The sequence below is a fragment of the Schistocerca serialis genome, chromosome 12, assembly GCF_023864345.2.
Source record: "Schistocerca serialis cubense isolate TAMUIC-IGC-003099 chromosome 12, iqSchSeri2.2, whole genome shotgun sequence".
NCBI classification, from domain to species: domain Eukaryota; kingdom Metazoa; phylum Arthropoda; class Insecta; order Orthoptera; family Acrididae; genus Schistocerca; species Schistocerca serialis.
In genome coordinates, this window is record NC_064649.1 from 23,735,890 (window position 1) to 23,880,068 (window position 144,179).

At 39.5% G+C, this 144,179-nt stretch overlaps 2 protein-coding genes across 4 annotated transcripts; one reads left to right on the plus strand and one right to left on the minus strand.

Moving 5' to 3' along the window:
- Positions 1–7,964: 7,964 nt before the first annotated feature.
- On the minus strand, positions 7,965–55,124 carry LOC126428438 (eukaryotic translation initiation factor 4B-like). Of its 2 annotated transcripts, none has more exons than XM_050090363.1 (10): positions 55,097–55,124; positions 54,388–54,522; positions 48,182–48,351; positions 38,990–39,263; positions 37,152–37,343; positions 30,854–31,139; positions 29,552–29,748; positions 16,827–16,944; positions 11,047–11,128; positions 7,965–9,037 (listed from the first exon to the last, which is right to left on the minus strand). In XM_050090363.1, exons 1-10 carry the CDS (start codon positions 55,107–55,109, stop codon positions 8,966–8,968), a joined length of 1,539 nt encoding a protein of 512 aa, XP_049946320.1. In that variant the 5' UTR covers positions 55,110–55,124; the 3' UTR covers positions 7,965–8,965. The 2 variants fall into 2 exon arrangements, with proteins under 2 accessions (XP_049946320.1, XP_049946321.1); XM_050090364.1 differs by lacking the exon at positions 55,097–55,124 and adding an exon at positions 54,876–55,084.
- Positions 55,125–55,189: 65 nt separating this feature from the next.
- LOC126428439 (leucine zipper transcription factor-like protein 1) lies at positions 55,190–114,930 on the plus strand. Of its 2 annotated transcripts, none has more exons than XR_007576831.1 (7): positions 55,190–55,475; positions 55,549–55,673; positions 68,419–68,613; positions 76,583–76,787; positions 91,476–91,616; positions 99,674–99,973; positions 113,705–113,837. XR_007576831.1 is itself a non-coding variant. In XM_050090365.1 (7 exons), the coding sequence occupies exons 1-7, from the start codon at positions 55,473–55,475 to the stop codon at positions 113,894–113,896; spliced, it is 996 nt and encodes a 331-aa protein (XP_049946322.1). In that variant the 5' UTR covers positions 55,190–55,472; the 3' UTR covers positions 113,897–114,930. The 2 variants fall into 2 exon arrangements, 1 of the variants encoding a protein (XP_049946322.1); XM_050090365.1 differs by having other exon boundaries at positions 99,674–99,808; positions 113,705–114,930.
- The last annotated feature ends 29,249 nt before the right edge of the window (positions 114,931–144,179 follow it).

Here is a 144,179-nt window from a genome sequence, read left to right on the forward strand (position 1 = left end):
GCAAATGCCGTCTCAGAACTTCCCATGCAGTTGCTAGGGATATTACACAATCTCGACTGGCCCTATTGGTAGACTTACTGGAGCATCAGACATCATCCTCTGACAAACATGGTCGGCCTGTAAGTTTTTCTTTGCACACACTCCCAGTCTGTTAACCAACAGCTAATGCTTTTGTAAGTTGGTGTATGAATACCATGTTCAGTGCCTGCTGCACTGCAATTTGCAACTCACTTTTTGTGAACTCAAGAACATAGAAAACCTTGTGCTCAACAGCTGCCATCTCACTCACAACAGACAGTGAAACGAAATGATGGCCCCATTGCCGCATGAACTATACTGGCCGTTTCTGAAACCATCACCGCCCACACGCCGCCACCCATCAAAAATTTGAAACTTTCTCTTTTCATTGGTATAAAGCTTGTTCGTTTTGGATTTGTACCTGGCTACATACAAATTTTTGAAAATGGGTCCATCATTTTGAATAAGCCTGTAAGGTTGAGAGTAGATTCCTGAAGAGAATCAACTGTTAGTCAAAAGGTACTCTATTACTCAGTAGAGGCCTTGTTTAATGATAATATTTTTATTTGAGCAGGCTATGGAAAAAGGAACTGAAATATGTGAAACTACAAATAAATGTATTTTAACAATGATTCATTCTTCATGCAGCGTGTAATATAAATGATGTATTATAACCAGATTGTACAATACCAATCACTGATTTAAGTTGCATGTTATGAGACAGTAAACCTCTGATTCTGAACATAATTTTAGCTTCACCATGTTGATTTGTTAAATGACAGATTTCAAGAAATTTCACTTTGGAGAGGAAAAAGAAATGAACCGAATACCGTGTGTCATACCATAACAGACTATTTGAAATTTCAGTTAAGTGATGGCCAATAGCTATTAAGTATTTGAAAAATGCTTTATTACCCATCAACTGTTTATAATAAACCTGTGTGTCTAACAGTACTGATCATACACCATCAAGGTTGTCTGTAAACATCAACATAAGTAATAACACCACAAAAATGTGGGTATGCCATATGTATGTGTACTTACAAGGGCAAAACAGGTCTGGTGAAAGTATAGTTCATGTTCCTTTTAGGTTCGTACAACATCAAAGTTGACATAGTGAAAGTCTACAATCAATAGTCAAATACAGCATTTACAGATAGTACCACAGTGATTGCTAAAACAAGTGCCTCTCCGCGACTCAGCATCCCCACTATATAGTGAGTAGCAACTTTCCTTCTCGTAATATTTATTTTTTACAATTATTTAAGAGCTGTTTAAATACTCCTTGTTGATTTTATTGTACTAAATAAAGCCTGCAGTATTTTACTTCTTATCACACTAAATCACTTACCTTTGTGCAGTTTTTTTTTTTTTTTTTAAACAAAAACCGACTGTTTGTGTTGAATTCTACATTTTCAAAAATTATATTGTCTTTGTGGCATTAAATGTTCACATAAAACTTAATTCCAGGGTGTAAACTTGCACAAAAATTGCATTAATAGGTACAAAAAGAGTCTGTAAAACTGAAATTCAGAGCCAGGATCTACATTTTTCCTTCACAGCCACTCAGAACATATTTGATTTTTAACTAACACTAAATATTGTTTGGAGAAACAGAGGTGCCCACCACCACTGCCTCTGAAGTTCTTCCGCTGAATGATCTTGTTCACTAGCAAAATTGTGATCACAGGCTGTTGCACAGTAGTTGTCTTTTTCTTGATCTATATCATTGGCAACACCTTCCTCCATCCACTGACTAACAATGCCATTAAACTCAGGACAGTTAAAATTGACATATTGCTGTGAACAAATTTTCTGCTATACTGAAGAAGACAAGTATGTGGATGATGTGCAGTCTGTGGTGTATTTCTTTCTTTAAAAAAAAAAAGATATTTATATTTTGATCAAATTATTATTCTCTTGCGAAGATTCAGAAATCTTCTGTGAGTTTTGCACCACTTCTTGGCGGGAAGAACAAAGACTTTTCGAAAAACTTAAGAGCTGTAAGTGATAGATTATATTTCACCTGAAATCGTTTGCAGAAAGCGTAAAGTTCTCAAGATTAAGGACAGAATTTGCACTGCCACTTTATTTGTGTCGTGATCATGTTCGATCACGACCGGATATGAGACATAGCAACTACGAACAGAGAAACCTAAGGGACCAGACAGAGCCGGAAATTTTCTTTGCTGTACTACACCACACATTAAAAGAAGTTGGATTTAAATCACAAACAAGGTAAATTAGCAATGAGTCCTCTGCCTTAACTACGACATTTGCCGACATGCAGTCGGTCCCTGGTAGGTGTATGAAAACTATAAAAACACCGTTATTTCCATTGCTATTAATAGGAGATGGATAGCACAGAAATACTTGAAGTAATAAGCAGGCACTACAGCATCTGAGAGCACAATAATCAATTTAATTACCTTAGTATTTCTAACAATAGGCTCTGTACATTTCAATTTTATATCTTGCTGGCTGTTTATTTAAATAAAGTCCTTTAACATGTCATCTTAGCTACACACACACAAATTCATACATAGCACTGCACAATAGTAATATTTTATAATAACAGTGATTGCGGACCACACCATATACGCGTCCGCCGTCTTTAAAAAAATATCACGACTGTGGTAACAGAAGAGGATCACAATTCTTCAGCTGTCAAAAAATAAGAAACACAAAATATCTCTATTGATACAATTTATGAACGATTCGTATTCTGCACCGTGGTGTGTACGATATTCTTTGAAATATCAGGTGCTCGCTGCTCGGCGACAATCTAAGAAATTTTTACAAAAGTCGTGTGCCTTTTATGAGCCTGCATGGTTAGATTATCCAATGTAAGTTTATTTAAGCTGTCGAAATAGATACTAATATTACAAGTCGAGGAAACTCCAATATGCATCAACAACAAAGGAGGCATTAATGCAGCCGCCAATAAAACATTGTAGGGCTGGAGCTTTAAGGAGGTACAAAAACATTCTGTGAGAACTGACCTCTGAGAGACCACACATTCAAAGTTAAGGAAATGCTTTCGAAATAATAATAATCACATCGTACAGTTTGGAACACAAGTCCCTCCATGTCACTGTCTTCCCACCAGATGCCCCCCCCCCCCCCCCAATTCCGCCCTCTTTTTCACATATTCCTTCACTCAAATGACATCTGTCTCTGTCTTGCGTCTCTTGACTCCCAATGTTATTTTATGACCCTATCTCGGTATCCCAACTCCCATTCTTTTAACATGTCTGTACTTTCTTAATCTTATATTTTCTATGGTCTCTTGCATGGACTTCCTTACCATCTCATTCCTTCCTGGTAAGTCTCATCCTGCTTTCTTGAAATTCTCTCACAAACCTGTATCCTGCTCATCTGTCGTTTCATTACCCACATTTCCGATGCGTACACAAGTGCTGGCGCATAATACACTTGGTACAACATGTGTTACTAGCACTTTGACGGTAGATCCTTGCTACATACCATGCTTCTTACACACTGCAAGAATCCGTGTGCCTGCCTAACCCTTTCACTATTCTACTTATAATTCATACTCTTGTTCCTGTTATACCCTGGGGGTACTTGAAATTTCCCACCTTCTTTTTTACTTGCCCTCATTACTTACAAACCTCACTACTCTCCTCTTATTCCTCATTCTCACCATCACGTCACATTTGTTTGCATTAAATTTCAATCCATACTGTCCCAACACTTCCTCCCATGCACTTAGCTTTTCTTCTACTCTCTCCATTTCCACATCTCCTTTAAATCGTTTGCAAATGTCATTGATAAAATACAATTCTAAATAGTATGCTAACGTAATTGTACATATGACTACGTGCAGGGCCGTGGTGAGGTAGTCCCCACCAAGGATGCAGGCACAAATTCTGACTCGGGAAAAGAAAAAAATACCACTGATTATTAATTAACCAGGAGCAAGTTTTCCTATGCCTCGTGTTCCTGTCTTCTCTCTGAGGACAAGCCTCTCCTTGTGACTGTAAACACAAACTGTCATCACAGTGACATTTCATCCAAGTAACATAATAAAGGAATGACTGACTACGTGCCAACACTATGCTTAGTTTACACAACTGCCCCCTACACAACTCATTCATGTTCATCAATAAGAGTTTTTGCTGCTATTTTGTTACAGAATTGTAGGATCTCAAAATCGGCGAGCAAATGCTGAAGTAACCATGTTATTTGACCAAGGATTCAGAGTTTTCAATTTCTGCCATCTGAGCACTGGAGCTTCAAAGTATTTGATAAAAGAATAAGTGAAATGGAAAGGAGCTCTCATATATATCACATCAATTAATTTGACTTCAATTCTCTGTCAGGCTAATCCTCGAGAGACTCTTTGGATGTTCAGAACAAAGATGTTGTTTCTGGCTTCTTTCAGGGGAAACCTCATCCAGGAAGTAAAGATTCAGATATCAAACAACGACGCAGATCTGGCAATAATTCCTGGTGACATGCCCAGTGCTGCATATCCAATGCCATGGATGCAATACGAAGGAAGAATTACATTAGGCTTACAAATAAAGACAATAGCGACAATTAAAAAAGTAGTGATACCATGGACTGCTGGCTTAGATATCTAAAAACAGGGCTGTGGAGATAAAAACTTAAGCAAACAATTTCTTTTTGTTTGTTCCTCCTTGTATTACTAAAATACAATCAATAACTAGCATAAATTTAGAATTTTTTTCACACAGGTCTTAAGGTACTTTTATATCAGTAGCAATCTGTAATTTTAATCAGTCACAATATGCTACAAGAGTAAATTTTTTTTGAGGAACCTCTTAAAAATGGGGGTTGCCTTAAGTTAGATAAATACTGTACATTAAAAATCTGAGTGGGTCATACTTGGAGAACAGGGTAGTATAAGAAAGTTATTTTTCCTTGTCTTGTTTGGTCTCTCATGGAATGGAATTAAACACCCACTATTGTCTCCAAAGTGACAAACCGTCAAGCTGGTACAGGCCATGTTATTGATCGTCATTCCAGAACAATTTACATAGTGCAGGCTAATGTTTTACATGTAAGTCTTATAACTAGAATTCCTCCACTAATGTGTGACTTACCCAAGCTCATAGTTACACATTGCAACAACTTGCCAGGATGCTAATGTATTTTAGCACCACTGAAAGAAAATGTACTAGTTGCTAAAACAGAACTAGAGAAGGGTCAAACTTCCCAAAGGAGCTCAAAGGGAAACATTTTATCTAAATGTGGTTAACATAATTCACCCAAGAATTGAAAGAAATGCTGGGACATTTTTGTATTAGAGATTAATGACTGCTCTTCCATCAAATTCCTTAAAAACATACATGATGTAAAAAGAAAGTAAACTCATACATTGGGACACAAACAAGATATAAATGAGTTAGATTATTTGATACACTAAAACCCAACTGACGCAATCATATTTAAACAGTTACCAGATTTAACGAGTGCTTTGCAATAGTCCCAGTGAAATTACAGTGGCAATATGACATTTTTTGATGAACACTACTTTCAAAAGAATTTCACTTTTAAGGTGTAAACATAAAACAATTTGCGAATTAAAACCAATTTTTGAGAAAATTTGAAATATGGCCACTGCCCTTAATACTATTCTTATATAATGAGCAGCTATAATTGATAAATAATAAAGTTGAACTCCATTCTATCAAATTCACTGACAACACTTCACTAGAACCCATGGATTTATCAGCACAACTGACTGAAGCCTTTTATACACCTGCTTTACATACTGCATTTGTAATTAAAATACCAATTTCTTAATGGAACAAGGAAAACTTTTCAAGAAAGTCTTTCAAATACTGGAAGACAGATTGGTGTCAAGTTGATCTATGGATCAGATGAATTGATTTAATATTTATTTTTGGTAAGTAGCAACTTCTATCGAAATTTCCACTTCACCATGTGACTCAATATGGTCTCCTCTGACATCCCAGGTATATTCTCGAAATCCAAACATGCCAAATCATGTTCGTTTTACTTCATTATAAAATGGTTGTTAGAATTTGCAACAATAAAAAAATAGTTTTTTCTTATTTTTGAATGCTGCTGCTGTTGGCCGTGATTTTTATTTTATTGATCTTGTATATAATATGTTTTAAGAGAATTCCTATTATCAAGTGTGTTTTAGTGCAGTGTAATGGGTTAAATGTTGTCTTGCCATGCTGCCCACCTCTAGAATGTGCAAAGATGCGAAAATTTATCAGTACCGATGCTTCTTGATCTAAAGATACCACATTTTAAAAATTCTTCATTTGCCAGTATCTGTAGGACAGCAGCCATAGCTAACAATGTAGTTATACGTTTTCACTGCAGTTAATTTTCTAGAAAGATGCACCAGCTTACACATACATAAAATAAAATTTAAAAACCACACTTTAACTCTGAAACCTCCTGGCCGATTAAAACTGTGTGCTGGACCGAGACTCGAACTCGAGACCTTTGCCTTTCGCGGGCAAGTGGAAGTTAGGAGACGAGGTACTGGGAGAAGTAAAGCTGTGAGGACGGGGCGTGAGTCGTGCTTGGGTAGCTCAGTTGGTAGAGCACTTGCCTGCAAAAGGCAAAGGTCCCAAGTTCGAGTCTCAGTCCGCCACACAGTTTTAATCTGCCAGGAAGTTTCATATCAACGCACACTCCGCTGCAAAGTGAAAATCTCATTCCACACTTGAATTTTGTTTTCAATATCTTATTTCACTGTTTATTAAAATGTTAAATTGTAGCTAAAGGATCCTTTTTGGGGGAAAAAAGGCTTTTGGGGGGGGGGGGGGGGGGTGAACATTCATAATTGAAAGTTACACCACCAGCCCAAAATTTTCAGTTTTGACAAAAATGAGAAATTACAATTCAAGCATTTTTAAAAAACCAGGACTTTTTAAGATGCTATCTCATAATTTACTTACCTTATGACTCAAATGTCTGTAGAATCTTTTTACAAAATTACTTAGTTTAGGTACTAGAAAAAAATGCTCTTATTACTGACAAACAGTAGCAACAAACAGCCAAAGATAACCTAATCTCTAAGGATTGTTAATATCTGAAGGAAACCATTTGCCAAATAAAGCATTTAGTTGTTGAATGGCACACACGATGGAGGGAAAAGCTTTATAGTTTTGGGAATAAATCCTCTGTTGAGCTACAGTACAAACATATACACAAAAAAATGCCTGCCTCAAGAATTACAATTTACAGACTATGTACACATTCACTGCTACCTGGAATGCAGTGAGTCGACATCTGTACTCCTTACAGAAGGATTCAAAGACACCAAGACGTTTTAGCAGGTAAGGACTGCTTCACACGATATCTCACAACTATCCAGATACATGTTAGTGGACTCTGTGATGGTCTTGTGAAGGAACAGCCTGAAATAAATTAGTGTGGTGATAGCAGTGAGGACGACAATTCACCTCTTGTTGTGATTTTGGAAACACTAAAGATGTTTAGCAGCTATTTTTCCTCAGTCCTTGAATTAGTATCAACCAACTGGAGTGACAATTATGCAGTATGTTGAAAGGAAGAAGGGCAAACTATTATTTTCCTCAACTTATGCTCTCCTTTCATCCAGTGTCATTACTTGCACAAAAATAACAATTTGAATAGTCTTCTTTCTTGGTCTCAAGATGATATTTGGTAATTGAAAAGAAAAACCTACTGAATCATGCCAAGTTAAATTTTAGTTTCCAACACAAATGTTACTGCAATTATAGAAAGCTTAAATGAGTTAAAAACATTCCACTTCTTCAGATTCTGGTTAATCCTAAGCAAAACTATTTAATGGAAAATTTTTTGGGTTCTCACAGATTTGCAAGAAAGGTTTTCCTGTATACCTCAACTGACTCTCTCAGAACACTACATTTACGTTGAACACCTCTGCATATCATATCATATCATATAAAAATCAAACTTATCACACATGATATGGTTTTGGAAATTTATTGCTGTTAAAACAAACTGTTACAGAGAAAAGTGTGATAACAGTTTCATTACATACAGAGTACCAAGTGTATGGCAGCATATCACTTAATTGTCTTTCTCAAATATGCACTAAAATTTATATAGAACTGTGAAAAAGACTTAAAAATAAATGACACAAATATTATTCCTAAATTATACAAAACACTGCCCAATATACACTCGTGCCACAATTTATGTGGCTGCACAATTTTGATTGAGGCACAACAGCAATATCATAAAAAGCATGTACATTTTAGTCTGTGACACAAACTGACTGAATGAAACAATAATAATACACAATTTGAACTATTTCACATGATACTGATTTCTAGTTTGGGCTATTACAATCTGCAGACATATCTTCAGTAGCAATGGTACAATCATAACGGCTTAGAAAATTCTCTTATTACCAAATACAAGTGCACAGAATATTAGTATACCATGCAGTAGCAGTATGCCATCGAAAGAGAGAAACAATCTCCCCACAACGAAAAAAGCAGCTGCACGGAAACCGCTATTATATACATACACACAAACACACGCACACTCACACAGACCAAAGTTAATGCTGCTGAACTGCGGATTTACTGTCAGTCTGGTTTCGCAGGAATGAGAAAATAGTATCAGCAAAACTGCTGCAACATTCCCCAGCCCACAGGGCCAGGGTGGTGATGAGAAAGAATGTTTAATCAGTTATAATTTTGGTAAATCTATAACACCACTTGAGCACAAAAAGCTCACCTGACAATGCTTGGAAATATACTCTGATAAACCACATTCCACTCTATCACACATCAGCAAATAAAATAAAAGAGAGAGGGCATATACTTTACAAACAATTCCATGTAATAACAAAAAAAACATTCTGAAAGGTGCACGGAGTACTTGGAAGAAATTACAATTTTCATATCAGCTACTGCAGAAACAGAGGAGAGGACTGGCGGGAAGTTGACAAAGCCGCATCCTAGTCAGACCCTGCCGCCTGCGGGTCATCTTCACTCGGCAGATAAGCAAACTTGTTTGATGCCGTGAAGCTCTGAAAGACGTCACAAAATAGACACACATAAGCAATACACAGCAGTTACTGGAGAAAAATGAATGAGATGGTGTTTATGCTACTGAATTTTATTAGTTAAGAGAAACACAGGCAAAAACAAAAGGATTGGGTTCATGAGAGAGAGTAACTGGATCAGATGAAGGAAGACCAGTATTAACAATAGGTATATTTTGTAGAGTTGCAAAAAAGTAACCACGATTATACAAGAAATGACTGTACCTATCAAATGTGACTTGCTAGACAGTAATGCAAAACTTACTTTTGTATGACACTTTAGGTGTCATAAGCACACCATGAAAATATATTCTTTAACATGCTTCCCAGACTGTGCAATACTACTTCAACTGTCTCACATGACAATTTTGTTTTGAAACAATATTTGCTTCTAACTTTCAAATCAATAATTAACCAAATGATCACTGTACACTGTTTATGCAGCAAAACTTTAACAAACGGTCATCATCCACACTACTGTTTGTTTTGTTCAATCCTTTCTCACTTCTAATTCTGCAAATTAGTATTGGAGTGTAGTGTGGATACATTTTACTTTCTTTACGTAAATGGTGCATTCACAGATGGAGTGCAAACAGTCTGATTTTCAATTTCCATCGGAGTGATATGGAGGTGGCTGAAGATTCTCTAAATTTCACAATTAAATCCTGGACCTGAAGTTCTTTTGCAGTGATTTTCGAAAGGTAAATCATCTTTCATCGTGTACGGGCACAGTTTGTTACCTTACCTGAGATCTTTAACCTATATGTACCTCAGCTGTCTAACCAACTTAACACTGTCATGTTCCTGTTTGTCAATCCTGATACAGATTCCATACTCCTGAGAATTATTTCAACATGGACTACATTTGTACATTCCTTGGAGTGCACATTATATTTCTCCACATTAAGATTTACTTGCCAATCTTTCATTTATGTTGGTGTTTTGTTCAGCTCACACTGGATGTTGACCCCTTACCAAATAACCCTTCATCATAGATATCTGGGCCATTTGCATAAAGACAGATTTATACTTAATACTATAATTACTTTACAATCATGTTTCATCCCATTCTCATTCCTAACAGTAACGTTAATAGCCTTCTCTTCTTGAGACACTATCCTTTTTCAGATTACATTTTAGGCCGGTTGCATGTAATCACAAACTTATCATTCATATTCTGTATTGTATTTGAAAACTGAAGTTTCACTACCAGTGACACTCCATAAATCAAAGGCCACCTTCAACCTGCCTCAAAACATTCACACACACACACACACACACACACACACACACACACAACACACACACACTTCCTCCTCCTGTCCTTTCACTAATGATATTTTGCACTTGCCTGTTTGTGTGGTTTCCCCGTCTTTCCATTTTCTCATAATTCCAAAAAAACTATGAAACGAAACTTAACAAGTTGCTTAAAACTATTGTGTCATTTTCAGCACATGCTAGACAATAATTACACTGTTGAGTACCCTGACAGCTTATGGAATGTCAACTTGTCATGGAAACAGAGTACAGCCCCACATGGAAACCTACAGTGCCATTCTCACTGTTATTTATATCTTCTTACATGAAAATTTGTCATATTTGCATTGACGGCAGAACAGCACGGATTAAAATCAATGTTTTAACTTCTTCCCGACTAAAGCACACCATGAAGATATATTCTTTAACATGCTTCCCAGACGTCACTGTAACCACAGGCAGTAGACAACTGTTCGTAACACTTCACTTCACACAATCAATCAATCTGTGTTCATACCACTAACAGTACCCTAACTTACAAAAACATCACATGTTACAGCTGTCCAGACACTGTATCACAATCATTCTCATTATTAGCAAATATGTCAGGAAACAAGTCCGCTTAAGTGTCGTACATTTGGAAAAAGCTACCCATTATTATGTTTTGACTGACTCTTGACTCCATTAAAAAATCAAAATGTGTAAAGATTAAAACTTTTAGTACAAAGAGAACTCACCGGTGTCTCTTCCTCGTGGTATTTGGGCATTCGCGCACTTTCTTCCTGGCTGCTATCTCTGTCCCTGCTACGTACCGGTACCCTGAAAACAAAGTTGTGCGTGTTTATATACAGAGTACACAATTCTGTTAAACATTAACATGAATGCCACATAAATATAACTAACGCCACCATGTTCCATTAGAAAAATGCCAATGAAAAACACCACCAAAAACAGTTTTTCACTGCTAGAAAGTTTAGCACATGCAGCGAAACCCTGCTTTTACACTTTTCAAGGGTCATTACAACAATGAAGGAAAATGTAAAATGTGGGAAATAACATTTAGGTGGTGAAAGTTATGTATACGGCCCCCCTTTGATTTTTGCACGTTATCTACAGTGTATTATGTAATTGACATCAGGGACATTTTTATTATTTACAAACAGTTAAAATTTTGTAATATGTTATGCACTGATGTAACCTGAACTGATAACTGCCTGGGAAGTAGAAATGTGTGACTTAATTTCATACATCGTAATCTATGTATTTGGAAAGCCTGTAACTAGCACCTGTGGGATAATGAAACACTGCACTAGTTATATATTTTTTCTTATTTAGCATGATGTGTTTCAAGAATTCATCCTTATTGTCAAATCCACATATTTATGTAAGTATTTTGTGTGGTGTTTGCATATGTGCTGCTGTTCTGCATCTCTTGCACTGTAGTCATCTTTTTGAAATTATGAAGTACTGTATCTCCTCCATTAGGCAGGAAAGCGCACTTATTTTTATCTTCAAAGTTACTGATGGCACAGATGTACTCGGTAAATTGAACTGATTATCAACAGTGCATTTTCATACTGTGTTAAATAATATGCTCAACTCCTAACGGCTGCAACAGCCTAGTTCTGCATTGTTAACAACTCCTTTATTATTGTAATTGAGATTGATAAAACACATTCTATATTCCAATTGGTAATTTAACACAGTATGTGCTAGTGGCTGTTTCAGTTCAGACTGAAGTACCAAAAGAATACAGGTCTTTTTAAGTCCACACCCAAGAACAGAAATTTCTTTGCTCTTCTTCCAAATGACGACTTTCTCTGTGATTTGGCACAGGTAGGCGCTGTTTGGAAGGCACAAACAGACAAGCTGCAATTTCAAAATGAAATACCTCAGAAACTAATGTCAATATATGAGTGCTACATAGGTATTGTTTATTGGGAAAACTGTACAAATTTTATACTGAAGTATTGAAATAGTTCGAAAAGTACCCAAGAGATCGTGCTGTACACTGTGCAGCTCTTACAGTATCAAAATGCGCAATTAAGCTCTTCCTATACAAGCAGTCTTTGCCGTCACATAAAAATCTGTTCAAAACGTCCACCTCTTGCAGTATTGAGGTCGTGCACACAATGAAATTTGCCATCAAATCCTGTAGTGTCTCTACGGAAATTGTTCCAGATGCCACACACATCACCAATTTCATCTCATCCAGTGTGGTGGGATGGTTCGGGTAACAGTGTCTTAGTAACTAGGAGTCAGATTGAGCAAATATGGAGGCCAATCCATCCCCGCACCAATAAATTTGCAATAATCAAATGCAATTACTCTATTCCCAAAGTATTCACCAAGAATGCAAAACACCTGCTTGGTTTGTTGTGGTCTGGCCCCATCTTGCATGAACCATTTTTAACAAAGCAGGTGTATTCCTTCCATCTTTTATGTTTTCCTTCTCTCCAAAATTATTTTTTCATGAATATTTTTAATATGATACTTTATATGGAATGAACACAGAGCCTAAAATCTCAAATACTGACTCAGGGTGTATCCAAACTAACTTTATTATCCTCTTGTTATTTAAGATTCGTTAATGGTACTAGTTTACCCACGAAACTATGCTAATTGAAAACTTCATTATCATTGTTCACATGAAAACATGTATTCCATTACTAACTTCCTGACATGGTAGATAAAAAAGGTATGTAAATAATGACAGCATTTATACAGCTAATGACAAAAACACGTTAGCAATATTTTCACTCATTCAGTTTCAGAGTAATTAGGTTCTTCAGTAAAAACTTTGTTACTGAAACAGAATTCCATATTTAGGCGAACTAACCAGCATAGTTCAGCAGAAATTATTATCCTACCTTAAAATCCCCATAAAAACAAATCATCTTCCATTATTTAATCACTCAAAACCATAAATCTTTAGTGGCAATTTGTGTAAACTTAGTCAAAAAAACTACCACTAAAGCTACATCCAATTATTGTAAATCTATATAAGAAACATTCTGGAAGACATTTTAGTTCAGTTCGCTATGAGTTTGAAGGGATCGTCATCTGGGTCTGCCAATAAGGGAAATGTACTGCAGACAAGTTAGTGCAAATAATAAATTTACCACGCTTTATCTAAATTTCATGTTCAGAAGTTCATTTAGTAATTTAGAGACTGTTTTAACGAATGACTGTAGACTTAATTATTTTCATCTATACAATAGTTAATGAAAGTGGACTATGAAAGTGTTACTGCCACTGGTTACTTAATGTGCACATGATTTTCGTATTCCTGTAACTGTCAGACTTCAAGGACAGTTGTTTAAGAACTTTAGTCAGTGACTGTGACAGATATTTGTTTGCAACGTGTGAACTTAAGTGTCACTTCAGTGCTACATTACTGCACTATTAATCACACGATATGACATTAATTGAGTGTTGTGTGTGGCTAGCTGCTTATCTGTGCATAAAGTACACAGAATGGAATGGAATGTAACAATACGAGAGAAGGAAAGTTGTTACTCACCATATAGTGGAGATGCTGAGTCGCGATAGGCACAATAAAAAGATTCACACAATCATAGCTTTCGGCCATTAAGGCCTTCGCCAACAGTAGACACACACACACACACAAACGCGTGCACAGGCAGGCACGCACACACACACACACACACACACACACACACACACACACACACCTGCAGTCTCAGAGTTGAAACTAGTTGCTCTCAGACTGCAGCCGTGTGTGGAAGTTGCGCCTGTTTGTTTGTTTGTGTGTGTGTGTGTGTGTGTGTGTGTTTGTGTGTGTGTGTGTGTGTGTGTGTTTGTGTGTACTGTTGACAAAGGCCTTAATGGCCAAAAGCTATGATTGTGTGAATCTCTGCTGTATGGTGAGTAGCAACTTTCCTTCTCTCGTATTGTTACATAAATTACACAGATGAGACACACTACAGGTACATTTGAACAACACAAAAGGGTTATGGAGATGCTTTGAGAACTAAAATGGAAAGCCCCGGAGGGACAGTAATGTTCTTTTCGAGGAACGCTATTCAGAAAATTTTGAAAACTTACATTTGAAGCTGGCTACAAAACAATCCTATTGCAACAACACACATTTTGCATAAGGACCACGAAGATAAAATATGAGAAATTAGGGCCCCACACGGAGGCATATAGACAATCATTTTCCCCTCACTCTATCTGTGAGTGGAACAGGAAGAAACGATCAGTAGTGGTATAGGGCACCCTCCACTGTGCACCATACGGTGTCTTGCAGAATATGTACATAGATGTAGATCAAGAAATGGCCATAAACAGTGATTCATTCAATATCTAAGTACAACCAAAGTGTTTGAACTGTAAATCTGGTGTAGACTACTTTGTTGCCAACAGGCTATTTTCAACCACTAACTTTTTAGTCAGATTCGATGGAGATGCAGTTACCAAGGGCACATTTGTATAGACAATGGTTACACCACACTCACTTGTGCATGGGCAATCCTCAAATGCTAGTGGCAGAAAAGCTGTTCTAAAATTGCAACATAATGTTCACTAGTGATTGTTTCTTGCATGGAGGGGGGGGGGACCACGAACCATTAATGCCTCTGCTGCATACCACAGCCCAAACAATAAGTTTGGGAGAATATAGTGGCTTTGAATCTCACAAATATGGATTTTTGGAACTCTGAAAATGCCAGTTTTGTTTACTCATGACTCATTCAGTTGGAAGTCTGCTTCATTTGGGAATCAGACACAGCCAACATCAAATCCCCGATTATCAATCATGATGAGAATCTGGTTGCTTGTGGTATTCCAGTACCATAAAAACACATTCACTGGAATACATAATTTCCAGCACTTCCTTCAGTATGTTAATCACCTTACATGTTTCAACAGTGGAACTAATACCTCTGAGATGGCACTACCTATTGCAATCTGTTGGCAGCTTTTCGAACTTCAGTATACAATTCTTACAGCTTTCACAAAAAAACGTACCATTTGTTGCACTCATCTACTAGGCCATTCAACACCAAGTGGTTGGATTTTGGAGAAAGTTCCTGCATGAACATCATGGATTATACTAAATTTTTAAAAGAAGTTTTTTAAGTTCTTTGACACTTCATCATCATCATCATCATCATCATCACCTTCAATAATACTTTCTCTAGAGAGTACTAAAAATGTAGAATGTAATTAAACATGAGAATACTAAAAATGTAGAATGTAATAAAACATGAGAATACTAAAAATGTAGAATGTAATAAAACATGAGAATACTAAAAATGTAGAATGTAATAAAACATGAGAATACTAAAAATGTAGAATGTAATAAAACATGAGAATACTAAAAATGTAGAATGTAATAAAACATGAGAATACTAAAAATGTAGAATGTAATAAAATATGAGAATACTAAAAATGTAGAATGTAATAAAATATGTTGGATTTGGACCAGTGGAATATGGTCGTATTTTAAATGCATTTCATCTTGTCACTATTTTTAAGGGATTTATATGTTTACATTTCGCAGCCGAATCTAATTTTTTACATAATTTACAACGTGGAATTTTTAATGAAAACAGTTTAAAAGAGATCATAGGACACTTTATGTAAATGTGGCTAAAAACAGCAATTTCTGGAGTTTTTATGAAAATCGTCAACTTTGCCCCTTACTTGCAAACCATAGGAAAGCAGTTGGAGAATTAAATTATACATTCTAAAACTTTATATTGGTTAATTTACTACATTCAAAGTTTCAGGTTTATTCTGCAATTACTTCCGGATATATAAGAGACTAACATTAATTACTTTTGGATACATTATGAGAGTGGCAGTGAACAATGTCTTATAAATATTTACTATTAAAAACAGTGTTGATCACGGTTTATTTATCGAGGTGACCTGTTTCGACCGGGCACCTTGATAAATAAACCGTGATCAAGACTGTTTATTAGCGAAAGTAAAACTTTACCACTGCTCACTGGGGATATGTGTGAATGTTCACACCAAATTTCAGCAATATATGATTGTCATGCAGAACCTAATAACATGGAAAATCCTAACCGTTTTTAGATACTTAAACTTAAAAGGAACTCCTTTACTGGACACCCTATAACATTTAAATTTTTTAAACATATATAAGGGACGGCATCTACTGACTTGCAGATGAACATTCAGTTACACTACATTTTGAGCAGCTGGTAATACTAGTAGCTAATGTGATTTTCTTAATCTGTTATGCTTGCTTATGTGCGGCTCATTGTTCAGTTTCAAGCGAGTGGTTGGCCACTATTCTCAATTTTGTTTGTGGTTTGCACACACAAATTACTATTACATTAATATTTCAAAATTTTACTTGCAAAAGCCTGATAAATCAGTAGGGGTGTATGGATTTTATTTTGAAGGGGTGGATACAGGATGGAAGCTGAGGAGGGCAGTGGTACTGAATGGTGGAGAAACTCATACAGCAAACATCACAAATGCAGCAATATTTCAACACGATGAGACTCCTCTGACTTACCTCTCCTGCTCCCGAGAAGGAGATCGCATTTCAGTCCGTCCTCGAGGAGGAATGTAGGCTCCGTCACTGCGAGGGACGGGGGTCGAACCTCCCGTTCTGGGTCTTTCGTCACGGTCATCTGTAAGACAGAGTGTAAACTACAGAAGCAAATAATACTGGTGGACTGCACACTGTTCATCAACTCACTTTTCTGAAGTTTGATGAGAGCATAAAAAAGCTGGCATGCTTTCAGTCTTAAGCTAATGAAAGGAATGTCTAAACTGAATCTTAAAGACTCTTAAGAATTAAAAAGATAATTCCAAAAGCAATATTTAAAAGTTTACTTTAAGACATTCTGAACAAAATGGTGTTGCCACCAAGTTTTCAAAGAGCATACTGGATTTAAGTAGGTTCAGTACATAATTTTACTCTGCTTCTTTGATATTATTTTTAAAGTCTCAACAAAGAATCCAACTAAAAAATGAAAGAAAGTGATCACAAGAGCAAATTATTGATCTAAGTCATATGACAAATTCTGAAAGAGAAGATGAGAAGTTCACTTCATTTCTGTACCTAGTTTTCAAACAGATTATCCATTACAACTTGGCTTCTAGGAACATGGAGCTGCAACATGTCTTATGAAAAAAATGAAAAGAGACTGCAATGAAATCGCAATTTCTGATACATTAGAGTTACTTTAGGGATTTGGCAACTCACGTATAATCGGAGTATGTTGAAATTATGGGAGTAACACTTTGTGTGTACAGGTGTGGACAAAAAGTAACAGGAAGCTTTATACTATCAATTTTTTTGTCTTGTTGATACACACGTTCCTTATGTGTGTGTGCATTTTCAGCTGTTTTGAATATTCAGTTTATTGTTGAGTCGAAAAGGTTGAGTAATCGCTGAATATTTGCTTTTGAAAAGTATGATCATGTAATTTGCATTAAATTGGGCTTGAAAAATGGCATATAGAACAGCTCTGCATTCATAATGCGGATTGTGGCTTTTGGCAAATCTACTACAAGACAAGAGTTTACAAGGGATGTAAAAGTTTCAAAGAGGGTCGAGATGATAATGGAGATGATGTACGCCCTAGCCCATCAATTACTGGCAACAATGTGGAAGTAATTTAAAAAATGGTTTTGGAAAAAAAATCACTATTACAGAGGTTGCTTATGATGTCGGCCTATCCTTTGGCTCATGCCGAGCAATTTTTCCAGATTTCCAGATGTTTTGGGCACAAAATATGTAGCAGCAAAGTTTGTTCTGAACCTGCTGAATTTCAATAATTATATATGACATCATGGTAACATCACTCACAAATTGCTGAACGAAGTCAACAATGATACAGAACTTCTAAAGAAAGTTATAACGAGTGACCAAATATGGGTGTACAGGTGTGACACAGAAACCAAGGCCAAATCGTCCCAGTGGAAACTGCCTGGAAAAATAAAATAAATAAATAATTCAACAAGTTCGATCACATTGTAGATCCTTCTCACAGTTTCCTCCCCCCCCCCCCCCCCCCCCCCCCAGTTACGATGTACATCATGAGTTTGTGCTTTATTGCTGTATGGTCAATAAGGAATACTACTTGAAGTTATTTGCCATTTGTGTGAAGCAATCTGAAGAAAACCTTCAGAATTGTGGCAAAAGCACTCATGGAAATCGCACATGATAACTCTCCCACTCACCTCAATGCTTGTTCAGGATTTTTTGGCAAAAGACAACTGTTATGTTGCCTCAGTCACTGTATTCATTGTACATGACCACCCACAACTTCTTTCTATTCCCTAGGCAGAAGAGAAATGTAAAGATACATCTTTTGGCACCTTTGATAACATAAAAAACAGGATTGTTGAAGCTAAGCACCATAACAAAAATTGAGTTAAAGAAGTGCTGCTGAGATTGGAAAAAGCTCTAGTACAAATGTATTATATCTGAGGGCGATTACTTCGAAGAGGAAAAAGTTGATGATAAATAAAGATTCTTAAAGAACAAAAATTACTGTTACTTTCTGATCACACCTTGTACAGTGGCAATTGACTTTGGATTGACAGTAATGAAAGTAATCATACAAAGGAGTAACAAGAGAGAACATGTGCACCTGAGTGATCCATACTTCCTGTTTAACCTCCAACCACCATTCCAAGCAGGGAAACTATTAGTTCTGAAAGCTAATCTTGCACGTGTGTGTGTGTGTGTGTGTGTGTGTGTGTGTGTGTGTGTGTGTGTGTGTCCAGGAGCAGCAATGAAAAATTTTCCCTTGTGAGCGTAAGTACTGGTCAGGGATTCTGCCCTGAACTTCTTTTTTTAACAAGAGAAAACTATAAGGTCATGAAACAGTAAATTGAGATGAAACAAAAACATCTAAAAAAAAATTGGTGGAGCTGGGGCACAAGAAGCCAAAAATTTTACATAAATGTAGTAGTACAAACACCAATACCACGTTTATAATTAATTCATTAGCACCTTTTGGCAATTATTGTCATGTATCATGCAGGACAGCATTATCTAAATGAATACTACCATGATACTTTCATTTTCACACCTGACAACGATGGGAAGTAAAGGAGACATCATAATAGCTGCAGAGTAAATAAGCACAAGAAACATTAACATAAGCAGTAAATTTCTCGCGGTATTAGATAACTTAGGAAACACATTCTATAATTTCCTATGCTAACTGGATGGAACTGGTGCTGGTAACTGTTTCAGCTCAGATTGAGGTACAGGAAGATTATCAAGCTTCATGTCCACACCCAAGAGCTGCTTTTTCTTTATTCTCCTTCCAAATGACGACTTCCTCTGCGATTGGCACAGATAAGCGCTTTTTGGAAGGCACTGAATCTGACGTGCAATTACACTTAATTTTTTAACTTTTATTTCTTCCCCTAATCTATGATAGTCATTAAATATTTTTCAGACACACATTTTGGAAAAAAATGTCTCTACACCTTCTAATATTAATCATGTTGAAGTCGTAGGTGTACTCCGAAACTAGTCTCACAGCTGTAGCAGGGTGTATATGTGGATAAGAAAAAAATTCCCCGATTTTCCAGTTAAAAATACACTTTTTCAAGGGCGAAAGTACAATTGTCCTATGTTAACTGACAATATACTTTCTCTCAGAGCTGTGAAACTTAGCAATCCTTTGAATGGTAAAGATTTTAAATAACAGTGTTGAACTTTCCAGCACTCTGGAATACGAAACAGTAAAAAACACGTTCTGGAAAGATCTTTGATGTACAGCAACATGTACACTGCATATTTCTGTATTATGAATATACAGTATAACCACGAATTAGACCAAAACCAGTATTGTAACTTCCAAAGCACTGAAATCTAGATTGCACTGTGTGATGTGCTTTTGTCAGCCAATCATACCTCACATCACGCGATCTAGCCACTCAATGACAGCAGATATTTGGAGCATAGGACACGTGATATAGTCAGTCAATAGGAACATTTATATACATACTGTATACCTACAAGCAAAGCTATAAGCTTTCACATGCAAGACTAGTGGTGAAAAACTTTTTGTTGTCTTTTCTGAGGGTGTTGTTTGGCAGTATCCAAAGAGCACAGTTTAAATTGTAGCAGCTGAATAATTTTGGCAAACATGATTATAAAGTTCAAAGCTGTGCACTAAAAAAGCCATGACTGAATATGTATTCCGTCAAGCACGTCGACTTTTTCATAGAAAATAGAAGTACGTGTGCAATTGCTCAAGGACTCCTCACACTTTTTTTTTTTTTTTTTTAAGGATAATTATATTTTTGCCACCATTACCGCATAATTTGTGACCTATGAAATAACTAAAATAAATATTAAAAACTAAACTTGAAGCCTCATCTTTTTTGGCATGTGATACCCTTTAACAAATGTGCCAGTAAAATTTTACATAATCGCATAAAGGGCTGGCCATATGTGCCTGAAATTTTTGTAAGTGCTTGCTCCTGAAAAAGAAGTTTTAGATGACAAACCTTTGAGATTTAAGTAGTTCACTGCACATTCTCACATGTAAAATAATTCATCATGCATAGAAGGAAATTTACTTTGAAATTAATGCTTCTGAAACCACCACTCAATATTTTCCTGCAACCTGTTAGAAATGTTAACAGTTGTGATATCACGCTTATCAAAAGCAGTTTGTTGCCCTTCATAGTCTTCGTCCTAAAGCCTTTGACATTTTGCTGTCGGCAGATTCTTGTGGGTGCACTGTGTTTTGTTGTTTCAAATGGTGCATTTTCTTTGCACCTGAAGTTTTATTTTGGTGTTATTCTCTTTTATGTTTCAGTATTATGAACAGGAAAGTTGCTACTCACCATATAGTAGAGATGCTGAGTCGCAATTCTTATCAGTCAAGATTACAAAAATTTAACTGAAAACTGAAACAATGAGAAACTTTGCACTTGTAGCATACATCCCAGGGCATATACACCCTGCAACAAAACCTTAGCTGCATTTGACAACAGGAGAAAACAATATTTTCGTGCTCCCTCTTAAGGTAAGTGTGCCAGCTCAAGCTGACACAGACTGTACAGCTCCATGTCCACACAAGAGAAGTGATCATTTGCTCTCCTTTCAAATGATGACCTCCACAGGTATATCCTTATCAGAAGGCACTGAAGGAGATGTCACATAAAATAAAACAATAACAAATTCACATAAAATAGTTTTATAGTGTGATTAGCTGGGAGTCCCTGAGGGCTATTCAGCTGGCCAGTGCAACTCTTTCGATTGGATGCACTTTCGTAACCTGCACAGTAACGCTAGCAGGGAAAGATGACATGCAGTTCAATGTGAAATTCAAACCATGTGTCATTTCTGGCATACATTCACATCACTAAAAGGTGAAGATCTGGGTAAAAGCAGAATGAAAAATTTCAAGATCTAAAAAGGTGTCAATCTGTGACCTTTCAGCTTCCAGGCATGCACTTTACGACACTGAAGAAGGGAGTGGGACCACAATCACATATTGACAAGGTGTGGGGCTGCATCTTCCTTTCCTTTGAGATAGTATCAACTGAAAAGTTCTGAATATTCAAGTAAAATAATACATCCTTTGTGTGAACCTGGTCAGCCTGGCCAGTTCACAGCAAAGAACAGAACGACTACTGTTTTTACCCTAGTCTTTAAATGTGGATTACTCAGATATAAAATCAAGTTCAATCATTGTGTTGTCCAGGGTATGTGCAAAACACACTGCCCGATCAAAATTATCTGAACACTCATTACTGAACACGTTTGATGACTTAGGAAACACATTCTATAATTTCCCAAGATAACTGAATGGAACTGGTGCTAGTAACTGTTTCAGTTCAGATTGAGGTACAGGAAGATTATCAAGCTTCATGTCCACACCCAAGAACTGATTTTTCTTTATTCTCCTTCCAAATGACGACTTCCTCTGCGATTTGGCACAGATAAGCGCTTTTTGGAAGGTACTTAACATAATTAGAAGCTTTATGTAACTAAAACACACAACAAAAGTTACAGCAACATAACAGCCTTCTTCACAACATATCCTGTTACACATGGCCATTCTTAATACACAAGTATCAGTTAATGGAGATTCGAAACCCAAAATTTAGGTAAAATATTATATGGGGTGTACATAAAGTCCGGGAACACTTCCAATTATTCATTGCAGAAGAACTAAACATTGTGCAGATGTCATACATACTGCATTTTGAAGAGAAACACTTAAAGGTTTTTTTTTACAAACATTTGATAAGCAAACCAGGGGGCATTTCACAATTTGTCTTTACGTCAGCTTGATTGTGCTGGGTAGACTTTCAATGAAGTGTGTCAACGTCTCTCAAGGGATGGCAACCTGGTCTTCCTCAACATCCAAAACCGGAGAAGGTTGGTCTGGAGTAAAGTTGACGTTCTAACTCACTACGAAGGTGTTCCTCTCGATTCAGGTCACGGCTCTGGGAAAGCCAGTACATTTCATGAACGTTATTGTCCACAAACCACAGTCTCCTCGATTCTGCTTTATGACAAGATTCAATGCCATGCAGATACAATCATAGTCTCCGAAATGTTCACCTATTGTAGGCAGTTCACAATGCTGTGAAAAATGTTAATAACCTCCTACATTTAGTGTTTTCTTAATTGTAATAAGGGGACCACACCCGAAACTGTACCACCACTTCCTCCATACTTCACTGTTAGCATTATACACAATAGCAGCTAACATTATCCAAGCATTCGTCAAACCCAAACACTTCCACTGGAGTATTTCAGGGTGTAGCATGACTCATCACTGCAAATCATTCATTTCCGGTCATCCATTATCCAGCGGTATCACTCTTTACACCACTGAAAGCTTTGCTTACCATCTACAACAGAAATGTGCCGCTTAAGTGGAGCTGCTCAACCACTGTACCCTGTTCTTTGAACACTCTATGCACAGCCATTGTGCTAGGTGGACTACTGGTAACATATGGCACTCCTGTTGATTTCATGCCATTTTTCACAACCACCTTCCACAATGCTTGACAGTCTCTGCCCACAAAAACACAAGATCTGTCTAGTCTCTGGCTGTCATCATTCTATTACATTTACAGTTCACGATCATAGTACCAAAAGTTGCCTCAGGTGTCTTTAAAAAGGTTGAAATGTTTCTGATAGATCTGTCACCCAAGTAACATCCAATAACTAGTCCATGTTTGAAGTCACTGAACTCTGCTGACTGACACATTCTGAAGTTATTACTTTTCTAGTGACAACCTAATAACCCCAGGCTCCTTGTACTTTAACGAGCCCACCTCTCGTTACATCTAATGGTTAACTCTACAGTACATACAGGTGCCCAGATACTTCTGAATCAAACAATGTATTTCCTGCTGTATCCTACTGAAATTATCCGAGACAATTCAAAAGCTGTTTTCGCAGGAGGTACCTTGCTTCAAGTATGACTTACGCATGTACACAGTTAAGAGAATTCGCCTAAAACAATTTGGCAATTAAGAAACCTAAATGTACTTCCCACCACTGTATGTTACTGCAAAGTCAATTACCAAACAGTTACAAAAATAAAACAAATGTGTAACTAATTTATTTTGTGAATGTGTATGTGTGTGTCTAGTAGCAGTAATGAAAAATTTTGCTTGATTGCGTAAGTACTGGTCAGGAATTCTGAGCCAAACTTAACTTTTTAACAAAAGAAAACTATAAGGTCATGAAACAACAGTAAAAAAGTGAAATGAGGAAACAAATGCAAAAGAATGTAAAGGAGACCTTGAAATTGCATAGAACAACTGCAATGCCCGGGGCACAAGCAGCCAAAAATTTTATCTAAAGGTAATAGTACAAACGTCCAATACCACATTTGTGATTGAAATTCATTAGCACCTTTTAACAATTATTGTCATGTACCCCACAGCATGGCATTATCTAAATTAATACTACCATGATACTTTCATTTTCACACCTGACACCCAAAGGAAATAAAGAAGAGACTAAGAAGACATAATGATAGCTGCAGAGTCAATACACAGCAAGAAATATTAAGTAAGGTAATAGCATAATTAATGAAAGCATTCAATTTCTTGCTCTGTTTGATGACTTAGGAAACACATTCTATAATTTCCCAAGATAACTGAATGGAACTGATGCTAGTAACTGTTTCAGTTCAGATTGAGGTACAGGAAGATTATCAAGCTTCATGTCCACACCAAGAACTGATTTTTCTTTATTCTCCTTCCAAATGACGACTTCCTCTGCGATTTGGCACAGATAAGCGCTTTTTGGAAGGTACTTAATATAATTAGAAGCTTTATGTAACTGAAACACACAACAAAAGTTGCAGCAACATAACAGCCTTCTTCACAACATATCCTGCTGCACATTGCCATTCTTTATACACGAATATCAGTTTATGGAGATTCGAAACCCAAAATTTTGGTTAAAGTCCGGGAACACTTTCAATTATTCATTGCAGAAGAACTAAACATTGTACAGATGTCATACATACTGCATTTTGAAGAGAAACATTTGAAGTTTTTTTTTTACAAACATTTGATAAGCAAACCATGAGTGACCCGGCAGACGTCAATACGGTAATCAAATTTTTGCCATTGCCATCCCAGCACGGAATTGTCGGCTGTGGCAGTTGCCCTCTATCCCGGAGCTCTGCTACATCACGTGCTAGAGGCAGTACATACACCAGATCTTTAACGTTCCCCCACAGAAAAAAGTCACACAGAGTGAGATCTGGTGATTGGGGAGGCCATTTCATGAAACAGCTGTCTCCTTCTGTAGCAGCTGATGCATAATGCGGCAGCTCAGTGTGCAGGTACCCACGAACTTCACGATGAAAACGGGGTGGAGCCCCATCCTGTCGAAAGATGAATGGAGAGTTCGATTCCATTTGAGGCATCAGCCATTGCTGCAACATGTCCGAGTAGCAACATCCAGTGACTGCTCTTGGCGAAGAAGAATGGTCTGTACAGTTTTCGACTTGACGAGGCACAAAAAATATTTACCCTTGGGGAATCACACTCAAATTCAATGCATTTGTGTGGATGCTTGGTAACCCAGCTTTGACAATTATGCCTATTCACTTTCCCATTAGTATGAAAAGTGGGTTCGTCGCTAAAAATCAAGTTATCAACACTGCCATCCCCACCCACATTCAATTGTTGCAATGCGAACAAAACTCAAAACGCTCGTCTTTACCATCTTCACTAAGCTTCTGCACTAGCTCTAATTTGAATGGTTTGATAAACAGTTTCTGTCGCAGGAGTTTCCACATTGTCACTGGAGCCATTTCGAGTTCACGGGATGCACAACAAACCAATTTCTTTGGACTCCTTATGAATGACTCTCGTACATGCTCCACATTCACTTCACTCACACTGGGACGTCTGCTTCTCTTTGCTGGGCACAAGCAAAGTGGTAATCAGAGATGGGACAACAGTAGGAATTAGGATTACATGGAAGAGGTGTTGAACAGCAAATCAAAATAACAAATGTAATTATTGGGTAAAGTAATGAGTAGCAATATTGGCTGGGATGAGCAGTGGGGTATGGAAGAGGCACGGGGCAGGTAGGATGGCAGGGAAAGGGTGGGTGAAGATGCTGCCGTGGTGCCTGAGGAGTATGCAGGGACAGGATGACTGCTAGGTGCGGCACTGTGAGGCTGTGCTCGAGAGCAAATGGGGAGAGAAGAGAAACAAGAAAGGGGACTGACCTATGCAGGTGGGCTTGGGGGGGAGAGAGGGGTAGAAGGTGAGTGCGAGGCTGCCGTGGGAGCAGGAGGCAGGTGGAGGAAAGGGACTAGTTAAGGTTGTGGCATGTGCAAGGCAGAAAAACTGGTGTCAATGGAAAGAACAACCCATGTGGCATGAGCTGTGGAGCAGTCGCTGCCATACTCGGCAGCTGTGTGGTCTCTCATTCACTGTCTGGCAGTGGTGATTCGTGTGCAGACAACTTGTTAATGGTCACATCCACACAGAATATCAAACACTGATTGCAGTTAAGATGGCAGACCATATGGTTACTTTCACAGGTGTCCCTGTTATTGAGGAGACAAGAAAACTTTGACAGGCCTGGAATTAAATAGTAGTGGGACAATATACGGGGCAGGGCTTCAAGACTTGCAACTAGGTCTTTTAAGGGGCGTGAGCCACAGGCATGAGGTAGTAATAGACAGCATAACGACCCCCCTCCCCCATCTCTCTCTCTCTCTCTCTCTCTCTCTCTCTCTCTCTCTCTCTTCTGTGTGTGTGTGTGTGTGTGTGTGTGTGTGTGTGTGTGTGTGTGTGTGTGTGTGTGTGTGTGTTGTTTCAGGGTTGTCAAATCATATTCCTTTCCACCTCTGCTCCCAACACCTGGAGTCTTGGCTCATATACCTGAAAATGACCTAGATAGCTAAAACAAATCCTAATCTGATTTTAAATGTGCACAATTGGCAAGGAATGTCTCCTCTATGTGGTGAGTTTCCATCTATCCTTACTGATATTTATTCCAAAAGTATTCTCATTCCAGTTCTATGCATCTTCCAAGTATGGTATCACAACCACCAAAACATTAACTGTATTTGGAAAAAAGGAGAAGTTAATATTTTGTAGCTCTCTAGCACTAATAAAACTACTAAATTTTTCCAACTCAGACTGTGGTACAAGAAGATAATAAAACTTCCACCCACACCTAAGACTTGACTTTGCTTTCCTTCCGAATGACTACTTCCTCTGCCGTTTTACACAGATAACTGCTTTTCGGAAGGAAATTAACATGGCAGTTATTTGTTATGTAATGAACACACAGGACGAACAATATAACACATTTCTAAATAGTGTGTGCCACTGTGCTGCCATTCTTAAAATATACATTTTGTTTAATGGGGCTTCAAAACCGGAAACTTAGGTTTATTTATATTTATATCGCTTTTTGTACTAACCATTGAAATGAGCAAGAATACAAAATTATATAAAAATCTGTGGTGATTATGTAAGATATTTCTCACGTTACCCTGCATTTTACACATGGAAAAAAGGCTATTTTTAAAAAAAAAATGTACTAAGGAACCTTGGCTGAAATCAAATTTACGTGGACTATTACATTCAAAGGAAAATCTAAGAATACAAAACACACAAAACCAAGGAGAAAGGTTAAAGGCAAATAAATATATACGATAGTACAAATGAACTACAGCAACAAAAAGCAGTAAAATGCATAGAGCCTTGCAACTCAAAATGAGTGTCTCAGCTCAGATTGCAGTACTAGAAGATTGGAAAACTTCCAGTCCACACCCAAGAACTGATATTTGCTTTCCTTCCAAATGACGACTTCCTCTGCGATTGGCACAGACAAGCGCTTTTTGGAAGGTATTAATTTCAGAGATTTTAGTATCAAAACTCAATAGACATGAAACTACACCTTAGAGAAAATTACAAACCACAAAGCTGCCCCCCCCCCCCCCCTCTCTCTCTCTCTCTCTCTCTCTCTCTCTCTCTCTCTCTCTCTCTCTCTCTCTGTGTGTGTGTGTGTGTGTGTGTGTGTGTGTGTGTGTGTGTGTGTGTGGAGAGAGAGAGAGAGAGAGAGAGAGAGAGAGAGAGAGAGCGCAAGCATTCAGACACCTTTGGTCTGCTGTTTTCAAAAAGGTATAGTCAAGAGTGAGTCTTTATTCAGGCCCCTGTAGTAGATTAAATAGCTGGTCAACAATGATACTGTAACCTTATTTCACTGTACTGATTGAAAAGGAGTTCCATTTGTCTATGAAAAATCAGTTCAGCACTCATCAGCCACGGGCAAGAAAAATGTCAATAGTTGCAGTTCTTGATGACTCTTCAAAGTAGCTGAATAATTCTGGCAGTGTTTATTAGCATATTGTCACCTCCATCAATGGTCTTGACAAAACATTACATATTCAAATTCAATTCAACTTCCATCTGAAAACTTAATATCAATTTCTTTCTTCTTTAACTTAAAACAACATAGAAAACTGCATTACTGTACAAGTACAAGAAGGGATCTATTACTTACCAGTTATGTCAAAATCCTAGAAATGGGAAAGTAAAATTTTGTTATAAAAATGAGGTTGAAGGAGTTGCGTTGCAACACTATTCCATACAAAGAATGTGGTAAACTGCTGCAGAAGTTACAAGCAAAAATTTCTCTTGCATTAATTTTGCTGATTATAGACGTAGAGTGCATTCAGTTTAGTGTTTGAAGCAATAGCTCTGATGACTTGGCAACTCTTACCTTTCTGTCACCAATGATGCCCAATTTATCATAAAAGTTGCCAGATTTGGTTTTTCTTTGTGTGTGTGTCTTTTTTTTTTTTTTGGGGGGGGGGGGGGGGGGGGGGGGGGTGTACACACATTATGCTAGGGCCAAAGACATGTTTCTGCATTGCATGACTACAAACTATCATATGGAGACACCCACATGCTCAAACAACTGCTTTGATCTTTAAGCTGGGTGTTAATGCTTCCATTTGTCGACAAACACTTGACTGCATCCTGTGGCAAGAGGTGGGCATAGGTCCTTCAACATGTTCAAATATTCATGCGCCTTTCTTGTAGGGTTAAATACTGTGTCATTCCTGTGCCTTCCTGGTACTCTGCTGATGCAATCTGAATTTTTGCAAATAGGGGAAAAACTTCCCATTTAGCTGACTGCTTTTCTGCTATAATTTATCTCAAGACAAGAAACAAAGTGGTGTTAAAGCAAAACTGACAACTGAGACAGCAGTAGTATCATTGCACCATTTCCGAATGGGACACAACAGAGAGAATCAGATCAGTTCATCACATAGGTGTCATGAGACTGTAATTCAATCTCACGCTGTATAAAATATTTCTCTGCCACTTCTTGCATCAAAAGTGCAGAGTCTAACAGTATTAAACTTCAGTCAGATTAAAACTGTGCACCAGACCAAGACTAATTCTGGTCCCGCATTTGAGCCTCAGTCCAGCTCACAGTTTTAATCTGCCACAAAATTTCGTATCAGCGCACACTCCACTGCAGAGTGAAAATTTCGTTGTTCTCGCAATACTGCCTGAGGAAATGTAACTTTGGTTCAATTACTGTTAACCTGTCCATGCACAAGCCATTTGCATAGCATTACCTTTCAGTGCCAGAACACACTGTTCTTTGATACAAGTGTAAGTGTTGCTTCAACATATAAATGCACCCTGCCCCAATCCACTCCAACTGTCCTGCACACATTAGCATTATCACAAGTTGCTTAGCAAGTCACTTGATCCCAGCTACTGCTGACTTACTGGACCAGGACCGGGACTGCGACTGCCGGTCCAGAGAGCTCTGCCCACTGCCCCCGCCACGGCCCTGCTCCGCCCGCCGGCCCCTGTCGCTCCCGTACGGGCTAGTGCGTCCGCCGTCACTCGAGTCTCCACCGGTCCCTGCAGGGGGATTCCGCCAGGAGTCCTCGCGCCGGCGATCGCTGCTCGTACTGGAGAACCTGTTGTTGCCACAGAAAGTCAAATGACTGCACCATTCTCAGAAACTGAAGCCCGATGTTTGCAAAATTTTCAAAACATTACCAAGGAGTTGCAAGATCTGTGTACTAGAATGACATCGGTAGTAATTCTAATATCTTTCATGAGCTTATTTTCAAGGTAGAACATTTTCTTATAAACAAAAGCCAATAACATGAAAAAATATTTAACAACACAATTGTGAAAACAGACCATTTATAGTAAATCTCATCCCTTCCACACACATCTTAGAACATTTGGTGTTGAAAACCACTACTCTGTGTTAAAATTTTTGTCAAGGAGTAGGCCACAGGGCTAAGTTTTTCACTTCTGGGGGCTGATTAGTTGACAAACTACATATATAAATCCTCTTATTTTTGGCGTATGACGAGTTAAGTTCTACTATTACATACAAAAAGTACACACTGTATGACTCTAATGATTTTAATTTCATATATTCGAAATTATCTAAGCACCTACATTTGAAATGTAATGCTGAAAAATATATCTTTCCACTACTTAGCTACATAGTACAAAGTGTTTGAATACTTTAACAAATAAATAAATAAATATACTATGGAAATAACTAACGTCAACAAATGTCAATGGGAAACTAAACAAGGAAGGATAGAGAGAAAGAGAGGGAGAGAATGGCGATATTAAAGAACTGGTCACTCCTGCTCTGCTACACTAAAGTGAGGAGCTGATTCTAATGAAAGAGGATAAGACAGAAAAAGTAATGGTTTTGAAAGCTATGGAATGGGCAACAGAAAAGAAATTAGTCAAAGGCAGAAATCAAAATTACAATACATTAAAAAAAGACCACAACACTGCAGAAAAAGAAACTACTTAAAATGCAACATTTATTCCCCTCCTTTCCTTTCCTTTACCAGAGTCAGAGAGAGAGAGAGAGAGAGAGAGAGAGATTTTTGTGTGTGTGTGTGTGTGTGTGTGTGTGTGTGTGTGTGTGTGTGTGTGTGTAAACAGTGCAGTCACAACTGTTTGAAGAAGTGGCGTGGGAAGAAAGAGAATCTGTGTGCCACAAATAAATTAACATACAAGTGTTCCTTGCAATTTGAAACTTCTTACCTGTCCCGGTCTCGATCCCAGTCCCTTTCGCGACCACGGGAGTCCCTTGCTGTACTTGGGGGTCCGCCAGCACCGACTCCCAACATTCCGCGTTCGCGAGCCAGACGCTCTTCTATTTCCCGCTCTCGGGCTGCCGTATCCACGGGCTTAGCCCCACCAAATACCGAGGCAGCCTTCGCGCCAGTAGCCGGTGCTGGCTCGGGAGGTTTCGCAATGGGAGCGGCGACTTCCTCCAGAGGTTTTGTGCGGGGTTGCAAGTTCAGCCGTGGCCTCTGTGATGGCTCACCTGCATGAAACATTGCGACATACTCAGTTAAAAATTTCATTCACTCACACTTTGACTCCTTTCCTGATGTACCTGCAATAGAATCCCTCATAACTACAAAATCTGTGAAAACAATATGATGAATGTAGGCAGCAATTCACCTTCAAGAAGTCTAGAATTACTATCATTTTCAGATGGTGTGCAATATGAATGAGCATCAAACGCTTTATTTCCAAGATCTGTTGATTTGCCAAGAACTTGTAAATAATCTGCTCCACACATTTCTCATCTTCACTTCACTTCACTTTTTGAACAAAAATCAAAAGCACACAATATGACGAATTTTTCAGCGATACCACTACTGCCATTTAGAAACTATAAAGTCTGCTGACTTCAAAGACATTCATAGGAACCATAAAAATACAGTATAACGCCCCCCCCCCCCCTTTTACAATCCCAGAATTAACATTTTCCCACTGTTTAAGACATTTCTTATCATTCCTGTCAAATTTCCTGTGCCCACAATGTTAATTTGCACCCTATTTTGCATCAACATATTTATAATTTTCCCACAATTTACACATTACAGAAAAATGTTCATGGAGAAAAAATTATGCTAGGATGATGTTGGCTGTCCAATTGTGTTTTCAAATATTACATGGTTAAGTTACTTGACACCAGGGCACTCTACTCAGCAGATTTGAACTGCTTGATTGTTGTGATCATTGTGACACCTTTGTTAAGCCATATTTAGTGTGTTTCCGCGTTTGGCCACTTGTAATTCTAGTTTATACAATCATTCATGTTGTGTTGCTCAAATGTTTTTACTTTAAACATAATTTTTTTTTCCATGCTGAGCAAAACGGCTTTCTAGAAATTAGTCTCGCTGTCAAGTGCAATATTCATGTATGTATTTTTTGTGATGTTACACAAACAATGTGAGTGATAGTTAACGTGTTTGGGTTTTCCACATAACTGAGGAGGCACAGTACCTGATAACCCAAAAAAGGTGACTACAGTGCAAGAGACACAGAATAACACATTCAAACACCACACAAAATACTTACGTACGAGGGCAATACCAAAAGTAAAATTTCCTATTTTTTTTTATAAGTACATAGACCATTTTATTGCTAGAATGTTTTACATCAGTTTACAGCTTGAACATTTAGCTATTTTTTCGACATAATCACCATTTCTGTCAATGCATTTTTGTAGATGTGGCAGTTTTTGTATGCCCATGTCATACCAGCTCACCGCCATGATGCTCAGAAAGTTATGAAATTCTTCTTTCACCTCGTCGCCGGAGCTGAATCCACTTTCCGGCCAAATGATCTTTTAACCTAGGGAACAGCTGAGTCACTGGGCACAAAGTCAGGATTATAGGGTGGGTGGGTGATTATGTTCCACTGAAACTGTTGCAGGAGCAACGGTTTGCCGAGCAATATGTGGACAAGGGCTGTCATGGAGAATGTGTATGCCCTTGCTCAACATTCGTATTCTCCGGTTCTGAATTGCCCATTTGAGTTTTTTCAGAGTCTCACAGTACCTGTCAGCGTTAATTGTGGTCCCAGCAATCCAGCTCCAACGAGGTGAAAGAAGAGATTCATAACTTTCTTAACAGCATGGCGGCGAGCTGGTATGATATGGGCATACAAAAACTGCCACAGCGTCTACAAAAATGCATAGACAGAAATAGTGATTACGTCGAAAAATAGCTAAATGTTCAAGCTGTAAACTGATGTAAACCGTTGTAGAAATAAGCAGGTCTATGTACTTATAAAAAAAAAAAAAAGGAGACCTTACTTTTGGGATTACCCTCTTACATATTTGCACTTGACAATGACAAAAATTCTCAAAACGCATTGTACTAACCATGAAAAAAATACTTAACTAGCACAGTATTTCATTATTTAAATAATGAATGACAGCTGCAAGCTTTCAAAAACATTGATTATGACATATGAAATTGAGTCAAATGTTGCTACTTTTTACTAGATAATAAACCTGTATTAGATAATAAACAAGTCCCTGACCAGTCTTCTGATGCCTTTTATGCTCATATGTCATACATAAAGGTTGAAAAAACACGGGGGTATACCACAAGTAACTCTTACAGCTTAAAAAGTTATTTCTCACATTTTATACAATTTTTTGAAGACCCTTGAAAAGTGTAATGGCGGTGCTTCACTGTACATACAACACAGAAAAATCATCTTAACTAGTGTGACATAATACAACAACTGCCGCACATTCCTATGGACCATAAGTGCCATAATATCATGCCCAACAATGTAAAATCCAGAATGAAACAATGACAGAATTATGAAAAGGATTTCTCGCATTCTGTCTTCATGGTCCTTGAGCGAAATGTACATTGGCAGTTGTAGGAAGGATTAATCTGCAGTCAGTTTCAAGTGCTGGTTCTCTACTTTTTTTCAATAGCGTTCCTTGAAAAGAGCTGCGTCCTTCCTCCAGGGATTTCCGCTCGATTTCCCAAAGCACCTCCGTAATACTCTTATTTGATCAAACTCACCAGTAACAAATCTAGAATCTAGTAGCCCACCTGAATTGCTTCAATGTCTCCCTTTAATCTGACCTGGTGTGGATCCCAAACACACTATCAGCACTCACGAAAAGGTTGTACTAGTGTCCTGCATGCAGTTTCCTTGACAGATGAAAAACACTTTCATAAAACTCTCTGAATAAACCAAATCAGCAATTTGCCTTCCCCACTAGAAGCCTTACATGCCAGTGCCATTTCATATCGCTTTGCAGTGTTACACAGATATTTAATTGACATGATTATTAAGTCACTTGCGTCCTCCTACACTCACTCAACAATGCCAACTTACTGTACACCACAGCATCAGCAGAAAACAGGCAGAGATTGCTGCTCACATTGCCCATCAGAGCATTTATGTACATGAAGAATAATAGCCACCCTATCACAACTGTACTCCGAAGTAATTAGTATGATCTTTTTAAGTGGGCAACCAATATTTTGCCCATGAACTTACACCAAGTTCCTTATAAACTGTAACAATATTAGCAAACATTGTGGCTCTCTTTTCAAAACACGTTTCACTGTGGTCTAGCATACGTATTTCAAGGAGACTTTCACAATATACCAAATAACATTAGAGAAAAACGTACAAATTCTATTTCTAAGATTAGCAACCAGGACACTAAATCAGTGATGTACCAATCATAACATGTAGAGAGACTTGGCACAATTTTTAAACAAAGTTATACTTACACTGCACATCATAGTAGATGCCTTTGAAATACAGTAAATTCCATTTATTACAAATAGTTGACTGTTCAACTCAGCTTAGCATATTTTAAGTCGAGTGAAGTGTGTCAGAATTTTAAGAGGCACACAAAGCAAAGAACTTTGTGACCGTACCCGTAATCTGACTGTTTACTATCCTTCCACCCGACAAACCAGCTTGCTATGTACCGCAGCTGAGTGCTTTGGGGAAGGATCATACCCATGGCATTAAGTGGTAATCATTCTAAGAATGAGTTTCTTATGGCAGTCACCGTACTAAAGTGCAACATTATGTCTTGAAATGTTGCCAGCTATAGGACATGCCCCACTATAAATGAGCACCATCACTGTACATGGTAACTGGACAGTAAATTCTGACAAGTCAATAACCACAGAGAGAATATTAAGGGATGGCAAACAAAGTCACTACACACTTCAACTGAAGTGTACAATTATGTAGCAAGAAACAAGAGAGAAAATAACCTAGTGACCATGCTCACGCAGCCATTAACAGAACAAGAGTTCATGTTGTTAAGGAAGATAACTGACTATACAATTTGATGCATAATTGCTTATGATATTTTCTGGAAGGAAAAAAAAAAGCATTAAGTCACTATTAAATATGTTCTATTAGAAAAACTAAGCAATACCTGCATATTTACTTTCTGTGACAGAAACATTTCTTGATAGTACATTAGGTGTAATGTAAATGGATATAAATTTAACGATGGAAAATCCAGGGTGGAATGTAACGATATTATGAAAAGCATAGTTTCAAGGCGCAACAAAAAGACTGTCGCAAAATAAACTTTTGGCCAACAAGGCCTTTGTAAAAAAAAATAAATGACTGGCTGGCTGGCTGGCTGGCACACACACACACACACACACACACACACACACACACACACACACACACACACACACACACAGTCAGTCTCTGGGAGCTGAAGCCGAACTATGAAACCGAATGTTAGTTGATTCTTTTGTCATCACTTGGCAGAACAATGTATCTGTACATGGAAAGCACAACACTGTGGATGCTCTTATAGAGGTACAGTCACAATTTTGAATTTTTCATTCATAAATTAAATACAATACAAATACTACAGAGCTGTATTTGTTTGACAGGTTGGCAATCCAAATTTAATATTTGAAGACGTCTCACTGCCTTGAAAAGGAGATTTCTCTATAAATCAACTGAGTATAGCTAGTGCATCTACTGGTGAAATGGTTTACTGCTTTTTCAACAGATGGTGCAGTAATGTATGCATATTCTAAATCATTAATACCTATTAATTTCATTTATTGGTTTTTCTAAATCTTTATTTTGCCCTCCTGTAAAATTTACTTCTTGTGGCTTATATGCTTAAATCATTCATACCTCTTCATTCATCATTGATAGCACAATAAATCACTGCAGTAGGCAAGGCAATTTAGCTTATTATGGAAGAGGTTTCACCAGCTGACATGCTACAACTCGTTTTCTACAAATCAGTTGACTGGAACCAAGTAATGATGACTGGTACTGAATGACAATTCCTTTTCTTGTTTTGATGGCTGCATCTGACAACAGAGAGGGGGTAGAGAGGAAATCTGCAATGGTCTTTAGGACAAAAAACTTCTTATTGCTCAAACAGTATGGCAGACAAGTATTTGGTACAGCCACCAAAGTAGCATCGTTTAGCTGCCACAGCAACTGCACATCTGACACAGCCATTGATGGTGACTATGACCACATTATTCAATTGTTCACAGTAAGACACTATACTGGATGCCTGGGTTATCGGGCATAATTCATTTCTACATTAAATTTTTTTTTCATACATGTAGCTACAGGCTTAGAACATAGCCCAAGTTCTTGCAGTGACCATGTGGCCAACCAACCTGTCCCATAAGTATAGTAGCAGTTCTTTACAGTAAAAGCCACTGAATGCACTGAAAGTGTCCATATCGTGGCCTAGCCACTAGAGAGGCAAAAGAGAAAGACGACCCAGAGTTCCTCCTGGCCACTTCCTGGGGGCAGAAGCCAGTGAAGTCCCTGTCTCTCAACTTCCAGCTTTGGCACAGGGCAGAAGACCTCATTTATGAGGTTTCAGATGAAGCAGACAGCCTTGTGTCACCTGCCTCAGCGTCTGCTCTCTCCGACTGGCCGCCAGCTAATTCAAATGTGAACCACCTTTCTCTCCCCATCCTATTCTCATATTTCACTAACACTGGCGGATCCATTAACAGTCCAGCCTGGATAAGCTGTTCCATATTCTGTAATCTGTATCTACATACACACTCCACAAGCCACCATACAGTGCATGGCAGACGACATCCTGCACCAATACTAATCATTCCATTTCGGAATACACAAATAGTCATCTCAGATCAGAATTCACAAAGAGTTTCCTGTAGATAACTCATTTCGAACCACCTACCATCCACCTCCTTCCTCCCTCCCATAATTGACACAGGCTGCCTCTCAGTAATAAGTGCAGCCTATACAACACCAACTGTGGCAACAAGATAAAGAGTATATTATTCAATGATTGAATAGACGAGATGTGCATCTTTGAGAAGATTGTCAATCGACCGTGTGAACTGTAAATACAATTCATTTGTCCACACACTACAGAAACAACTTGCCAGAACTTTCACGCTAGCAATCACAATACCGAGAAAAACTTGTTCCTAACGTCCATAAATCTTAAAAGCGTTTGTTAATTGATGCCGCAAAAGTATAACACGGACCACTATAATGCCGTTGAACTAACCTGATGGGAAGTCATCTCTGCGCGGGCCATCTCTCTCGTCGAAGCCTCGGGGTCCAAAGCTTCTACGGTCTCTGTCTTCGAACCGCCCGCCTCCAGATGAAGGGAAACCACCCCGGTCTCCAAATCTTTCGCGAGACCCGAAACCGCCCCGATCTCTATCACCGAAGCGGTCGCCAAAGCCTCTCCTCTGACCTGAAAGACAACTGTTACTGAAATATATGTAAATGGACAAGACTTAACAAGAAAATAGATTTTCCATAATAAGAAGTTAAAGAACATAAAATATTGCTCTGTAATAGTACTGAAACTGAACACTAAAATATCCACAAAAAATGCATCACAGGAGTTATGAAATACACGATCGAAGGAAGGCGTAACCATTTTCTTTCTTCCTCCGTACCCACGTAAAGCTAGCAGAAAGGGTTAGTTCACTGTTTCACACTTTCATAGCAGGGATTCCCAAATTGTGTTTCATGGGCAGTGAATAAGTGCTCCGTGAAAAATAACAAGATGTTTCTACAGGCACCCCCCCCCCCCCTATTTTGATGATACTAATTTTTATTTAATTTTATTATGATTTGTTTTATTAGCTGTGATTTAAAACTGAATTAGTCACTGAATAAAACAACTGTACTAATTTTTTAAACTTTATTAACCTTCGAAATAAACTAGGTGTTCCATCAAAGTATCAGTATTTACAAAAAGTTCCATCACAGGAAACATTTTGGAACCCCTGATTTACAGACACCACAAACTACTTAAATTTAAATTTTTCCTGCAAGGCTGTATTTTATAGTACACAATTTTACAATTAATGACAGGCCTGTTAAACCTCGAGTTGGTGCGCCAATGCATGAAGTGTGTCAACCACAAATAAAATTGTTTTGGACTGTTCCATTGTCATTTCACAATTGGTAGCCCATATCCATTCCTTCATTATTGCTTCAGCTAATACCGTGATAAACTGTGTTGTCATATGTCCAAATGAGTAGTAGTAATACAAAATAAAAAGTGAGCTAGCTGGTAAAACATCTACAATCCATGCAAGAAAATGACCCAGTTTATGAGCTAGCAGAACAATCCTATAATGAGGCAGTGGACTACAAAATAATTAGTACTCGAATAAGCAGGTGGCTTGGATCTGATGCAACTGCGCTGTTTAATGTTTCCAGTGGGTCGTTACTGTGGGGCAACACCTGTCGGTGGTAACAAGAGTTTATTTCATTATTATTGTTTAATTAAACAGGACAGTAGCTCATACAGTGTAAGTATATTTTATTGTTGTTTAAGTGAAATAAGATGAAATTGCAATTCTGCTCATACATGTTTACCTTGATAACATAAAGACAGCTATTATTTACATGCGTACAAAGTACACCATGCAGCCACTCCTCTTATGAAAAACAGCATGTCTGCTCAATGGTTAAGAAAACCTGCTTGATTTGCACTTTAGGAATGGGGCACTTGAAAATGAGATGTATATCAGAACTAGTCAAACACAAAGAATAAACTTTGCGTGAATCTTCAGATATTGGCGGCGCAAAGACTGTTCCATTAAGTTTCGGGTGTGCAGCCGCAAGAAATCTCACAAGATTTCTGGCGCCTGCACACCCGAAACTTAATGGAACAATAAACTTCTCGTCCAATAACATACAGCCTTGTTAATTCTTATGACTAAGCACAATGAAAACATTTAAGGCAATGTATGTCAGCACTTGTCGCAAGCTAACTGCCTTACACACTTGCCAAAATAAGCAATATAAAATACATTAGACACATTTACAAAGGGAACTTTCTGATGTATAGCTTGATTAACGCAGAGAGTGGGAAATACCAACCATCCCACGAGTCCCGCGGCGGAGGCTCATCGCGTGGGCCTGACCTCCAGTCGCCCGCACTGCTGCGGTCGGGGTCAAGCCCCCTCTCCCGATCCCTCATGCCCCGCCGCCTGTCATCTGAAACGTTGTCCGCTACAGCGATACGTATATTTCTGCCTTTCAGCTGCGTGTCAATCATCGCCAGGGCGGAGATGAGGCTGCCACGGTCCTCGAATTCCACATACCCACAGCCTCGCTTCCCGCGATCTCCGCCGGGCAGCCGAACGCTGTGAACCTGGGGAAATATAACCACTATTGAATGTAACATATTAAACAATGGAAAATCTAGGTTGGATCATCAACAATATAAGGAAAAGATAGATTGCAACTCACTGTAAAGGTGACACATTGTACTGTAGACAGACTCAACCTGAAGAAACATACACATTAGCATTTGGATAAAGCCTTCGACAGAAAAGGAAACAAACACACATACACTCACGCAAGCAAGCATGCCTTATGCACACATGACCGCTAGTCCGGCAGCTCAGACAAGAATCAGTACACCCAGTATTCTGATCCAAGCTGCCGGAGACAGCAGCTGTGTGTGTGTGTGTGTGTGTGTGTGTGTGTGTGTGTGTGTGTGTGCGCGTGCGCGCGTTTCATTTTCTGCATACTCTTACCAAAAGAAGCTAACGTGTAAGTGTCTTTTCTTTGTGCCTGTCCGCAACTCAGCGTGTCATCTTTACGGTGAGTAGCAATCTATCTTTTCCTCATGTTGTTAAATGTAAAATATTTTCATTCAGTCACAAGTGTTTAGCAATTTCTTCACAAATGGAAGGTACTAAGTGGAAACTGGGAATAAAATTGACAAATGAGAGACAAAAATCTATGGAAATAAAATAGATGCATCTCAATCTTAACCCTTTCGCTGCTGCAGACTGGACACGCATCCTGCTACACTATTCCCCAGGTGTTGTGGACACGTGTACGCACATTGCTTTGATATTCCGACTGTGCTATGGACATCTGAATGCGTCCTGAGCCGCCGACCTCTCACTGCTGCAGACTATAGTTACTTCCACATCTTGGTGAATAAAAGAGTTTCAAGTATTTATCACACAACATATACCTCACTTTGTGCTACCATTTGCAAAATATCTCATTTCAATAACTTGAATTGTTTACGAGATGTGACAGCAAAGTAAGCATGAGCAAAAACAAAAAGAAATTCAGTTCTCGATCAAGTGAATATATTAGCCTTTAAGGTGGACAAGTATCAAATTTCTGCACCATATAGGAAAACCAGATGACAAGTATTTGATATAGGCTGGAATGCCGTCTCTCTTCATGAGCACCAGCATTTGGTGAGCAGTACACCTGTAACAAAAGCTGCCTTAGTGGGAAATGCAAAGAGGACATCTGTAGCGGCGAAAGGTTAATTCTGTACTCTTGTTTTGTTTTAGGGCGCCAAAAACAACTGAGGTCATACGCGCCCAAGTCAAAATTATAAAACGCAAACACAGAGACACGGCTATATGTCAGTCCCAATGGAAAGAATAGGAGACATCTAAACAAGGCACGTGGAAAAAGGGCTTAAAAAACACCATAAAAATGGAGATCGAAAACCAAAAATTAAATGGCATTTACCATATTGCTTCGGCAGATAAAAAGTAAACCGAGGGTGATAGCCTGCGCATCATTTGCTAAAACAGCTGATAAATCAGATGTTAAACCCATGATGGAGCGTAAATTAGTAAAAACAAGGCATTCCAGCTGGTAGTGGCGGACAGTTAAAATTTGGGCGCAATGCATACGAAGTACGGGGCAGCGCCTTTGAGCAAATGACGATGGCTAAAAAGACAGTGCCCAATATGCAGCCAAGTTAAAATAATCTCCTCTCAGCGGGGGGCTGAGAGGAGGTCGTCCAAGCCGCCGGGAGAGGCTTAATATGCCGAAGCTTATCCCCGTGAAGTGAGGACCATTGGCAATGCCAAAAGGGACACCACTTCCTGACAGACGGCAACGCAGAGATCATCGCAGGAAATAGAGGTACTTGCGGGCTGAGGTAAGAGGACTGCAGCCTTGCAGCAGCCTCGTTTCCTGGCAGACCGACACGACCAGGGGCCCACAGAAACATGACACTGGCTCCACAAAGAGTGAGCAAGTGACAGTTTTCCTGTACCTGCTGCACTAAGGGATGAACAGCGTACAGAGACTTTGGAGGGCGCTGAGTGAGTCGGAGCAGAGGACACAATTGGGAAGGCTGCGTCGCCGGATGTACTCCGTGGCCTGATACAAGGCGAAGAACTCGGCTGTAAATACTGAGGGGTGGGCCGGAAACCGGTACTGACAGACACGAGTGCCAATGACAAACGCACACCCAACCCTACAGTCAGTCCGAGAGCCATCACTGTATACAAAGGTACTATCGCTAAATTCCATGCGAAGGTCATGAAACTGAAGGCTATAGACCAAGGCTCGAGTAGTGTCCTTAGGAAACACGGGCCACTTCACGATGCCAAGGTGCTGAAGGGTTCACACCCACGAGGAAAGTTGCAGGTAGCGTGAAGTTAAGCCGCCGTAGCAAGTGGCAGAAGTGGACTCCAGGAGGGAACAGAGAAGAGGGACGAGCCCCATACTGATGATCGAAGGAATCATCAAAGGAGGCAGCATAGGAAGCATGGCCACGCATGGCAGACAAACAGCATGCATGCATACCTGCTGAGGAGAAAGCCACGATGGTAGGACAGTTGTAGTTCAGCAGCTTCAGCATACAGATACTCAACCGGGTGTAAAAGCGCCCGTCACCAGATGCCACGATGATGGATAGTGTTGAGACGGCGTAAAAGGGATGGGCATGCAGATGCATAAACAAAGCACCTATAGTCGACTTTTGAACAGACAAGAGACAAGTACAAACAGAGGAGGGTGGTTCGATCAGCACCCCAAGAAGTACCATTGAGGACACGTAGCACACTGAGAGACCGTGTACAGCGGGATGCCAAGTAAGAGACATGGGAGGACCAAGAGAGCATGAGCCCCAGGCATTTTGTTGTATCAACAAACAGAAGGGCAACAGGCCCAAGATGTAGAGTTAGTGGGAGAAACCATTTGCGCCGCCAGAAATTCATAGACAGTTTTATCAGTGGAAAAGCGAAAGCCATGGGCGATGCTTCAGGAGTGAAGACGATCAAGACTGTGCTGAAGACAGAGCTCAGTGAGACAGGACCGTGGAGAACTGCAATAGGTGGCAATATCATCAACAAAAAGGGAGCCGGAGATGCCCGTGAGGAGACAGGGCACAATAGGGTCAATGGCGATAGCAAAGAGGGTGACGCTCAGGACACAAGCCTGAGGCAACACCATTTACCCAAATAAAAGTGTACAACTACCCACACGCACTCTGAAAACTCTGTTTTGTAAAAATGCACCAAGAAAACAGGGCAGGTGCCCCATTCTGTACTATGAGTTGTACAATGCTTTTGACACACCATACTGCATAAAACCACCATAAGCAATCAAGATTTTCCAAAACATTCCAACTGTCTCAGATGCAAAATGGAGAGCAGCATGCAGGGAAACCCTAGACATGACAAGAAATCAAACCACAGCATGCAGGGAAACACTAGACATGACAAGAAATCAAACTAATATATCAGGAACAAGACGAGTGTATGGAACACTTAGCCATGCAAATGGGTGATAAATGCCGTTTCTGCCAAATTTCAAGAAACGCTGTAGGAAAGGTGGGTAGGTGACATTAGAAAACTTGGATGCATATGTCTATACACTTTAATGCACAGACAGGTTTGGAAGTTGTCTTTTCCCAGGAGGAGGTGTCAAATAGATGACGATGCCACGATTATTTGGAACTATGTGACACAGGAAGGCCGATATTGGCTGCAAATGCAAGGCTATCAGTAATAAAACTAGAGAGAGACCTATTAGAAAAGGTGCCTATGCAGAAAATGAACGCAACGAAAGAAATTTTCAGGCATATATTATACTGCAGAGCTTCATAAACTGAGGTTACGGAAGTCATGGGATACCTCCCAAATTGTGTCGGGCCTCCTTTTGCCCAGCATAGTGCAGCAACTCAAAGCTGCATCGACTCATGTTGTTGGAAGCTCCTTACAGGGGTACTGAGCTATGGTGCCTCTATAGCCATTCATAATTGTGAAAGTGTTACCAGTGCAGGCTGTTGTTCTTTTTAATTTAACATATATGGTCACTGTGCACAGCACTCCATGGAGTCGCCAATCAACCAAATGGTAAGGTCACGACGAGCCCAGGTGAGGTGCTGCAGGCTATGCTGTACTATCAGCAAAAGAACTCCCATTGATCCCCCGCTGCCATAGCCCATTAACACCAAATTTCACTGCCCTGTACTGATTGTTATGATTGTCGTACATCCCACATTGATTTCTGTGTTTATTTCATGCAGTGTTGCTTCATCTGTTAGCACTGACAACTCTACAGAGACTCTCGTGCTCTTGGTCGTTAACTGAAAGCCGTCGGCCACTGCATTGGCCATCGTGAAAGGTAATGCCTGAAATTTAGTCTTCTTGTCCCACTCTTGATGCTGTGGCTCTCTGAATATTGAATTCCCTAACAATTTATGAAATGGAATGTTCCATGCATCTACCTCTGACTAACATTCTACATTTGAAGTTTGAATTCCCATTGTGCAGCCATAATCAGGTAGAAAAACTTTTCACATGAATGACTTGAGTACAATTGACAGCTCCACCCTTTTATAACTTGTGTATGCGATACTACCACTATCTATATATGTGTGCATCACCATCAAATTACTTGCCACCCCGGTATATAATTGGTGTCATGAAAAACTGTACTGTTATGTGGAGAAGGAATGTTTTCTTTTTTAATCAGAATTTGCTTAGTTCAGTGCTTAAAGACCACAGTTTGAAGTATAGAAACACAGTAATGCTCTCTGCTCTAAGTGTAGGTTGTATGTATTTGGTTTTACAAAATAAACTGCTAGTTTTGAATGAGTCCAGAACCCAGAGATTATTCCAGGATGGAAACATCAATAATAAAAATCTCAAATCACTGACACTCATGCTAAGATCATGAGTTAAAAACACATATAGGCTACATTCTTGAAAGTGGACTAAGTAGCCTCAGTAAATAGAGCCATATTCCATAACATAACTTTGTGAACAATTGTGTCAACTTTAGGAACTCATCAAATATAGAATCCCACAAGCAAAGTGCTTAAGACACTACTTGTAAATAAAATCCTCAACTGTTACCAAAATGAACATGTCCTGTTTGCAGTGTATAAAGGGTACGAACTGTGGACTTTCCATTCACAAAGGATGATTACTCTGAATTTATAGAGAGACCCCAGATTACATACGAAAAAATAAAACAGTAAATCTGCAATTATGTATATGGATCACAAGATTACCCCTACCATCCCTTCCAAACACACACTCCTAAATTTCACATCAGACAGTTAGTAGTACACATATCAGAAATAATTATTTTTCTAAGTGTCTTATTTAGCAGTAAGGGGGACAAAAACATGAAAATTGCAAAAAGTACTGATGTCTGAAAAACAACACACTCAAATTCTCAGTACTTAACATAACACTTTGGCATGACTACCAATTTTATATCTGCTTTAAACATAATAATAGGTGTCACATTTTCCGATACATACTATGTAAGCAGACTACCCGTAAGTATAGCAGTTAGTGCAGAACATATAAGCAGGTAATGGTTGCTGCACTCTACTGTAAATTCCTTGAGATACACATCCAAGCATGGACTTTTTAAAGATGTTTTCCTGCACATTGTCGTCACTAACACTTCACTTCAAGAAAATTTTGTTTTCACAAACAGGGATAAATACTATTAAATGCTAATACAAAAGATAACATTAGAAATCCGCAATAATCCAAATACCTACTTGCACAGAATGTTTATTAGTCCACTTCAATCTTCGTATTCGAGATGAGGGAATACTTATATGAAATTATTTCCAGTGACCATATTATGTTCATTAAGACAAGAAATAAAAGATCATTCTATTGCTAGCAACTTTACACTTTAATGTAAAATGATCATGTTAAATATATGACCACTTCTGACAATTCAGGGCCCCCTAATTACACCAGATTTATAAATCTTAAGCTTTATATTATTCTCATTGTCACACAAATTTTGCTACCCATACTCATAAAATCTACAGGGTGTGGTAGATAAGTAATGAGACTGGCCGCCGCGCAGCGCCCCAGTCGCTCGCAGGGCGGTCTCCACCTGTACGTCACGTGGTGGGGGATCTGAGCTAACAATAGAATCAGTTCGCAGTCGCGTCGGAGCTCTGGTGCAGTGAGGGTCGAGCTTCGCGTATTACGTTGTTTGTGTGCCCGTGACACTTGTGAAAACGCTGAAGATGGATCGCTCGATAGAACAGCGGTATGCAATCAAATTTTGCTTCCGCTTGGGCAAAACTGCTTCGGAAACTTTTGCTATGATTACGGAGGCCTACAAAGAAGACTCCCTATCAAGAGCTCAAGTGTTCCGGTGGTTTAATGAATTCAAAAACGGGAGGGAATCCATTGAAGACATGGAACGATCTGGACGCCCTTCAACGAGTCGTGTGGATGAAACGGTGGCCAAAGTGAAAGAACTCCTGGACTCCGACCGTCGTTTAAGTCTCAAAATGATCGCCGATGAGGTCTCCGTGAATAAATTTACGGTTCACCAAATTGTTACGCAAGATTTGATGATGAGGAAAGTTTGCGCAAAATTGGTTCCCCGAGTGCTCACCGCTGAACAAAAGCAACAACGAGTGGACGTTTGCCGTGAGATGTTGAATGATTTGGAAAATAATCCACACTTTTTAGACAACGTAGTAACAGGCGATGAATCGTGGACATTCCAGTACGACCCGGAGACGAAAGCCCAGAGCTCGGAGTGGCACACACCGGCATCCCCGCGGCCGAAGAAAGCAAGAATGTCAAAGTCCCGCATCAAGACAATGCTGATTGTGTTTTTCGACAAGCGGGGGTTAATTCACAAAGAGTTTGTCCCTCAGGGGAAGACTGTCAATGCCGAATTCTACAAAGAAGTCCTTCAGCGATTGCACAGAGCCGTCAAACGGAAGCGACAGGACCTTGCTCAACGCTGGCGTCTCCACCACGACAACGCTCCGGCGCACACAGCGTTCCTCGTGACCTCCTACTTGACCCGAATTGGAGTTGAAGTTTTGCCACAGCCACCATACAGCCCTGACTTGAGTCCTCCTGATTTCTTCCTATTTCCGAAGGTCAAAAGATGCCTGAAGGGTCATCGTTTCGACGATATTCCGAACATCCAACGTGCTGTCACGAAGGCACTAACTGGGATAACTCAAACGGACTACAGTGGGGCCTATGAAGCTTGGAAAACGCGCTGGCAACATTGTGTCGACGCCCAAGGCGAGTACTTTGAAGAATATTAACGTTTTGTACAAATTGGATCAATAAATTTGTTTTTCTAGACTGAGTCTCATTACTTATCTACCACACCCTGTAGTTACTGGCACAGGGTATGGAATGATTTTATGAGCATGTTGTGACTAATGAAAAACTGTACCACTCTAAAATTTTAATGATATAATTTCACGTTGTTCTGTCTTCATAAGTATCATATAAAACAATCCATCCATTTCAGTTAATCTAGTTCATTTAAGGAGTGATTCACTTGTAATTTTAAGCTGTGTGATAGGAAGATACATAAAAATACCGTGGCCGCCATTTCTGATTTTTTGCTTTGGAAATCCTTCCATATCTCATGTTTCTGTCCAGCTTCTACTTTTGGCAGTACATCATGAACTATACCAATCATCAACATACATGGTCTCTGTAAATGATCAAATTTGTTAGTCAAATTTGGTGTAACCTATCCACAGGTTTGTCGAACAAGTGTACAGATGTACCAACAAAGTCATCTTTGAAGCTGTCATATTGTGTGTATCGTGTTGTGAAACGTTTTGAGGCTAATGGGTATGGCTACCAATGTAGATTAACTACTTCATGCACTAACCTTAGCTCTGTGTATAAAGAAGAAAAAGAAAACAGGATGCTGGTTCAGTGAAGGATTGAAATTTAGAAAAAAAAAATACCCACAATAATCTGCTACAGGACATATTACATTCCAAACCTGATTATTACATCAACTTTCTCTGCATGAATAGTCCACCTTTCAATAACTTGTTAGAGTTACTTAACCCACAATGGAAAAGAAGATACAGATATGCCAAAAGCTAATCTCTTCCAATTGGTCTTCTATAAATCACCTGTTGAAGAACTCTAGTGCTTCAATTTTTATTTTATTGCATTTATGCCTGTGCTAGTGCATAGAATATTTTTTAAATACCTTCCTGCATAGTATTTGGCTGGAAAAAACACACCATCACTACCATTTTGGTAACTGCGACTCGTCTCCCATTTTTAACCTCAATTGTAGGTTCCACAGTTCTGAAAACTCACAATATAATAAGATAAGTTGTAACGAAAGCTCTGTCTCACAAAACAGTTGTGGCAGAACAACAACGTCTGTTGTCTTGTCAAGCTGGTCATCATTCAAAATGTCACTCAACCACAGCATATATTTGACAAACATCAATCAAAGCTGCACACTGCCAAATAATTTGACAAATCACTGAAATTTTTACAAACTGATCACTTGCAGAAGCCTATAAATTTGGTAGTTTTTGCCACTTGTAAACTCCTCATTTTTTCCTCTACAATTAGAACTGTACTTTGTTTCTCTATAACACAACTTGCACAAACAGCTTCTTATCTATATATACCTTTAAACAGTGAAATGAATCATCATTCACCTCCATTATTAATTACAAATATAGAGGGGTGAGGGAAATCAATCTCAAACTAGTACCAGAAAGGAAGAGAGAGCACACAGAATTGGACATACACTTAAATTATGCTCATTCACAATAATATAGGGTAGCTACACATTTCCAAGTGAAAAACCTGTTCCTAGTTTCTGGAATTATTTGATTATGGCCCAGGGAGGAGGGAGAGGGAGCGGGGTAGAGGGGGGGGGGCGGGGGAGGGGAAACAGTTTGAAAGCAGAGGCAAGTCACTCAGACCCCACAATAAGAGTACAAGAAGAACCCTTAGTCTAAACACTTATGAAAATGTGTTATGATACTAGTAATGAAAAGAGTGTTACCCTTAAATCCCTGAAGACATTATATAGTTCATCCTCCTCAGTTTCAAATGGCAGATTGCTCAGGAAGGCCGTATACGGTGGGTCACGGGGTACAATCGAGTCATCCACATCAGTTCCCCATGTAGCTCGAGGTGCAGTCGGGAGCACCACACGCCGACCAGTGTCTGTATCTGTTAGAACAGAAGTATTTCCAGTAAGTTCTCTTGCAGTACAAGAGGTCATTAAAACTCTGTATCATATCTATTCTATACACAACACTGCAGTGTCTTTTTTATATGTTTTGAAAACAGTCACCATTTTGGCATGGCTTTCTTCTACTTGTAGTTCTGTTGAAATAATTGGTAGCCTACAATGGAGAGACCTTTCTGAGGGCATCAACAAAAATATAAAACAGGCATACGTAGGAGTAGGCCTAATAATAAGTACGAAACTAGAAATGTAGGTATGCTACTGCTTTGGTTCTATGACAACATTGGGGTGAGGCTGACCTCAAGTGATTAAGCAATTTCATTTGTAACAAACATCCTATACTCTCTCTTTTAATTTTGAAACTTTAGCCACAAAGCTCCTTATCTGATATTCCAGACTTGAGGATCCCTCCCTTTCAGATGTAACATAATGCTTTTACTATTGCAGTTCACACAATATGATGGAACTGTAACTGTTCTGAAACCTGTAGTGTATCCTACAAAAGACTGTGGATTAAGCAACTGTCCTGAGGTATTCTTCGTTTTTCAAAACACAGGAAGAAAACTGTAGTATTTATATTGTAGCATTCATGTGTCTTTCGTTGGAAATGGTAGTTATAGGCAGGCAATGTATTTTGGAAAACTGTATGTAACACTGTTCACATGACCTGTATACATTTATTTTAAGCAACTTTATCTATTCTTCACAATATTTCTGTGTGCACCGAATAAAGGGTTAACTGATACGAGGGATTGGAAGTCAGAAAATGAAGCGCAGGAAAAATTGTAGACACTGGAGGGTTTCTGAGTGATTGTATAATGGTATGGGAGAATTCCAAAACATGATTTTAAACATTAAGGAGCAGATGTGTACTCTGGCCATAATTTATTGATTACATACTGCAGATTAAAACAGAAGAAATTGCAAAAAGATAGGAAATTAGGGAGATGAGGCACTTATAAATTTAAAGATGGAGAGGTTTTCAAATTTCAAAGCAAACGCCATAATGGTAACATTGAGAGATGAAACAGTGAAGGCAGGAGAGGATAACACAGGTAAAAACAGAAGGGCTAGTAGAAGTACAAGCAAAATGTCTGGAGGACAACTGCAAGGTCATAGTAATATGCACAATTAGGGGAACTATGGATACTGCCTATGGGAGAGTTAGAGAGACCTTTGGAGAGAAGAGAAGCAACTGCCAAAATAGAAAGCAAGGACACACACACACACACACACGGGAAAGGGAAACACTATTACAGAAAGAGAAGAAGAAGTAAGCATGATACTGCGAGAACTTGGCAGAGACTGAAAGACCCGAGTGGAAACAAGGCTCCTGGAGTAGACAACATTTCCTCGTAATCACAGAGATCCATGGCATATTCACGAATATGTTCCAAAATACTTACCAATACAGCTTTTCTGAATTCAAATACTATTTTCTAAATTCATAACAAAGCGTATTCAATATCTAGACCTGAGGCTATGTTAAAGATCAATCTGATACCACAATTACCATTTTGGATTCGGATTTGTTGGTTTCCCGAACTCAACTGAATTGTCACTGTCCAATATAACCTCAACCTCCAACTACGCATTAGTCTGTCACAATGAATATTACACTCTAAACTAATGGGAGAGGTGATCCATTTCAAGTGACTGGCCTACAGTTTTGACTTTTACATTCAACTCTGAACAATCTCTCGCACAACTGAGAAACATTACTCGACAACCACACTTAAAAATCCACTGCAGACACGAAACAGGTAACTGTTTCTAGTATGTTGTTGCAGAAATTAAATTTCATATGGTTAACTGTGAGCTCCGCAAAGGAAATAACAAATGCCAATACTCTGACAATACTTAAAAATTGGAGAGCTCACAGGCAAATGGAATACATACGGTTTTTCATATGAGGGTTCAATTTCTGGTAATTTCCAAGAATGATTGCCTCTCGAAGTTGTGGGGCCCAAACAATACATATCGAACGTGCGACCCTAAATCGATCAGGCGACTCTGGTGGCGGACGTTATGAGTATGTTTACGGTGGTCACTACAGCAATGACAAAAGAAGAGCATTACAAAAATACTTGTAATTACAAAGGAGATGACTTACCTCACTCGCTGTGGGTGGTGTCGTCACGTGAAAGTCCATGTGATGTGTATGCTACGGGAACAATTCTCTTTTTACCATTAATTCGCGGAGGTGTGTAACTTAGACCAACTAAGGGAACGACGGAAAACATAAAAATTACAATCACAAATAATTGATCATAACGTCCCCCACCAAGGTCGCCTGATCCATTTAGGATCACACGTTCGATATGTATTGTTTGGACCCCGTGACTTCAAGAGGCAATCATTCTTGGAAATTACCTAATTTCTTGTTGGCCAACACTTTCTACTGCACTTAATGTAATCAACACCCCTCTCAGTACCTCAATGTCCCTAAAAGTTTTAAAGCTGGTCTATAATTCAGATTTCATATTCAACTGTAGTTCTCCATATACTGGTAACTGATAAGGAGGGTCAGTTTTAGAATTTTGGTTCACAGTAGGCTGATGCTATTTTAAGCAGGAACAGCACTCAAAGAAAGCCACTTTATTACTGCTTTGCTTTTCTGCAGGACTACTTGAATCTGAAATGTGGTCACCCACTCAAAATTAGTCTTAATTAAAGAAACAGTTTGAAAATGGTTTCAAAATATTACACAGACTAGCTGTACCCGGCCACACTTTGCTGTGCTTCAATCTGCTTCGATGGGAAAGAAAGAAAAGAGAAAGACATTTTTTTAATACGCATGGGAATTGGATATGCATCCCAATCTCTCATTCCTCCCGCCTCCCCCCCCCCCCCCCCATCTCTTCCTTCATGTTTGCTATGTCCGACCTTGAAACTTGTATATTGTTCGTGCAAATTCAGATTCTACAGTAGTATTCTAATCATAAACAAATAACCATAAATACAACTTTCCTGTTTGCTAACAACATTTCACTGTGTGTGTGTGTGTGTGTGTGTGTGTGTGTGTGTGTGCGTGCGTGCGCGCGCGCAGCATAAAATCTGGAATGTAACATTTTATAGCTACGAAATAAATAGTTTGTCGCCATTTGTGACACGCAGCGAGGTAGCTCTTTTCAACAAGTTACAGAGGCCTCAAATACTGATTAAAACGCATAATTCATAACAATAACCCGAAAGATACTTCTGACACTAACATTTAAAAGCTTCACACTATTCCAAGTTCAACAATTTGTTTTGCTCTAAAATATTTTTTCTTTTTCACCTGTACTTTCTTTTGGTTTCATATTTACACAGGTTGATTCAAAAGGAATGACAATGGTTGAAATACAGCAACTTTGGATTAGGGACTTGAAGTCTTTGAAATATCTTGTACCAACAAAAGTTTTGGAATGTCAGGAACAACAAGGACAATCAGTGTACATGTGCCTAAGTGTGGCAAAGATAATGAAGTGTTTACTGAACACTATTTACATAAGTCCAATAATGATGACCACCACATTCAAATATAGGCACAATGTCTTTGTAGAAAATATTGGTGCACCTTTCCAAGTACACCAGTCATTGCTCGGACCACCTCAGATGCTGCAAGCATCCCGGCGAAGTTTCTTTATCGGGAACTATTGTTGCATACATGAGGCTTTTGGTATTTCCCAAAAAAAGATCAAGATGCCTGGTAAAATGAGAAAGGTGGTCATGTAATTTGACGTCCCCTTCAGAGCACATGAATGGAAAGCAGGTGTACGTACACAGCAACTTATACACAAGACCTTAAGGACATAACATCCAGAACACACTTGAATGAGAAAGTGTTGTACATACACAGAAAACTCCTAGCATTACCTTTGCTGAACGTAATGCACAGATGCATTGATTTTGCTTGTTCTTCCAGATATTCCAAAACTCTCACTTGCTCAAAATTACTTCTAATACCAAAAGTTCCTACTCCAAAATTTTATTTCAACCTGTCTATCAGATCCTTCAATTCATGCACAACCTTTGGAACCACCTGATATATTTTAGAATAAAGCTGTTTTCCTACAGAATTGCCAACTGAGAAGTTCTACATCATAGCAAGCTACCAGGTAGACGATCTACATAACATGAAAGCTTACTTCTATTCAAATAACACTGATTTTCCTTTTTATTCCAATGGTGCAATTATATAATTAACACTTGGAGGAAAATTTCAATTTTAAGCATTTATTCACAAAAATTTGGATCAGCACTAAACAGTTTTGTTTAAATAGTTGCCAGAGAGCTACTTTCAAGCTCCAGAAAACAGACACTACAGCACCATGAGTGGGTACAATGACTTACGAGCAATGTGCTCTGTGTTTATATTGGTCGACACTTCTTTTTCCTTTTCTCATTAGAACGTCGTTCCTTGGTCACCTGTGGCACTAGCTGTCCACTCTATTTTCATGCCTCATTGAATTTTCTCATTCTGAGAACACCAAAGGAGTGATCCGTTTTACTTGATAAAAACATTCAACAGCCAAGATCGCATAAATATTTCTTTTTTAACAACCAGCCTCAACAGAATTTGCTATCATCTGCAGGTCTTAAAAAAAATCTTTTTATTACAAAGTATGTTCATTTTAAGTTGGACTTCACACCAAGCTCTCATGTGCATAAAAATCAGCACACTACAAATGCGTAACTCGGATTTCCAATCTATACTGAATAAGCAGTATTAAGATTTTCGGTGAAAGTTTCAGACTGCCAATTTTATCAGAGTATTCTCTCAAGTTTGCTTTTTTATTATGGTGTAACATGTTAATGCCTTACATATGAGGAAATGAAAACATGCGCTTGAAACTCAGCAAACTTGGAATCGGCTAACAGTGTGGAATGAGAAACCTTAAAATAAACCGACTGGCTCAGTGGGGGAAAAACTGCCACTTCGTTTCAGACAATTATTAAAGATCTGCAAGACAATAACCTTTCAACTGCTAATAACACAGATATAAAATCAGGAAACTGTTATTTATATTAATTTTCTGCAATTATGTGAATGTATTTCAATTAGCTTTACAGCTCGCAGTAACAGAAATCCATTTTGTTCTCATTTGATGTGAGAGCTGGAAATGAAGTACACACAAAACAACGAAATGTAAACATGGGTCACATGGAACTATCCTCACTATCTCTCAGACAGCTATACACATGCACAAATCTCTCAGATTGGGAGCACCAGAGATTTTGGCTGCTTCTTGCAATATAAAACAATCAACAGCCACCATCAAGTAGCCAGGAATGAGAAAAGGCACTATTTATAGTGACTTTAGCTCTTTGCAAGAGCAAGAGCCCACTGGTAGCTGCTTAAATAAACCTAATGTTTCCCAGTAGTTCATACACAGAACACTTAAAAGATTTTTATGTAAAAAGGGCATGTGAAGTATAGTTTGCAAATCTATAAAGACATTTATCGTCTCAACTTGCACGAAGGGTGATAGGTACACCCATGCTGTAATACATTCTGGGAGGTTTGAACTTTTGCTACCCTGTGTTATACATTACCCTTCTGGGCCACATTCATGGCAATTAACATAACCAGTAAAACACAATATGCAACTTTCGATATGAAACTAAGTACTAGAGCCTCATGGGATGAATTCCTGAAATAATGATGACTAGTTCAAACAAGTTCAAAGTATCTGTGTACAAATATTAACTATCATAGGCAAATATCAATCAGAAACTTTTGAGTATACTATGGGAACACTGGTAATACAGATAAAACGCTTGAAAAGCGATCATTTACCGAACTTTATTAATTATGTTTAAACTTGGTAACGAGTTAAAGCCAATTTAACGAATAATCAAATAACTTAAAATTAGTGGTACCAGTACTGAAAGGACTCTGAACGGCTTCAACCACTTTCCTCTTTAAAGTACAGTTACTACAAAGGACCCACTGCTAAATTCACAATGTAATACTTTTTCCTGATACCATTCATTTCATATTACGTATATATAATATGAAAATTATGACTTACCATCATCATCCACATCATCCGCCCAGCTGCCGCCAAGTTTACGGGTTACAACAGGTGCAACGCCTGGTGTTGGGCCAGTGGCTAAAAATTCATTGAGAGGAAGAGTCTTTCCTTTTGTTTTTTTTCCTTTTTTACCTGCAATTCCAAAAACATAGTAAGTAATTAATCCGACATCAGCACTATCACTCCACACAGGAAGGAATTTGTTTCGCACTAAAAGAAGCCTATGCAGAAAGTTAAATTCATTGACTATTCAGTTCGTCCATTATAATCCTCCAAAGTTTTGAGTAAAGTAAAAAACTCTGCAAAATTTACACCACCTATCGACAACTAATTAATTCTCAATTTTCCCTTCAAATTTACCTAAATCTGAACAGATAGCATAAAATGTAACAAAATGAAAGTTACTACACTTCATTGTTGTTATGCAATTGCTATGTTATGGTTTTTGGGTGATTTTACTCAATACATGAATAAAAAATTCGTACTCATTTGAAACAATATGCGACCACGCGGTGAATGACAAAATTTCGTCCAGGTGGCAACGAATTAATACAAAAACAATAGCTACTACTGTGAATCTGAGATTTTCCTTCACGCAATCTGTGCTTAAGGTGCTCAAAAACGTAATTCCTATCAAAGGATCTAGTAATTACCACCCACAGATCACTTCTTTACACTTCACGTGACTCATTCGAACTCTACTAACCTGATGAGGCCATCTTGAAGAATTTCTTAGATCCAAAGAGTATTGATGTTTCAGCGGTAGCGATGCAGATGTTCCAAAGCTCTTAGCGCGTGTTGTAAATTTGTATATTTTAATTATTATCATCATTGATAATGCGAACTACTGCAAACGGATTTTAAGGAAGGACAGCTTGCGGCGTGTATAAATATTTAGGGTGATGGACGTCCGTTAGGATGTAAAGAGTTGTTTGCCAAAGCCCCAAAGAATAAACATATACCCACACAACTAACGCATTGAAAACACGTAGTTGAAGTTGTTGCGAAGACGCTTTTGTATTTTGCGTTTTTGGTTTAATAAACGTAATTACTGTAGTCTGTCAAGTGTCAACTAAGCAGACATGGTAATTTGAAGACACTGCACACTCAGTAAAATCTTATTCGAAAACAGCTCCTTAACAGTAAACTTTGTTTCAGGCGGAACTGGGACTAAATGAGCAACACCAGTCGCTAATTATGACATATATCAGATTCGCTAAGCATCAGCGTGCACAAAATTTGAAGGCAGTGTATTGTGCATTCCAAGACGTAATAGAATCTAGGTACTACGTTAGTGATACAATTTTTGATACTGTGCATGTTCACATACATTTGTAGCACTCAGTATACTAGTATAATCCACTCTATTCACAACACCAGTAGTAACTTTACACCCTTTTAACCCATCAAGTGTGGGAATGAAAAGAACCACATTCTGTGGAATATTAATATCTCTTCCATGTAGTATATTTCGAATTACGTTTGACCTCACTATAATTGTCATTTTAGCAGTAGTAATTTCACTAATGTACATGTATCATTTTCACCATAGTATATTTATCTTCTATTTCCAACAACCAACGTGCTGCATGTTACTTGAATGATTTTTTGTTATTCTAATAACCTAGGTTGACTTACAATGTGTGTAGCAGTAAAACACAATTTGTTGATGTTACTTTTTGCATTTTCTTATTTACCAGCCAGGATCATGTTATATCTTCAGTTCCTATTCCTTCTTTGTTGTTTCTTATTTTCCCAGTACTCCAAGCACTCCCCATGTTGTCTTTTCCTTTCTTCTGTCCATGTTTTCCACCTTGAAAGCCTTCTAAATTTAGTATCTTATTCTTAAAAAGATTTCTTCCTACCATTCTCAATTCTTTGATGTTTTTTGTTTCTGGTTCTTATTTCTGCTGCATACTATTACTATTTTCTTTTTCCAGAAATACAGAAATATTCATTTCATTTATTTCTTTATCTATATTCATCCAAGGATCACCTCACAATTACATGGGATTTGTCAAGGAAATACAGTGTCAAACAATAAGCCAAAATATAACACACTGCATACATAATATGCCTTAAGAAAAGGGACAGGTGACCTATCGGGGTAGAACATGTGGTCGACTGTGGCCTTTGAAACAGTCTCATCATTTGGCTAAGCGATCTAGGAAATCCATGGAAAACACAAATCAGGATGGCTGGACACAGTAGCTTCTTCCTGTCAAATGTGTCAGTCTCTTACCAGCTATACTGCATCATTTGGTAATTTTCTATTGTATAATAGTCCTTTATTTGCACAGAAATTGTTTCAGCTAGTTTGCAACATAAAGTGTAGTTTCCTTCTTCACTACTCACCCACTGAGGACACCTGCTGATAATGAAAACTCCAACTTTGGTTGTGTAAATATGATTCCCCCCCTATAACGATTTCAAACACAGATTGATCATCTTCAGTGCAAGACTAAGTTCTGTGGACTCGTATAATCGTGCACTGAATACAACTTCAGACGTGAGTGTTTATCATGAACAATGTGCCAAGTAGCAGGTAAGGTTCTTACCTGCAGTTTCCCTTCTTTAGATTCTCCATCAATACTCTGCAAATCAAATTTAAGTGCCTGGCAGACAGTTCATAAGACCACCTTCACAATAATTCTCTTATTCCAATCTCGTACAGCGCATGGAAAAAACGAACACCTATATCTTTCGGTGTGAGCTCTGATCTCCCATATTTTCCCTCCGTAAGTCGGCATCAACAAAATAGTTTTGTGTTGTTGTAGTACACAAACTTTCTAATGGAATCCAAACCCACTGATGACTCCTGGACCATTCCCGGTCACTTACAATGTGACGCATAGTGCCACTCTCACTGTTACTCACACTAGGACACCCACTGCTGACTCGTGGACTGAGAAGATGCCCTTTATTCAGCTGTGTGCAACTGCCCACCAGAAAAATTAAGGCAGTGGAAATTACTATCATGCATTATACATCTTGGCACAAAATTATGTATTGAAATGTGACAAGGTGCTGTAGTTATCCCCTTTCATTACTACCTGTTACTTAGAGTTCTCTAAGTAGTCTTTAATTGTGTAATAAGCCTTGTTAAACAAATGTTTTATAGTAATATTTTTCATTCCTTTGACAATTTATTATACAGTTTTATCTCTTGATGTAAAAAACTATTTTGAGTTTTTGTTTGTTTTTCCTGAATAAATGTAACTCCAAACTGGCTCTTGTTCCATGATAATGTATAGGACTATTAGCATGGTTTTTAGTAATATTTTCCTTAATATCAACCACAGATTTGTAGTTGTGCTCATTTAGTACATTACAGTAAAGATGCCATGTTCATTCCTAAAAACTTTGTTTGTTCCACAATTTGTAGATTATCATCTCTGTTTAAAGTGACAGAGTTTCTTCCTCTCTTTGTGCCAAAAACCATGCTGTTCATTTTCTTTATGTTTAATGTTAATTTATTACATACTGCCCAGTAGTAAATATCATATCCTTGAGAGTTTCATTTGCTTTCTCTAATAGGAGTTGTGATGTTTTATCAGTGACTATGATGTTGCTGTAATTGGCAATGAGAACTTTTGCTGGAAAGTCATCAATATATCATATTAACAGAATCTTCCGTCGGTTCTTGGTAGAACAACATTATAATAAATGCAAAGCACCAGTTTGCTTTTGTTCTACAATATTACTTTAATTGTTAACCAGTTTTCGGCTTACAAGGTGATCTTCAGACATTTACTGAGCATTATGACCAAAGAAGTTAAATGTTAGCAAACAACATTGGAAGAGAAGTAACACATATAGACATCTTTGCAATGAAAAAGTAAAAACTGAACAGTACATAAATAATAATGGAGTAGACAGGAAAACCTTTAGCACAAAATAGGAATAGCATGCCTACACAACAGTTTCTATTAATAAACAAAACTAATAAAATAAAATGAGTACTAGACAAGGCTGCATCAGGAGGTATGAAACATGGAGAGTGATACACAACCAATTAAAACAAGAGACAGTTATAAATGTGAATACATAAGGAACTTAAGCAATATCAATAAGATAAACAGAAATAAATAAATGCAGGAAAATGGAGGTGTTTGAGGGGACCTACAGTTTGAGTGTGGTGATACTGTATATGTGCAGATGGACATGTGTGTGTGCGCAAGTGTATACCTGTCCTTTTTTCCCCCTAAGGTAAGTCTTTCCGCTCCCAAGATTGGAATGACTCCTTACCCTCTTCCTTAAAACCCATACCCTTTCCTCTTTCCCTCTCCTTCCCTCTTTCCTGATGAAGCAACCGTGGGTTGCAAAAGCTTGAATTTTGTGTGTCTATCAACATACCAACGCTTTCGTTTGGTAAGTTACATCATCTTTGTTTACAGATATATTTTTCCCACGTGGAATGTTTCCCTCTATTATATTCACCTAATTATGTTCTAATATCTTTCATTTCTAATCATGTCTCTTCTTGTACAGTCCTGCATCCTCCTCAGGAACCTAATTTCCACAGTCTGTTTTTGTTTTCTTTTTGTGTGTAGTAATGCAGCTATCACTCGCATAGGATAAGACAGGAACTGCCATTGCTATGCAAACCGTGTGCATTCACACAGAAGAAGGCCGGGTAGCGAATGCACACCCTTTGCCCGAACTCTTATGGGACTCGTCAGCTTAGTCTGGCATGAGTTATGAGTGAATGGGCAAATATCTATTAGGAGTACTACAAATGTAGGTTGTGGACAGTTGGGAATGTGGGTCTCGCGGAAGGTGTGCAAGAGATAAGTCCCTGCAGTAGCACTATCCTCTGTGCCCTCAGTGGCTCAGATGGATAGAGCGACTGCCATGTAAGCAGGAGATCCCTGGTTCGAGTCCCAGTCGGGGCACACATTTTCAGCTGTCCCCATTGATGTATATCAACAACACCTCTCGGCAGCTAAGGATTTTGATTTAATTATCATTTCATTCTAGAGAAGCTGCACAGTCATCAATGGTATCTGTTCTTTTGGGAACAGATATCGTCTTCATACATTTGAGAGACTACATGTAAAACTGAATTGACTGGATATTTTCCTCAGTGTGCATTTATTTTGATTTTGTTACTAGAAGATTTTAAACTGTATTCTTTGCATATCTTGTTCAGCTGGCACACTGATATTTGGAGACCATGTTCATTCTTTTGAATAATAATGATATTATCTGCAAACAGAAGTACATTAAGGTTCTTTTCAGTTGCAAGCTGAACTCCTTTGTTTACTTTACATTTCCATTGAGAAAGAAAGAGGTCAATGTAGCTACTAAAAAGAGTAGGTTCCAGTTCAACCCCTTGTCTTACACCGTGGTTAACAACTATTTTTTAAATTGATTCTTACCTGTTCTAATGGAACCCTGTCCTGCCTATAATTGAAATATTATTAAATAACTGATGAAACAAAAGTATGGCTACAATTCTGGCAGGCTACCCGACTTAGTATTGATTAAGACCAGTAACAAGGCATGGGTCCAAGAACTGATTTGTTAAAAATTCTTGATCTGAAAAGTCAGTAATTGAAAACAATAGCCATATTTTTGTTTCTCACTTCAGATGTAGTTGGTCACTGTCCTGAAAATAAATGGAATACACCTTTGTTGAGAGTGTTCCTGGGTCTTGTAAGTGTTTGAGAACAATATATTAATCTTCTTCTCGGGCTCCATATTCGGCAAGTCATCAAATGCATTTCTGTCAAAAACTCAAATTGATGTAAACAGATATAGAATGTAACTTCTTTAAAGTAAAACGCCAGATAAAGTTACTTTGGTACATATTCATCACATTGGAATAACCACAAAACAGTTTTTTCCACACTTTATGAAATAATTAACAATATAAACCCTAATGGTACATCAGAGACAAGTTACATTTCGATTTCTCTCCATAACAATTCACATCCAACTCTCAGTTTACAGCTAGCTAAAGAAAAACATAAACCATATTTGTTCGCAGATGTTACTGAAGTAGAATGTTTTGCATCATATACTTAGTCCATTTTGCTAAGTTTTGTCTAGTCTCTTATAATAAAAGGAGATAAATAGACATGACATAAAAATATGGGTCTCCAAACATCAAACTAAACCACTAATATTAAAAAATATGCATTACCGGTGTTACTGTAAAGGTACATTCCCGGTTGGACAGGGATATGTGATGACCTCAATAATGGGAACCAGGAAATAGCGGATGAACTATTACATAACATCAACTTTATTAGATGGCAAAACTGGGAGAATACTGTTGAAAAACTAGACTTTTCAAAGTCAAGCCGACAAGCCTGGTCCCTACTGTGTAAACTTGGAGGCACAAATCCACCTGAACATAGAAAGGACGAAATATCTCCCAACAAGGTTGCATCCCGCATAGTTTCTGTGTCTAGAGCTCCACGAGATAGAAAGCACACAACAAAAGTGAAGAAGGACTTAAAAACATTAAAAAGGACCTGTGCAATGGACTCAGAATATTCATCAGATATTCGTATCGAGGAGGTTACCAATGCCCTGAAGAAGGTTAAATCAGGCAAAGCTCCGGGTTTCGATGGTATCCGCCCTGAGTTCCTCATACATGTTGGAGCCTCCACAAAACGATGGCTGGCTAAGTTCATTACGGACATTCTCCAAGTGGGTAACATTCCTCCCTCACTTAAACGAGAAAAGATTATCGCAGTCTTGAAACCTGGTAAACCAGGCGATAGACCAGAGAGTTACCGCCCCATTGCACTTCTCAGTATGGTCTATAAATTACTAGAAAGACTGCTCCTCAACAGAATAGGCCAAACTATACTCAAAAAAATCCCTATCGAACAAGCAGGATTCCATCCCTATCGCTGCTATACAGATCAAGTCCTATCACTGACAAGATATATAGAGGCGGGGTTCCAGAAGAAACATAAAGTAGCTGCAGCATTCATAGACCTAACAGCAGCCTATGATACAGTTTGGAAACAGGGGCTCATGTACAAATTAATCTGTGCCGTCCCCTGCAAGAAGATAACCAACCTCATTGATGATATGTTGTCAAGTAGAACCTTCCAAGTAATAATGGGGAATGAGAGAAGTAAACAGATGAAACACAAAATTGTTAAGGCTTTCGTGGCCACTTGTTGACAAACTGCTTATTGGCTTCTGTCTCGGGTTCTTCGGCCGACGTTCATCTAATGATTTTTCTGACGTTTTGCCAGCACGAGTGGCTGGCATTGTCAAAGCTTCACCCTCCATTGCCGGTGGTGAACTGGAGCTGAGCTCGCGGCCACAGACTATATGTACCTGGCGCGCCAACGTCCGAGGGCTTCTCCGCGGTCATTTCCGGTGCGGTTCTCCTCTTGCTACCTGCGACGGTCATTCGCTGCAGTACAGGAAGCCAGGATCCGTTTACCTTAAGGCTTTCCTATTTCTTGTTGACACTGTTCGCGTGTTTTTGTATTTCTACAGCTCCTCTGAACAAGCGCGTGTGATAGTGCTTCTCTACAGCCAGAACTTCCGTGTTGGCGAATTTTATTACGTGGTCGGTCTCATTCGGCCGTGGCAGAGCACGCACTGAATGAGACCGACCATGTAATAAAATTCGCCAACACGGAATTTCTGGCTGTAGAGAAGCACTATCACACGCGCTTGTTCAGAGGAGCTGTAGAAATACAAAAACACGCGAACAGTTTCAACAAGAAAGAGGAAAGCCTTAAGGTAAACGGATCCTGGCTTCCCGTACTGCAGCAAACGACCGTCACAGGTAGCAAGAGGAGAACCGCACCGGAAATGACCGCGGAGAAGCCCTCGGACGTTGGCGTGCCAGGTACATATAGTCTGCGGCTGCAAGCTCGGCTCCAGTTCACCACCGGCAATGGAGGGTGAAGCTTTGACAATGCCAGCCACTCGTGCTGGCGAAACGTCAGAAAAATCGTTAGATGAATGTTGGCCAAAGAACCCAAGACAGAAGCCAATAGGCAGTTTGTCAAACAGATGAAACTCAATAATGGACTCCCACAAGGCTCTGTCCTTGCGCCCCTTCTTTTCAGCCTTTACATCGCTGACATGCCTGCAACCAGATCACTCAAATTTGGTTATGGTGACGGCTGGGCTCTAGCAACAGCCCACAGAAATACAGAAACTGCCGAAGATATCCTTACGAGTGACCTAGGGATTCTCAGCGAGTACTTTAGAAAATGGAGGCTACAGCCTATTGCTACAAAGACGGAAGTATCTGCCTTCCATTTGAACAACAAAATGGCCAACAGAGAACTACAAGTCTATCTAGACGGGAAATTACTAAATCACAACAAACACCCAAAGTACCTTGGGGTTACCCTAGATAGGACACTAACATTCAAAGAACACCTAACAAAAACTGCAGCGAAACTTAAAACACGCAACAACATATTGCAGAAGCTCTGTGGCACCACTTGATGCTCCACAGCATCTACCTTAAGAACATCCGCACTTGGCTTGGTGTATCCAGTGGCAGAATACTGTGCCCCTGTGTGGCTCAACAGCAAACACACACACATGGTAGAAAGCCAACTTAAAGCAACAATGCGTATTATATCAGGCACAATCAGGCCAACTCCTACAGTGTGGCTGCCCGTTCTCAGTAACATAGCCCCTCCTAACCTGTGCCGAGAACACACTCTGGTTAGAGAATTTCAAAAAATCATGACCAACCCTCAATTACAAATCCATGAAGATACTCACGACATCCAAGGAAACTGACTCCGGTCTAGGCATCCTCCACTAAAGACCGCACAGGCTCTGCACCAAACCAACTTTAAAATAAATGACCGGTGGAAAGAGGAATGAGAGAGCAGAACAGCAGTAAACTGCCACAGTATACCATGCATCTTTAGTAAACCAAACGGATTTGATTGCCCTCTCAAAGTTTGGTCAACTCTTAATCGTATCAGAACCAACTGTGGGAGATGCACCGACTCCTTACACAGATGGGGTAAACTTCCTTCGGCCGCTTGCGACTGTGGCGCTGAGAGACAGATGGTCAAACACATCATGCAGGAATGCCCACTAAGGGCATATGAGGGTGACCCACAGGATTTCCTAATGGCGACCCAAGAGGCAATCGACTATATATTATTTAAGCTGGATGTCTGCTTGTGATTGCTCTTCTGTGAGTGTAAATTTACAATTGGCGGTGTCCTTATATACAAACTGTTACTTATTGCTCTGTTTATAAATATGTTTTTTCTTTTAATCGAGTTGTTTCTGGTATATCAGGCACAATCAGGCCAACTCCTACAGTGTGGCTGCCCGTTCTCAGTAACATAGCCCCTCCTAACCTGTGCCGAGAACACACTCTGGTTAGAGAATTTCAAAAAATCATGACCAACCCTCAATTAAAAATCCATGAAGATACTCACGACATCCAAGGAAACTGACTCCGGTCTAGGCATCCTCCACTAAAGACCGCACAGGCTCTGCACCAAACCAACTTTAAAATAAATGACCGGTGGAAAGAGGAATGGGAGAGCAGAACAGCAGTAAACTGCCACAGTATACCATGCATCTTTAGTAAACCAAAAGGATTTGATTGCCCTCTCAAAGTTTGGTCAACTCTTAATCGTATCAGAACCAACTGTGGGAGATGCACCGACTCCTTACACAGATGGGGTAAACTTCCTTCGGCCGCTTGCGACTGTGGCGCTGAGAGACAGATGGTCAAACACATCGTGCAGGAATGCCCACTAAGGGCATATGAGGGTGACCCACAGGATTTCCTAATGGCGACCCAAGAGGCAATCGACTATATATTATTTAAGCTGGACGTCTGCTTGTGATTGCTCTTCTGTGAGTGTAAATTTACAATTGGCGGTGTCCTTATATACAAACTGTTACTTATTGCTCTGTTTATAAATATGTTTTTTCTTTTAATCGAGTTGTTTCTGTAATTTTTACTGTGATGTTATGAGCCATACGCTAAATAAATAAAATAAATACTGGAAAGGTGCAAGGCACATGGTAATAAACGGGAATTGGTAATATGCACCCTTACTGCTGCACTGAGTTTGTGAGAGTTGAACTGAGAGTCGAACTGTGAGAAACTTAGTTTAAGTAATAATAGTTATAGGTAAAAGAAAATTAGGTTCCGTTCAGATTGGTGTGGTAATTTACGTTGGAGATACTCCGGGAATGCCAGATGGCTGCTCGTGATGTCAGAGCGGACAGGAGTTTGGAAGGCAGTGGGGTATGCCACAGACTGAAATTCTGTCATAAAAATTCCTGCTGGATGCACATCAGTGCAAGCCATGAAAAATGTGTACTATGCCCAAGCAGAATCACTACTAAGATATGGTTTGATTCACCACCCAGCAATAGCTGTTTTATTGCACAAAAAAGAATTATAAGAGCCATGGAAGGCTCAGCACCTCGATCTTCATGCAAACCCTCATTTAAAAAGCTTCATATTCTTCCATTACCGTGCCTATATATCCTAGAAACAATGATGTTTATAAGGAAAATCATAGATGAAAATATCAAGATTGCTCCAAAAAACCAAAATATCCATTCATACAACACAAGGAATAATCAAGATTTACATATGCAGCTTTCACATACAACACTAAAACAAAAAGGACCCCTGCAATCAGGGAAAAAAACTGTATAACAAACTACCTAAAAAAATTAAGGCAATAACTGGCATGCATAAATTCAAAACTGCAGTGAGTGACTATTTGCTACAGAATTGCTACTATAGTGTTGATGAATTTTTATTTACAATGTAGATATGTGAAAAACTTAAATAGTTTATACAATTAAGGCCAAAATAAGAAATGTGTACATGTAGATTTATCTGTGTATTATATGTGGTCTATTACATATATGTGTGTGTCTGTATAATCAAGGCCGAAAGTATGAAATGTGTGCGTGTAAAATTTATTTGTGTATTTGTGAAATGTTCTTCCCATATGTTCGAGAAGGAGGGAAACCTCACATTAGAAAAATATTATAACAGCAAGAAGGTGGATCGTGTTGTACGATTGATTACAGCTGTATCACCATCTACTATTCCCCAGAATCACACAGATGTTGTCTCATAACACAGAGCTTATTTCAATGCACATATTTTTATAAAGACTTTTCACTACCTCTGTGAGGTGAGGCCGATATCCACAGCCAGGTGCAATCTTCCGTATGCTATCACAGCTCACACCGTTGAAAACCTCGATGCAATAAAGGCTGTACAGGCTCCTAGATTAAAGAAGCTGTTACTTCTGAGGAACAAAATGAGTTTAGATCAGGTTGTTTGTGCACAGACAATGTGTTTGTAAGAGCATTATACGAGGCATATCGCAAAACTGAGGTCTGGTGACCAATATTTAACTGACGGTAGGTGTGAATGAAGTTTCACAAATGCAGAACTGTCTACTGACTCTTTAAGAACCTACAGTAGTGTCGGTTTGAACCAATGGTCGTTTACCACTCAATGAGAACAGATTGCGATAGCCGAGACAATCGTAGATCCCACCAGACGTGAAGTGTGTGGCGTGATTAGATTTTTGCTGGTTATGCTTAATGTATGGACCTGAAATAATGAGTGACAAACAAGTTTGAAAATGTTGAGAATATCAAAATGGCAGCACAAATGTTCACAATGAACAACTGAGTGGCAGACCCAGTATTAACATCATTGATCAAGTGAAACAAAAACTTAGAAGTGATCTGGTTAATAAATTCCAAAATGTTGCTCAAACCTCAAGTTACAGGATTGTTACTGTACAGCTGGGATATCACAAACAGTGTGTGAGGTGCATTCCAAAAATGCAGCACAAAGATCAAAGAATGTGTAGTGCATGGCAGTTTTTGGAGTGCTATGGAAAAGACATTGTTACAGGCGACGAGATGTGGATATCCAACACTGACACAGAATCAAAACAACAGTCAAAGCAGTGTTGGCATTCAAATTCAGCCAATCCAGAAAAGTTTAAGCAATCTCTGTTCTCAAATCGAAAAACGATGGCTACCATTTTTTGGAACGAAAAGGGTGTCCTTTTGACTGATTTCCTTGACTGTGGGCCAACAATTACAGCTGACGTATAATGTGAAATGAAATGTTGACCAAACTGAGATACATGACCCAGAATTGACGATGCGGGGAACTGTCGTCTGGCACAATCCTCTTTCGTCACAGTGCACTCCGACACACTGCTGCCAAAACTGAACAGAATATTCAGGATTTTCATTGGGAACTATTTGATCACCCTCTGTACAGCCCCAACCTTGCACGAAATGACCTCCTCTTCTCGCATTTGAAAAAGAGGCTGGGTGGACAGCAATTTCAAAATTCTGATGAACTCTAGTGTTACTAACTGGTTCAATTCCCAGGCTCAGACTTCTTTGCAGAGGGGTTAAAGAAGGTGGTGCTGTGCTACAGAAAGTGAACAGATATGAACAATGATTATGTGGGAAAGTAAAGTAAATACACTACTGGCCATTAAAATTGCTACACCACCAGAGACAAGGAATTGAACCGACAGGAAGAAGATTCTGTGATATGCAAATGATTAGCTTTTCAGAGCATTCACACAAGGTTGGCGCCGGTGGCAACACCTACAACATGCTGACACGAGGAAAGTTTCGAACCGATTTCTCATACACAAACAGCAATTGACCGGCGTTGCCTCGTGAAACGTTGTTGTGATGCCTCGTGTAAGGAGGAGAAATGCGTACCATCACGTTTTCGACTTTGATAAAGGTCGGATTGTAGCCTATCGTGATTGCAGTTTATCGTATCGCGACATTGCTGCTCGCGTTGGTCAAGATCCAATGACTGTTAGCAGAATATGGAATCGGTGGGTTCAGGAGGGTAATACGGAATGCCGTGCTGGATCCCAATGGCCTCTTTATCACTAGCAGTCGAGATAACAGGCATCTTATCTGCATGGCTGAAATGGATCGTGCAGCCTTGTCTCAATCCCTGAGTCAGCAGATGAGGACGTTTGCAAGACAACAACCAAACGGCGTTTGTAGCAGCATGGACTATCAGCTCAGAGACCTAGGCTGCAGTTACCCTTGACGCTGCATCAGAGACAGGAGCGCTTGCAATGGTGTACTCAACGACGAACCTGGGTGCACGAATGTCAAAACTTCATTTTTTCGGATGAATCTAGGTTCTGTTTACAGCATCATGATGGCGGCAACCGTGTATCGCGACATCACGGTGAATACACATTGGAAGTGTGTATTCGTCATCGCCATACTGGCGTGTCACCCTTCTTGATGGTATGGGGTGCCATTGGTTACACATCTCGGTCACCTCTTGTTCGCATTGACGCCACTTTGAACAGTGGACATTACATTTCAGATGTGTTACGATTCGTGGCTCTACCCTTGATTCGATCCCTGCGAAACCCTACATTTCAGCAGGATAATGCACGACTGCATGTTGCAGGTCCTGTATGGGCCTTTCTGGATACAGAAAATGTTTGACTGCTGCCCTAGCCAGCACATTCTCCAGATGTCTCACCAATTGAAAACGTCTGGTCAATGGTGGCCGAGCAACTGGCTCGTCACGATACGCCAGTCACTACTCTTGATGAACTGTGGTATCATGTTGAAGCTGCATGGGCAGCTGTACCTGTACACGCCATCCAAGCTCTGTCTGACTCAATGCCCAGGCGTCTCAAGGCCGTTATTACGGCCAGAGGTGGTCATTCTGAGCACTGATTTCTCAGGATCTATGCACCCAAATTGCATGAAAATGTAATCACATGTCAGTTCTAGTATAATATATTTGTCCAATGAATACCCGATTATCATCTGCATTTCTTCTTGGTGTAGCAATTTTAATGTCCAGTAGTGTATTTAGTAAAATATTACTGCCAATAAAAACCTTTTCTCGTGAACTTATTTTTTGATGAGCAAAAGGACCTCGGTTTTGGAATACACCTGATAGAAAAACACAGCAAATGAATAAAAATAAATAAATATTAGAATACTGGAGTGAGAGGTATCCGGAGAGCTGACTCGGACGGGGCACCCGTGCCACAGGCTGTCGGAGGAGACGTACACGGCAGAGGAGGTGCGGGAGCTGCTGTGCGGGCTGCGCGAGGCGGTGCGCGCGGACGTGGAGGCGGAGCTGATGAGCCACGGCCGCGCCACCGCGCTGCTGCTGCGCCAGCTGCTGGCCCAGGCTGAGCGCTGGCACCTGCGCCTCTCCGCTGACATGTCACAGCTGCAAGACAGGTGCGGTAAACTTACTGTGTTATCAAAATCTTAAACGTGACTGCAAAACAACAAGAGGTTGAAAAATCAGTCAACCAGTTCCAAGTAAAGGTTTATTAGCCCTCGACCTAGGTTTTGATATTTGTAAAAATATCGTCTTCGGAAGTAGTGGGCCATGTTACATCACGTGATGTTACATTAGATTAGATGAAGCCAAGTGGCTCTTATCGTAAACAAAATTGACAAAACGAGAACTAACACAACCCATGTCTTTAGATATCAGCCAGATTACAAATATCTTTATTTCAGAATGAATTCTCTCTGATAAATGCCCATAGTTAGAGGCTCTTGTGAACATAATATAGTAGTAGGTGTCACAGGATAAAATATTTGCATGCATGGCATTTACATTTATTAATTCTTTGCTACTAACTCTGCTCACAATAACTTTTGCAGACAGGATCCACATATACTGCTGGATGTACCTATAATATTATATTAATGTACGAGACATATTTCGGGAGATATGATGTCGTAAACATTAAGTACAAGACTAGACACTGCATGGTACTTGTGTGGGTACGCAGCTGTAAATAAATACCTGGTTTCTACACTATTTATTTGATAAACACATCCTGTTACAATCAAATTCGGTTAGTGACATCTTCAATGTTATTAATATGTCAATGCTATTAATTTATATTAATGCTTTTTAGGTCAGGACCACCTATTTGCAACTGGATAAAGAAAACATTTGTTTTGCCAGTTGCAGCTCACCTCAGTTTATTAATGCATTGTCAGTGGCCTGAAGTACACATACATTTTCATTTGTATGCGGTATCTTTAAATCTCATATTCTGTCATTTTACATGTAAGTTATGAACATTTCTGATGTAAGCACCTTTTTCTTAATGTGTGTTTTATTACATATGGTGTATGTTGATATTGTTATATATGTATTCCTGCAGTGTTGCTGATGAAACTGTTGTTCTCCCTGTCGTATGAAACTCAATTTTCAGCCCACAGGTCACAAACTGTATATGAGGTCTGTTCAAAAAATTGCAGAACTTTATCCACAAAGTTTTTCTACTCTTACCTTTTACTTACTTCGCATGGTCTCCTTTGAAATACTCTTCTGCACAACTGATACTCTGCTCCCAATACCGTTTCCACTTCCAGAAGCAGTCTCGGTATACCTTTTGCTGGATAGTGTGAGACCATGTCAGCAAATTTTCTTTTATCTCTTCTATCCCATTGCAAATGTTTGTCCTTTCAAAGGAGTTTTCAACTTTGGGGGAAAAAAAAAAACATCTGCAGGAGCCAGGTCTGGAGAGTATGGAGGTTGAGGCAGCACAGTGATTTCGTTTTTTTTTTTTTTGCAGTAGTCACTCACCAACAGGGATGAATGTGTGGATGCATTATCGTGATGCTAAGGCATGAATTGTCTCACATTTTCTCGCAAGTGTCGCAACGTGTCGCGATAGTACTATCGATTGACAGTTTGTCCCTGTGGCACAAATTCGTGATGAACTAATCGTTCAAAGTCAAAGAAAACTATCACCGTGGCTTTCACATTTGAATTGACCTGACGAGCTTGTTTTGATCCTGGAGAACCTTTCCTGACTCATTGTTAAGGTTGAACCTTGTTCTCAACATCTTAAACATAGACCCACATCTCATCAGCAGTTACGATTCTCTTAAGGAACATTTCATTCTCATTTGTGCGATACTAAGCCTCTTCACAGATTGCAATGTGAAGTACTTTCTGGTCTTGATGTAAGACGAACTTGTTGGCAAGACGATGCGTTGCATGATGCTGTGTCACGATTTTGTGACATGATCCAACTGCAACGTTACATTCTTCTGCAATATCTCAGACAGTTAGTCTTTGATTGGCTCACACAATTTCATTGACTTTTCTGACACGAGTGTCTGCAGTAGACGTGAAAGGGCGTCCTGAATGAGGGTCATCTGTAACTTCTGTCCGGACATTTTTAAACCATAGGGACCATTCGTAACACTGAGGACAGCTTAAGCCTCATCTCTGTAGGCTTCCTGGATCATTTGGCGTGTCTCTGTAAATGTTTTCTAGTGTTTCACACAAGATTCAATGCAGACACGTTGCTCCTCTGTCTTTACCACATAGAAATTTGCAAACTGTGTGACGCAATGTTCTACTTATTACAGCACTGAACAATAACTAACAGACATATGACAATGAAACATCCAGCAATTACACATTAAACACGGGCAAGTGCAGGGATGCCAACTACATTTTAGTCCAACACACCATTGGCATAAAATTTCAAATGCTGCTGAATTTTTTGAACAGCTCTCGTACACTGCCCACTATGTTAAGTTGTTGCCCACTATGTTAAGTTGTTTAGTGTTATACCAGCAAATTCCCAGTTCTTTAAATAATCAAACTCCCAATTATAAAAGAGCTTCAAGTGTCTGATTTTTTTTTTTACAAATTAGTTAATATGTTAAATATTTGTCTTTAAGTGTGTAAGCAAGAAAAAGTTTAGAAAAGGTTTGAAATTATACCTAAAGTTCATTGGAAGTTGCTAAGTGCTCTCATTATGAAACACTGAGTAATTTACACACCATTGTAAGCAAAAGCTATATTTTCACTCATCGCAGTGTTTACGACATCATATCCCCTGAACTATGTTTTGTATAGTAATATAATTTTGGAGGTACATGCATTGATATACACTGATAAGCCAAAACATTATGACCACTGCTCACCATGACACTGGATGCTGCCTGGTGGCATTGCGGGCATGTGATGCAGTAAGAATAGTGCGTAAGTGAAACACACGGACAGGGTCACCGTAGTGATGATATGGGCTGCAAATAGGGAAATCCATTGATATAAGCGATTTTGACAAAGGGAGATTATTATTACACAGAGCCCCTGAATGAGTATCTTGAAAACAGTGAAGCTGGTCAATTGTCTGTGTGTTGCTGTTGTGAGCATCTGTGGAAAGAGGTAGAAGTACAGTGAAACTACTATTAAGCAATAAATGGTTGGATGTCCACGACTCTTCATAGAACATGGGGTGCTGAGGCTTGTCTGCTCTGTAAAGTATGATAGATGGTGATTTGTGGCATCTCTGCTGTTTTGGAGCCCACCGTTCAGTGTACACTGTCGAACATGCAGCTCCGTAGCAGACCACCCGTACGTTTTCACATGGGGCCATCGGTATTTGACTGTCAGTCACTGGAAACACGTTGGCTCTTCGGATGAATCACATTTTTGCTACACTACATCGATGGACATCTCCACAAACACCGTCCTTGAGCCGAATGACAGCTGGAAACGTGCAGCGTGCCACAGACTCAGGCTGGTGACAGAAGTATTATTCTGTGGGAGACATTCTCCTGAACTTGCATGGGAATTTTGTAAGTATCATAGACAGACTGACAGCTGCGAACCACCTGCATCCCTTCATCTTCAGCAATACATCAACATCTTGGAGCCAGAACCACACTATAGTGGTTTAAGGAGCATTGTAAGGAACTCACTTTGACATCTTGGCGACCAACCAAATTCACCTGATATAAATCCTATGGAACCCAACTGGGTTGTTCTCAGGTACCATCACCGCGTAACAAACTATCAGCCCTTTATTTACTCAAATTAAATTACCTGTGCATAGACATCTAACTCCACATACCTCCACAAACCGACCAACAAACTGTTGGATCCCTAATATTTAGAGTCAGTGATATATTTTGTTCCAAAGACAGACAAATAAGCTGTTAAGCAGCTGATCATAGGAGTTTTGCTTACGTGTAAATAGTGTCTGCAAAGTGTGTTGTCAGTAAAGTTAATTGTAAAGAAGTAATAAATTAAGGTGTCATGGGTGATGTGGCAGTTTTACTGCATGGACAGCTGAAATTTATTAGGGTTATAACTTTGCTTCCACCATTTTGCAATAGCTGGCAATAGCGGAAAATGATGGTGCAGGTGGTAAGTCGTAAGTGCCATACAATAACACCATCAAAATATTGGTCAGTTTTTGATTGAATCATAAAGTTATTCTTGATTGAATACATCAACTTACGAGCCCACTTCTCATTATTTGCGGGAAGTTTTAATTTTCAATGCTGCAAGAATGGATATTATGACATTAAAAATTTGTATGACATGGGAAAAGAGAAGGTTCTTGAAACTACTGAAACAGATGGAAACCATCACAGGAGATCATTATCAAATGGAATTGATGTGTTTGAGCTGAGCTCTGAACAGCCACAGCATATCGTTAGACGTGAGAAGGTGATTTTGCAGCGTTACAGTACTCGACCCCATGTCACAAAACCTATAAAAACATACTTGCAAACAATGAAATAGGAAGTCATACCCCACCTGCTGTGTTCCCCAGACATTGCTCCCTCTGACTACCACTTTTTTCAATCAATGACACACGATTTGGCTGACCAGCGCTTCAGGTCATACGAACAAATGCAAAATTGGATTGATTTGTTGATTTCCTCAAAAGACAGCCAGTTCTTCAGCTGCAGCATTCATATGCTGCCCAAAACATGGGAGAAAGTAGTGGCCACTGTTGACCAATCCTTTGAATTTTAATTTTTTTTGTAAGTTTTACACAACAAAGCATCGAACTTTGAGAAAAATCTCAAATACTGTATGAATTAAGTCCGGGTATTTTGTGCACCATCGCTTACAGTTTCTAACTGTAATACTTGTCTTATTGTGTTAAACTTTTAACATAAAATTAAATCTGTTAGTGAGTAGATTGAAACAGCATTTTAAATTTGGTAAATAATTATGGGAAATATTGAAAATTGAATTTTTTTTTTGTCCCTACACAATAACTAGTAACAAGTTCTGGGTTAGCATTTTAGTAATATAATAGTGTTGCCAACTGTGAGAAGTATTTTGAGATGTCTATGGTCAAACATTATACAGGGATAGTCAAAAAGGACTTTACAGCTTTGGAATGATAAAGAAATTTATTGAGAGAACTTGCAGAATTGGTAGACGCGTCATTTTGTAGCAACCAACCTCAAGTTTCACATAAAATTGTCAGGTGCCATTTTGGTTGGATGTAACTACCATTTGTGATGTAGCAAACATGCCACATGCCACCCCACACTCACTGCAGCAAATTGGGCATAAGTTGTGCGACGTCAGAGTAGATTTGATTTTTCAAGTCGTTAGAATGTTTGGTCGATAATGAAACTCCAGTGTTAGAAATAGAGTGATGTCAAGTGTGGGGAGTGAGGTGGGAGTGCAGTTGGCCTGTCATAGCCAGTCCACACCTGGGAATTTGATTACTGAGGAAATCTCAAACATTCATGAGGAAATGAGTTTGTGAAGTGTCTGACATCTTCACTGATCTGTGGAATTAAAAAGTTTTCAAGCATATCCAGATACACAGTACCAGTGACACGCAGGGAAACTGTCGATTTATTGTGTCGCAACGAACAGCCCGTCTCAACAAAGCTCTTATGCCCAACCCTGACCCCTTGCCACAAGGATATGATCCTTGTGGAAGACCTATCCAATCCACCAACTCGTCACTACATATTCCAGTCCTGACACAGACGTATCCTACCCCCATCAGACACTGAGCCATCTGAGAAAGCAGCCGTGTCATACGCCAGCTCTGCTGCAATTATTGGACAGCTTTTTATACTGGTTTGACTACCAGCCAGCTGTCCACCAGCACGAACACCCACTGCCAAACTGTGGCCGAGAGCAAAGTAGACCACCGTGCCATGCAACGTGTAGCTGAACATAACACGCTAGATTTCAGTGGCCACTTCCACTACCTTAGCCATCCAGATTATCCCTTGCCCACCAGCTTTTTTGAACTGTGCAGATAGTAATTATCCTTACAGCACATTCTCTTACCTCGGAAGTTATCCCAGCCTCAGCCTGTTGTTGATGTGGTCTTCAGTCCTGAGACTGGTTTGATGCAGCTCTCCATGCTACTCTATCCTGTGCAAGCTTCTTCATCTCCCAGTACCTGCTGCAGCCTACATCCTTCTGAATCTGCTTAGTGTATTCATCTCTTGGTCTCCCTCTATGATTTTTACCCTCCACGCTGCCCTCCAATGCTAAATTTGTGATCCCTTGATGGCTCAGGACATGTCCTACCAACCGATCCCTTCTTCTAGTCAAGTTGTGCCACAAACTTCTCTTTGCCCCAATCCTATTCAATACCTCCTCATTAGTTACGTGACCTACCCACCTAATCTTCAACTTTCTTCTGTAGCACCACATTTCAAAAGCTTCTATTCTCTTCTTGTCCAAACTATTTATTGTCCATGTTTCACTTCCACACATGGCTACACTCCATACAAATACTTTCAGAAACGACTTCCTAACACTTAGATCTATACTCAATGTTAACAAATTCCTCTTCTTCAGAAACGCTTTCCTTGCCATTGCCAGTCTACATTTTATATCCTCTCTACTTCGACCATCAACAGTTATTTTGCTCCCCAAATAGCAAAACTCCTTTACTACTTTAAGTGTCTCATTTCCAAATCTAATTCCCTCAGCATCACCTGACTTAATTCGACTACATTCCATTATCCCCGTTTTGCTGTTGTTGATGTTCATCTTATATCCTCCTTTCAAGACACTGTCCATTCTGTTCAACTGCTCATCCAAGTCCTTTGCTGTCCCTGATAGAATTACAATGTCATGAGCGAACCTCAAAGTTTTTATTTCTTCTCCATGGATTTTAATACCTACTCCGAACTTTTCTTTCGTTTCCTTTACTGCTTGCTCAATATACAGATTGAATAACATTGGGGAGAGGCTACAACCCTGTCTCACTCCCTTCCCAACCACTGCTTCCCTTTCATGTCCCTCGAGTCTTATAACTGCCATCTGGTTTCTGTACAAATTGTAAATAGCCTTTCGCTCCCTGTATTTTACCCCTGCCACCTTTAGAATTTGAAAGAGAGTATTCCAGTCAACATTGTCAAAAACCTTCTCTAAGTCTGCAAATGCTAGAAACGTAGGTTTGCCTTTTCTTAATCTTTCTTCTAAGATAAGTTGGTTGTTGGTTGTTTTTGGGAAAGGAGACCAGACAGCGAGGTCATCGGTCTCATCGGATTAGGGAAGGACGGGGAAGGAAGTCTGCCGTGCCCTTTGAAAGGAACCATCCTGGCTCTAAGATAAGTTGTAGGGTCAATATTGCCTCACACATTCCAACATTTCTACGGAATCCAAACTGATCTTCCCTGAGGTTGGCTTCTACCAGTTTTTCCATTCGTCTGTAAAGAATTTGCGTTAGTATTTTGCAGCTGTGACTTATTAAACTGACAGTTCAGTAATTTTCACATCTGTCAACACCTGCTTTCTTTGGGATCGGAATTATTATATTCTTCTTGAAGTCCGAGGGAATTTCACCTGTCTCATACATCTTGCTCACCAGATGGTAGAGTTTTGTCAGGACTGGCTCTCCCAAGGCTGTCAGTAGTTTTAATGGAATGTTGTGTACTCCCGGGGCCTTGTTTTGACTTAGCCTGTGGTAACATATTGTCCCCCCACACCTTCACCCAGTAGTTTGGGGGTTGTTTAGGATATTTGTTGCAAAATTTATGCTGAAGAGTTACTGCAGAATTGGTTTCACAAAACAAAAATACACGGCAAGCACACTCCGCACTAGTGAAAGTATCCATTTTAACTGTGCACTAGGTTGGTGATCCTGGCTGTGGAAAGGATTATTGGCACACTACGTGAAACAAACTTGAGGTTGTTCACTACAAAATAACACATCTACTGATTCTGTAAGTTACCACAATAAATTTCTGTATCACTTCCTAAATTGTTAAGTCCTTTTTGACTCACCCTGTTTGTGGTAAGTCACTGTTATCTCACTATCCGATACTATACCACGACAAATGGCCAACTGTCCATCTGTCGGCTGTCAGTCCGTCCCTCCCCACCCGGTTTCCACCAGAACAGCCTGACTGGCAGCCTTCTGTTTACTCACTGCAGAGAGCAACTGGAGCAGGTGGCAGCACTGGAGGAGACGGGAGTGGCTCCCGAGCGGCCGCTGCCAGCGGGCGGACGGCTAGCCCCGCTGGGCACGGATGGCGGCCGGGACGCTGGCGGGGCGTCCGCACTGCTGACTGCGGAGGTGCGGCGACTGGAGGCGCACTGTGGCTCCCTGCAGGAGCAGCTGGAGGAGGCGCGCCTTCTGGTGAGTGCAGAGTGCGGACTCTGTCGTGGGGTATCCTCCACCCATTTTTCACCTGTTGTCAGGTAAACTAGTCCTACTTGTTACAGAATAAGCCTCGGTAACTCCACAGTTTTGGTGGATCGCCACCTGGGAGTACTGTTGAAAAACTTATCTTTAAAATGTATAGCCATAACCTTCTTTTTAAGTTCCTAACTGGAAGCTTACCAATCTTCAGTCCCATTTCTAAGGTCCTGTCACAGATGATCAGATATCTCACAGTCTCTAATTATATTTACTGAGAGTTAGTTAGTATGGACACATGCAGATCATAATTGTTCTTATTTCTTCCTAAGTACAGTATAGATGAAGTGAACAAACAGGGGGTACCCAAACAAAAGAAACTGGAATAACGTTGCCATGGGTGGAGCTTGTGCTGTACGCATTTCTGCCGCAAGGAGTGTATAGCACAACTCATTGTCAGTTCAGTGCCACCTGTGTTGTCGACCTGGCTTTTTCTGTTCATCTGCAGTGCTTGTTTTTGCTAGCGCTGTTTTGTTCTTGTTTCATTTTTTAAGATGGCAATATTAAATGAACAATGTGCAGCTGTGAAATTTTGTTTTCTTCTTGGTAAAAATGCTGCTGAAACTGTTCTAGTAAAAATCCTGCTGAAACTGTTCTAGTAAAAATCCAGCTGAAACTGTTCTAATGTTGAAAACAGCTTACCAAGATGGCACTATAGGAAAAACTCAAGTGTACAAGTGATTTGCTCGATATAAAGATGGTGACGTGTTAATTGATGACAAACCTCATTCTGGACATACATAAACTGCCCGAATCAACGAAAAGTTTGCCTCCTGGTCAGACCGTCAATCAGACCTTTTATTTGGAAGTGTTAAGAAGATAGAGCAACAGTGTTCATCAAAAAAGACCCAATTTGTGGCAGATAGGAGATTGGGTCTCCCACCACGACAACACACCTGCACACACAGCCATCTCTGTCAGACAGTTTTTGCCTAAAAATGGCACTGTTCAGCTGCCCCACACAACGTATTTGGGCTGACTTGGCTCCATATGACTTTCTTTTATTTTCTCACATGAAAAGGGGCGTAAAAGGACACCAATTTGGAAAAAAAGGGTAAATCCGTCAGTCATTTCTAAAGATTACTACAAAAAATGTTTCGAACAGTGGAAGCATAGATGGGACAAATGTATTGGTTGTAAGGGAGAGTATTTTGTAGGGGGTAAGGTTGTTTTGTAAAGAATTTGAAAATATATAGCTTTTAAAAAATAATTCTGGTATTTTTTGGGTTCGCCCTTGTATGTTGTGTCACATTCATTTACATAGAAAAAGTCTCAGCACTGTTATTAGTCACAAATATTTTTCAAATGACCCAAAACATATATTCTGCAATGTAGGAAAAGATAGACTGCTACCTGCACATTAATGTGCAGACAGGAACATTTAAAAGATACTTACATGTGAGCTTTGTGGCCACAGCCTTAGTCAGAAAAAGAAAGAGAAACACACACCATTCATTCACAAAAGCAAGCACATCTCACGGCCAACTTGATCACTTCAAACCAGAATGCAACCGTCACATGGCACAGAAGCAGCAATCTGGAGGGGGCGGGGAAGGAGGAGGGAAAGGAATAGCAGTGTACGGGTGGGGAGGAGGGGGGGGGGGGGGGGTGAGGAACTAGAAAGCCAACAGAAACAGCATCAGGAGATTGTGGGACAGAGAGGTGAGGAAAAAAAGGGAGCAAAAAGGAGAGGAGCAGGGAAAGATGGATGGGTGTGTCAGCAGATGGCAGCAAACAAAGTTGGAGATGAGAATGGGGAAGGGGTGATAAGACAGGGGGGGTTGAAACCGTTAGATGAAGGGTGTGGGGACAATATTCTACCATAGGTTGAGGCAGGGATAATTTTGGGACTGGAGAATGTGTTGTAAGGATAACTACCATCTGCGCAGTTAAGAAAAGCTGGTGATGGAGGGGACGATCTGAATGGCTCTGGTAGTGAAGCAGCCGTAGAAATCGAGCAAGTTATGTTTGTCAGCACGTTGAGCCGCACCGTGGTCTACTTTGCTCTCGGCCACTGTTTGGCAGTGGGTGTTTGTTCTGGTGGACAGCTGGTTGGTAGTCATGCCAATATAAAAGCTGTGCAATGATTGCAGCAGAGCTGACTTATGACATTGCTGCTTTTGCAGGTGGTGCAGCCTCTGATAGGATAGGATAAGCCTGTAACAGGACGAGAATAGGAATTGCTGGACCAGTGGATTGGACAGGTCCCGATCTTGGGTCTTCCTAAGGGATATAACGCTTGTGGCAAGGGGTTGGGAGTGGCAGTGGCACAAGGATGGAGCCCCAAACACTCCGCCAAACAGCACTCCTCCCTCCCCCCCACTTGCACACTTCTATCTCTGCCCCTTCCTCACTCCGTCCAGATCACTCCTTCCATTCCACACGATAGTTGCATTCTGACCCGAGCTGCCAGAGTCGACAGTCCTGTGCGCGTGAGGTATGCTTGCCTGTGTGAATGTTATGTTATGTTATGTTATGTGGTTTATTCATCTCATTACATACAATTTTCAAATCATTTGATTTGATGTACAGGAGACATGTCAAGGTTTACAAAAGAAACTTTTTTCACTTTTTTAAGAGAACTACAAAAGTTTACATTATATTTTACATTTCTAAGTTACAGCTACACATGTACATAAAATAATAAATGTATTACAATCCCTGTGAATGATGTGTTTATCTCTCTCTTTTTCTGCTGAATGCTGTGGCTAAAAGGTAATGTGTAAGTGTCTTTTAACTGAGCCTGTCTGCAACTTACTGTGCCATTTTTACGATAAGTAGCAATCTATCTTTTCCTACATTGTTGGTATTCCAACCTGGAGTTTCCACTGTTTGGAAACACACATTCTGATTGTCTATTATTCATTACTATAAAATATGTTCTCTCAGCTCAGTTCACACGAACAGAAATGCAACTGAAAAAATTCCCGAGGCTGGGCTAAAGAACAGCCGCAGACTAAAAGTGGAATGAACAGAATGAATGAGAGCTCAGACTGGAGGAAGAGTTAAAACCTAAAGCAGACTGGCTGAAAATGGAGTGGGTGTTGGTCCTATAGAGACTCGAATTAGGATATCACTTAACTTTGTTAATTTATAATAGTTAACAAATTCCAAAGGTCAGAAAGTTCATCTTTTATTGGCCATTGATTTTGTCAGTGTATTTTATTTGTATATTATTTCTTATGAGCAGTATCTCTTAGGCTAAGCAGTACACATTTATGCCTATGCAGTGGAAATCCCAGATTTGTGACTATGGGATCCATCTTGTATGATAAAATTTAGTTATTGAAAATTTAGTAACTTCTAAATAGACACTCTCACTCCTTACTGGAATCAGAAAAATGTGGCTGTCAAAAGTATATCAACATATCCTGAAAAAATTATAGTCTTTTGCTATAATTGACACAGAAAGTTTGGACCAGATCAAATCTTTAAATAACTCTATCTTTTAAACTAATTAACGTAAACCCTTTACTGTAAATAGTTCTTTTTTATTTGGAAGTGGTCTTTCTTTCAGAATTTACCTATTAGCTCATATGCTTTTCCCTTCATCTAACTGTACAAAATTTTATAACTACAATAACTTTTGATTTCCATTGTTTCTGACAAAACTAATTAGCTCATTGCAAATGAGACAACAAACTGAATGACCTGAATAACAAAGTTATGTGGGGGGAATTTGTTTCTACTGTTTTGATAATATGCATCCTACGTGCTTAATGTAGTAAATTTAACACTGGAATTTTGAAAAGAAAGTTAGTGAAAATTTTGTATAGACCTTAATACATGAAATAGGAGGGCATACACAGTAGCACGGTGCATATCAACCTGCTTTGTTACAGAGAGAAAAGATGAAACTGCATTTCCAGCTGTGTGACTGGGAGAATACTGAGCAAGGTGGTGCAGTGGTTAGCCCACTGGACTTGCCTTCGGGAGGACGTCTGTTCAAACTCGTGTCCGGCCATCCCGATTTAGGTTTTTCGTGATTTCCCTAAATCACTTCAGGTCAAATGCCAGGATGATCCCTCTGAAAGGACACGGCCTACTTGCTTCCCCATCCATCCCTAATCCCACGGAACTGATGACCTCATTGTTTGGGTCTACTCTACTGCCTGCCCTCACCATGTCTCAAGTATCAAATTAATCTTTTCCCCACAGGCGTGATATAACCTTGCCTTTACAGTTGCAGTTGATAGATTATTGGCAGAAGGTGATGGAACAACTCCACTTAAGTAAGAGTCCACTTCAGACTCAAGTATGTACATTTTCACCAACAGAAATCTGCTCTTGTTGGAACAGAAAAAAGGTGACTTTGTTTCCCTTAAAAAAAAAACTCTGACAAAAAGTGGGGAACCAGCTACCACAATCTTCATTCCACCTTCCTAACTGAAAGTTTTGGCGTACAAAAATATTTGCGCTCTTTTAACGTAGAACATTCTGAATGCTTTTAGCCAGTCTCTGTTTGTGGTTAAGCCCTCATAGACAACATCTCGCTGTCTATATATGTCTCTCTCCTTTGTCCCATTGAGTTACAGTACACTCCACTGCAACTGTGCCCTCTCTCACTACTTACTCTGCCTCCTTTTGTCCTCTGTGTGGGCTCTAATCTCTCTGATTTTATCCTCATGGTCTCTTCGCAAGATATACGTAGGAGGGAGCAATATACTGCTTGACTCCTCGGTGAAGGTACGTTCTTGAAACTTCAACAAAAGCCTGTACCGAGCTACTGAGCGTCTCTCCTGCAAAGTCTTCCAATGGAGTTTATCTATCATCTCCGTAACGCTTTCGTGATTACTAAATGATCCTGTAACGAAGCGCGCTGCTCTCTGTTGGATCTTCTCTATCTCTTCTATCAACCCTATCTGGTACGGATCCGACACCGGCGAGCAGTATTCAAGCAGTGGGCGAGCAAGTGTACTGTAACCTACTTCCTTTGTTTTCGGATTGCATTTCCTTAGGATTCTTCCAATGAATCTCAGTCAGGCACTTGCTTTACCGACAATTATTTTTATATGGTCATTCCATTTTAAATCACTCCTAATGCCTACTCCCAGGTAATTTATGGAATTATCTGCTTCCAGTTTCTGACCTGCTACATTGTACCTAAATGATAAAGGATCTTTCTTTCTATGTATTCACAGCACATTACACTTGTTTACATTGAGATTCAGTTGTCATTCACTGCACCATGCATGAATTCATTGCAGATCCTCCTGCATTTCAGTACAATTTCCCATTGTTACAACCTTTCGATATACCACAGCATCATCCGCAAAAAGCCTCAGTGAACTTCCGATGTTATCCACAAGGTCATTTATGTATATTGTGAATAGCAACGGTCCTATGACACTCCTCTGCGGCACAGCTGAAATCACTCTTACTTCGGAAGACTTCTCTCCATTGAGAATGACATGCTGCGTTCTGTTATCTAGGAACTCTTCAATCCAATCACACAATTGGTCTGATAGTTGATACGCCCTTACTTTGTTCATTAAACGACTGTGGGGAACTGTATCGAACGCCTTGCGGAAGTCAAGAAACACGGCATCTACCTGGGAACCCGTGTCTATGGCCCTCTGAGTCTCGTGGACGAATAGCGCGCGCTGGGTTTCACACGATCGTCTTTTTCGAAACCCATGCTGATTCCTACAGAGTAGATTTCTAGTCTCCAGAAAAGTTATTATACTCTAACATAATACGTGTTCCAAAATTCTACAACTGATCGACGTTAGAGGTATAGGTCTATAGTTCTGCACATCTGTTCAACGTCCCTTCTTGAAAACGGGGATGACCTGTGCCCTTTTCCAATCCTTTGGAATGCTACGCTCTTCTAGAGACCTACGGTACACCGCTGCAAGAAGGGGGGCAAGTTCCTTCGCGTACTCTCTGTAAAATTGAACTGGTATCCAATCAGGTCCAGCGGCGTTTCCTCTTTTGAGCGATTTTAATTGTTTCTTTATCCCTCTGTCATCTATTTCGATATCTACCATTTTGTCATTTGTGTAACAGTCTAGAGAGGGAACTACAGTGCAGTCTTCCTCTGTGAAACAGCTTTGGAAAAAGACATTTAGTATTGCAGCCTTTAGTCTGTCATCCTCTGTTTCAGTACCACTTCGGTCACAGAGTGTCTGGACATTTTGTTTTGATCCATCTACCACTTTGACATAAAACCAAAATTTCTTAGGATTTTCTGCCAAGTCGGTACGTAGAACTTTCTTCACCCAAATTAACAAACACACACAGAGCCACTTTACCTCTCCCACCATCACTGTTCCCTCCTTCTTTCTCTCCCACTGTCAATGTCTCCTCTCTCTTCCATTGTCACTGTCCCTCTTCTTCTCTCTTTCGGCACAGAAAAGGGCAAGGTGAGGAAGCAGAATGAAGCAGCTGGCTCCTCACTTTTCTGTCATTTGCCTTTTCTGTGCTCTGACAGGGGCATTTTTTCCACTCTCCCAAAGTGGTCCAACTACATCATCAGTTACAGTTGCAGTGAGCACAGGATTATCAATATTGGACCGTGGGTCAATGCAAATGTGTCACCTGGTCAAATGAATCACATTTTATAGGTAAGTGAGCACTGTATCAAAACTGGGGTGTTTTTCTTATTGTGGGTTGATTTTACGTCATCGATGTATTGCGAGATTCCGAGTCTTGACTTGTTCCCTGTAACAACGGCTATCTTCTTTTCCTAATTTCCAGGTTGCCATCTTGTTTTTTCTTAATGTTGTAGTTCTGCTATGCGGTGAATATATTTGACTGCTGACATCTTTTCTGATTGTAGAGGGGTGAGGGCTATAAGAGAGCATCTACATTTAAACACTCACTACGAAATCACAAAACATGGTACCAGTTATTCTTCTGTATTCAAATAAGTTCTCAACTCACAACAACTGACAATTAATAAAGCTTTCTAGACACATGTTCATACAAGATGCTTCACTGCTTCATCAAAACCATAAGCATGGCACAGAGTCTGTATAAAAACATTCATTTTTATCTAGTGCTCTACATTTGTCACAAGGCTCCTTTCTTCTTTGGAGTCCACAGCACGCCCCATGCACAACAGCAAAGTGCAAGTGACCCCTCACTGGCCAGTCCAAATTACTCATTCAACGTCGCTTTCTGCGCTGTGCCCGTAATTTTCTTTCTCATATCTGCATCCAAATTCCAACAAACCGGGAACAGTAGTTGTTGTTTATGCTGCTACTAACTAAAGTTGCAAAATTTGCAATTTCACACACACACACACACAAACACACACACACACACACACACACACACACACACACACACCATGCAGTGCATAGTTTTAGTACAAGGAAAGTGAGACATGTTGCAATGCTTTATAGCAATGTGTACCACTACAGTGGCAAGTGATAGATAAGTTTTCTCCCCGTCACTCAGCCGTAGCCAAGCCAGCAGCACCTAATGTTGCTGTACAGAGCAAATAAAGAACTGCGAAGTAATTTACAGAGAAATTAAATATTTAAACAATGTTACAAGACTTTTCCAGATTATGTAAAACTATGAAAATGTTAAGTACCTACATCTACATCTACATCCATACTCTGTTATGGCGGAGGGTACTTTGAGTACTTCTAGAGGTTCTCCCTTCTATTCCAGTCTCTCTCTTTTTTGAGTCTCAGAGTGATCCACTGATTAGTTGCCACAAAAATCCACATTTTACAAAATTTCAAAAGTGCATATTATTAAAGCTATAAAGTTGTACTTTTGCAGTTGGGTTCAATTTTATATAAAAATATTCTGTACAGGTTTTCATAAAGGTGTCTCTATAACTTTTTGAATCATTAGGTAAATACTTATTTTTGTATCAATAACTGTAAAAACGAGTTACATTAACTAACCTTTATAATGAATATACAAAGCTGAACTGGCATCACTGTTTTAATTATATGTAATAATGGAGCTGTACAACTGCAAGATGATAATGTAATTTGGTCAAGACACAGAAGTTAGAAGAGAGACAATTTGGCAGTCACAATCTACCCTCAGTTCCACATGAAAAATTCTGTGAATTTAAATTTAGGAGTTATCAAACTGAGATTTTTAAAGAACATAAACAGGGTACAGTTTTACATAGAGAAAAACTGGGAATTTGTCAATCTTCACCTGACACTGATGTAAATAATTTTGTAGTAAAAAAGGGAGCTATTTGAGCACTTATGCAGGCATTGGAAGTGATCTATCTCCAGTTGTTCCGTTTGACATCTGCACCGAGACTATATAAAGACCGACCTGTCTTCACCTAAGAGGTTATTTGACTGTGTCTGCTGAGCCTCGAATGGTGTTAAAAATGACTGGCACAATTGTTTCAATCAATTTAACTGTCGTCCAGATTTAGTGCAAATGTGTGAAAAGAACTTTTGGGTCAATGATTTTGTGGAAAGCCTGTGTTTCATTTTAGATGTTTTGTTCTGTGTCCCACCCATTGCGTTATAGAAAACCATGTGGTAAGTGGTGTACTTTATTCCCCACTTTTAAGGTGAGAAATTAACTGTACATAATTAATGGATGAAACAATAGTTAGTAATACTTGGAACTTCGAGCTGAAACCATCTCTGAAATGCGACAAGTGCTGATTGTGCACTTTAATTAAATAAACTGATTGATCAAATGACAGTAGACTTTTATTTATTGTCCTCTGAAGTATACACAGGGAGATAGAACATTTTATTTCAGTTTCGGCAAGCTGAGTTGTAGACTGAAGATTACGGTCAGCATGTTCTCCAACACTTTCCGGCTGTCTGCCCAAATTATTTTCAACCTCTTGTAAAAGCAGTGGTATTAAAAAAACACAAAGACATGTCAAACCGAACAACAAACCTAAAATTTTTACCTGCCGCCCCACAGTTTTTTGTTACAGCAGGTCAGTGATTGTGTCCAGATATGCCACATTCCAAATGAACGGCTGCTTGAAACATGCACCGTGCCACAGACAATAACAGTGTGAGCATTCACTTGGTTTTCCATAGGACCTTTCACACCTCCACAGTCATTCACTGCAATTACCATTGAAACAGTCTTAACTTGATTTATATATTAAATATCCTTTGAACAGAGTGATGTTTCTCTCTTCTTTTTGGAAGAAAAGGATGTATCATCCAGTCTGAGTTAAAACATGCAGAATAATATAGACACAAATAATGTCGCTGTTTTTATTGGAAGATTGCAGGCTGCGATGTATCCAGGTATCAGTTTCGGGACAAGAAATGTAGAAATGGGAGAAACATCTCTCTCTCCAGAGGATATGTTGTAAGAACTTTTACACAAATGTACAAATGCTGGAACTTAAATAGTGGCAATTATTTATTCACAACCGATACAAAAGAGTTACATGTTGGCACCTGTTACTGTTGTCCAAAGTAGTCACCAGCTTTGTGTAGAACCTGTTGCCAGCAATGTGGAAGGCATAGCTGTGAGGAGGGGGCGTGAGTCGTGTTTGGGTAGCTCAGATGGTAGAGCACTTGCCCGCGAAAGGCAAAGGTCCCGAGTTCGAGTCTTGGTCCGGCACACAGTTTTAATCTGCCAGAAAGTTTCATATCAGCGCACACTCTGCTGCAGAGTGAAAATTTCATTCTGGAGGCATAGCATACCATTAGCAGAGCCTGTTCTGTTGATGGTGCGAATGGAGTGGTCTACTGCCTTTCGAATCTCTGGAACAGTTCTGAAGCAAAGACCTCAATGACACTGTCATGCTGTATGACCTCTGGCACATTCACTCTTGATCCAACTCCATTGTTCCTGTTTTGAAAACTTAGTGACACCATTACATTAGACCAATCGCTCACAAGTGACTATGTTTCCTTCGATTGTGCGCACGCTGGTGACGTGGGACGGGCAAGTCCATTTACTCGGAGGTAAGGTAGGTATGTCAACAACACTTGCTATCAGTGACAATAGTAGATTCCGTTGCATAGTGTCTCCACAGCAGTGTTGCCATTATTTAAGTTGCAACCTACATATATACAGTGTTGTCTGACATACACACAATACGTGCACCCAGAATCACAGACGGGAAGAGACAGATAGTTGACGAATGAAAAATTTTATATTGGCTTAAAAAACATTAGAATACAAATATATGTTCATCTTTCTTTTTGTACATATCTTTTATATTGCATCTTCACCCTGCACAGTGTTACGATACTTATTAAATGACATATAGTTTATGGCTAAACCAAAATAAGGTATATCCCACAGATCAACTGCACGCCTTTTGTTTGATGGCTTGCCGTATGGTAATGACATCTTCCACCAGGAAACTGTTCATGTCGCAAGACCAGAATAGTTGTGATGCAGTATTGCGAGGAGTGTAATAGTGAACTCATGTTCATGTCTTGACTAGCAGATTCACTTGCTCCGCGTAACTATGCATTTTCATTTGGTCTGACATATCTCTGGAAACCTACCAAGGGCTTCTCAAATACACATCAGGCATGATCAGTGCTGTATTGTTTTCTAAATTTGGACAGATATGCTGTTAAGTAGGTGGTCACAATATTTTAGCCATATTTGAAGATGGTACATAGTTTAAAATCATGCCTTGTGTCTTAAATGACATTCTCCATAAGGAGATGAATGCTTCATTTGTTAACACCAAATGAAAAACACTGTAGGAAAACAACTTCAAAATTTTAAAATGTAAACTTTCTTGGCTATAAATGTCACAGTTAATAATATGTTCTGGGCTATTATGCTGTGGTCGAACGAATTTCACATTTAAATCCAACATTTCATCCCCATATACTGACTTCATTTTCAAGAGGGATCGTAACTTCTTTGCATGTCCGATTCACACCCTGGCACGCTACTCACTGCAGCAGAATTCTGTTTACATGTGCTCCTGTTCAGTGGGGTGGTGCCACATGCTTAGAATACCTGGGTGCAATTGGTAATGGGTCGTTGTTGGTTGCCATCATCCACTGTTGCCATCACCCCCTGCTGGAAGACTGGTAACACATCTGCTTTAGCACTAGATGTGAAATTCCTGGCGTGTTTTAAAACCTCTATGGCATCTCAGTATAGTCTTTCATGATATCTGCTTGTGGCACTCGAGTCCAATCAAAATGAATGTGGTGGTCTCACAGCTGCAAAGCATGTTCCACAACAGCTGATCTACTGATCTTCCCCCCTTCTGCAATTGCCCTTTTGATCTTATAGTCGTTTTTTGACCATTCTTTTTGTAGTGCCCTCATATACCTCCCCATAACTACATGGAATCTATAAATTCCTGCTTTCTCCAGTGGTTGGCACGGATTTGTAGATTACCGCGATGTTCTGTTTTTTCAAGATTTTTCCTATGCAGTCAGTAATGTCCTTAATGAAAGGCAGGAAAACTTTTGATTTGAACAGTGCTTGTGCATCACTATGATTCCAATGGAACAGTCTTAACGCTCTTTTTACCTTGACGGACGAATAACCATTCTTGAGCTATGCATTAATGAAAATGTTTTAATTCTGTGTCGAGCAGCTCTGGTTTGCAGACGTTCCTTGCTGTCTCCGACAATGTTTCCATGATGCCTCACTTTTGTTGTGCATTGTTTGAATCCCAGTATAGGTAATGGTCTGCGTGCATGGGTTTTTGGTAAACTGTGTGGCCTAAGCTAACACCTTCTTTCATGAAAACTAGCATATCAAGAAAATTTCTCACTGAGATGTTTGTCAAAGCACCCTAGTTTCTCTCTGCCATGTATCCCTAAAATAAACATATCATCCACGTACCAGAACAAAATATTCGGTTTCTTGTTGACAGTTTCAGGGCCTGCTCCTCGAATTTTTACTTAAAGAAATTTGCTATAACTCTGCTTAAGGGGCTCCCCATAGCCACACCATCTGTCTTTCCCCATAGCCACACAATCTGTCTATTCATAGAAATTGTCATTTAATTTGAAATACATGGTTGTGAGGCAATATTTAAACATTTCTGCAATATTGGGAGAAAAAGTCTGGTTCAGCTGTCATGACGCCTCACTGAGCGGAGCCATAGTAAATAGTTGTACCACATCAACACTTAAAGTAGTAAAGGAGTTTTGTTATTTGGGGAGCAAAATAACTGATGATGGTCGAAGTAGAGAAGATATGAAATGTAGACTGGCAATGGCAAGAAGAGAAATTTGTTAAAATCGAGTATAGATTTAAGTGTCAGGAAGTCGTTTCTGAAAGTATTTGTATGGAGTGTAGCCATGTATGGAAGTGAAACATGGATGATAAATAGTTTAGATAAGAAGAGAATAGAAGCTTTCGAAATGTGGTGCTACAGAAGAATGCTGAAGATTAGATGGGTAGATCACATAACTAATGAGGAGGTATTGAATAGGATTGGGGAGAAGAGAAGTTTGTGGCACAACTTGACTAGAAGAAGGGATCAATTGGTAGGACATGTTCTGAGGCATCAAGGGATCACCAATTTAGCATTGGAGGGCAGCGTGGAGGGTAAAAATCGTAGAGGGAGACCAAGAGATGAATACACTAAGCAGATTCAGAAGGATGTAGGCTGCAGTAGGTACTGGGAGATGAAGAAGCTTGCACAGGATAGAGTAGCATGGAGAGTTGCATCAAACCAGTCTCAGGACTGAAGATCACAACAACAATAACACATCAACACTAACTAATATGTCTTCTGGCTGGACCACTATGGTGTTTGATTTACTGATGAAATGTGCTGAATTCTTGGTATACACTATGTGATCAAAAATAGCAGGACACCCCCCAAAAACATACTTTTTCATATTGGGTGCATTATTCTGCCACCCACTGCCAGGTATTCCATATCAGTGACCTCAGTAGTCATTAGACATCGTGAGAGAGCAGAATGGGTTGTTCCGTGGAACTCACAGACTTCAAACGTGGCCAGGTGATTGGGTGTCACTTGTGTCATACATCCCGTGCGCAATTTCCACACTCCTAAACATCCCTAGGTCCACTGTTTCCGATGTGATAGTGGAGTGGAAATGTGAAGGAACACGTACAGCACAAAAGCGTACAGGTTGACCTCGCCTGTTAACTGGCAAAGACCGTCGACAGTTGAAGAGGGTCGTAATGTGTAATAGGCAGACATCTATCTAGACCATCACACAGGAATTCCAAACTGCATCTGGATCCACTGCAAGTTCTATGACAGTTAGGCAAGAGGTGAGAAAACTTGGATTTCATGCTTGAGTGGCTGCTCATAAGCCACACATCTCGCCACAAGTAAATGCCAAATGACACCTTGCTTGGTGTAAGGAGCATAAACATTGGACGATTGAGTAGTGGAAAAACGTTGTGTGGAGTGAAGAATCATGGCACACGATGTGGCGATCCAATGGCAGGGTGTGGATATGGCGAATACCCGGTGAACGCCATCTGCCAGCATGTGTAGTGTCAACAGAAAATTTCGGAGGTGGTGGTGTTATGGTGTGGCCATGTTTTTTTTATGAAGGGGGCTTGCACCCATTGTTGTTTTGCATGGCACTATCACAGCACAGGCCTGCATTGATGTTTTAAGGACCTTGTTGCTTCCCACTCTTGAAGAGCAATTCGGGGATGGCTATTTATCTTTCAAGACGATCAAGCACCTGTTCATAATGCACGGCCTGTGGTGGAGTGGTTACACGACAATAACATCCCTGTAATGGACTGGACTGCACAGAATCCTGACCTGAATCCTATAGAACACCTTTGGGATGTTTTGGAATGCCGATTTTGTGCCAGGCCTCACCAACCGACATTGATACCTCTTCCTCACTGCAGCACTCCATGAAGAATGGGCTGCCATTCCCCAAGAAACTTTCCACCACCTGATTGAACATATGCCTGTGAGAGTGGAAGCTGTCATGAAGGCTGAGGGTGAGCCAACACCATATTGAATTCCAGCATTACCGATGGAGAGCGCCACGTACTTGTAAGTCATTTTCAGCCAGGTTTCCGGATACTTTTGATCACGTAGTGTATGAAACCAACTGGCCCACATGTGGCCATAATAATAGTTTCAGGAACTTGACAATTGAATAGTGGACAAACCAAGCACTCACTATAGTCTTAGAGGAACATGGTCTTTGTGCACCTTTGGCAACCTGTAAAGTCTTGGTGGTAGCACTACTGAATTGAACAAACTTCAAAATTGTGTTGGAACAGTTTAAGAATGTCTGGAACTTTAAGTGGTCATAGCTGAAATGAAACTACACTATTACAATCTAGAAATAAAGCTGTAGTTCAGGTAGTGGGATGATGAAAGTCAACAACTTGTGGTGTTTCAAGTTACCACATGGAGACACAGCCACATGTAACAATGTAGAATGTAGCATACACAATGTTAAAAAAAAATTTTCCAGCCTGAAATAGAAATGTGTTGCAGCTGTGTGCACAGTCTCTTCTTGCAACCAGTGTCAAATTATTTTAAAAGTGACTGGTTCCCCAGTGACCTGTTGTTAGTGCTGTACTGCAAGTACCCTGAAGGATTTGAGGAGAGAAATGAGCAGAAGTAAAATACTGGCTGGATACTGGTTGTCGGTGCTTTTAGTTTTGAGTCCTTACAACTGTTGCTACTGTTTTAGTGTTGCAGCTTGTTTCTGTTTTTAGCTGATGACTTGTAAAAACTGTGTATGTGGTGTTCTCATCTCATCTCAGGCTCAGGTTAGGCAGCAGCAGATAATTCGCCTGAACGACGAACTGGACTCTGCGAGAGAGAAGCTCGCCGTGGCTGCCGCCTCTTCTCAACTCGCCAAGGAACGGCAGGAGGCCACGGTCCCCAGTGACCGCATCCCCGAGGTGAGTCGCACGACCTCTGACCGTAGATTCACGTAGGTGACACACACCCCTGTCTCTGTCATGTTGTGGTTTTAAACCGATTCTAAGTCACATTTCAGAGGGCAGAAAGCCGAGTTTTTGTCATTACACAATGTGTAAAGAGGTGCCAACAGTTACGGTTTTCCTCATTTGTAGCTGAATATTTTAATAATTGAATGACTCGATGTACTACTGTTCTATATATAATGATACAGTTAACCTAATTTGATTAATTTTTAATGCAGTCATTACATGAAGGCGTACTGAAAAGTAATCCCTCTAAAGAATTTTGGTGAAAACTCTTAAAGCTTTTTAAATGAAACAAATGGTGTTAAGATTCTGCATATTTGTTTTTCACGTCTACATATTTGCAGCTGTCTGCCACTAGAGGACTATGTCGGTGCACCAGAAACAGCATGCTGTAAATGAGTTTCTAATCACAGAAGAGTTTGTCCGTACACAGAACACAATCTCCTTCATCTTGACAATGCCAAACCACACACAAGCTCTCTCACATTCGCAACAGTCTGATGCCTCGGGTTCACTGTCATCGATCATCCTCCGTACAATCCTGACTTGGCACCATCCGATTTATCTGTTTCTAAAACTTAGAGAACACCTCCGAGGACTTCACTGTGGTAGTGATGAAGTGGTGCAAGCAGAGGTGAGGCTGTGATTGTGAGCAAAGTCAAACATTCTACAGTGACACTGTCATCAAACAGTCTCTCATTGGGAGACATGAAGAATAAAGATGTAGAATGTTAATAAAGTCCATTTTATTTAAGCAGCCTTAAGAATTTTCACATAAAAAATTTGAAGCTATTCTTTTTCAGCATACCCTCACACTTTTTACATTTGGTGAGGCAGAAAGGTAATGTTTAAAACGTTGACAGTTTTCTTACAGACAATACAGTTATGCTTCTTTAGTGAATTTCTGTTTCTGTTCCACTGTTGAGTCATGCAGTTCACCACTTCCACAGGAGTGGAAGATGAAATAGATGTGAAATGATTTACAAACATCAGCCAAAAAGTAATGCCTTCTAAATAAAGTTTATTAAGTGAAACACCTGGATTTGGCACTATTCTGCAGAGCTTCTTCTCCAATCCACTGCGGTAGTAACTTGGTGTATCAACAGATGCCAGTACTGCAGTTGCTTGCAAAATGGTCAACATTGACGTTCATATTAGGCAGTGCTCTGTGATAGAATTTTTTAATGCAAAAGGTGAAACGCCCATTGGCATTCACAAAAGACTGAAAAATGTTTACAGTGATTCAACATTGGATATCAGGACTGTTAGACAATTTGTCCATCACTATAACAAAACTGAAGGGGCAAGTACCATCAACTGACAAAATAAGGAGTGACAGGCCGGTGATGGCAGTGACTTGACACAACATTCAGTGAGTCGATGACATCATACGTGGTGACTGGCAGGTGACTGCAGAGGTTTTTTATCGCATTACCTCCCTCAGTAAAGGCAGCGTGATGATGATCATTCAGCAGCTGAGACACTCAAAGGTTTGTGCTACTTGGTTACAAGGAATGTTAACTGGCCAGAATAAAGAGACAAGAAAAACAATTGCCTCCCAACTCTTGCAGCACTTCTGTCTGGAGGGAGAGGAGTTTCTGGGAAAAATTGTGATTGGAGATGAATCATGGGTTACTCTTTGGACCAGAATCGTAGAGGCAGTCAATGGACTACCGTATTTACTCAAATCTAAGCCGCACCTGAAAAATGAGACTCCAAATCGGGGAAAAAAAATTTTCCCGAATCTACGCCGCTCCTGAAATTTGAGACTCGAAATTCAAAGTGAGAGAAAAGTTTTAGACCGCCCCTCCAAATCGAAGCAAAGTTGGTCCATTGCAACGTGAAACACAATTGAGGTCGAATGGATGAAGATACAGCTACAGTAGTTTGGTTCGAGTCGTAAGCTTGACAGTTAAGCTTTAGCAAGTAGCCATTGCTGTGTCAGGCGCTTCCTTTTTCGCATGCTTCGTCTGGTTTGAATCAATTGCTTATTTTGCTTTGATCTGATAAGTGTCGTTCTCTTTGTTATAGGGGTTTACGTCACTCTAAGCTGAAAATGCATTACTATACTGCGTCATGCATTGTTTGTCGCATTCTGATAATGAGTGTTCACGACCTGTCGCCGCTCGCGGCATGGCTTGCTTTTGTGCGCGCTACCGCAGCTTACAATAAAAAAAAGAGAGGAATTGTCTCATAAGCAAAACAATGGCATGATATACTGCTATTTGTTGTTACTTACACTGCTGCTTTCTTTGATAATGATCAACAAGAACCAAATAATAGACTGCGTATGATAGAAGATGTTCTGAACAAGAGTTTAGCGAAAATTTTTCTCCGTTTGAAAATCTTTGCACATGCCTCTTTAGTACATTACATTCTGCACAGAAATTAGAGTCATCTTATATTTAAGAATCTAGTCAGTTGCCATGCTTCATTTCTGACTGTATCACTATTCAACATAAGAATAATACGAATATAAACATGACATGATATGTATATTCTTCCGCGTTTTCTGTTGTCTCACTCTAGTTTCGTAGTTTATTAGACAGACAGGCTTTAAATGAGATAGCAGCAAACACGAAAGAATACATGGCATAATGTTTACATTCTTCTATCTTTTCTATTAATTTATTTACTGACGCAGAGGTTTTGGCGCCACTATTTATCTTTGTGCTTGCAAAGTATGCCTGTGTTGCGCTGCATGTATTTGATGGCAGAAGTTAGTTGTGGCGACACCTACCAACATTTTTCAGAACTTCCACTTACTTTGCACTCAATTCAAAGCCACAGGCAGTTTTTTGGATTACAAAAACCGGAAAAAAAGTGCGGCTTAGATTCGAGTAAATACGGTAACATAACAAAAACTCACACAAGAAGAAAAAGTTGAAAACTGTGCTATCAGCAGGGAAGTTATGGCTGCAGTATTCTGCAAAGCAGAGGGAAGGGTGCACATTAAATTTCGTCCAATATGCCAGAACCCTCAAATAACTTACGGCACATCTACATTGACTTTGACCAACAAAAGCTGTTGTGGATATTCTTCTTAATTGCACGATGATGCGAGGCCAGACATTGGTTGTCACACCACTGAAGACATTAGAAAACTTGATGGGAAGTCTTGCCACATCCCCCGTGCAGCACTGAGCAGGCATCATCAGACTTCCATCTGTTCGGGCCACTAAAAGTTGCTCGTCATGGCATTTACTTTGAAGGTGAGGAGGCCATGAAAACATCTGTCCATCAGTGGCTTTGGAAGAAGGACCGTGCGCTTCACCATGCTGGTATACGTGCCATTGGTAAAAGATAGACCAAAACTGTGGAAATGAATGTAGGTTCTATTCAAAATTCTTAAATTAAGTGTCAGTATTGTGGTGTTCAACCTATGTAGTTGCATTTTGAGATTCTTGGCAAATAAAAAAAGGGGGAAGCATTACTTTTTGACTGACTGTTGTACTAAGCTTCTATAACAAATGGCATCCATTTATATCCATAATGTCTGGCTTTTACAATAAATAAGCATTTATGTTTTATGACTTTTGCTTACCGAGTACAGATACCAAAACAATATTAAGATCAGAAGCAGCACATTGGAAAATGTTGGTGAACGAGAAAACTCTTGTAGTGGGTGAGATATTAACATTCTCTCATCTCAAAATCTTATACATTCATTGAGTTTTAGATCTGAGGACCAACATACATTCTAACTTTCAGTATGTGGACATATCTCTGAAAGGGTTTTGAAGAATGCTTGGTGCTCAGCTTTGTGTAATTTTTTGGTTTAAAATTCTCACTTTTCAAAGTCATTCCTTTGTACTTCATCAGCAGAAAAACTGTAACTGGTTTTGAGATTATGTCAAAACAATTTATGAAACTGAACAGAAAACAGAAGAAAGGAAGGACCATAAAATTAATTTTTCATGAATTTTCACCCATATTTTTGAAAGGTATTTATTTTCACTGATGTTCAGGCACTTGTATGCAATGAAACAAATATACAGGGTGAACGAGAACCCTGCAGACAAGCTTACGAAGGTAGTAGTATGAACCAATCCAAATTGTCTACTAAACATGATATCTAAAATGTGTACGTTAAGAGGTATGAGAATTTGTTCAGTAGAAGAGATGTGTTTCACAGTAGCGAAGAGGAACTAGTGGTAGCCGCCATGCTTACTGGACTTTTTTCTTGTTTTCATTCACATTGCCACCTACGAAAGTTTGTCAGTGGAGTTCTGGTTCACCCTATATAATGATGCGTCTCGTTTAATTCATAATAATTTAATACCGAAAAATACTCTCAAACAGAAGAACGTTCGCATCTGCTAACCATATCACTCTGTAACTTCAACATGCAAATTCACTCAATCTCGAAGAATATATTCATGAATGTTTTTGTATTTTTTAAACAGCTTTGCCCATGGAATGAAATATTTCTTCCTTTCACTTATCTTTTGGAGCAAGCAAACACTTCACAAGATTTTATGATTGTAATAAAGACACTCTTACAGAAAATACTACAACTAAGGCAAAGTGAACATTGAAACTTCCTGGCAGATTAAAACTGTGTGCTGGACCGAGACTCGAACTCGGGACCTTCGCCTTTTGCGGGCAAGTCTCTACCACTCTGCTGTAGAGTGAAAATTTCATTCTAGTAAGTGAACATCATTGCAGATGTCACCTTTAAATGAATGCTGCCTGAGTCACTTTCAGTGTTATTTAATTGCAGTCCAGTAGGCAATTAATTATTACTACTTCATTCATACATTTGGTCGAGCTCTGTGACAAAATAAAAGCCTGTTTGTTGTTACACCGATTGCATTTCAATTTTTGAATTTTTTTTATGCATCTTCAGTAGTGAATTTTTGTGGTCCTTATTCGCCGCCTGTCATGAACCCACGTATGGTTTGCACGTTTTCATTCTCTATGTAGAACTTCATATCTGTGATTTTTGCGCCAATATCTACTATACTCGTGTTACACTCTTTATGAGAGACTAACTGAGAAACTGGCATTGCCCAGTTATTTATTTATAGCTATACCTGAGACTTTGCATTTGTGGAATTTATGGCTTGTAAAGCATTTTGTTTAGAGCTTGGAAGTAGTATGATTGAGGGACGTGAATGAAGAGCTATCTTGTTTCACTAATATTGGAGAGAGCCACATAGTGCTGGCTGTTTCAAATGCAACTGACATTAAGGTCCATATCCACAGCATGCAGCATCTGGCCTTGTGCTATGTTTATGGTCACGGCATACCATAAGTTCACCAGGCCTTGAACACATGTGAAGCAAAACGGTAAATTGTTAGGAAAAAAACTAACTCAGCTGTACCACCTTTCTGTCAAGATTTCTACTTCTGTGATGTTACATTGGAGAGAAGTAACTTTAAGCTCTGTGAGTGAATGGTTCTGGAAAATGAGATAATGCACAATGCCTTCACTCATAGTTTCGTCATGCCTTGCTTTGGAAGTAATTTCCAAAGAGTAAGTTAAAGCCTGATGTTCTTGAGCTGCCTCATGATCTTCAGTGGATTCTTGAGACAGCATAGTCCTCAGTCTTTTATGCATTTCTATGTATTCAGAAAGTATCAACCATTTTCTGGGCATTTTAATTCGTAAACAAAAGAAAATCAAAATATAGTGAGTAGCTACTCAAACTTAATAAATTTGTTTTTCCTAGAAAAGAATACAAATAAAACTTATCAAAAGAAGCCAAACAATATCAAGTTTTTAATACACAAATGGCCAAGTAAATCCAGTGTTAGTTTATATTTGTAAAGATAAGATTGCAGCACTTAATTATGTCACTGGTGTAAGTTTCCAAAAATACATCTGTCCCTGAGTTTAAAAAACTAACAGCACCATCTATTGGTTCCTAGGTGTAATATGCCATGAGGAATAAACACTCATATTACTAAGCTGAGCAAACGATTTGAGATAATACTTTAAATTATGATATCAGTTCTTTTCTCTGTTCCAGTTTTGATGAAATAAAGCCTATACCTTGCCCCAAACTAGCCTCATGTTACCTGCGGAAAACCCATCAAAATTGGTCTGTTAGTTTTGGGGATACGCACGTTCAAACAGACACACATGGTGGCTTTACTGTTTTATTTTTGATATATATGCCATCATATGTTGTTTTTTATACGCTGCTGTGTGGGTCACGATATGTTGTAAGCACATAATATAACTTTTTATGTTGTTCTATATGGCGTTTTTTGTAGAGAAGACAAAATCTTTAGAAATGTTGATACAAGGGTAAACCCAAAAGAAAGGTCTTCGCAGTGTTGGGAACACAGAGAAAATGTCTTTGCTGCTATTGGCCACATTGTTCTGATTGGTGCTCCCCCTTCTCCCAACTGAGCATGCAGTCGCTTCTCTGGAGATGCTCAGTTTCAGCTTTGCAGCCATCAAGAAGATGCCACTCCCAAATGTGAAGTAGTACACTTATTTGGTTTTTGAATGCAGAAGGTGTTGAACTGATTTAAATTCATCACCAGTTGATGTAAGTGTATGGAATGTCATGCACAGATGTCAAAAATCTTCAGAACTAGAGTAGAGATACTGGAGTTCGTGATGAACAAATTAGTGAGTGACTGCCAATTTCTGACTAGATAGCAATGAAGGTTAAGCAAACTGTGTGTAAAGGTCAATGGATCACTCTGGACGATTTGTGCATTTTGGCTTCTGAGGTTTCTCAAAGTACCATTCACAGAGTTTTAATGCAAAAGCTGCAGTATCAAAAGGTGTGCATAAGAGGGGTATGGTGAATGCTGAAGGGAGACCATAAATGCCAGTGAGTTGATTCTTCCCATCAATTTCTTTGTTGCTATGCAGACAAAAATGACAACTTTTTGCAATCAGTTGTCGCAGGAGAGGAAACCTGGACTTCTGCTTTACACCCGAGACCAAACAATAATCATACAAACTGCAGCTTTCCTCCTCACCCAAGTTGCAAAAAATAGACACAGTCTACTGGTAATGTCATAACAGCTGAATTTTGGGATCAAAAGGGGGTATTACTGGTCAACTTTGTGCCTGTTGGAATCATAAGAAACACTGGCAGATAATGTGAAAGACTGAATAATTCTACAAGCAATTCAGAACTGGAGAAGAGGAATGCCGAGTGAGAGCATAAGCATACTCCGTGACAACACTCACCCATATGTTGCCCATCAAACAGTGGGTCTCCTGCAGAGTTTTGAATGGAAATTCAGCACCTGTGCGTGCTATAGTCCGGTAATGGCACCCACCTTTTCCCTAAGTTTAAGGAACATTTGGCTGGAAGGCAGTTCAGCTCCAACAGTGAAGTGAAAGATGAGGTTCAGTGCTTCCTCAAGGATGTAGTGGCAAACTGGTATGACATGGGCATACAGAAAGTGTCACATCATCTACAAAAATACATTGTCCAAAATGACAATAATATAGAAAAGTAGATAAATATTCAATCTTTAATATAACATAAATATTATAGAAAATTAACTTTTTTCACTAAAATAATAGGAAACTCTACTGTTGGATTACCCACATATGAAGGTCTTATTTCAATAGCGGTACAAGTCCATTACCTCCACTTTTCTGTCTATAATGCTTCTGAAATTAATGAGCCAAACAAACAGAAAGAAAGGTTCATCTCTAGCAAGAAGCCATATGCTTGAATATTTCTGGTATCTCAACTGCAGATTTTTCAGCACTCATTTAAGTTTAGGACTGTATCTCAATATGAACAAAAATGGACTTGTACCGCTATTGAAATAGGCCCTTCATATATCATCTGTGTGAGTGGGTCAATACTGGTAATACACTGAATGTCAAAAATTGATATATCAAAAAGAGTGATTCTTATTTAAAAAAAACTGGATAAGTGCAAGTAGTACTCATGCTCTGAGGGTTGCCGAATTGTCAAGATCCTACTGTATTTTGGAAGTAGTGTTTTTGCACTAAAGTTATTTATACAGTGATTGTAAACTCTGGTGTTTGTGTTAAGTATCACTGGTATTCCCAATTTCAGCTGGAGGAGCAGATCTCACAGCTGTCTCTCAGTCTGTCAGACAGTGAAACTGTGAGAACCGATGTTGAGCACCAGCTGGCGGACACGAGGGAGGAACTCGAGGCTATGAAGTCGAGACTGACGCTGGCGGAGAAGGTGACGGGAATTCCTTTGTTACAAAAATGCACGACCATCGCTGGGACATGTGCCTTTCTTCAGTAGCCATTGCCGCACTCGAGAACTTTCTATTTGGCACGTGGTACTTGCTTTAGAAAACAAAGCACACAGCACTGTTTCACTCACTCTGCTGCCTGCTAGCAGGTAAGTCTGTTACTTCTGCACTGGTTGTTATGCTTGTGAAACCTGATCTGTTTATAGGTCTGGCACATTTATCTTTCTCTCTTCCTTTCTCGTTTTAATAGTGACATTGCTTCATTGGTGAAATTTACTCAAAACATAATAAAAACAAATAGATGCATATATAATCTAAAACCACTTCTAGCACATTTTTGTCTGTAATGTCACATCACTTTTCTGCATAAATATCTCATTGTTCTGTACTGCCAATAATAAACTTACTTTGTGTGCATTTCGTCACGAGAGTCTGCCGAGGTGATTTTGTGACAAAAGCAAAGTTGCTGCCCATTCCCATATAAAACTACCTTTCACCAATTTTTTCTACAGATTTAGCCAATTTTATAATTTTGTAAAAACATTTAATGAAAAGGAAGATTTATTGAAAAGAGTTACTGTCACCAGTAGTCCTGCACGGTGATCTCTCATGTCATTTGTACCTCAAAAGTGATGGGATGTTTACATGTCGACATATCAACAGATGTCGAAGATGTCGACTGCTCTCCTGTAAATGGTCCTAACGCACAATATGCCGGGAGAAACTCAAGATTCAGAGCAAAAGAACTGGCTGGAGGAGCTACTTAAATATCTTTGCCCCTGCACCTTTTCTGCTCACTTCCTCCACCGTTGCATCTCACTCCATCCCTCAGATGGGAGAAATTGGGAAGAATTGGAAGTGTTCGATCAGATAGCAGAGTTTTTTCAGCACCTATATGACAACCTTCGAGATCCTGCGGCACAGGGGTGAAGTAGTGGCAAGAGCTCCACTTTTGAACACGAGAAAACTGTATAGAAGGTAGCTGTGTGAATTGATCCCACTTTGTCACATAAACCATTTTAGCAACAGATGTCAGTTGGGTTGTGGTCCTTTTTTATGAAGCCACTCAGATGAAATGACACTGTAGAAATGTCACTGTTACAACAGCACGCATTTACAATTACAGACACAGGGTAAGGTTGCTTCTCAAAGGCAGAAGACAGGGACATGAGGAGTAGGGGTAGGGGAACTCACTGGCCCTCATGGTTAATTCTGAAACTGTCTTGTTTTTCCAGTCACTTTTTGTGCTCCTTCTGTGCATGTGCCCGTGGCTGGCATGTCTTGCCAAGTAGTCAGTATGGTCTTGGTCCACATGCTTCCAAACTATACCTCCAACAACAACAACAACAACAACAACAATCCCACACATGCACACACATACACCCTGTCCTCTATGTCTCTCTTGCTTTTCATCCCTTTCCCTCCCCCACCCATCCACTCACCCCCCTCCACTCTTGCCAATGCTGCCCAACAGGTGCAACTTTCTGTGAATGAAGTGGGTGGGATGTAAATGGATGAGATGATGGGAAGAGGGAAGGGAGAGATAGAGAAGAAATAGAAGGGAGAGAACAGAAATTCAGTGCGAATGGAAGCCCACACTGGTGCAGGCAGGCATTCGTTTGGTCAGTCAGTCACAGTTGCATGTTCTTTATGGCAGTGTCGCTACATTTACAGGAGAGCATTGGGAACACAATAATAAATTATTGGTGACTATACTCCAATTAATGTCACACAACATAACTCAAGCTTGGCTGGCAAGCATTTGGGAAGAATTCAAAAGTATTCAGATAAAAAATGCCAGTAAATCTGAAGAAAGCAGTATTTGATCAATGCATTCTTCCTGTGATGACGCATGGCTGCGAGACATGGACACTGAACTCATTTACAAAAGGGAAACTCAGGACAGCACAGAGAGCCATGGAGAGATCAATGCTGGGCTATACAAGAAAGGACAGGAAAAGGGCAGATGAGATCCGGTCTGTGACGAAGGTTAATGACATCTTAGAGACAGTAGGTTCCTCGAAATGGCAGTGGGCTGGCCATGACGCAAGAAGAAAAGACAACAGATGGACGAAGCTAGTACTGGAGTGGAGTCCGAGAGAGCACCGGAGGCCTGGAGGAAGACCACCAGACAGATGGGACAAAGACATCAAGAAGATCGCTGGTGACACCTGGCAGAGAACTGCCCAAGACCGTCCCACTTGGAGAAGACTGCTGAAAGCCTACCTGAATCCACGACTCGAGGAGGCCACATCATCTAATGATTGAATTGGCTGATGATGATGATGATGATGATGATGATACTCCAATTAAAATTACTTTATGACACAGGACAGCGTCGAAGAGCAGAATTGCTGGCTTGTACACGACATGCTACATTCTCGTGCTGTCGATAGTTGTGTGTACACAAAAAAAACAAACAAGTTGTCTACTTACTGACTATTGCCACCATCTTTGCAGATAGTTGAGAGGGCAGTGGTGGTGGCTGGTCTTGCTATAGCGACGACAACACATTAAGATACCGTAATGAAATATTATAGACAAATAAACCAATAAGATGAGCAGTCGGTCATACATGTGTTGCAAAATTACAAATAATCTAAACAATTGAGAAAATTTTCTGGATGTTACTGCAAGCACTTTATCAAGGATAGTCAAATGATGTGAGGTGGTGTTCATAATTACACTGAAAGCTTGCTCAGGTTTTTCAAAATTTTCTTCTATCAACAAATAAAACCAGGGGATAATGATTATATAAACTTTCAGTCTTTTATGTTCATGCACCTAGAAATAAGGTAACAGAGCACTTAGTTTGTGAAATTGACAACAGGATTAATACTAGCGAAAATTGAAGTCTTTTCTTTTTTTTTTGACTACGTCGAACACAAGTTTTTTAGAAAAAAATAACAAACGAGCTTAAAAAGTTGGAACCTGTATTTGAACTTGCAACTTTTCCAGTACCAGTGCAGTGCTTTATAATTTGAATAATGCTTTCTTCTAATCTTCACAGGTCTTTTAAAATGTAGAACCCACATTTATGACTTTATAGATACTATATACATAAAGATACTTAAAAATTCACTACGATTTCAAGCTTCAAAAAATGTCAGAGCAGGTATTCGTTACATGTGTTGTGTGCCAAACATGTTAAGTTACTATTTGTAAGATGAGTAATACGAAACATAGTATGTAACAAAACCACACAATACTGAAGTATAAAAGTTATACGATTATAATTGTAAAGGCTATGAGGACAAACAAAATAAGGTATAATGGCAAACTATTGTGGTAAAAGATTGTCAAGATGAATGTGAGCATTTGGGTTGAGGTCAAGCAGTGTGTTGCTAAATCATGTGAAGCTTAATGTTAGGAACGTGCTTGGCTGTAAGTAATCATTGAGAATGAGTACAAGACAAAACAGAATAAATGGGAAACATTTGGCCTATTTGGAGCACTTGAGGTTAATAAGCTTTTACTTGGGATCAGACATGACATGCAAAGCTGCATGCAAGCATCTACATCTACCCGACAAGTCACCTGACAGTGTGTGGCAGGGGGTACTTCTGGTGCTGCTGACTGATTCCCCCTTCCCTGTTCCACTCAAGAATGGTGCATGGGAAGAATGATTGCCAGTAAGTCTCTGTATTGGCTCTAATTCCTTGAATTTTTCCATTGTGGTGATTTCATGAGATGTGTGAGATGAAGAAATGTGTTATACAACACTTTTAAGAAAGTACTCTCTTGAAATTTCAGTAGTAAACCTTTCCATGATGCACAGACACCTGTTTTGCAGCATGTACCACTGGAGTTTGTCAAGCTCTTGTGCCGACCAAATGATCCTGTGACAAAAAGCATCATTCTTCATTGGATCTTTTCTGTCTCTTCTAGTAGTTGTACCTGGTATGGGCCTGACTTTGATAAACAATAATCAAGAATCATTCGAACAAGTGCATTTTAAGCCACTTCTTTTGTGGATGGCTTACATTTCCTTAAACCTCTTCCCATGAATCTCAGTCTGACATTTGCCTTTACTACTATTTGTTTTATGTGGCCATTTCACTTAAAGTCACTCTGGATAGTTACTCCTAGATATTTTATGGTAGTTACAGTTTCCAGAAATTTGTCATCAACAGTGTAGTTGTACAGTAGTGGATTTCTTTCCCTCCGTATGCACAATATGCTACATTTACCCTCAAAATTGTAGTTGCATCTGCTGATTTCATTCTCTTAACAGTGATGTGTTGAGTTCTATCTGCAAGGAAGTCTTGAATAGAGCAATATTTCATTTAGCATTGCAGAGTGGCAGTTTCTCGTCGGCATGACATTCTTCATTTCAACAGAATTTTGCTGTCAGCACTTTTTACCCTTTGCTGTTTGTTCATGGTATAAATGAAGTTCACAAGTCCAGCAACTTTTTGCACAAAAAGAGAGAGTCTAGCAATCTGTCATCATAAGCCATTAAAAATGAATAGAAATGGCAGAAGAGAATTCTTAATACCTAACTGACAGATACTGCAGATTTGCTGTGGAACAACATTACAACACCATCCATAAATAACTTAAAGATTTAGTTGAGGATGAAAAACCAAAAAACTTACAGTGATTCATGGATGGGATTCACTGTTCTGTACATTAAGAAGCACTTTGTGCTTCATTTGCATGCATGGAGCATGTGATGAAATTGTTTGTATGAACATCAAATTTTCTTTAGTTGAACACATTAGTATATTTTCAATATAATAGAGGGAAACATTCCACGCGGGAAAAATATATTTAAAAACAAAGATGATGTGACTTACCATACGAAAGCGCTGGCAGGTCGATAGAAATACAGACAGACACATACATACACACAAAATTCAAGCTTTCGCAACAAACTGTTGCCTCATCGGGAAAGAGGAAAGGAGAGGGAAAGACGAAAGGAAGTGGGTTTTAAGGGAGAGGGTAAGGAGTCATTCCAATCCCGGGAGCGGAAAGACTTACCTTAGGGGGAAAAAAGGACGGGTATACACTCGCACACACACACATATCCATCCACACATATACAGACACAAGCAGCTGGAATGTCTGCTTGTGTCTGTATATGTGTGGATGGATACGTGTGTGTGTGCGAGTGTATACCCGTCCTTTTTTCCCCCTAAGGTAAGTCTTTCCGCTCCCGGGATTGGAATGACTCCTTACCCTCTCCCTTAAAACCCACTTCCTTTCGTCTTTCCCTCTCCTTTCCTCTTTCCCGATGAGGCAACAGTTTGTTGCGAAAGCTTGAATTTTGTGTGTATGTATGTGTCTGTCTGTATTTCTATCGACCTGCCAGCGCTTTCGTATGGTAAGTCACATCATCTTTGTTTTTAAATATATTAGTATATTTTCAGTATTATGAGAAGGAAAGTTGCTACTAACCATATAGAGATGCTGAGTTGCAGATAGGCAAATCAAAAAGATTCTCATAATTATAGCTTTCGGCTGTTAAGGCCTTTGTCAACAACACACAAGCACGCACACAAACACACACACACACACACACACACACACACACACACACACACACACACACACAAACTCACTGTGAGCAACAGTACCAGTGCATGATAGGAGTGGCGACTGGGTGGGGATATAGAGGAGGCAGGAGTGGGGAGGGGGAGGGATAGTTTGGTGGGGTTGATGGACAGCGCAGTGCTGCAGGCACTGAGGGCAGGGGAGAGGTGGGGGTGGGGGTGGGGGGGGGGGGGAAGGAGAGAAATAAAAAAACTGGGTATGGCGGAATGATGGTGCGCAATGCTGAAATGGAAACAGGGAAGGGGCTGGATGGATGAGGGAAAGTTCCGACCTGCGCAATCAGAAAAGCTGGTGTTGGTGGGAAGAATCCATATGGCACAGGCTGTGAAGCAATCATTGAAATGAAGAATATCATGTTTGGCAGGGTGTTCAGCAACAGGGTGGTTCACTTGTTTCTTGGCCACAGTTTGTCAGTGGCCATACATGTGGACAGACAGCTTGTTGCTTGTCATGCCTACATAGAATACAGCACAGTGGTTGCAGCTTAGCTTGTAAATCACATGACTGGTTTCACAGGTAGCCCTCTCTTTGATGGGACAGGTGATGTTATTGACCCAACTGAAGTAGGTGGTGGTGGGTGGATGTATGGGACAGGTCTTGCATCTACATCTATTAAAGGGTTATGAGCCATTAGGTAAGGGATTGGGAGCAGAGGTTGTGTAAGGATGGACAAGTATATTGTGTAGGTTCGGTGGACAGCGGAATACCAATATATTTCCAGTTGCAACAGTTTTTGATGGAATTGAACCTTAGAGTATGGAAACTTTATTACCGCAAATTATGTTTGTTAAGTCAAGCGGCACCACTGGAATGATTTTTTCATTTAAAATCCACTATTGTTGAATTTATGAACAAAAAATGAAAGCAAGTATGGAAATTAGAAAATCCAGAATGGATTGCAGACCTTGCATTTTAAGTGAACTTGATTGGCCACTGCCCACAGTAAGACACAGTGAGTAGAGAAACAACTTCTTTCTGATTTGATGGAGGATGCATTTAAAAAGAAAAAGAAAATAGCATAGTGAAAGGGACAGATTCTGACAAAAAAACATCTTCTGACTGTAACAAAGGAAATGCCAGACTGGAATGAGGTAGCAAATTTAATTAAAGCACTAAGCCTTAAATTAGATAACCAGAGACAAGAACAAAGAGCAGATTCAGCTTCTTTAAGACAAGAACTAAATTCTAGATTAGATGCTAAGTTAGAAGCACAGAGTGCTACTTTAAGTGAAAAGTTAGAAGCGCAGGTTGAAGCTTTAGATTTTAAGTTTTATGTATTAAATGAGAAAGTGGAGAATTTGCGATTAGATTTAAAGAATGAACTAAGTAATGCCATAAGACAGGAAATGAATATCTTGAAAGAGAGCACAGATCGAACTAAGGAAGTAATACCGATTAGTCAATCGAAAATTCTAGGTGTTCGTACACTCGATTATTCAATTGTAAATGCCTGAGGTTAATATATGAGTTGTTAGTACACGTGTTGTCAGTCCACATGTAAATAATGAAGGATGGAATGTCGGGGAAAAAATGGTCAACTTCGACATAAATGTAAGTAGTTTGGCTGAACCTTTTTGATTAATTATAGATCGAGAAGTTGCCAAAAGTATAATATCCAGAAACATTGTGATTGTTGCTTTCGCCAAACCTAAAGATACTGACAAGGTTATGGATGAAGAATTCAAACTTGTCCGTGACAAAGTTGAAAACAGAACAACTTTACCTGAGATTGTGTTACCTAGTAAAGTGGTGATTGTTTTGCCGTGGGGAAAGTTTCACACAAAATTTAACGAGAAGTACTGGTCTGCGCTTGCTCAAGTGAAGTTAATATCAGATCCATGGGATCCAGGCGGGGCCACGTATTCCTCAGGGATGTTAACATTCTGTGTTAATGGGCGGAGTGACGACCATTGGTTCCTGAGTTGTTTTCGGTGTTACTTCCACATTAGTTTTCCTACACCGAATTCTCTTCAAATATTCAACTATTCTGTAATTTATGTAACCTCTTAAACTATCCTATCATGTTATTATTTAAGTGACCGAATATGACTACAAGATAGTGACTAATTTAAGAGAATCATGAATGAAAAGTGATCTCCAAACATGGAATGAAACAAATAGAAAATAGTACTAGTCTAAAGGTAATATCTAGATGTCAAAAACTGAAGAAAGTACTTTGTGTGTGTATGAAAAATAGTATAAACTGAATGACTAAACAATTATGTTATCGTGGTGTATAATTTTCTATTTTTATAGGATAATTTTAAACCTTTTGTGAGATGTAAAATAAGTGAGAGGGTTTGTATCACTTTTGGAAAGGGTGGGTAGTGTAGGTACAAACATGACTAATACTACACACACACCACACCTTTCAGACAACCCTTGCAGACAAGTGTAACTGATTCTTCCCTATTTGCCGTTCCATAGGAGTTGCTAAGATCTTTCTTCGAATGTCTGTTCTGTAGGAGACATTAAATATCATACCACCTTCGGCTTCTCAGTCAAGTATCGGCAAAGTAGGGATCCTGGGGAAGAGGGATGGGAAGGGTTTTCTTGTCTTTGGGGCTATCTTCTTTCACTTCTTTGATCTTAGCAACCATTTTTATTTTTTCCTTTCTTACTTCTCATCTGAGTACCGGTCTATCTTTCCCTCTTTCCATATGCATACACTTCTATCGCTGAAGTCCTTCTCATTCTCCGTGGTTTCCTATAACCTACAGCTTATTTCAAATAAGTAGGCCGAAGAATCAGGCTGCATGAACACAAATCGCCATACACACAAAGACACAAACAAGAAAAGTACAGTGAGAGCTTGTAAGAACCATCAAGTGTTGTAGGGGGAAGTACGTGCACACGGTAAAACATGAGCACATGATATTATAGGTGAAGGTTCTACATCGACTAATTTTTGGATAGTGGGACTCTCTGATAACCTAAGTAAAGATGATATACCCTTTGATATAATCTAAGTATATATAATAAGTAACGAATAATATATAGAGAGGTTGAAAAGTAAAGAAGGACTCTAGGATATGAAATGAAGTATTAATGAGCAATATTGGAGATTGAAGTAGATTTTTTATTTTACCGGATAATATTTAGTGACAGTAGACATGAAGATTTATGCTAGGGTGATGAACCATGGGGCCTACTCGAAAAGGATAAAGAGGCGGCACACCCAGCTTTTCGTGAATGGAAAAAATAGAAAAAGAAGAAGGGCAGATAGGCAGACCAATGAGAGGCTGACCTATATTGTGTGGGCAGGGGCAGCAAGAAGGGGATTGACCTGTACCGTAGAATATAGGAAGAATAAAGGGGTGTACCTACCAGAACGGCAGGAGAAATATTGCCTATAGATTAAACCCATAGGTAAGGGATAAGTACTATTCCTAAGGGAAAAAGGACAGTCATCATCATCATCATCATCATCATCAGCCAATTCAATCATTAAATAATGTGGCCTCTTCGAGTCGTGGATTCAGGTAGGCTTTCAGCAGTGTTCTCCAAGTGGGACAGTCTTGGGCAGTTCTCTGCCAGGTGTTAGCAGCGATCTTCTTGATGTCTTTGTCCCATCTGTCTGGTGGTCTTCCTCTAGGCCTCCGGTGCTCTCTCGGACTCCACTCCAGTACCAGCTTCGTCCATCTGTTGTCTTTTCTTCTTGCAACGTAGCCAGCCCACTGCCATTTCAAGGAACCTACTGTCTCTAAGATGTCATTAACCTTCGTCACAGACCGGATGTCATCTGCCCTTTTCCTGTCCTTTCTTGTATAGCCCGGCATTGATCTCTCCATGGCTCTCTGTGCTGTCCTATGTTTCCCTTTTGTAAATGAGTTCAGTGTCCATGTATAGTGATAGAAATCACATATATGGTTGGAATTATTCTGGTAAGTTTGAATTCATAATGCCTCTAGCATTATTAAGATTTATGGATGTTGGAAAGAACAGGCTCATAAATTTTCTCCAGGGTTCCTCCAGACCACAGAAAGCTGTATAGGGCAGTACTAGTCCATACAAAAAAAGGAAGGAGTAGCATAAAGGATTAAAGCTAAAGGATAAAATGTTTAAGGGTCCATGACACCTGGAATTTACGAGTGGAATTGAAAGAGGGAGCTTATCCTGTGAAGTTCAAGAATTTATGACAAATACATATATATCTAGAATTATGGAGTAACTGAATATCTCAGAGAAGTGGATTGTTATTAAGTACAGTGTCAATGTACATATTGAATATGTATAAAATATCGAGTGTTCAAGCTATGGGGAGGGATATGTAGTCTCTCGACAATTTCGGTGCAAATTCTAGAGACTCTACGCTTTCCACCTTCTCGAACACCCGATATTTTACGTACGACCGTGAAAAATGGCTTTCTGTGTACCCGGGGTGAACGTGTGTCAAAAGAATGCGACAAGGTGAACAGTTGAACAGTGCGGGCAAGTGGTTGCCCCTCTTGTCACAGAAGTTACATGACCAGCACTAGGAGCAAGCACGCCTTACTCTGTGACGGTGCTACATCAGTCATTATTGTGAACAGTTAAACTGTGTAAAAGAAAAGAAAAGACACTTACTTTTACTTACTTACTTACTGACTTTCTAGTGTTGTGGATGGTGGACTTGTGAGAACCTTGAGAGATTTTTGGAACTATATTTATCGTAAAAGTAATCAATAGTTTATGACGGACTGGAAGTCATTGGATTTATGAAATATGATTCATTGATGTGAAACTGTTATATGCTGTTGTGGTTGTAGAAGTGAAATATAGTATGGTTGATTTAAAAGTATCCTGAGTGCACACAATCATTTTAAGAGTAGAGAAAATGACTCCAAACAGCATCATATCTTCGGAGAAGAAGTTGGGCAGATCGTCGCAGCCGGTTATCCTGAGAAGAAGATCGACAAAGCACCTCCAAGTAAGTCCAATGATGAAGGGGACATGTGAGTCTTGCATGCCAGCACCTCATTGCTTCCTCTAGTCGCCGGAAACTGCCAGATCATCAGTTCATGCAGTAAGTGAAAGCTAGAGAACTGGACAGAGTTGTGGTTGCGATATTTTATTACTAGTTTCTTTTGTTTCATAGAACGTCGAACATACAAAATACAAGACATTTGAAATATTACTGTATCACCTCGGGGAGCATTAAAAATAAACACCAGTCCTAATTGCCCAATTGTAAAGTGACCTGTTTCCAAATTACATACAAAAATAACCACAATTTCAGTATACATATAATTCGAAAATGATGCTTTGCTGATTAACATTGTTCTTATGTGAGAAACATAATATAAATGTGAAATTAATACTGTAACTAATCGAAAGAAATGTAGCACATGGTCAGGATGTACCAGTAAACCTATCAGTATAAAATTACTACAGCAAATTAAATAGAACATATAAATAAAGCATGTTAATTGAATCTCTGATATATGTTAGCACTAAAATTCAGGCACTAGTTGATTTGTTATAAACAAATTTAGAAATGTAATTGTTACCTGTAACATAATTAGTCAGAAAATGTTATATTAACTCGTAACTAAGTTGAAAATAGGTTCACCTTTTTCAGCACTGAGATTGTAAATTTTTAGCAATGTGTAGCTCATATTCGGTTTAACTTTTAGTTGTGATTTTACATAAAATTGTAATTTTCATTGTAGGTAATTGTTAACAAAAGTATAAGTAGAGGTCACGCAGGTGCCTTGGAGCACTCGTTTTTTGGCTAGGGTTGCGAGCAAATGTATTGTAGGAACACTCGTTTGTTGATTGTTGTGAACTCTGTGTCATTTGATGTCAACTTTGGGTACATGTGATGTAACCGGTACAGTTCACCAGGATCGGACACCAGAGTCCTAGAAATATATTAGTATTAAAACTGCACTGTACTTTGAAATTTATTTGGGAGTCTTTCGCAATCTTTTTCATAGGCTGCAGAGCGACTTGACATGAATCCAGAAATTTTACAAAACCCAAAAAAAGTTAGTTCTCACTAAACAACTCTCAATGTTGGTAGAATTGACGTGAAAACAACAGCGCATCGACTGGGCATTTCACTCAAAACATTTGCAACGCGGAGGTGGGAAAATATAAACATCTCACATTTCAGTTGGATTTTACAGTTATTTTTATTATTAAAATCTATAGCACATTGTTGTTGTTGTTGTTGTGGTCTTCAGTCCTGAGACTGGTTTGATGCAGCTCTCCATGCTACTCTATCCTGTGCAAGCTTTTTCATCTCCCAGTACCCACTGCAACCTACATCCTTCTGAATCTGCTTAGTGTGTTCATCTCTTGGTCTCCCTCTACGATTTTTACCCTCCACGCTGCCCTCCAATACTAAATTGGTGATCCCTTGATGCGCTCAGAACATGTCCTACCAACTGATCCCTTCTTCTGGTCAAGTTGTGCCACAAACTTCTCTTCTCCCCAATCCTATTCAATACTTCCTCATTAGTTATGTGATCTACCCATCTAATCTTCAGCATTCTTCTGTAGCACCACATTTCGAAAGCTTCTATTCTCTTCTTGTCCAAACTATTTATCGTCCATGTTTCACTTCCATACATGGCTACACTCCATACATATACTTTCAGAAATGACTTCCTGACACTTAAATCTATACTCGATGTTAACAAATTTCTCTTCTTCAGAAACGCTTTCCTTGCCATTGCCAGTCTACATTTTATATCCTCTCTACTTCTACCATCATCAGTTATTTTGCTCCCCAAATAGCAAAACTCCTTTACTACTTTAAGTGTCTCATTTCCTAATCTAATTCCCTCAGCATCACCCGACTTAATTAGACTACATTCCATTATCCTTGTTTTGCTTTTGTTGCACATTAATAACTCTTTAAGACATATTACAGAAACAGCATTGATAGAAGTCACTACACTGTGAGGCTGATGAAAGATCGAACATTGAGCAGAACCCGTGATTTCTTGAACTGTGATGTAAACTACTAGAGTCGTATGAGACATGGTGAAGAATAGCACTAACCTTTATGATGACATGTAGTGACTACGTTGTTGTGAGAGCAGCTAGCTAACACTGTCGGTGGCTTATGTACATCGGGCACTACCGAGCTTAGTGCTGTTCAGCACTCGGACACAAAACTGCCCGTCAGCTTCCTTAGATACCTGCTTCACGGACAGTGAGATTTATGCTGTCTAATACATCCTCCAATTTACAGCCAGTTATGCAGCTGTAAAAGTGCAACTGCTTTAAAACAGGTGGATATGCATATAATCCTGTGACAGGAGAATCTTAAAGAATATTTGTCGGGAAAGTTTGTCCGTTGCTTAAGGTCCAGTTTGTAACTCAAAACTCCACAATGAAACACATTTTTTCATATCATGTAATTTTGTCTTGACTCAATTCAAAATAGCATCAAAATTTCAGATAAACTCCTGACATTTTTTGTTTCAGACAAGTCCACTACAAATTGACTGATAGTCGATTACAACTGTCTTGGCCTCAGACCAGACACTTTTATAAAATTATAAAGAAAAATTCAGTATTCACAAAATGACGTATTCTCCATAAACAAATAATACGTCTGGAATTATGATCCTTGACAAACAGAAAATTTTTCCTGTACAACATTTTCCAAAGTGTTATCCTATTTTAGCAATTAGATAAGGAATATACAAATTTCGAAAAAATTAAATAATCGATTTTGTTTCTTCCATTTACACAAGTTCCTATATCAAAGTACTGTTGGTTTATATGTTAATGTTTCCCTAAAATCACATTAAAGCTTACGAATGTTTTAAATATTTACATTTTGGACAATTTCAATGTTTTTTTTTTTTTTCTTCAGAAACTTCTATTTGATAACTCTACAAATCTTATACAAATAACCTGTCTTCCACAATTTTGAGGTATTGTATTGACTGAAGAGTAACATGTATACATGAAGTTTTTCTTTGTTCACAATTGATGAACTTTGTCTTCTGCAGGTCATTGAACTACTTCAAATAATGTTCACTAGTTATTAATGTGTGTCTCAGAAAGAAATATTATTGTAAATATATTATTCAAATATTTCATTTGAAGCATGTATCTGCTGCTCGTATATAAATCTGTTGTTGGGTATTTCACTAGCCATGTGTCCCAATGCCAGGTACCTCATTTGTGAGGTACATCCTGGAGATGTGGTGTAATGCTGTCTCCTGATTGCAATGTTTTACATGCAAGATCAGTAGGAAACTGTACTTAGTTCATTATAACAGTATGTCATTACGGAAGAGTTTTATATTCACCAGACTGCATAACACAGCTTGTCTTGCATCGATGCAGACTCTGAAATGCAAATTTTTGTCTCTCTGCAGGAGCTGGAAAGCAAATTCAGTGAGACGACAGCTTACACTAACATGAAGCGTATGCTCGCGAGCAAGAATGAACAGCTGCGTGAGCTGCGATTGAGGCTGCGTGCCCTGGGAGAAGGAGGAGGCAAGAGCAGTGTAGCTGATGGCGATGCTGATGCTGATGCTGAGGGAGAAATGTCGGAAGACGAAAACTGAGTTCGGAGTGGAGAGATATCACCTGATATTGCATTGAGACCTGAAAATGGAATGTGGATGTAACAGGTCTCTGACGGAAGTACTTAATTTTTAGAAGTGTTATCTCACTAGTGTTACATAGTAGTCAAACAATCTGTGTAACATTTTGCTACCACAGTAATTGTTAGTTGCACATAAAAATGCTTTGCACTGCTAACTGATTATAAGTCTAAAATGTGTGAGGAAATCATTGTTTCTCCAAAAACTTTATTTAATAAATAAAACCTGACCCTCGCTCATGTCAAACCTTAATCCTTATGACAACACAATGTGAATACTGTTGTATCGTGTAAAGTCACCTCAGGTGCCAAATGAATTGCAATAGAAGATTTTCACTGTAAATTCATCAAACCACAATTTCAGTTCTCAAAATTATTTGCAATTATGTTCAGTGCACATTTAGACCTGTCTTACAGAACAACAATAGAATTAATGTTATCAACATCTGCAATTCCTATTACTCAGAATGAAGATAGTGAAAATTAGGAGCACTCTAAATTTTGTGGTGACAGCAGCAAACAACCACAGAGTTAGTTCCGTTTACTCTTAGACCAAAGTAAGTGAAAAAATGGCACTAATAAACAACGTGTGTCGTTCCTGACTGCTTCGCTACTATATTTCGTTTTCCACTGTTGACAACATCAACAATGTAACAGTTGTGGCCCTGTAGCTGTCCGATATGTGTGTGTTACACCAAATGAACTATCTGCAACATTTAAACGTGAGCATCCCCGGAGTACAACTTCACGAAACATTGATACCTTTGTGTGTCACTTCTGCCACAGCACCTAATTGTTACGCATAGTAGAAGTAGGTAGCAATGTCAGAGACGAAGGAAAACTTTTCAAATGTGTTTGTCTGCTCCTGATATCCTTGTATATACATGATTTTTTTTTTTCTTTTGTGCACATCTACAGCAAAGTTCCTTTGGAATTATATGAGTTTCGATGGCCTCCTTTTATAATTAATTTTAAAAATTGGCACTTCAATTTATGATGTTCACATATCAATATTATGATTGTTAAATAAAGCAGATGCATTATAATGAATGTCCACATTGCCGTTACTTTCTCTATGCAAAAACTGTGTCTGTATAGCTCTGTGTCTTTCATTCTGACCCATTAGCATTCTCCTTCTAGACATACCCTAAAACAAATAGTTTCTACATAATAAGGGAAGTTTGAGGTCTTAGTAACTGAAAATGGAAAAATTAAAAATTAGGAACTTACTCCAAATTTTCTGGTAATGGCAGCAAATGACCACACAGTTACTGTTACAAAAAAGTGAGTAAAACAATAAACACCAAAACACAATGTTATTTACAGACCCTGTAACTATGATATGTTGATTTTTCACTGCTGACAGCATCATCGATCTAGCAGTTGTCACATTGTAGCTATCTGGTTTGCATGTTTTACTGAAAATGAACCACATAAACGTGAAAGCCCCTAGAAAGCAATTTCATGAAATGTTGTTACTTTCGTGTGTCATTTCTACCATAGCTCTTGGTTGGTGCACAGGGCAGATGTTGGTAGCTCTTCAATTTTCAATGTTCAAGTATTGGAGATTTTAATGCATAATAGAGAATGAAAAATCAGTATTATGAATGTGAAAGCTTCTACTTCCTTTTGCCATTCTTAACAACTACATACACACTTTATTTTTTCTTTCTCCACATCTATAGCAGAATACCTTCTGAATTATATATGGATCGTTGGCCTCCTTGTACAATTAATATTAAAAATCAGCATTTCAATTTTCATGTTCACATATTAACATTATGATAACTAATAATACAAGGAGCATTCAATAAGCAATGCAACACATTTCTTTCTCAGCCAGATTCGGTGGAAAAAATGCAGAATTTGTTGAGGAAAATTGTGTAATATTCCTGAGTCAGCCCCTATAGTTTCATGAAGGTCCAGTTGGTGGCAGCACTATACGTAGCCTTCAAAATGGTGAGTGTAACAAAGGTGCATTCCAAGCAGAGAGGTGTCATTGAATTAATTTTGACGGGAAACCGGGATATTCAGAGGCACTTGCAGAATTCATTCAAGGTGATCAACAGATCACAATCAAACACCTCTCTGTTGGTTGTGCTGACACACTCGTCCACCAGTTGGGGTACCCAAAGGTGTGTACCTGCTGGATTCCTTGCTACCTCATGCACCATAAAGAGTAACGAAGGACCATCTGTGTGCAACTGCGGGGAACAGTATGTGGATGATGGGGCAGTTATTGATACAGGAAGACATTGGCTCCAACGTCAATCGGTACAATGGTACCATTTGGGCATGCAGGTCATTCCAGTAAGGGTCTGTAAAGCTGTCCCATTGAATGGAGACTATGTCGGAAAATAGGGTTTTGCAGCCAAAAGGGTGAGGAATAATATGGTGTTCTGGAATCCTGAATAAAACCAGAAAAAAAGGTGTCTCATCACTTGTTGTTCGTACCTTGTAATACATAATTTACTTGCATTTCTCTGCTTATGACTATCAGATACAGTTTTAAAAAATCTTGTGTCTTGCACATCACTAGCAAAAAATACGTTACAAATGTATGTATTTTATTCCCGTAGATTTTGTGTTCTACAAAATGCTTCAGTGTTTTTATTTAGTGAAGAGAGTGATTTTGCTTCAGATGCCTTAATTAATACCGAACCTGTCTTGACTCAGTTGTGTGCCACTGAGTGTGCATGTGGTGAATCTCATCCCATTACAACGTGTACCAGACTAGACACCAATCACAAAATGCTTCATTGTTTCACTGCTTTGTAGTAGTTGTGGTCAATATAAATATCCTCCTTCCAGCTGATCATAAAATTATTTGTTTTGCGCAATTCATTTCCAGTGAATATTCATCCAAAATTTGTAAAGATTTGTTATGAGTTTGCTCATTCAGTTTCAGTGGTTAAATACATGGTGAATTCAAACGTGACCACAATTCCCTTGCTAGTTTGTTATATACCAGCAAACCTTCAAAAACAAAAAATCAGGATATTCCGTCTTAAATATCAGGAGAAATCAATGCTCAAAAACCGTGGCTCATATCTATACCACTATGTAATGATAAGTCATCATTTAATGTTGTTACCAAAAATCTCGAAAAGTAGTCAATTACTTCAAATTTTTAGACAATTCTGCAATGAACGTTTGGACAGACATAGACTACTTACCATAAAATACACACTGTGTTCAGAAATTCCCATTACAAACTTCTAGGACTTGGACAGGGGAATGAGTACATAACTGAAAACATGTTGGTAAACACAACCACTTTTACAAGTAATTTATTAGGTGTCACCCAGTACATCACTTGTTTTAAGATTCCACTAATTAATAAACAAAGAAAAAAAGGAAACTTAATCAGTTTTCACAAGCATCACAGACACTCTTCGAGTTTGGGTATACAGCATCCCCTTGGAGCACCGCAACCATGCCCTCTCTTGAAGCCATTGCATGATTGCGGTGCAAACCATATGTGATAGAGTTGGATGTTGTCGATAATGACCTTGATAAAGGCAATGAACAGCTCTTCCTTTACTGTGAGCTTCACCATACAGAAGGATCATGGCAGTGTATTCTGCAAAAGTGTACACAGCGTGTTGGTCTAACACTCACAGACATGCGAATGAGGTCAGAAAGGTTGGGTGGATGTCAAATGATGATGTCCAATCCAATGTAAGCACGCCCCCCCCCCCCTCTCCCACCAATACTACCCTGTTGCATATCTACCTAGCTAACATGTTTTCAAACAGCTGTAGCACGGAAACGTTACATTCTGGACATGGGTTCCAGTTCAAAATATGGTCTACTCTACAAATTCTAGAAGTCTGTACCAGGAAATTCTGATGACCTTGTATATGTAATGTATAGAGGGGAAGCATTACTAGCAAAAAGCTCAAAAAGTACTTGACTGACTGACTTCAAATTTTTACGCGATAGCCTAAAAAGCTTTGAGACAGACATAGGATACATAATCTCAAAAATTCTTTGATTTAATTCAGATTTTGCCATGACACTCTAATGAACATTTGGACGATGCAGTGTTGTTACTAAAAGTTTCTAAAAGTTCTTGACTGATTTACTTCAAATTTTGACGCAGTACACTAATAAACATTCAGCTGGACATAAGCGTGTGATACATATATAAGATGCTGTGACTTACCATACGGGAAAGCGCTGGTAGATAGACACAATAAAAAACACACAAACACACACACAAATATCAAGCTTTCATAACCCATGGTTGCTTCATCAGGAAAGAGGGAAGGAGAGGGAAAAACGAAAGGATGTGGGTTTTAAGGGAGAGGGTAAGGAGTCATACCAATCCCGGGAGCGGAAAGACTTACCTTAGGGGGAAAAAAGGACAGGTATACATTCGCGCACACACACACACATATCCATCAACATACCAGCACTTTTGTTTGGTAAGTTACATCATCCTTGTTTTTAGATATATATATGTATATATATAAAATAGAAAGAAACACTCCACATGGGAAAAATATATTAAAAACAAAGACTTACCAAACGGGAAAGTGCTGGTAGATAGACAATAAAAAAACACACACAAAATTTCAAGCTTTCGCAACCAACAGTTGCTTCGTCAGGAAAGAGGGAAGGAGAGGGAAAGACGAAAGGATGTGGGTTTTAAGGGAGAGGGTAAGGAGTCATTCCAATCCCAGGAGCGGAAAGACTTACCTTAGGGGGAAAAAAAGGACAGGTATACACTCGCACAAACACACATATCCATCCACACATATATGTCTGGAGAATAGGGGGGGGGGGATGTGAAACGAATTGGAATCAATTTCCATTAATTTTGCGACCACAACTGCTGAGGTATGTGCTGATGCATTGTCATGATGGATTTTTTTTTTTCCGGTCCAATCGCCGGGATTTTTCTTGCAGCTCAGTTTTCAAACGGTCCAATAACGTTGAATAATATGCACCTGTAATAGTTTTACCCTTTTCCAGATGGTCAATGAGGATTAACCTTTGCGAAGCCCAAAAGACAGTCACCATAACCTTTCTGCCCGAAGGAATGGTCTTCGCCTTTTGTGGCGCAGATTCTCCCTTGGTAACCCATTGTTTAGATTGGTCTTTGGTTTCAAAAATATAGTAATTTATCCATGTTTCATCGACAGTGACAAAACGACGCTTAAAGTCTTGCAGATTCTTCCTGTACAGCTGTGAACCATCCTTGCAACACTTCACACGATTTCGCATTTGGTCAAGCGTGAGCAATCACGGAACCCTTATTGCAGATAGCTCTCTCATGTCCAAATGTTTATGCAAAATATTATGTACCTGTTCATTCGAGATGCCTACAGCACTAGCAATCTCACACACCTTAACTCTTCCGTCATCCATCACCATATCATGGATTTTGTCAATGATTTCTGGAATTTTAACCTCCACAGGGCGTCCAGAACGTTCAGCATCACTTGACCCCATGCGGCCACTCCGAAAATTTTGAAACCATATATAAACTGTTCTAATCGAAGGTGCAGAGTCACCGTAATGTTTCTCAAGCTTGTATTTAGTCTCCTGAGGCTTTTTGCCTTTCATAAAGTAATGTTTAATCACCACACGAAATTCTTTTTCCTCCATTTTTTGACAATCACTCCACTTCTTTGATTCACACGAATGCCAGACACAAAGAAATAGACGAGTATGGCTCTGGAACTTAGTGTGCATTCTTTCCAAAATTGCTACTAACTAGACGTGACCCTAATATGTGCCGGTGGTGCCATCTCTCGGACTTTGCACGGAATATTCAAACGCCCCTCGTGTACCCACCCACTGCACTCGTTTGAACTGGAAAGGAGAAGCGGCCTATTGATAAGGCTTAATGGGACAGCCATGCAACCAGTTCCCAGCTTCGACCTTTACCCTGATCCAAGCCAGCTCGCCACTGTCTCGCCCTCGAGTGAGACAGACTGGTCAGATGCTACACCTAAGAATACACAGTGACAACAGGATTTTCAGGTGATTCCAGGGGCACCAAAGTTGTTGCAGCTTTCATCACTGATCTCCCTGTTACGTTGCAGCTATGAGCAGTAGCCTGAAGCCTGTTGATTGTGACCAACATGGCATTCAGTTGTTCCCATAGAGTGCCCAGTTCTGCTTGAGTCTGCATGAAACTAGCATTGACCCTATTTGTGGGATACTGCCCACTCGTCGTTTATAGGGTGCCTAAAGGATGGGAGATACGATACTGCATGAAGAGTTTGACATAGCACTGAAAGACCTGAGTCGAAAGAAGGCCCTAGGATTAGACAACATTCCATTAGAACTACTGACGGCTTTGAGAGAGCCAGTCCTGACAAAACTCTACCATCTGGTGAGCAAGATGTATGAGACAGGCGAAATACCCACGGACTTCAAGAAGAATATAATAATTCCAATCCCAAAGAAAGCAGGTGTTGACAGATGTGAAAATTACTGAACTGTCAGTTTAATAAGTCACAGCTGCAAAATACTAACGCAAATTCTTTACAGACGAATGGAAAAACTGGTAGAAGCCAACCTCAGCGAAGATCAGTTTGGATTCCGTAGAAATGTTGGAATGTGTGAGGCAATATTGACCCTACAACTTATCTTAGAGCCAGGATGGTTCCTTTCAAAGGGCACGGCAGACTTCCTTCCCCGTCCTTCCCTAATCCGATGAGACCGATGACCTCGCTGTCTGGTCTCCTTTCCCAAAAACAACCAACAACCAACTTATCTTAGAAGAAAGATTAAGAAAAGGCAAACCTACGTTTCTAGCATTTGCAGACTTAGAGAAGGTTTTTGACAATGTTGACTGGAATACTCTCTTTCAAATTCTAAAGGTGGCAGGGGTAAAATACAGGGAGCAAAAGGCTATTTACAATTTGTACAGAAACCAGATAGCAGTTATAAGAGTCGAGGGGCATGAAAGGGAAGGAGTGGTTGGGAAGGGAGTGAGACAGGGTTGTAGCCTCTCCCTGATGTTATTCAATCTGTATATTGAGCAAGCAGTAAAGGAAACAAAAGAAAAATTCAGAATAGGTATTAAAATCCATGGAGAAGAAATAAAAACTTTGAGGTTCGCTCATGACATTGTAATTCTGTCAGAGACAGCAAAGGACTTGGAAGAGCACTTGAGCGGAATGGACAGTGTCTTGAAAGGAGGATATTAGATGAACATCAACAAAAGCAAAACGATGATAGTGGAATGTAGTCGAATTAAGTCGGGTGATGCTGAGGGAAATGAGGCACTTAAAGTAGTAAAGGAGTTTTGCTATTTGGGGAGCAAAATAACTGATGATGGTTGAAGTAGATAGGATATAAAATGTAGACTGGCAATGGCAAGGAAAGTGTTTCTGAAGAAGAGAAATTTGTTAACATCGAGTATAGATTTAAGTGTCAGGAAGTCGTTTCTGAAAGTATTTATATGGAGTGTAGCCATGTATGGAAGTGAAACATGGACAATAAATAGTGTGGACAAGAAGAGAATAGAAGCTTTCGAAATGTGGTGCTACAGAAGAATGCTGAAGATTAGATGGGTAGATCACATAACTAATGATGAGGTATTGAATAGAATTGGGGAGAAGAGGAGTTTGTGGCACAACTTGACAAGAAGAAGGGACCGGTTGGTAGGACATGTTCTGAGGCAACAAGGGATCACAAATTTAGCATTGGAGGGCAGGGCAGCGTGGAGGGTAAAAATCGTAGAGGGAGACCAAGAGATGAATACACTAAGCAGATTCAGAAGGATGTAGGTTGCAGTAAGTACTGGGAGATGAATAAGCTTGCACCGGATAGAGTAGCATGGAGAGGTGCATCAAACCAGTCTCAGGACTGAAGACCACAACAACAACAACAACAACAACAACAACAAAGGGTGCTACGTTCTCGGAATGCTATAAGCAAAACCAAATTAATAGTTTTTATTACAAATAAGAAGATTGACAATACTGAACTCTGAATTTACAACGGTGTCTCAAGCGATGGGCGATATGCAAGCAATCAAGGTTGCTGTATACAAGTTCCATGTAAGCAATTGATATGCATCAGACGTCACTGCTATCGGAGTCCTCTTCTAGTGCTGTGCGAATACTGTGCCTCAAAATATGAATAAGAGAAATAAAAAAAAAAATAACAGTATAGTTTGGTCTACAAAGTTCTGACTGTACACCGCACATTTACAAATCTGCAAGTTCTTAAAACAAAAATAAATTACGCTGTGGGAACAGCTATGCAAGCTGAACTTTAATGAAACCGACAAACTGCAGGGTCTGATTCGTGACTGGAAATTGAGGAAAAAGTGTCCTATGTCGTGTGCAGAAGTGGACGGTCTGCATATAGCGACAACAAATCGTACCAGAACACAGTACAGAGCTGCATCGGATCCATGTCACTACAGATGTCCAATGTGGCCTTCATGGGATGCAATAGTAGCAGTTGTCACGCAGGATACACATAATCGAACTGTGGCATGTGCCCCGTTGATAAGCCACTTGCCTGAAGCTTGTACTAGGGTTCATCTCAGTATCGTGTAGAACGCGGTCCTCCAAAACTGGTACACGCAGAGTCCATAGCCTCCCTGCACGTTCGTCTGTCTGAAAGGATCCATATTCACACAGATGTCCAAAAAGGGCTTGATATGTTGTGTGATATGGAGTCTGTGGGTACTTGTGTTGGTACAGCCATGCTGCCTCTCCAACATTTCCATCTGCTTGGTCATACACAAACACCATCTCGGCTTGTTCCCGACATGAATACCAGACCATTCTCCTGCTTGCATTACGCTGCGTCAATCACACAGCCTGCAACACTTAAGGAACACACGGCACGTGGTCAGAGGAACTTCCATTCGTCAGCGCCATCTACCATGGCTACAATACAGGGTGTCCGAAAAGTCTTTCCCTGATTACATAAATTGATAACTGAGACTAGAAGTAAGATACAAATATGAAACTGGTGTCTAATTGTTTACAAACTATCAAAGTTTTTTTCACACATCAGTAAACTTCCACATCGCCCAAAGACAGTACACGTCGATATAACACTGCGGTCGAAATGCTATCACGTATTGAGGACGATGATGGTTCTCAGTCGAATTGCCTTTTCCAACGAAGCGACCTTTTTTGTCAGTGGAATAGTGAACCGCCATAATGTGCGCATTTGGGATTCACAACTCCCTGGGGAGGTCATGGAGTGCACCAGAGACAGCCCAAAGGTGAATGTTTGGTGTGCACTATTGCACGATCGAATTATCGGGCCATTCTTCTTCGCTGAGGCTACCGTCACATCTGCAGTGTATCTGGACATGTTGCTACTGTATGCTGTTCCACAGCTGCTTCAGTATCACCCCGATGTCTTTTTTCAGCAAGACGGTGCACCGCCTCATTGGGGTTTGGACGTCCGTGCCTATCTCGATATGACCTTTCCTGGGCGATAGATTGGTCGTGATGGGTCAATGGTTGGGCCCCCACCCTCTCCTGACATAACCCCATTGACTTCTTTTTATGGGATTATGTCAAGGACGAGGTCTACCGAACACGTGTACCAGATCTTGAAACCCTGCGGCAACGGATAACCACAGCCGTTGAATCGATCCCTCCAGTGATGTTGGCTAATGTGTGGACGGAAATTGAATATTGCCAAGATGTGCTATGTGCTACCGAGGGTGCTCATGTGGAAGTTTACTGTTGTGTGAAAAAAAGCTTTGATAGTTTGTAAACAATTAGACACCAGTTTCATATTTTTGTATTACTCCTAGCCTGAGTTATCAATTTATGTAATCAGGGAAAGACTTTTCGGACACCCTGCACATTTCCGGACACGTGTTCATAGGACCTTTTTTTCCTTTGTTTCCAATCAGGAATGCGTCCCTGCAGTTTGTCAGTTTTATTAATGTTCGTACCATATAAACAGTTACTTTGCACTGTAAAGTCAGCTCACACAAAAGTTAATGCTCTTACACAAAAAAAGAGTACCCTCTTAAAAAGTAAGTAAACACTGACTGTAGGTAAGCACACAGATAATATTCACTCCCTGACAGAAGGTTTTGATAAAACGCTGTGAACAAACACACACAACTGCTGCCGTTGCTAGTCGCTGGTCCCTTCTTCACAGCTGGAGTGCTACTCTCAGCGTGATTGATTAAAGATATGTACAGCCAAATTTTTGAACTCATTTCGTGATCTCTCATGTTTTCTTGGCGTGATTGATTAATGCCGTACTTTGCAGTGATCAGCCAAGCCCTCAATTCCATTTCACACACTCTTAGGTTCTCTCAGTTCGGTTGTTTAATGATGTTTCTTTGGGTGAGCAACCGAATTTTTGATCCCATTATATGCTTCCTGTGGTTTTGTCAGGGTGACAGATTATTAGTGTGGTCTGGACTAGTTGATTTCATTCTTGGCACTGTCAGTTCTTTTAAGAGTGACTGATTGGTAGTGTGACAATGACAGAGACAAGAACAAAAATAAAGGTCCTTAGCAGAACAAGTGAAAGCTTTGACTTTAATAAAGGTGTGAAGCAAGGGGATAGTCTCTCCACTGTTGTATTCAATATAGCCCTGCATAGTGTGGTAAATAAAATCAACAAAAGAGGCACCATATTTATGAAAACTAGCCAGATATGTGCATACGCTGAGGACATTGCTATAGTAGGAAGAAATACCAATACACTCCTAGAAACATACTGGGCAATGGAAACAGAAGCCTTAAAAATTGGCCTCATAGTGGATGAAAACAAAACAAAATATATGGTAATGTCATAATCTGAGGCCAGAAGAACGCCTAAAAACCTAAACATCAATGGGAAATGCTTCAATGGAGTGTCCTCTTTTAACTACTTGGGAGCCCTAATAACAAATGATAACAGTATTGGAAAGGCTATAAGGGAAAGAATACAAGCAGGAAACAGAGCTAGCTTTGCAAATATGCAGCTTTTCAAAAATAGCCTTGTTACAAGAAAAACTAAACTGCTAATATATAATTCCCTAGTCCGCCCAGTTATCGCATACGGCTCAGAGGTATGGATGTTGACAGAACACGATAAAAATGCACTAAGAAGCATTGAGCGGAAAATACTACGCAAAATCTATGGGGCAGTAAGGGAGGAAGAAGGCTGGAGAATACGCTACAATGCCGAATTACAAGAGTTAATACAAGGCAGGGACATAGTAAAATTTGTCAAATCACAGCGAATACGATGGCTAGAACACTTTGAGAGAATGGCAGAGGATAGAATTCCGAAGAAAATGATGAAAGGTATGATCCATTCAGTTAGGCGAAAAGGGAGACCTAGAAGAAGATGGATTGACGAGTTAATAATGGATATCACCAATATGGGAGTCCGGGGGTTGGAAAAGCAACAAATAACCGGGAGGTGTGGAGGAAGATCGTTGAAGAAGCCAAGGCTCACCAAGGGCTGTAGCGCTACTGAAGAAGAAGAAGAAGATTGGTAGTGTGGTACTGGGTCAGTGCACTGAACGCACTGTCAGGTTTTCTGAGCTTGATTGGTTAATGGTGTGGTTTCGAATGAACAGCTGATTTGTTGATTCCATTTTATGCACTCACAGGTTTTCTTGCACAGTTGATTAATAGTGTGCTTTCGCTTGCGCTGCCGAGTTGATAATTCCATTTTATGCACACTCAGATTTACTCGGTGTGACTGCTTAGTGATGTTCACAGCAGAATTGGCATGACCAATTCAAGGTGTGATTTTGGTTGTACTGCTGAGTTGTTGATTTCATTTTATGACATATCAGGTTTCCACAGTATGGTTCATTAATTGTGTGTACAGTTGAATTGTTGATTCCACTTCATACTCTGTCTGGTTTACTGGGTGTGATTGATTAATATTGTGGTTTCAGATGTACAGACATATTGTTGATCCCATTTTATGCACCCTCAGTTCTTTTTATGTTATTGACTAACCCTCAAGCAGGCGCGGCTGTGTGTAAAATGCGCCAATCACAAATAGTATTTTTATTTTCAATTGCAAGCTCGCACCTATTCTTTTATTACTGCTTCAGCTAACACAGTAATAAGCTGTGTTATCATATGTCCAAGTGAGCAGCAGTAATATATATATATATATATATATATATATATATATATATATATATATATATAAGAAAGTCGTGTTAGTTACACTATTTATAACTCAAGAACGGCCGGACCGATTTGGCTGAAAACTGGTGGAGAGGTAGCTTAGAACCAGGAGACGGACATAGGATACTTTTTATCCCGTTCGACCGCTATAAATCGTGGTATAACAAAAACGCATCTGGCATGGAATAACAAAACGCAAATGTCAACTAAACGTCACTATAAAACGTGGTATAACAAAAACGCATTTTATGGAACATCAAATTCGTGTCAGTTCCAGAAATCAAGATCTTGAAATGAATGAGGAGATGCATAATCGGGCTTTACTCTTGATCGAAGACATGTGTTACCTCATGTGCGGAAGTTTGTTAGTCAGGTTAGGTATGCGAGCGCCAAATCGTGAAATGAATGACGCATTTAATCGAGAACTGCAACGGGAACGTCAATATGACCACCATGAATTAGTTCAAAGGCATGTACCCCTGTTGAACCCCAACAAAAGGAAGTTTATGATACATTAATGAAGGTAATTGATGATGGAAATGGTGTTTTATATTTCCTGGATGCCCCTGGTGGAACTGGCAAGACATTCCTCATGTCAATAGTTTTAACCACTGTTCGTGGGAGATCCAACATTGCAGTAGCAGTAGCTTCTTCTGGAATAGCAGTCACATTGTTAGAAGGATGCCGTACGGCTCATTCAGCATTAAAATTACCGTTAAATCTTCAAGCTATTGAAGAACCAACATGTAATATTACAAAAAACTCAGCAATGGCCAAAGTTTTATCAGCATCCAAGATTATCATCTGGGACGAATGCACAATGGCGCATAAACGTGCATTAGAGGCACTTAACCGAACATTGAAAGATCTACACAATGTCTCGATTTGTTTTGGAGGAGCAATGATTTTACTGTCTGGCGATTTCCGCCAAACACTGCCTGTACTTCCAAGATCAACGGCTGCAGACAAAATAAATGCTTGCCTCACATCATCGAATCGTTGGCGCTATGTGAAGAAACTTCAGCTGACAACAAACATAAGAGTTGCATTGCTTAATGATACAGCTGATGAAGATTTCTCTGAGCAATTGCTGACTATCGGTAATGGTCGAGTACCTGTCGAAGAATCGAGTGGATTGATTTCATTTCCTCATAATTTCTGTAACTTTGACTCATCGAAAGACGAACTTATCAACCAAGTATTCCCAAACATCATTACTAACTACAAAAGTAATGAATGGTTGAGTGAGCGAGCAATTTCAGCGGCTAAAAATAAAGATGTAGATGACCTAAACTACATAATTCAGAATGAGATCATTGGTAAAATGCATTCATTCAAATCTATTGACTGTGTAACAAATGAAGATGAAACCACCAACTATCCAATTGAATTTTTAAGCCCGCATTTCGTGGTCGTGCGGTAGCGTTCTCGCTTCCCACGCCCGGGTTCCCGGGTTCGATTCCCGGCGGGGTCAGGGATTTTCTCTGCCTCGTGATGGCTGGGTGTTGTGTGCTGTCCTTAGGTTAGTTAGGTTTAATTAGTTCCAAGTTCTAGGCGACTGATGACCTCAGCAGTAGAGTCGCATAGTGCTCAGAGCCATTTGAACCATTTGAATTTTTAAACTGCTTGGATGTGCCCGGCCTACCACCGCACAATTTACGCTTAAAAGTTGGCTCCATAGGAATCATGATTCGAAACATAAACCAACCAAACTGTGCAACGGTACGCGTTTGGTGGTAAGTAAATTGATGAAAAATGTTATTTACGGGACTATATTCAAAAGAAAATTCGAAGGTGAGGAAGTTATTCCGAGGATCCCAACTGATATGTCGTTTGAGTTTAAAAGACTTCAATTTCCCAACTGAAAGAGAAACAGCCCTCGGTCACTATTTTTAACGAATTAACCGGGTTTCGACACTGCTAGGAGTGTCTTACTCAGAATTTAAATCAAAGAATGGTCTATATTCTATAACATGGTCACAGAATTATGACTAAAAACGTATGATAAATTATAAGTACGGAATTATCGTGAAAGACTGGCAGTACTTATATGTCATTTATAAAATAATAAATATGCCAAAAGGGCATTAGTCACAAAGATATTTAAGATAAAGAAAACTGTGATGACGAGCCACTAAGGGCTGCTCGTTACTTGCGTGGTTGCAGGTTGCAAAACGGACTGAGGTGCCCGCGTTAACAAATGCGGCCAGATGAACATAGCAATGCAACGAGCGCGCCTTCTAGTAGCCGTAGATACAATTAGGCTACTTCACATTGAAATATAGGCAGAAATGATTATAAATAAACAGTAATTGGTACATCATGGAAAGCAATGTTTGTTTGATAGTAGCATACAACATAACATTTTGCCTACATCAAAGCTTATAACAGTAAGATAAAACATGAAAACATCATTATGAAAATGTAGATAGGACTGAATGACAACTTGTAGAAAGCACTATTGACGTGAAATGCAGCCAAGAAACATTTGATAATTGAAAAAAAACATAGGATTACCTTAGAAGGAAAAGAACATTTCGGCAACCTGCACAAGGAGACCCGAAGTCAGATATCGAGTAACGGCTTTATACCGTTGAAAAAATTTTTGTTACGTAGCTGTAGCTGTTCGTTAAGGATGAGGATATCCTTTCGAGCAAAATGCTTGAAAATCTCTAATTCTTCTAGAATATCTAGTCTACGCCCTTTCTTTTCGGTGTGCAAAATGTTGCTGTCACAGATGGCTTTAGGTGAATCACCTGTAAATAGAAAATGGTCGGCAAAAGATGAAATTTGGGGGGTAGTGTCATTTTTTCTTTATATCTGATAGTGAAGGCATGTCCTGTTTGTGCTATATAGTAAGAGGAGCAAGTAGCGCAGACAATTTTGTAGACACCAGAGTTTTCTAAAGGAGAACGCATAGAATATAAATTATGAATGAAGTTTTTTTCCAAATTGTTATTAGTAGAAAAAGCAACTTTGCAATCGTATTTCCTTCGAAGAATGCGTTGGATCTGATAAGAGAGAGGCCCCACGAAAGGAATTGAGAAATATTTTTTTGAGTTAGACTCGATAACAGAAGTGCCTTGCAGTTTTCTTTTTAAGAACGTCATGTACTATGTTAGGTTTATACTCGTTAACTGCTATTGTTTTAAGTAAATTGATTTCGTCGTTTATGTTTTCTTTCGAAAGTGGGATGGAAATGGCTCGGTGAACAGCAGAATGAAAGAAGAGTTTTTTATGCGATTGTGGATGAATAGAAGATGCAGGAACGAATGGTCAGTATATGTTACTTTACGAAAAATATTGAAAGAAATTTTATTTGTTTCTATAGTAAGCGTCAAGTCAGGGAAATTTAATTGACAGGCCTCATTTTCAAATTCGATAGTGAAAGAAATTTTCTCATGAAGGTCATTGAAGATACGATCAACACCATCAGCGGCTCCTTTGTAGATGATTAGAACATCATCAACGTATTTTGAATAAGAGAGAATGCCTAGTGACGCAGCTGGAAAAGAATTTAAAAAAAATTCTTCTAGGGAGTTGATGAAAATATCGGCAAGGATACCAGCTAACGGATTTCCCATAGCGAGACCATCCATTAAAATGTCCATTAAATTCGAAATAGTTGTACTTGACTACGACTGAGATGAGATTCGTGAAGTCTGATTTGTTCATCCGAAATATCTTTTTTGAACCGACGTAAATTTTTGTCTACAATTGTAAGCGTTTCCTGTACGGGGACGTTAGTATAAAGATTTTTGATATCGAAAGAAACTAACTTGGAGTCTGAACTGCATTCTAGATCTTTTATTTTTGGACTAAGGTGTGACTATTTGGGACGGAAAAATTGTTTACAAAACGAATGATTTTCTCAGAGTTCCATGTAGAAATTTGGCCAGATCATGGTATGCACTAATCATGCTATTAGATATCGGGCCTATCGGATGATTGGGTTTGTGGATTTTAAATTAGGACCAAAGTTTTAGGGGCTGAGGGTTCATGTCAATGAGCATTTTCTTCTGAAACGGTTTGAGTAGGAAATTTGCGCTTTCGATGTCTGTCCTGACCTCTTTTTGTAAAACTGGAGTCGGATCCTCCTGAAGTTCCGTAATATTATTTTCGTTAAAGATATCTAAGGTTTTGGAAATATATTCAGAGTTATAAGCAATAACTAAAGAGCACCTTTTGTCTGACTTAGTAATTAGGGCTTCTGCTTCTTTAAGTTTATTATTAATGGAAACGACCAATTTTCTATCATTACGCGTAACGTTATAAACAGAGGCTGTACTTTTCATGAAAATGTTAGCTACGTCATAAGCAATACAAGTCTGACAAGCATTATCAGTTTTTTTACTATCGAGACCAACTTTAAGATCTACAAGCACTTTTTCAATCACATTTCTATCTGAGAAGTTGGGCGAGACATTATACTTCAGCCATTTTTCCAGCAGGACAGTTTCATTTTGTGTAAAAATAATGTTAGTTTTGTTCAGAATTCTTTTGTAAAAAGTGTGACTGCTTTTTTAAAATGTACTCTGAGTACACTTTTCGCTAGGAAACAGACAGAAAAGCTTGCTGAGTTTCTTTTAATGCTTCTGTATTATACCTAGTTTACAAGTTTCTAAATGTTCATTAAGTATCGTCCAGAGATCGTCAATATTGAAATTGTAATTAATATGAAAAATATTTGTCAGTTCTAAGTACAGGTAATAAGCTTCTTCGTTAAGAAGATCTTTCTTGGCATATAGCCTTTTAATTCTATCAGATATCAGATTTTTCATGAAAGGTCTAAAGGATTACTGTAGTGTATCACAAGGTACTTAATTGAAGAGTGAAAGCTATGCACCAAAAAACATAAAGAATAAAGAATCATTAAAATACTTGATTTTTTATTTTTATTTTCTAATAAAAACTGAACTTAATGTCCAAAATCTTTAAGGCGGAACAGAGTTCGCCAGGTCAGCTAGTATAGAATAAACAGGAAGTTAAGTGAGAAAAAAAAATTATGACCCGTTCAAGAAAAAAACTCTGATTCCGAACTAGCAGCACAATCCCACACTGAGGTAGTTTTCCACGAGATAATTAGTAGTCAAATAAGCGGTTGTGCAGGGATCTGATGCAGCTGCAATGTTTAAGGTTCTAGTAGGTCATTATTGTGGGGTGACACTTGTGTGCGGCGACAAAGTGATACGGTGAAAGGTTTATTTTGTTACTGTTTGACTACACAATAATTTAGCTCATACAGTGTTACTTTATTTAACCATTATTTAATTAAAATGAAATTAAAATATAATTGTCTTTTTATGTCTTTACCTTGGTAACATAAAGACAACTATTCTTTGCATGTGCATGCTTGCTCATATTATGAAGAACAGTGCGCCAGCTCAAGAGTTATGGCATATGGTTTGGTGTTGGCTACATGAGCCCAATCTCGTAAAGCAGCCAATCTTATATACGGCGTAGTTGTAGTGTTGCCAGATCTGTGAATACCACCTGCAGTGCACATGTTTGGAATTAATTACCCTGGTATACAGGCTAATGACTTTAATCCACAGGTTTGAATGTGAGTTTACTCTTTAATAATTTTGAATAATTCTGTTTGAATGTTAATTCCTTATTCTAAAAAAACTCTACATTTCAATTCTTACTTTGACAACTTTTTATTGTTACCTCCATAATAGTCGGCTAGCACATTATTAAAGAAACACTGATAAGTCGCTTTAACATATCAACTGGCAGCGTCCATTTTTTTGTGCTCATTCCTTTATTGTCAGTTATCAGTTCACTGGCAACTGTTCGAACACTCGGATCGTGCGTGAATGGACCAGTTTTCGTAATTCAGAACAGTGAGTAGTAGCAGTGAAATGAAGAGACGATATCTTAGTTCGTTCTGTGAAGAATGATTGCAAGACGGAAATTATAAACAGTAGTTAGAATAAAAGTTGATAGTGATGAGTTTGTGTAAGAGCAAAATATGCAGTATCTAATTTACTGTTAAATATGACGGCATGAAGGCCGTGTTTACTACCAGAAAGACGCAAAGCGAATATTATCACACAAAAGAAAAATTATTCTCTTCTCAAATTCTTGTCAAAACAATTTTCTGCAGAAGACGACAAAATTACTACAGCGAAGTTACCTTTGACTTATCATGGTGCAAAACACCACAATTCTTAGTTATCAAGTTGTGATAATAAGTTATACCCACATGTTTTCAGCCTCTTTTGTAATAAAGGAAGTAACACACAGCCGAACTAAAAGTGAGGCATTACTAAAATAATGTGCTTCTGTCTTATGCTAAATAGAAGCTATTAAGCGAATTAAAACAAAATGTTCCGTTTTCATTAGGCTCAAACGTTTCAAATAAGGGCTATAAAAACATTACCCGATAGTTGTAATGTACTTCTCCGAAGGTAAGAGGAAATTTACCGAAATTATTGATCTCTATGAAGATGTAAAGGAATCTGCAGATCCCGTTTCAAATAAATTAAAGTCTGTTTTATTGGAAAATGGTTTAACACTGAACACTGTCGTTTTTTTATTCAACTGACAACACTTTAGTTATTTCCTGTAAACATAATTCTGTCTTTACTAGATTAAAAGAAGAGAACAAAAACTTATTTAAAGCTTATCGTTGTTCTCATATACTAATAATTCTGTTAAATTTCGATCCAAGCTTATAAAATATGCAGTAGTAAGTCTAATTCTTTAAATATATTCAGATTTTTCTTCATCATCAAAACGTTCTGAGTAAGTAAAAACATTTTGCGAGTTTGCTCAGCTTGACTCTAGTGAAATATTGTGAAACACTGTTGTGCAATGGTTCTCTCTGCCTCAGCTGTGGAGCGTCTTGCTAAGATGAGGCAAGTTTTAAAGATATATTATGTAGCCCTGAACGAAGAAAAAGCATACCCCCTAATCTGGAAATTTGTTAGTTCATAACAAGGCGAAATAAATGAATACTCACTAATACTACCAGGGTATTTTTGTATTTTTTAAAAGCAGCTGTAACTGTCTAATGCAATTAGACTTTTCGATAAAGGGGACACACTTTTTACAAATGTTCAAAAGTTTATGTTAGAAGTGAAGAAACGAATATAATATCATAAGGAGGATAAGTTTTGTGTATTTGAAGTTAATATGTTTTTAGATCACCTTACAGAAGAAGAAAAGAATAGTATATTTTGGCAAAGGAGTTTATGACAGATTATTAAATTATCTTAATAAATGGTACCACTTTAGTGTGAATGACAAATAGTATAAAATTTTGTCTGTGCTACATTTATGTCAACCAAAACCATTTTCATTTAATGACTTCTTCAAAGTGAAAAAGAAATTGATAATTAGTTTCGATGGAAACGAACTTTAGCATGAGTTTTATGTTTTGAAATCGATAGTATCAAATCTTGATAGGAAAGATAGTAACTGTTGTATAATGTGAAGTGAGTTTTTCTAAAAAGCAGATGCACCAAATATGTTCAAAATAATGCAGCATATTCTCGTAATTCCTATAAGTAATGCGTACATTGAATGAGTGTTTAGTGTAATGGATGTACTATGGTGGGTTGCTAGAAACAATATCCGTTTTAACTTGTGAAAGCCGATATGTATGTTCAGATGAACTTCAGAAAGACATGTGAAGGTTTCTGCAGTGTGGTCCTTAAAAACAAAACTCTTATGAATGCAGTGAGATCCTCACAAAATACGAAGAATAAGCTACACATTCATAACTGTAGTTTTTTGCCGCTATTATTTTTATTTGGTTTGGTATAGGTTCGGTTAGTGATGGTGGCAGCAGTACTAGGTGATTAGTAGTAGTAGTTAATTTTATTATGTTAGTAAAAATTGTGACTGTAATAATACACAAAAACCTGTTTAACAAATTCTGTTGCCAGTTACGCAAATGTCTGTGGCCCATTGGTCAGTCTTGAGGCCCACCTCAAGCTCAGCCTGTCAAATCTAAGTAGTTGCAGTGATGATATTATTTCAGAGTGACTGCCTATGGATGTGTTAAAATACTTCTATATTTTGTTTTAAACTGTGCACAATTTCTTCATCTTTTTTATTGTTTACCTTCCGAGAAGTGAAGGATATTATATGAGGCCTTAATTTGTATTTTATTGTGATTTACTTTTCTCCTATGTGATAAAACATTTGTCATGTGTAATAATTAATGTACCTGCTCGTGCCTGCAGTAGTATTAGTTATTTCTGTGTTGATAGATCGATCTCTGCACACAATAAAGTCATTTTTTCTCTTCCATCCACACTTTTGCATTATCTCACTTTCTTAGGTTGATGGAGAGTACTGTAATAATATTTTAATAACTCACAGAGATTGGAGCATGTGTTGTCCAGTGGTACTTTGGACCAGATGGCTGCGAGGTGTGCCATAGGTAGTCCCGTGTGCTCGTACCCCAGTGCTGCTAGATGACAGAGCTAATTGCACCTGTAGTCACCTCTGAATTGTGAACTCAGGGAATGTGGTAAAGTCTCTCAATAATTCATGTTCTCTTTTACTAAATGCGTACCACTTTTATTATGTCTGTTTAATTTTATTACTAACTACTATCCGTTTCTACCACTGCATTAATTGATGAGTATATCAATGTTAATGTAAATACATCCATTTTGATTGGTACTTCCACATGTTACTATTTCTGTTATGCAACCAATGGTTTTTGATGTTTATTTACGTTATAATGATACATATTTCATACAAATATTTGAAAATAGCTTCACATCTGAAACTATGCAGTAGCGGAAGGAAGATAAAGGGATATTTTTATCCATCCAGTGACAGCTGGTCCGACAGAATGCTATCGATTCGACAAAAAAAACCTCTTCCGAGGTATCAGACCACTGTCTTCATCTATGCTGTGTAACATTCTAGAGTAAGCACCTCTGTTCAATACTTTATTGCTGCCTCCCCCTGTACTGTATATGAGGGATCTTTCACTAATGAAATGGAACTATACCTACTTTGACTCTCTGACAATTTGACTGGTCCAGCCAATCAACTTCAACAGCGAAGCACAGTCGATGTTAGTCACTGGTATAGATAGAAACATCACGACACTATTCTCGAATTTAATTCAATGTTTTGATACCTCCTGTGAAAGTGAATAGTGCTTTGTTGCTGTGTAGCACACTTTATTTACCACTTAAATGGGTAAGACTTCTCTGTGGAGCGAGGAGGTGATGTAATCATGGGTATTTGTGTCAAGCCCAGCACATCTTCTTCACTATTCGATAGCAGATGCGTCGAGTTCTGGTTCTGTGGCCTCTTCTGGATCTGTCTCATCTACAGTGCTTTCTGGTTCTTGGGGTTCCTCCGGGTCTGTCACATCTTCAGCAGGTTCTGGTTCTTTGGTCTGCTGCAGTCCTGCTTCATTCCGACTTTCATCAGATTGGGGAGGTTTTGGATCTTCCCCGAGGGTTGTTCCAGGTGGAGGTGTCTGGACTTGCAAGGCATCTGGTTCAAGTTGGGGCCTTGGGCCACCCTGTTGGTGTGGTTTCTTCTTGATCACCACAGACATCTTCTTCTTCAAGAGCACCTGTGAAACAGAACAGATGTGGTCAACATCTGGAAGGAAATGTTTGTAGTGAAACATAAAAGTCTATTTTATGGTTTAAATAGCTCTGAGCACTATGGGACTTAACTTCTGAGGTCATCAGTCCCCTAGAACTTAGAACTACTTAAACCTAACTAACCTAAGGACATCACGCACATACCCGTGGCAGGATTCGAACCTGCGACCGTAGTGGTCGCGCGGTTCCAGACTGTAGCGCCTAGAACCGCTCGGCCACCCTGGCCGGCAGTCTATTTTATGCATGGGATCTTTGAGTAAGAATCCATTGCAACTGAACCTGTTGTAGGGCTGAATTACAAACAGTACAAGCCTTACCTACCCGGTTAGTGACAATACCATGACAGACCTACCTTACATTTCCAAATGTTTTTGACAAAATTGTCCATGATAGTACCTTGATTCATTCTATGAGCAGAACTTGTTGACCTCGACATCTATACTCGTTAAGCCATTCAGTGGCGTGTGGCGGAGGTTTTTTTTGCTATGACTATCTTTTTCTCATTGCCTTGTTCCATTCATGAATGGCGCTCTGGAAGCATTACGTCAGTAAGGATTATCGAACGTCGTTGTTGTGGTCAGTTTGTTGAGTGTTTGTGCAGGGAAGTAATATGTCGCCCAACTATTCTTGGAATGTACATTGTGGAGGTGCAGTTTTAATTATTTGTAAATATTTATGTATAATTGCTAATTCTGTGTTACTTTTTTGACTACCCTATACGTTTGCGATGTATACAACCTAACTTATGACAATGGCAATTTGTAACGGAGCACCGCGACAATACCAGTCCACACGCAAGCACTGCGATATCTGCGACAGTCCGACGACTTGGGTTCACTGTCACTGACTAACCCGACTTGGGCCCGACCTGTTTTCATGTGTTCCCAGAACTTAAAGAACACGCTAGAGGACTTCACTTTGATAGTGATGAAGCAGTGCAAGCAGAGGTGAGAGAGCAAACTTTATATAGTGACGGTATCAACAAACTGGTCTCACATCAGGAGAAATGTGTTCAGCACAAGGATAATTATGCTGAGAAACAAATGCGTAGACATGAAGAATAAAGATATAGAATATTAATAAAGTTTTTATTTAAAAATCTTTAATAGTTTTCACATTAAAAATATGGAGGCATTCGTGTTCCGAATACCCTCGTATAATACTATAACTCAAACGAAGTTCTCAGAGGCAGTAAAAGCAATGGGTCTATACCTGTATATGCTTAATTGTTATGTATTTTTGTTTCTATCTTCTTTTATTTGAAGTTAACACATACATTGACACGAAGAAAATCGAAACACCAAAAATACAATTAATGTGGAGTAATGAAATTTCGGGAATACTTTTGTCTAAGTAGCATATTTATGTGATTAACGTTCCAAGCTCACTATTTAAAGTAGACGTTAGAAAAGCCGTTGCATATGTGCAATGCTGGTACCTTAACAACTGGTGTAACCACCAGAATGTTGAACACAAGAATGAAATGTGCACACATTGTGTTTTACAGGTGCAGAATGTCAGTTTGTGGGATGTTCCATGCGTGTTGAACTTGGTCAGTCAATATAGAGATGGTCAATGTTGTATGTGTATGATGCAGGAGTTGCCGTTTGATGATGTCCCATATGTGTTCGTGTTCGACTGGAGTCAGATCTGCAAATCCAGCAGGCCAAGGCAACAACTTTGTAGAGCATGCTGGGTTACAATAGCAGTATGTGGACGAATCTTATCCTGTTAGAAAACACCTCCTAAAGTACTGTTCATGAATAGCAGCACAACAGGTCGAATCGCCAAATTGACATACAATTTTGCAGTCAGGATGCCTGGGATAACCACGTGAGTGCTGCTACTGTCATAGTAAATCGCATTCCAGGCGTAGATCCAGTGTGTCTAGTACACAGACAGGTTGGTTGCAGGCCATCAACTGAACACCTTCTAACCATCACTGGCACTGAGGCAGAATCAACTTCCATCAGAAAACACAACCGACGTCCACCCGGCCCTCCAGCGAGCTCTCAGTTGACACCACTGAATCCAAAATGATGGTGCTTGTGACCAATGGAGTTCACTCTGCAGGGTGTCTGGCTTGCAGCTGTCCTTGAAGTACCCAATTTGTAACAGTTCGTTGTGTCGCTGTGGTGCCAGCTGCTGCTTTAGCGCTGCTGCAGGTGGAGTACAAAGCGCCAGAGGCATATGTCTTTCCTCCCGGTAGTGCCACGTGGTCGTCGGGAGCCGAGTCTTCTTGCAACCGTACGTTCCCACGACTATCGTCACCAGCAATCGTGTGCAGTGGCTGCATTCCTGCCAAGTCTTTCTGCAATATCTCAGAAGCAACATCTATTTTCTCGTACCCCTATTACACGACCTCTTGAAGCTCAGTGAGGTGTGTCGGCCGGTGTGGCCGTGCGGTTGTAGGCGCTTCAGTCTGGAACCGCGTGACAGCTACGGTCGCAGGTTCGAATCCTGCCTCGGGCATGGATGTGTGTGATGTCCTTAGGTTAGTTAGGTTTAAGTAGTTCTAAGTTCTAGGGGACTGATGACCACAGATATTAAGTCCTATAGTGCTCAGAGCCATTTCAGTGAGGTGTTGATATCGGCGTCATTGTCGCTTTAAAGCCATTCTTCACTAATATCAACTCAAAGGTGACTAACGCTTACACTGTTTACAACGTATATTTAAAGCAAACCTGATTTTCATCCTCATAGTAGCGCTAAGAACGATACTCCTATGCGATTGGCCTGAAAACTGAACAGACATCATCTTTCAGATGTATAAACGTGCATCCCAACTGTTTACGTCGCACAACTCCTTCTTGATGTTGCGACTTTTTTTTCGTCAGTGTATAATCTAATAACTCAAAATAGGCTGGTGGGGGTATAACGGTACTTTGCGGGCAGGCGTGTCAATGACCATCATATTAATTAAAATCGGGGAAGAATTAAAAAGGGGAAAGTAATACGAAACTGCACAGTATTAAAAGGAGCAATATAATGAAAAGTAATAAAAAGCGAAGTAGCAAAGGCCAAGCGGGACAGAAAGACATAGGGGCGCGTTTGTTTTTTAATACATATAAAAGAACATGTAACACATTATTGAGCTCTCTACCTTCAGTTATCGCGATCGGGCTAGTCGATGAAAAAGTGGTACGCGACTGCGAAATTCGTTAAGGAGATTATTTAAAGACTCTTCAAGCACGTTTAAAATACATTACGTGTGACGAAGTGATCAGAGACGTTTGTTGTCGGGTGAAGTGAAAATGAATCCGACAACATAATTCGAACTTTGTGTTAGCTGGGAAAAATACTCTTGGGAAACTATTATGGTTGTGGAACCCACGAAAGTTGTGCTCAACGGAAAGCTATAGTTTACGTAATTTTGCATTTTATAAAATGGTGAAACGCGTGTTCGCGGAACATTAATAGAATCTTATCCTTGGACGGTTGCGGGGGTAACTGATACAAACAACGCTCCAGCATGAAAAATAGTTCGCTTATTAACTACCAGATATTAATTAACGGGGACCTAAAATACTAAAAAAGAAGGATAGGATCATCACCCCCAATCCCGATTCATATTTCATATTTAGTTAGTAAAAAGAGAAGTGTTAATAAACAAACTACATTTCAATTTTATCCACGATTTTGGCTTCATTACGTAGTCTTGACAACATCATAAACAATATCTGTGGAAGTTGTATGCAACGTATCGTCATAATATTTAGCCAACCAATATTGTGGGACACCAAAAATGTAAATGCATGAAACTGTTCTTAAGAGCGGATGTACAATGTGTGAGTGCGACGAACAATATTGAGAAACTGAACATCCATTACGTACTTGCATGTTTGTCTGCGAAAGTGGTCCTTGTCGGTACATCGGCATAGAGTTCGAATAGAATCGCTGCAACATCGCAACCCATTCAGATTAATCGAACATCTAAATACGCATAATGCTGGCACCACCAGGATGTGTTCTTTCTCCTCACCCCCGTGGCAGTAATTGAATTAAGAGTCAGGGCGGAAATACATTTAAATCAATTGACAACCACTGAGCCAGCGTCACGAATTTTCAAACGTCCACTGCCATGTATGAAGGCGAGTGACACCACGAGTGCAAACGTCGATCGAGGGGTGTCGTCGTGATCGTGTTGAATGACATTGAGCGGTTACAGGGGCTAGTACTTTCTTCTGCCGAGCCCTTCAGTTGACTTCAGACCTAAATCGAGATGGCCAGACGTTCGCAGTAAATTATTTGTGGGAGAAGACGCCCACACGTGGAAGGAAAACGTAGGCCCAGTTGCTAGGGGTGCAGCAGGCCGGCAGCGGCAGCCGTAGCTGGAGCCGTCTGTATGAGTGCGAATCGGCCTACCTTCATAGCCCGGGCTGCATCTTCACTGGACAAGTCCGGCGCATCGGCCTGAGCTGCAGCATCGTCCGCTGTCGCAGCGGTGGCGGCGACACAGTAGAGTAACGCCAAGGTGCCCAACAGCAGCAGTGCCTGAAAAAACACATTGTTGCAGTTTAACATTAAGTTTGTTAAGTAACTGACAAGCACACTGGAGCTCCAAAGAAACTGGTATAGGCATGCGTATTCAAATACAGAAATATCTAAACAGGCAGAATACGGCGCTGGGGTCGGCAACGCCTAAACAGGGTGTTACAAAAAGGTACGGCCAAACTTTCAGGAAACATTCCTCACACATAAATAAAGAAAATATGTTATGTGGACGTGTGTCCGGAAACGCTTAATTTCCATGTTAGAGCTCATTGTAGTTTCGTCAGTATGTACTGTACTTCCTCGATTCACCGCCATGATTTCATACGGGATACTCTACCTGTGCTGCTAGAACATGTGCCTTTACAAGTACGACACAACATGTGGTTCTTGCACGTTGGAGCTCCTGCACATTTCAGTCGAAGTGTTCGTACGCTTCTCAACAACAGATTCGGTGACCGACGGATTGGTAGAGGCGGACCAATTCCGTGGCCTCCACGCTCTCCTGACCTCAACCCTCTTGACTTTCATTTATGGGGGCATTTGAAAGCTCTTGTCTACGCAACCCCGGTACCAAATGTAGAGACTCTTCGTGCTCGTATTGTGGACGGCTGTGATACAATACGCCATTCTCCAGGGCTGCATCAGCGCATCAGGGATTCCATGCGACGGGGGGGGGGGGGGGGTGGATGCATGTATCCTCGCTAACGGAGGACATTTTGAACACTTCCTCTAACAAAGTGTTTGAAGTCACGCTGGTACGTTCTGTTGATGTGTGTTTCCATTCCATGATTAATGTGATTTGAAGAGAAGTAACAAAATGAGCTCTAACATGGAAAGTAAGCGTTTCCGGACACATGTCCACATAACATATTTTCTTTATTTGTGTGTGAGGAATGTTTCCTGAAAGTTTGGCCGTACCTTTTTGTAACACCCTGTATAAGACAGGTGTCTGGCGCAGTTGTTAGATCGGTTACTGTTGCTACAATGGCAGGTTGCAACAATACGAGTCAAGATAGATGTAACGGAACTTGAATAGCGTATTTGCCTCTATTGGTTACGGTAGAGAGATCGATCTTTCGGTCCTGTCTGTACATTTATATATAATATTGCATGAATAAAGGCTGGGCGAGTGTAAAGCTAGCGTTAAAAACGCACGCCGCGCTATTTGTTACAATTTGGTCGGTCATAATAATAATAACATGCTTTTGAATACAATTAAAATATAACGGCGATACCTGTTTAGTGTTATTGGAAATAATATGTAGTAAATTAATGAGTAAGGTAGCCGATCCTATAAAAAGAGGTAAAATTGAGGTGTTTTGCTTTATCTCGACGAAGCCGATGATACGCCGTCTTTTTTTCCGTTTACTCTTAGAAAAAAAAAACAAATATAGGGGCGAATTTTAAATAGCTACAGTGTATAATCAGACTAACAAATGGACATTCAGTGACGCGAAATAGCGGACAGCGAAGTGTGGTCATTAAATTGAGTACACCTACAGGGCGGTCAATTCCGGGATAAGTCTATTCGCATCTCACGAGGGACGCGGTATTGAGACAGTTTTTTTTTTTATTATATCACAGAGAGCGGGCTCCAATTTATAAAAAGGAGAAAAGCTGTATCATTATCATTGACTGTTGGTGTTAAGCAACCAAAACTGTTCATCAAAGGGTTTCGGTGAATGAGTGGTGAAAGCGAAATGAAACTGTGAACGAAGTTATGTTAAATAAAGCAGAAGAGACAAGACAGTTTGGTCGTATCTGTTATTATTCCATAAACCGTAACATTTCTTCTCGTTGTACGAAGCCTTTATAGACGATCGTTATGACAATTTGCTTTGAAGGGATCTCGTTACGAGTTATGTTTTGGGGACCTGGTCAACAGGGGATAGTGCGTAGATCTTAACTACTGCAGCTATTCTGGAATCAGGTGCTACCGTGACCGTTGTGTGTTGTCAATGACTCAAGGTTACCATATCTCATGCTCTAAGATCGACGCGCCTTTCCTCTTGGTATAACGGTGTCTCACGGTAACAACGACAACGCCGACGACGAAGGCAGATACGGTAGAAAGTTATCAACATTTAAGTAAATATGAACGTGGTCTTATAGTCGGCACACAAGCGGTGGGACACAGCGTCTACGAGGTAGTAATGAAGTGGGGATTTTCCCGTACGACCATTTCACGAGTGTACCGTGAATATCAGGAATCTGGTAAAACGTCAACTCTCCGAAATCGCTGCCGCCGGAAAAAGATCTTGCCAGAACCAGGCCAACGATGATTGAGGAGAATCGTTCAACATGACAGAAGTGCAACCTTTCCGCAAATTTCTGCAGATTTCAATGCTGGGCCATCAACAAGTGTCAGCGTGCGAACCATTCGACGAAACATCATCGAAATAGGCTTTCGGAGCCGAAGACCCGCTCGTGTACCCTTGATGACTGCGTGATACAAAGCTTTACGCCTCGCCAAGGCCCGTGAACACCGACATTGGACTGTTGATGTCTTGAAACATGTTGCCTGGTCGAACGAGTCTCGTTTCATATTGTATCTAGCGGATCGACGGGTATGGGTATGGAGAAAACCTCGTGGATCTTGCATGTCAGCAGTGGACTGTTCAAGCTGGTGGAGGCTGTGTAATGTTGTGGTGCGTGTGCAGTTGGAGTGATTGGACCCCTGATAGGTCTAGATACGACTACGTACACGTGACCTACACGTACGTGAGCATCCTGTCTGATCACCTGCATCCCTTCATGTACATTGTGCGTTCCGACGGACTTGGGCAATTCCAGCAGGACAATGCGACACCCCACACCTCCAGAATTACTCCAGAGTGGCTCCAGGAACACTCTTCTAAGATTAAACACTTCCGCTGGCCACCAAACTCCCCATACATGAACATTATTGAGAATATCTGGGATGATGTTGAGAAGCGATCTCCACCCCTCGTACTCTTACGGATTTATGGACAGCGCTCCATGGTGTTAATTCCCTCGAGCACAATTTCAGATATAAGTCGGGTCCATTCACGTCGTGTTTCAGCACTTATGCATACTCGTGGGGCCCTAAACAATATTCGGCAGGTGTACCAGTTTCTTTGGCTCATCAGTGTAACATTTGTGGCCATGGAAGAATTGTCGTGGTGGAGCTCAGGCGACATACAATGTAACGATACGGCTCTGATGAACCGAGATGACCAATATTTGGTTTCCTTTTAGTATATTTTATGGTGTTTAGTTGTTAGTCTGGATGATTAGTTGATACTATGGAGTGTCCTCCTGCATTGTTCTGAAACGTGGACACTGAAGAAGAAAGACAAAGCAAGGCTGGAGGCTTTCGAAATGTTGACATGGAGGATGATGGAATGAATACGATGGATGGATAGAGTGGAAAACCGGTCAGGTGTGAGCACGACTCACGCACTGAGGGTTTCGTACAAACTTAATTATGAATGTAGACGGTTCATCCATTCTGTAAATCGAGGATATCGATATTTTTGCCTGTTATCGACATTGATACAGGCAAGACATCGGTCCCAGTGATTCCACCACTTTCTAGGTCAACGGGAAGCATCCTATAGGTTTTGATGAGTGAGTTTGCGAGTATCCAAATATGTACCATCAATAGCGTTCGTTATCTGTTGGCTTCGCTGACTCAGAAGCTTACAATTTTTGCGCCGACGGGGGATCATAGACCATAGTATGTGACATAATTTTGAATTTGATACGCCAAACTATACCAGAGAAAAAGGATCTTAACAGACAAACAGACAGATGGAGAAAGAAAATGACAAAAAATATTGTTTTCGTTGGATATAATTACAAACCAGCAATTTTAGGATTTTTTCCTTTATTTGTACTGTGAAACCTTGCTTCTTCTAAATTTCATTATTCTACATCAGTAGGAAGGACGCTACAAGTTCTGATGAGTGAGTTTGCGAGTATCAAAATATGTGACATAAATGGCGGTATCTGTTGATTGTATTGACTCAGAAGCTTAAAATTTTTATGCAATAAGATACCATAGATTTTAGCATGTGACATAAATTTCCCGAGAAAAAAG

Excerpts from the sequence above, each read along its gene's own strand:
- LOC126428438 (XM_050090363.1), bottom strand. Across the intron at positions 39,264-48,181 it reads ATGTCTTCAGGGATTTAAGG|GTTCACAGCGTTCGGCTGCC; the intron begins GTAACACTCTTT and ends ATATTTCCCCAG. Across the intron at positions 31,140-37,151 it reads CAGAGATGACTTCCCATCAG|GTGAGCCATCACAGAGGCCA; the intron begins GTTAGTTCAACG and ends TGTTTCATGCAG.
- LOC126428439 (XM_050090365.1), top strand. Across the intron at positions 68,614-76,582 it reads ATGTCACAGCTGCAAGACAG|AGAGCAACTGGAGCAGGTGG; the intron begins GTGCGGTAAACT and ends TACTCACTGCAG. Across the intron at positions 91,617-99,673 it reads CCAGTGACCGCATCCCCGAG|CTGGAGGAGCAGATCTCACA; the intron begins GTGAGTCGCACG and ends TCCCAATTTCAG.